This window comes from Lutra lutra, chromosome 4 (assembly GCF_902655055.1).
Source record: "Lutra lutra chromosome 4, mLutLut1.2, whole genome shotgun sequence".
Classification (NCBI taxonomy): Eukaryota; Metazoa; Chordata; class Mammalia; order Carnivora; family Mustelidae; genus Lutra; species Lutra lutra.
The window spans coordinates 89,757,252-89,877,376 of record NC_062281.1 but is presented as its reverse complement, the minus strand read 5'-3'; the positions used below and the strand labels follow the sequence as shown (position 1 = coordinate 89,877,376).

Sequence of the window (120,125 nt, the reverse complement as noted above, 5' to 3'; positions counted from 1 at the left end):
ATATATATTTTTCTGTTATCTCTCAACGCGTCTATAGTACAGACCTCTCTTCTTGGATCTATTGTAATCTCAGGGTCAGGAGGACAAAAATTGACTACCTTCCCAAATAGTGCTACCCCGTTCTCTTTCTCTTTGTAAAAAGAGTCACTCTCTTTAGTGAGTCAGGCTGGACGACCTTTGGGCTGTCTTTGACTCCTCTTTCCATTCCTTCATCCCTTATGTCCAGTTGGTCAACATGTCCTGATGCTTCCTTGTTTGAGAAATCCCTCAGACTTGCCTCTTGTGTCCACAACCTTGTCTCAGTCAGCCTTAAAAGCTGGATTGCCTCAGAAGCCAGTGCCTTCTGGTTTCCTACCTTCTAGTCTAACCTATCCCAAGCCCATCCTCCTTACCACCATCATTTGAATCTTTCCCCAATACTAGGTTCATCCTATTAGCTGAAGATTCATCCTTCACGCCAGGATGAAAAAAAGACCGAGGGGAAACAGGACAGTCTCCAAAGATGAAAATCTACCTGTAAGAGGAGGGGCAGGTTTACTCCATCTGGCTCCAGAGGGCAGAACTTGGGTTGTGGGTGGTTTTGGTGGGAGACCGCCAAGAAGCGAAAGAATGCATGGACAAGGAGAGAGTCAACTGGACTGTCCTGTCCAGTTGGCAAGTTTCCCTGCAGACACCAGTAATAGCCCAATTTGAAAACACCCTGAAATATAAAATACCTAGAAATTGGGGCACCTGTGTGGTGCAGTTGATTCAGCATTGGACTCTTGGCTTCAGCTCCGGTCATGATCTCAGGGTTATGGGATCGGCCCCGCAATGTGCTCTGCACTCAGCGGGGAGTCTGCTTGAGTTTCTCTCTCCCTCTCTCCCCCTGCCCTGTGCTTGCTCACTCTCAAATAAATAAATCTTTAAAAAGATACCTGGCAATCGCCTTATCGGAAATGTCAGTGAGCAATGTGAAGACGATGACCAAATTTTGTTGAGAAATATGGGAAAAAATCAATGAAGGAAAACTTCCCTGACTGGCAAAGTTAAAATTGTAAAGATGTCAATTCTTTCTTAATTTATTTCAGGCTTTGTGTAATTACAGTGAAAATCCCAATAGAGTCCTTTTAGAATTGGCTATAATTATTTTAAAATTTATCTGGAAGAATAAATAGGGGAGATGGCAAAGAATATGTTGAACACAGAGCTTAACTGGGAAGAGTATTAGCCTTGGCAAATAGTAAAACATTATATAGCTTATACATCAATTTAACAGACTGGCGAGGCAAAAACAGACTCAATTTTATATAAGCCTTTTAAAAGAACCATGCGGGGACGCCTGGGTGGCTCGTGGGTTAAAGCCTCTGCCTTGGGCTCAGGTTATGATCCCAGGAATCCCAGGGTTCTGGGATGGAGCCCCACAGCAGGCTCTCTGCTCAGCAGGGAGCCTGCTTCCTCCTCTCTCTCTGCCTGCCTCTCTGCCTACTTGTGATCGCTGTCAAAATAAATAAATAATAAATAATCTTAAAAAAAAAAAAAAAAAGAACCATGGGGGGCTCCTGGGTGGCCTAGTCAGCTGAGCATCTGCCTTCAGCTCTAGACCTGGTCACAGGGTCCTGGAATTGAGCCCCACATCGAGCTCCCTGCTTAGTGGATAGCCAGCCTCACTCTCTGCCCCCTCTGCCTTCTCTGCCTGCCCCTTCCCCTGCTTGTGCTCTCTCTCTCTCTGACAAAAAAATAAAATCTTTTTAAAAAATAAAAAGAACATGGGGAGAAAGGCATTGGAACAGTTGGTTAAAATTTGGGACAATGGGAGCAGGTAGAGGACTCTATCCTTAAATAGAGGATAAATAAATTCCAGGTAAATGAAATATTACACGTTAACTGTAGGCAGAAATATAATTTAATAACTCTGAGAGGAGATCCATTTAGAATTTTAGTCCTCAAGGTCATGAAGGTATATGTCAATTATACCTCAATAAAAAATTTTTAATTCACATAAATGTGACTTCTGAATTAAACTGAAGGCCAAAAGAATGAGGAATTCTTAGTGACAAAGATGAAAAAAAAAAGTCACATTTTTACTGATAAGCTCAAACAAAATAATCGAAATACTAAGATCCCCTTAGACCACTGGTCAATATGAGGATGGATAATTCCTACACATGTTTATTAAGCTCCCACTCTATGCAAGCCATGTAGCCTTGGTCCTAGGATTCCCCTAGGGTGACCAAGGGAGACAAGTGTGTTGAGGTGGAGAATGTGGGTTGCAAGTCCAATGGGCTTAAGCAATAAAGGGTCGGTCTTACGGTTCAGGTGACAGGAAAGTCAGAGACGCTGTAGGCCCAGGCAAGTGTCCATAAAGTACTCCTGAGTTCTCACTAAAGACCTGGGTTCGTTCTCTTTCTTCTCTCTGTGCAAGAGGTTTGTTACAGTGCTTCTTGTAATAGTGTAAAATGAGAGACAACATGTGTCCCAACAGCAGAGAAATGGGTCCGGCACATGAGAATGTGGCTTCCCTGGGATATTATGCGTTCACTACAAATGGCCTTTATGAAGACTATGTCGCATCAGGGAACAGTGCTTAGAATGTTAAGTGACGAAAAGTAGGGCACAACATTTTAGGGACACTTATTACAGCTTTGCAAAAGAAAAAAATGTTTCTGAAAAGGCTAGAAATAAATACTCTGAACCACTCCCCATGCTTGTGCAATGTGGCTTGTTTTCTGCTTGGTTTTTGCTAACTTGACCCTTCATTTTCCAAATTTCCTATGGCGTTCATTCTTTTCTCTCCAGCAAGGCTGCTTCCCACACTGCCTTTGGCTCATGCAGGGATCAGTCTTGTCTTTGTACATTTTCCGGTATTGGTTCCTTTACCTGGAATGCCTTCCTCTTTTGACCTATTAACCCGTTAGACATTTACTGATAATCAACACAAGGATATTTGTGGAATGCATGGAACACAGTGTACAAGAAAACACTTTGTGTAAAGCTTTACAGATGTTAGTTTTTATCATGAGGAAATAAAAAGGAAGGAGTGGGGAGGAAGAGAAAGACGCCTATTCTTTGCACAGTGGGCTAAGGGAGGTGCTAAGGGAGACTGGAAAAATCCAGAAGCTTACCATCTAGTCAGGTGGGTAGGGGAAAAACAACAACATGTGGAATGCTAACACGAGAGAGGCAAGTAGTGCTATGAAAGAAGGGTGGGGAGGATGTGGGGTTAGAAGCAGACCCTGAAGGATTTGGGCAGGTAGGTCCCAGGAGAAAGGGCAAAAAGAAAGTCCAAGTGAGAAATAATCAGCCTGTGTGGGGGATAGTGGGCATAGCTGAAGAGTCCTGCTGGAGAAGTAGTGGGGGACTAAGAGGTGTGGGAGGCAGCTAGGGTGGGCTTGCCCCCAGAATCTGGACTCTAATCTTTACAATAACGGGTCTCCAACGGAGTTTTTAAAAAACTAGTGTGTAGGTTTCAGCGGGACAAGGGTCTTCCTTGTCTGTCCTGTTCAACACTGAATCCCTAGTGCATAGAAGCATGGTTCCTGGCACACAGTAGGTGCTCAATAAATGTCAGTTGAAGGGAAGTGGGAATGAAGGCTCATCCCAAGGTAGATGACACAGACTGAAAAGGTCAAGGCTGGTGGCAGAGACACAAATTAACAGACTATTAGGGCACCTCCAGGCATGAAGTAATGAGAGACTGACCTGGGCTAATGGCCACGGAACTGGAAAGTAAGGGACTGCTGCGATAGTCATTTGGAAAGATGGGATAGGTCCTGGTGCCTGACCAACTGAATGCAGGACATGGGGAGAAAAAAATCAAAGATAACATCAAGGAAAGTCACTCATGCTTCAAGATGGCCTGGGTTCCTCTGCCAGGAAGGCTTCCCAGAATTCTCAAGCTGTGTGTTCCCTTTCTGAACTTAACACAAATAATCTGTATCACCCCATTTTAGGGTGCAACATTATAATCCAGACTTTGCAAGTGTTTGTTTCCCCAACTAGACTGCAAGCTTTTTATTTTATTTTAAAGATTTTATTTATTTGACAGAGGGAGACACAGCGAGAGGGAACACAAGCAGGGGAGAGAGAGAGGGAGAAGCAGGCTTCCCATCAAGCAGAGAGCCTGATGCGGGGCTCGATCCCAGGATCTTGGGATCATGGCCTAAGCAGAAGGCAGACCCTTACATGACTGAGCCATTCAGGCACCCCAGACTACAGGCTTTTAAAAGGTCAGGGCGGGGCGCCTGGGTGGCTCAGTGGGTTAAGCCGCTGCCTCCGGCTCAGGTCATTTGAGTCCCATTTTACAGATGAGGAAATGGATACGCAGAGAGGCTGACCACGCACAGGTAAGAAGTGTAGAACTGGGAGTGGGTTCTAGGCCATCCAATCCCATGGCTCCTGTGCTTGGGCTGCTTTTGAACCTCAGAGGTGTGGCCATGGTCCCCACAAAGCCATATGGAAGGATCACGTGCCACAGGTCTGGCACACAGCAGACACTGGATACGCTAATGTTGTTAACATTTTTGAACATGTAACGTGTCAGAGGAATAGGCTTAGGCTCTGGGAGTGTGACCAGGAAGAGACACACTCCGCCTTCAGGTTGCTACCAGTTCGCTGCTGCCACTAGATAATTGTGGGCCCAGAGGCAAAGCGACAATCATGAACTCTCACTGCTGAAAGAAACCACAGAGCCTAGAACTGCCTCACTTTACAGGTGAGAACACTGAGGCCCAAGTGGGGGTGGGGGGAGTCACTCAAGGTGGAAGCTTGATGTGAATCCAGATCTCCGCATTGGAGCACTGGGTCCTTGGCCTAAAGAAAGTGTCCAAAAAGGCAGGAGATGGTCCTTATCCAACACCGGCATGCGTTTCCAAAGCAGCTTTCCTTGGGGAGCAGAAGATGGGGTTGGGGGTGTCACGGACAGATGGAGAGAAGCCCATCAGATCTTCTCTGCTTGCCTGGATCACCAAGTCTTTAGTATCATCCTGTCTTTCTAAACTTCAAATGGCAGCTCCCTCTTCCTGCCTCGTCTTCCAATGAGGATGACCAAGTGACAGAATCTCTCTGATCCTTGGGTCCTTCTCTTAAAAAAAAAAAAAAAAAAGCCAAAAAAGTGGGGTGGACTAAGGTCTCTTTCAGCTCTAAAAGGGCGTGGGTCTTGTGGGGAATGCTTTCAGAGCACATTTACTCAGTAACCCTGAAAAACAGAAGGATTTTTTGTTTGCCAAGTGGAGGTTCTGCTATACTGCAGGTTGCAGCCACAAGAGGGCAGCAGGTCCTCAAGCCCCGGGGCAGATGGCCCAGGTGGGCCCCGCAGGAAGAGAAGAAGCAGGCTCTCTCCAGGACCTTGCCTGGGGTCCCAGAGTTTTCCTGTTATAAATGCCAAACTCACTTCTTTAGCAAAAGGCAGCCAGCAAGCTTAGGGTGAGACGAGGGAGCAATTTTGCAAATTAAGTCCAGCACCAAAAAGATGAAAGACCAGGCCTAAAAAGAAATTGGATTCTAGGAAAGTAAATATTTTATGAAATATTGAAAATGTATCCCTGTCCTAGTTTAAGTTGCCTACAGCTCACATCATCAGAGGCAGAGCTTTGAGAAGAGCTGGGAGCATTTTACAGGCTGATAAAAAGTATGGCAGGCTTAAAGGTGATTTTAAAAACTTATTTGTGAGATACCACCTCACAACAGTCAGAACGGCTAAAATTAACCAGTCAGGAAATGACAGATGCTGGCAAGGATTTGGAGAAAGGGGAACCCTCCTACACTGTTGGTGGAAATGCAAGCTGGTGCAGCTACTCTGGAAAACAGTATGGAGGTTCCTCAAAAAGTTGAAAATGGCGCTACCCTATGACCCAGCCATTGCACTACTGGGTATTTACCCTAAAGATACAAATGTAGTGATCCAAAGGGGCATGTGCACCTGAATGTTTATAGCAGCAATGCCCACAATAGCCAAACTATGGAAAGAGCCCAGATGTCCATTGACAGATGAATGGATAAAGAAGATGTGGCAGGGACGCCTGGGTGGCTCAGTGGGTTAAAGCCTCTGCCTTTGGCTCAGGTCACGATCCTAGGGTCCTGGGATCAAGCCCCACATCCGGCTCTCTGCTCAGCAGGGAGCCTGCTTCTCTTCCTCTCTCTGCCTGCCTCTCTGCCTGCTTGTGATCTCTGTCAAATAAATAAAAATCTTAAAAAAAAAAAGAGGTGTGGCACACACACACACAAACACACACTGGAAAACTATGCAGCCATCAAAAAAACAAGTCTTGCACCAGGTGGTGGGTATTGTAGAGGGCACAGATTGCATGGAGCACTGGGTGTGGTGCAAAAATAATGAATACTGTTATGCTGAAAAAATAAAAAAATTAAAAAAAAAACCAAAAAACAAAAAAACAAAGTTCTTGTCATTTGCACGAAGTGGATGGAACTGGAGGGTATTATGCTAAGCGAATTCAGTCAGTCAGAGAAAGACAATTATCATATGATCTCTCTGATATGAGGAATTTGAGAGGCAAGGTGGGGGCTGTGGGGGGAAAGGAGGGAAAATGAAACAAGATGGGACCTGGGAGGGAGACAACCATAAGAGACTCTTAATCGCAGGAAACAAACTGAGGGCTGCTGGGGTAGGGGAGGATGGCATGGCTGGGTTATGGACATTGGGGAGGGTATGTGCTATGGTGAGTGCTGTGAATCGATGATTCACAGACCTGTACCCCTGAAAAAAAAATACATTATGTTAATAAAATAGTATACCATAAAAAAAATTACTTGTGAGGCTCATGTGTTAGATCAGTGTTTCCTAAAGCTACTTGAGAAGTTTCAGTTTATTTTGCTCATGTTTATTTTATTTTTTAAAGTTTTATTTATTTGAGAGAGAGAAGAGAGAGGGAGACAGAGAAAGAGCATGAGAGGGTGAGGGTCAGAGGGAGAAGCAGACTCCCTGCTGAGCAGGGAGCCCTATGTGGGATTTGATCCAGAGACTCCAGGATCATGACCTGAGCCGAAGGCAGTCATATAAACCAACTGAACCACCCAGGTGCCCTTTGCTCATGTTTAGTAAGCCTTTCCTCAGGAAATAATTAGTTCTGGAAGTTTCCAAAGCTGTTTGGAAACTCAACCAAGACACCACTTTTTGTTGTTGTTGTTGTTGTTGTTGTTGAGAGAGAGGGTAAAATAACCCAAATTATCATGTGTCATTGAATGAAGAACACCAGCCTGGGCACATTAATGTGTGGATAGGAGAGGAAGCTTGGTGAGGATGTTGAGGACGGCTGCACGTACTGGCTTGGCTTAACCTCTTCAGAGTTCCAGTCACCAATAATCACATTTCAGATCATCACAAAAGCCCAGAGTTTCCAGATGACCTTCCCATGGGCTTTTTCAAATATATAAAAAACCTTGATTCCTTGAGAAGACAGTTCCCATTGCAGATCACAATCTTGCAAAACTTCTACAACACCCACACAACAAAAACGTGAGGATATGAGCTTTATATAGAAAGAGAATCTTGCTTAATTATCAGTTGTAGAGCTAGAAATTCAATTTCTTTTTTCCCCTACCCCCAGGGCCATGAAGGGGTGATGATTGGGATTAAGCTGCCCACTGCCTTACTCAACCAGTCTCATTTCTGGACCTCTACTACCTTGTGAGGTTCCAAAACACACTGTGTGCCATTCCCCACCTCTCTGCTTTTGCATATGCTGTTCCTTCTGCCTGGCACTCTCTGCCCTGCCTTAGCCTTCTAACAAGCTTCTATTCAACCTTTAAAACCCCCACTGAAATGACACCGTTTGGTGAAGTCTTCCCCGACTCCACAGAGAATCGCCTACAGTTAATCAGTGGTTCCATAGCAGCTGGTACAAAACTTATCCCATTCTACAGAAATTGTTTGTTTTCATGTCTGTCTCTCCCCCCAGATCTGAGAATTCCTAAAGGGTAGGGCTGATGATTTATGTCTGTGTCCCCAGCCCTGGCCCAGTGCCTGGCACGTTGTGGATACTCAGCCAATGCCAGCTGACCAGAAATGGATTCTCTTTCCTGTAACCAGCAGAGTGTTTTGCAAGGTGACTGACCAGGATCACAGAACAAAATGAAACCATTCCTAAAGGGAGCCCTAAGCTCTGCCTGGTATTAGGAGCTAAATGCAGAAAACTGCTAACAGTCAATGTTCGTGCTTGGAAGGCACACAGCATTCAAAACTTAATGGAGCCCATTTGCCTAGAATCTATTTTAACAAGATTACATGTAAGGAGAATTTCTCTGATCATGTGATTAAGCTCCGGAACATGAATTTGAGGGAGTGATGGGTACTCCCTATTGAAGAGCTGCATAATTTATGATTTTGGAAAAGACTATTTGGAGTGAGTAGGTAAACATGAACAGAGACTTCTGATTGTAAGTTTATGTAACAGAATTGCTCAGCTCTGGGCACTGGACACCGGTTGGGTCTTCGGTAGCTTCCCGTGGAATGACGTGGCCCTCCGTGAGTGGGTGTTGGGGTTGGATACATAACTGTCACTTCTCTGCACAGCTCCTCACAGCTTTGCCTCATCTGCAAACATCTGAGGGATTAGTAAATATTAGTAGATACGTTGTTGGTAAATAGACTGCGAGAACTGCCAGCACCTGCTGGTGCTAAGTCCTTGTGCTCCTTTCTGGCTCCGAGTCTTCCTCTCTGCCTCCTTGTCCAGCAGCCTCTTGGCATGGAAGTGGGGAGATCCAGCTGTACGAAAAGAGGACTGGGAGACAAAGGAAGAAAGGGGGCAGGTAACCTTTAAGGGGAAAGGAAGTGGGTATTGTAGTTGGTTCCATTCTGTGCTGGGGGTTCCCTTGTAGGGCACTTTGGGGGGATGGAATTTCTTGAACTGCATGTCAATCAAAACAACAGTGGGTTTGAGAAAAGAGGGAAGGACGACACAGGAATGTGAAAGAAGTGATTGCTGAGGCTAGAAATGATTCTCACCCACAAATTAAAATGGGCAAAAGTTCAACATTAGGTTATCAGAGAGAACCATGAATTTATATTGTACATTTGTACCTTTTTCAAGTTTAGTGCAATTCCTTCACTGTATATCTTTTTTAAATCAAGATTTTATTTATTTGACACAGAGTGAGAGAGAAAAGGAGAAGCACACTCCCAGCTGAGCAGGGAGCCCGATGTGGGACTCGATCCCAGAACTCTGGGATCATGACCTGAGCCTAAGCAGACACTTAATTGACTGAGCCATCCAGGTGCCCCACTTTGTTGTATATCTTAAATAATCTCACTATTTTATTAAATTTTTTTATTGTGATAAAATAGACATAACATAAAACTTACTATCCTAATGATTTTTAAGTGTATGATTCTATGGCAATAAGTATTATTTACATTGTTGTGCGATGGTCACCACCATCCACCTCCAGAACTTCATCTTCCCCAACTGAAACTCCATATCCATTAAACACGAACTCCCCATTTCCTCCTCCCCCAGCCACTGGCAACTACCATTCCACTTTCCATATAAATTTGAATACTCTAGGCATCATATAAGTGGAACCATACAATATTTGTTTTGTGACTGGCTGGTTTCACTTAGCATGTTTTTAAGATTCATCAATGTTGTAGCATTTGTCTCACTGGTTAATTGTTATTATTGGGGAGGGGGAGAGGCACAGGGAGAAAGAGGGAGAGAATCTTAAGCAGGCTTCATTCCCAGCACAGAGCCCCATTTGGGGCTCAGTCTCACAACCCTGATAATCACGACCTGAGCCGAAATCAAGAGTCGGACGCTTGACTGACTGAGCCACCACTGTTTCATAAGTGTATCTTGCAAAATCCTTTTTTTTTTTTAAGATTTTATCTGAGAGAGAGGGAGAGCGAGCGAGCGTGTGCATGAATGGGGGGAGGGGGAAAGGGAGAGGGAGAAGCAGGGAGAAGCAGGGCTTGATCCCAGGACCCTGAGATCATGACCTGAGCTGAAGGCAGATGTTTAACTGATTGAGCCACCCAGGTGCCCCACAAAATCTTATTTCTTAAAGTATCTCCATGTGTAGATAAAGTAGACATCATCATCTCTAGTTTACAGTTGGAGAAATTGTTGAAGAGTTTGTTGAAGAGAAACTGTTGAAGAGTAAAGAGAAGATAAGTACATCAGATATGACTGGATGCTTTTCCAAATCTGTATCCCCCTATACTCTCTCCCTCACAACCTTCTTTCTTTTGTCAGAGCCCCAATTTTGTTTTCATATTTACTGGCAAGCTATGCCAGGGAATACTCTTAGCTCCATGAGTAAATCTTGATTAGTTTGACTCAATCACAGTGATTTCTGTTCTTTTGCCAATGACTGGTTTAGATGATACACTTTTGGCAAGAGACATAAGAGAAAGCTGAAGCAAGACCTTTAGAAAGAGTTTCTTTACTTTTACAAATAGACACAAGAAGAAACATCCTAGTTTCTGCTTCTCAAAGTGGTCACCTGTGTGGGTGATGCTCGGAGCTCAGCAGCCATCTTGTCACTATGGGAGGAGTTAGCAAATGTTGACATGGCAGAGGAGAGAGATGGAAGGAATGTGATCCTTGGTGATATGAATAAGCTGCTGAGTTAATCAACACTGGAACTCCCCCACCTTGATCTTGATACTTATGTGAGATCATAAATTTCCTTACTGTTTAAAGCACTTTTAAATTTTCTGTATTTACAGCTAAAAAAATACTCAATGATTTTGAAGGATAACAGCTAAGCAGGAATGCAGAAGATGCAAGTCTCACTCCCCTTTTCCACTGGATGATGCTAATGCCTCAGGACTAGTCTTTTGCTATGCGATCTCCCAACCTGTTGTATTATTTCTGAACTGTTGGCTGTGGGAAGTAATTTTTGGCAAAAAGGACCTGTGGAAGATTAAGTTCAATTTTGAGGAAAAAGTTGGAGGCACCAGAGAAAATGACGAGAGACACAGAGTGACAACTGCCTAGGGCATTACAACTGGAAGGATGGTGAAAAATGTTATTTGGGAACGATCTGCTGAAAAACAGGTCTGATGAGAAGGGCTAGATGGAAAAAAGCCAGCAAGTGAGGCTATAAGAGCCAGGGAGCTTTTCTTTCCCATGGGAAGCCCAGCAAATCTTGGAGAGGTGGTATGTAGCAAATGGGAGACAAGGGCATGACATGAAGATGGCTGGGGAAGGGCTTTGAGACACCAGAACTGTAGGGTGCTGCTAGAGAAGTAGCATAATTATAACTACATACTAAGCTGACTCCAATGCTCACTTAAGCCTGTGATAGATTCTATTAGCTACTTTTTATAGTTCACCCAGAAGCTTTCTTTTGGCATGTGACCTGGGTATGTGATCCAGGTTCGGACAATCATATTTCTTCATTGTCCAGGCAAGTTGAATTGGTCCAGGTAATGTGCACATGAAAGGGCCAAAGTCCTTCCTGAAAAATAATACATGGATTTTGAGAAAAATAAGGTGTTTTTGCTAATAGATAAAGAGAACCAGAGATGAACAAAAATGAAAGGCAGATGAAAAAGAATTAGGTGGCCCCAGGTTCTCTGTGTCTGACACTTAAAAGGCCTTGGTTTCTATAGTGCTTGGTTTAAATCAAAGAGCCAGGGATACCTGGGTAGCTCAGTTGGTTAAGCATCTGTCTTTGGCTCAAGTCATGATCCTGAAGTCCTGGGATTGAGTCCCACATTGGGGTCCTTGATTGGTGGGGAGCTTGCTTCTCCCTCTCCCTTCTGCTCCCTCTGCTTATGCTCTCTGTATGTAAATAAATAAAATCTTGGGGCGCCTGGGTGGCTCAGTGGGTTAAAGCCTCTGCCTTCTGCTCAGGTCATGATCTCAGGGTCCTGGGATCGAGCCCTGCATTGGGCTCTCTGCTCAGCAGGGAGCCTGTTTCCTTCTCTCTCTCTGCCTGCTTCTCTGCCTACTTGTGATCTGTCTGTCAAATAGATAAATAAGCTCTTTAAAAATGAATGAATAAATAAATAAATAAAATCTTAAAAAGAATCAAGGAGCCATCCCAATGTGGCAGGTTATATTTTTCAGAAATGGCCACTGTGATATATCCCACTCTGATTATGTTGCAAAATTGACACTCTTCTCATCTAGGGTTGTGTCTGTGTCCCTTCCCATTGTACCTGGGCAGACCTCTGTGACCACCAGGACAAAACAATATGGTGCGGTGATGTCATGTGACTTTCAATGCTGAGTCATAAAAATCTCATGCACCAGAACCTTTGATTTTGGAGCTTTGACACCAAGCTTGAAGAAGCCAAGAAGAAGAAACCACATGAAGAGTCTATGCATGGGGGTCAGGCCATCAGATCAGCTCCAGCTGAAGTCCCAGCAGACAGCCAGCCTCAATTGCCCGGAGTAAGACATGCCCAGATGACTTCAGCCACCATCACCCTGAGCTTTTGAGTCCTCCCAGCTGAGGCTCCAGGCACTGTGGGACAGAAACCAGTCATCTCTATGTGTTCTATCTGAATTCCTGACATACAGTCCATAAGCATAATAAAATGATGGTTTCAGGCCACTAAGTTTGGGGATGATTCATTATATAGCTACAGTTAACATGAATACCCAGTGTCCTTCTCAGTTACGTGAACCAATACATTCTCTTTTTTGCTTAAGCTAGTTTGGATTAAGTTTCTGTCACTTGCAGCTATAAGAAATTTGATTCATGTACCCTTTAGTCTGTAGGTATTATTCACTATTGCAAATCAGTTATTCAATTTACCAAAAAAATAAATAATAAATAATTTTCATGTGGTCTTCATGGAGAAAGTACAGAAAAAATAGTGAGAAGGATAGAAGACTCAGAATTAGGAAAAGGGGCTACGAAAAGGGCCCTCTTTTTGCTTTCTTCAACCTGTGAGTCCATGGGTAATGATATACCTTACTGCCTCATTTAAGCCATTTTTTTTTTTTTCACTAGTGTTGAGTTCTGGCCACTGATCAGCTGAGTGTCCTTTGGCAAGTCATGACACGTTGCTGGGTCTATTTCTTTTTTTAGAGAGTTGTAGTGGAGGAGCTATTTCTTCATCAGCAAAATAAGGGAGTGGGGCTAGATGTGATATTATTATTGAATATCTATAATTAAAATAATAGATGTCCATTATTTTATATATATTAGTGATAACTGTGTTATTATGTTAGGTGTTTTCCCCATATCACTCATTTTACTCCTATACAGCAGCTGTTATTAGACACTTTCTGGTCCTTTTCTGGACTGAGATTTCATCAATACTCCTTCTCTTGTGCCCCTCACTCTCCTACCTCGTTGAGGACATGTCATGTGTGACAAGTTCCTGGTTTTCCAGAAACTTATGTTCAGATTAGAAAAGTAAAGCTGGACTAGACATTAAATTATTATGGTCTAAACTGAGGGGCACGCCACAAATACGATAGGAGTAACATTTGTTATCTGCTGCCATGTAATAGATGACCACAAATTTAGCAGTTTAGAGCAACACACATGTATTATTTCATAGTTTTTGTGGGTCAGGGGTCTGGACTCAGCTTAACTGGATCCTCTGTAGGGTCTCACAAGCCTGCAATCAAGGTTTTGGGCAGGCTATGTTCCTTAGTGGAGCCCAGGATCCCCTTCCAAGCTTCTGTGGTCATTGGTGGAACTTCTTAGAGGCACTGGACTGAGGGCCACCATCTTCTTGCTGTCAGATAGGGACAAGTCTCCAAAGTCTCCGTTCCTAGAGGCTCCTGCAGCTCCCTGCCATGGGCCTTCTCCACAGGCACATCAGAACATGGAGGCTTTCTTTCTCAGAGCCAGCAGGAGACTCCTTCATCCTAGTCGGCTAAGAAGTGTTATACAATGGAACTGTAAGTATGGGAGTGACACACATCACCTTTGCCACATTCTGCTGGGCAGAAGAAAGTCACAAGTCCTGCACACAGGCAAGGGGAGGAGATTACACAAGAGTGTGACTCACTGGGAGGTGGTGGTGGTGGGGTGTCCCAGGAAGGTGTGTTTGCCACAGGAATTTAGGAAAAAAAGGTAAGTCAGAGTGAACTGGACTCCCTCAAGGGAGGCTTTATGGAGGGACTTAAGCTAGAGTTTAAAGGAGGAGTAGAATTTATACCCCCAAAGAGGGAAAGAGAAGAGGCAGACTATCTAGGATCAAAGGACCATACACATATGAGCAAAAGTGTGAAGGTGGGGTTCTCTCTTAAGTTAATGCCACACAAAAACCCAATGGAAACCTGCTGACTTCTTACATAACAAAGGACAGGAGGATCTTTTTTTCTTTTCTTTTCTTTTCTTTCTTTCTTTCTTTCTTTCTTTCTTTCTTTCTTTCTTTCTTTACTTATTTGAGAGAGAGAGAGAGAATGAGCACGGAGGAGGGGCAGAAGGAGAAGCAGACTCCCCAGTGAGCAGGGAGCAACTCCAGGATCAAGACCTGAGCCAAAGGCAGACACTTAACCCATTGAGCTGCCAAGGTGCCCCTCTTTTCTTTTTCCCCCAAAGATTTATTTATTTATTTGGGAGAGAACTGTGGAGGGGGGTGGGGCGGCACAGAGGGAGAGGGAGAGAGTCTTAACCAGACTCAGGCTGAGCACAGAGCCCCAGGCAAGGCTCCATCTCATGACCCTAAGATCAAGATGTGAGCCAAAATAAAGAGTGGGACACGTAATTGATTTAGGCTCCTAGGAGCCCCAGAACATTTTTTTCTCTTTAACCAAAAGGAAGCTGGGTATTAAAGAGAGTCCTGGCTGTGGTGTCAGAAAATTTGGGTTCATGCTTCAGTTCTGCTATAAACTAGTAGTATGATTGGGGCCTGCTGGTTAGCTGAGCCTACTAGTTTCCTGTGGATGCTTCTATTTATGTTGCTATCGTGAGGACTTTGTAAGCTCTTGGGTGGGAAGTGCTCTATAAACTTTCTGGGTCCCATTTCCAAAGGCAGCTTCAGCGAGTTCCAAGATCCCACTCTCTCCAAGGCCATCTCTCTCTGGCTCTCTGGGAATCCTCTTTCTCAGTCATCACCTAAATGGCCAGGGGGAGGCACTCTCCAGGTTCTGGCCTTGGCACTCCTAATCACTTTGTTATCCGCTCTGCCTGGTGTGCTCCTCCATCACCACCCACCACCCTGAGCCCACGCTCATCAATCCATGCTGGGGCCAGACCCCTTCCCCAGTGCCAGACTCACGAATCCAACCAATCCAACCTGGATCTCCCCGAAACCCCTCATATCTTTCTCATATCCAGAACTAAACTCATTGCCCTCCCTGCAAGCCTCCTCCTCTTCCTCCTGGTCTTGGGAAATCACACCACCAAGTCTCACCTCTTGGGACATTCTTTCCTGCCCTGGCCTCACACCTGAGCTCCAAGTGATGCCAAGTCCTCTCTGCCCAGTGTGACCCTCCAGTCACCACAGCCCAAGCCTCCCTCTTGTCAGTTCTCACGGGAATCGGGGCACCTGGTTCTCAACAGATCCTCCTGGCTCAGTTTGTTCTCCACATTTCCTGCTGGATGAACTTTCTCAAGCACGAATTTAATAATATGTCTGCTCTGCTTTAAAGCATTCAGAGGCCCCTAAATACTTGGGAATGAAATTCAAACTCCTGGACATGATTTTCAATGTCTGAAATCCTCTCCAATGTGATTCTTGCCCACGTCCCCTCGTCTCCGCTCTAGTCCTACTGAACTGCAGTCCGTTCTCACATGGCACCATATTCTTTCAAGTCTCTGGGTTTGAATGCACTGTTTCTTTTGTCAGAAATACCTGACCACACCATCCTTCTCTGCCTTGCTAGCCCTTCTTATCCAGAATTACCCAGCTTAGCTGTTCCATTTTCAAGGCCTCTCCTAGGGGCACTCTTGCCAGCTTGTGCAGGCCTCTATCACAGCTCTTGTTACTCCACAGACCCAAAGCCTGGGTTGTAACTGTTTTTTTCTTTTGCTCTCTTCCTAGTTGTGAGTTCTCGAGAGCAGTAATGGTGTCTTATTTTAGTTTATTTTGATGCTCTGATCACCTTTTCTTCCAATCTGATCCTTTCTACATATTTTATGTAGTTATATTTTGAATAGGTAACACATTCATCTGCTTAAACATTCAGATGTTACAAAAAGCTATATAATGAAAAGTCTCCCTTCAACTGCTGTCCCACTCCAGTGGTCTAATCGCCCTCCCCAGAGGCAATCAACATTTTCAGTTTCTTGTGAATACTTCCAGGGATATAAATATTTCTAGACATAAAAACATATCTATGGTTCCCCTTTTATACAAAAATGTTATCATGTTCTACAGACTATGCTGTACCTTGTTTTCATTTATGTACTATATCCAGGAGATCATTTCATTTCAGCACATAAAGAGCCTCCTTATTCTTTATTTTCGGTTTTCCATTGCGGTTGTACCCTAAGTTAATGAACATTGGGTTATTTTCATTCTTTTGCAAATACAGATAATACTGCAATGACTCTCTTCACAAAAATGTCACTTCACACACAAGTGTAACAGTAGAATGAATTCCTAGAAGTAGGGCTGCCAGATCAAGGCGTACGTGCATTTGTGAGTTTCACCACGTCATACGGCCCTTCATGGAGTTTGCAGATAACATCTTCTTTATCTTTGTATCCCTACCACCACTGCAAAGTCTAGAACAGAGCAGGCATTCAGTACTTTTTTTTTTTTTTTTGGTCAAATAAACAAACGAAAAAATAGTTCTTTCAGTGGAAGCTCCCGTTTTCCTTTCTTTGATGTCTAGTGGATAAATTCCTGCCCATTTAGAGCTCAATTCAAACCAAATGACTGTAGAGTATTATTGTAGAGCAAAATTCTTATTATTCCAACTTGTACTATTTTCCCTATTTGTGCAATTGACACACTTCTTCATCAGGTTGGTTATAAAATAAGGTCATACTAACTTCTATGTTCTAATATAATAGCTGAATCCTCATCCCATATTTTGTGAGATGTCTTAATTATTCTACTACTCTCTTCCCCCACATCCTGAGCAACTGCTAGAAGCCCATACACAGTCCACAAATTCTTTCAGGTGGTTGCTTGTTGCTTTTATAAGTCATCAGACCTCTCTCTGCAACGTAACTTTTACTGTCTTTTTTTTTTTAAGATTTTATTTATTTAGTTGAGAGAGACAGAGAGAGTGTGGGGCAGGGGAGAGGCAGAGCCGAAGAGAGAATCTGAAGCAGACTCTGCGCTGAGCACGGAGCCCAACCTGAGGCTTGATCGAAGGACCTCGAGATCATGACCTCAGCTGAAACCCAGAGTCAGACACTGGACGGACTGAGCCCCCCAGGTTCCCTGCCTTTCTTTTCTTTTTTACACTGTGAATCCCTGTAGCTCCTCCTGGATTGTTTACTAGCTCTATGGATTCTCTATGCCTGTTTATTCATCTATAAGTAGGGCACATTATAGGATTGTGAAGATTAAATAAAATTATAGATGTAAAGTGCTTAGAACAGTGTTGGGCACATAGTAATGTTGAGAGAAACAGTTCTTTATGGGTCTCTCATGCTTCTACCCATCTTCCTGGGTATGCCAAAAGTGCAAGACCCTGACTGCTCTTCACCAGGGTCAATTCTCAAGGTTGCATTTAGAGTGAGCAACTTTAAGGAAAGAAGTAATGTCTCCCTACAGGACAAGAACAGGTTTGTCATTGCTTCCTATGAAAAGGCAGTTTCCCCCAACTCAGTGTTCCCTCAACTGTGGTGTCAGTCCACCAAGTAAGTGCACAGCCTTCATGTGAGCCCTTGTAAGACCTGGGGGAAGAGGAATTGACAAAAAAGTGCTGAAGCTCATGTTGCTTCCTGTGTGGTAATAGTCCTTTGTCTCTGACTCAGTAATTCTGTGTCTTTTGTCAGCATCCACAAAACAGTAACATACTAACTTATGTCCAGTCACAAACATCAGTCAGGAGGGTAAACTGAAATACCAGACTGGAGTACTAAGTGCTTAAGTAAGCTATTTTCATTATTTTGGCTCTTGCTCTTCTTTCTTGCCTTTGCTGGGCATTCTGCACACTCTCTGTGAGTGTGCATTTGGGTAGGTAGCTGAAAAGCATCAACTGGGCCATTGGCCAAGAATTCTACAGTGCTGTTTGGGGAAACAAAATAAATCAGAAATAAAGGATAACTTCAAAATCATTGCCCAATTCAAATTATTACTTGGCCCCTCTAATATCCAGTTCTAAATCGCCGAGACTGTAGTTTTCTCTGCATACACTTTCTGTATAGTTGGAGCATAGTTTTTATGTAGTTGCAATATGTGAAAGTTGCGAAAAAATAACCGGGCCTTATTTCCTGTTAGCTAATAGCTGAATGAGTTTGGGCTCTCTACAGTTCAGTTTCCAAATAAGTGAAATAGAGAAATGAATTCATGATCCACTCAGCTCACAAGGTTGCTGGGGCCACGGAATAAAATAATGTATGCGAACACAGAAGGTACTGAACAAATGAGTTGTTATGATTTAAGGTTGCAACTTAAGGCTGTCGAGTCACAAACATCAGTTTATCCTAATATTTTGCTTTAGAGGCTACGAAATGAGTTATGAAATGAAAGAAGAAAAAACTTGCCCGCCTGTCAACAGTTGAAACAGTCCGCCGCACTCGATGCTGTGTTAGTCGCCCAAACTACAACTCCCGTCAGGCTTTGTTCCCGAACTGCGTCACATAACCTCCGCTCCGCCCCGGGCCCTGCCCTCACCCCCGCCCCCACCGTCCAGAAACTACAATTCCCAGGAGGCGCCACGGGCCCAACCGTCCGTTTCCCCCCGCCCCCGGCCTCCCCTTTACCCACTCCGGCGGCTCTGTGACCGACTCGGGTCCCGCGGGCGGCGAAGCGGGCGCGCGCGTCGGGGGTCGCGCGGCTGCTGAGCAGAGCGAACGCGCGCGAGTAGGCAGTGGAGGCGTAGGGGGGCGGCCGTACGGCTCGCTCGCTCGCAAGATGGCGGACGAGGACGGGGAAGGGATTCACCCCTCAGCCCCTCACAGAAACGGGGGTGGCGGGGGCGGTGGGGGTTCCGGGCTCCACTGCGCCGGGAACGGCGGCGGGGGAGGCGGCGGCCCGCGGGTCGTGCGCATCGTCAAGTCCGAGTCCGGCTACGGCTTCAACGTGCGGGGCCAAGTGAGCGAGGGCGGGCAACTGCGGAGCATCAACGGGGAGCTGTACGCGCCGCTGCAGCATGTGAGCGCCGTGCTGCCCGGGGGGGCGGCCGACCGGGCCGGGGTGCGCAAGGGGGACCGCATCCTGGAGGTGTGAGTATCTGGGCGCCCGCCGCCCCACCCCGCCCCGCCCCCTCCGGCCATCCCTGCATCTCACTCTACCCCTGTCGCACTCAGGCCCCACTGTCCCCCCACCCCCTCCAGCCCCGGAACCGGCCCTAGGGACTCCGTTCCCCTCAGGCCCCGCAACTCCCTTGGGGTTGACCCTTTCACCTCCCCGCTCCCTGGGTTTTCGCAACCGGCACCTCCCTCCTTGTAACCAGTCTGCGTCCCTGCGCCCCCGCTGTTTTTACCCCTGCCCCCATTCTTCTGCCTTCTTTTCGGCCCCTTTGCTTTACCCCTGGGTATGCCGCTCTCTGCCCCTCGCCGCCCTCATAATGGACTTCTGTCCCCTGCTGACAGAATCTCCTTTTCTGACCCGGCCCCTGTCGTGTCCTCCCCAAGTTTTCATCTTTAACATCGTAGTTTTCGTTCACCGCCGCTGCGGTCAACCCTCATGGACCGTTCCTCTGTTCTCTAGACCAAGTAGGCAAACCTGTGATCGGCTCCCACTTTTCCTGCGGGAATATCACCCCTCTACTGCACTCCTTTTGCTTTCCTTAGTTACCCTCTCCTGTGGTTAAGCACCCTCTCATTTTTCTATCCTGCCTTGTGTCCCTTTCCTCCCCTCCCTTTTGGATTCACACTCCCAAGAGTGTACCTTCTTCTCTGACCCTTGCTTGCATGCCTTTGTTTTTGTTTTGGTGGTGGGGGAGGGTGTCTCTGACACTAGTTTCTTTACACTGTTGTCCCATATCACACAAGCATTTCGAATCCAGTGTCTACCATTTCCGTGTCCCTCTGTGAGCATCCGTATTCTGCCCCCCCCCCCTTCTGATCTTCCACTTTTGCACCATACTCCTACTTCTTTTTAGTCAGGATTATGGTGGAGCTCTCCTTCATTCCTGCTTTCCCCCAAACTATGCTCCTCTTTTGGGTCTTTGACCTCCTTACTTTATTGGGGCATGCCCTTTCTATTCTCTCTTACTATATCCTCTTGTGATCCCACGATCGACTTTATCCTATTCTTTATCTCCTCCAGGCTGCTTTCACTTCTCAGTTTAGGCTCTTGCTGCTGCTGCAACCCATCCTCTTCCTACTGCAGCCACTCCTCCTTCATACTCCTTCAACCTTACTTCCCACTGCATCCCCAACCTCTGCTGCCTTGTCTTCCAGTTTCTGTGCAGACCTCCTCCATCACTCTCATCCAGGTTTTACCTTGGTGCCTTTATACTTTGTATTAAAATTTATAGTGATTGCTGGTTGACTTTCATTACCTCCATTCTCCTCAGCAGTCTTCAATCCTGTATCTCTTGACTTCTACTGAACCTTATTTTTTCCACACTTTTGCCCTCTCCCTCAGTGCTTGGATTTGCCCTCATGAGGTCTTTCTCATTTTTTATAAATGTTATTTTAGTTAAAATTTCCACAACCTTCAGTCTCTCCTGTAGTAAAACAGTAGGTTTGCCGAAGGTTTCAAAGAGGTTAGTATTGTGAAGATCTGGGCTATTGAGGAGTCCCTCCTTTTTTATTTACCTCATCACCCCTGCCCTTATCCTCTACACACTTTCTCTGTGGAATTCACTCATTCTGTTTCCTCTTACCTTCCACCCGAAGAAAGAGTAGCTCATCAAAGTAATTGTTTGGAGCTATTTAACTTTCCATTTATGTTTTCTTTTTCCATTAATGTTCTACATGCTCTTTTCTTATTCTCTGGTGATACATTCTTAATCTTTGGGGGCCCGGGCATTCAGCTATAGAATGGAGTTGTGACCAAAATTTGTTTCATACCTGGGCATCTAATTCTATTCTTTCTAGATAACTAAAAATCTGTGGCTGATGTTTCCTTCTGATAGAAGCTCTTGGAATTGTCATTTTCCTTTCCCTTTGGAAGTTAACTTTGGATCCAGGTGTTTATTTTTAAATTTAAAATTGAAGTATTTATTTAAAATTAGAAAGTTATCATAAAGTTCTAAATAATTTACTCTTTATAAGAACTAAAGGAACTAAAAAAAAAAAAAACTAAACCAAAAATAATTCTGTAGATGACTACAGCTAACATGATCAACCATTTCAAATATATATGTGTGTGTATATTTATATGTATATAGATATATATATCAACTAACAATTTTATAACAGAATCTTGACATAAATTAGGTACTGTAAGGAATACTTAAGATGATCCCTTAGGACAGATGGAAGGACTTGCCTCAGGTCCATGTTCCAGGCTAGGCCCATTCCTCCTCCTAGAGAGAAAACATTGAATTTTGGTGCATACGTGGTGGTGAGTAGGGACTTTGTCTTAAAAAAGACAAGAAAGTGGGCAGGACAAAAGAGTGCTCTTTGCTTAGAGAACCTTGCTCTGGAGGGTTGTGATGATGAGACTTTTTCCTGGCAATGGTTTCTCACCTTTCAGCTGTATTTTGATTTCCAAATTCTATAAAACTTCCTTACTGCTGTTGTGGAAATGGTGATAGTTGCAACACGAGTCAGGCAAGTTGGCAAATTCTCTGAGACTTCAGCTGTACAGCCTCTTTCCTTCTTCCAAAGTCTTTATTTTCTCCTTAGGTTTTCATGTGAGAGGAGGAAATCAGCAATCAAACAGACACAGTTCTTGAGGGATATCTATGTCTGTTACTTGTTTCGCTTTTGTTTAGGTTGATGCTAATTTTCCCGTAGCATTCTTTAGGCAGCACTCCTTAGAGCTTTTCTTTGTCTCCTACAGGTTCCTTAAGTTAACCTCTTTGTTGCCCCAGGAAAGTTTTGCATGTTATTGAAGTGCTATGTGGGATCAGGGTTAGGCATAGGTAGATTATTATTGTGTAGACATAGTTTGCATGAAGTCATAGGTGGATGTCTGGACCTTGATGATTGCTATTTAAGACTTGTCCCTATTTTAGATGCTTTCCTGCTATATACAAATTATTCCAATTTTCATATATTGTCATTTAGACAACTGATTGAGTTGTGAAAAAAACTGAGTAACTTTGAGATTTAAGGGACTAAAGGCTTGGACAAGAGTAAGGACATTGATTTCTTTGTATTTTAAAGTCTGCCTTACAAAGGCCCTGCCTCATTGAATCTTAGAACAGTCATTAAACTAAATTCAGTATGGATCAGTTTGTCCTTTTCCCTTCAAAACTGACTAGATTCTAACTGGTTTGCAAAGAGTCATGTTGCAGGATATGAACAAGCCCTCTGGGCTCTAAATTTTACTACAGATGGAAAATTTTGTGCTAGCAATGTTAGTCTCCACTTTGTAATTTTTCCCAGTGTAACATATATTGAATTTGATGTGTATATATATACCTTTGATGTGTATATACCTGGAGGGATGGTTTCAATAAGTAGAACCAAAATACATATGTTTTTGCACTAATTATATAGTATGTGCAGTTATATTTGACTTCAGGTTAATTTTCTTAAGGTTAAAGTATTTCCAAAGGCTCTTGACTGATTTCTTGAGAGGTGCCGGTAGAAGGGTTATAGTTGTGGTACCATCTTTATTTTTAAGTGATTAGGCTTATCAGTTGAGTAGTTTGTTTTATCTCTTTGGTATTTGGGTGGTGTGGTCTTTAATAAGCATGGATCCCTAAGATTGCTTGCAAGCATTTAAAATCCTGATATATTTGTGTGGGGTAGAGTTTATGCTTTTCCTCTTCATAGAGTCAAGATAATCTACCCATCAACTTTCCCTTGTTAAAGTTACACTTATCTTAGCCAAAAGGCTGAGAAGTGATTCCCTTGTTTAAAAGTTAAACCATAAGAAAAAAAATTAAAGCTGTATATATATCTATGTCTATATAGATTTATTTATTGGGAGTTCATTTTATAGGAATATCTCATGACCATTCCTTTTTTTTTTTTTTTTGTTTCATTTAATGTGAAAGTTTGGAATAAAGAGGTTGGTGCCACAAGAAATATTTTTACAAGTTAAGTGTGAGTCATTTAATGTTGACTGCTAAGTACCTTCTCAGGAGCTGCTTTCTCAATTATAGATGAATTCTATTTGGCCCAGATTTTCCAGGTAGATTTTAGAAATGATGTTTGAAATCATGGTTATTGATCAAAGGAAAATTTTATGGTACTGATTCTTATGCTTTAGTGAACATAAAAATCACTGGGTGTGTTTGTTAAAAGTATCGATTCTTGGGCTCACACTTTAAGGGTTATATATGATTCAGTAGGTCTTGCATGGGGCCTAGAAGTCTTTATTTTTTTACTCCCTTTGCAACCCACATACCCAGCCCATACCTGGAGCAACAGGTTCTAGGTCTTGAATTCTCAGTTCATTTTATCTTCGTGGTTATATTGAGAGTTATGAGCTAAGACTATACTAACAAATAATGATTTTTTAGACTCCTGAACTCCAGCCCTTAGAAAATCAATTCAGTAAGATAGTAGACTATTATATCTGCTCATTTAGACTTTATTGAATCTTTCTAAATGTTGTAATAAAGGTATGTGGTGAAGGGTTAGAACAAGTTAATAAAATCATTATATCACTTTGCACTTTAAAAATTTTTATTTTTATTTATTTTTTTTTATTTGACAGATCATAAGTAGGCAGAGAGGCAGGCAGAGGGTGGGGGGGAAGCAGGCTCCCTGCTGAGCAGAGAGCCCGATGCGGGGCTGGATCCCAGGACCCTGGGATCATGACCTGAACTGAAGGCAGAGGCTTTAACCCACTGAGCCACCCAGACGCCCCACACTTTCTTTAAATTAAAGATTTATTTTAGAGAGAGAGTGAGCGAGAGAGGGCACAAGCAGGAGTTGGGGGGTGGGTAGGGGGAGAGAGAGAACCTCAAGCAGACTCTGCTGAGCACAGATGTGGGGCTTGATCTCATGACCCTGAGATCATGACCTGAGCTTGGAAATCAAGAGTTAGACATTCAGCATCAAGAGTTGAGCAGTCAGGTGCCTGGGTGGCTCAGTCAGTTGAAGTGTCTGCTTTTGGCTCAGGTCATGATTCTAGAGTCCTGAGATTGGCAGGGAGCCTGCTTCTCCCTTTCCTCCCTGCTTGCTTATGTTCTCTGTTGCTATCTCTGTCTCTCTCAAATAAATAAAATCTTAAAAAAAGAAAAAAAAAAAAAAAGAGAGACATTCAACAAATTGAGCCGCCCAGGCACCCCTCACTTTGCACTTCATGTAGTGTGTTACAATTTGCATAGTATTTTTACATTTGATCTTTACAACAGCCTTGTGAGATAGGGAAAATATAAATTCCTTGAGGATAGGGACTACATATACCTATGTTGTTTCCCTAGTCAAAGGTCTAATGGCACATACAAGGTATTATTCAGTAAATATTCGCTGAATGAATATAGGAGTATTATTTGTCCCTTTTTCATAAGAGAGGAAACTGAGTATTGCAGTAGTGAATGTTAACCAGAATTAAACCCAGGTCTTTGGATTCTAAATCCAGTATATTTTCCACTTCTTTGTTTTCTCAGCTATTTTTGGCCGTTAATAGTCAACTATTCTTGACTGAATGATCCCTTAAAATTCTTAAAATTCAGTCACATTCCTATAAACTTGGATAGCATTTGAGCTTTGGTTCTGTTGTGAAATGTAACTGTCTTATATCATTATTTACCCTGTCTCTGATTGTTAAATTGGATGGGTTACAGGGAACCAAAATGGCTATTTGTTGCCCTTGTTTGTTGATAATCTTTATTGGTTAGCAGTGAAGAGAGCCTGACATAATCATAATTGCAGTCCCAGGAAATACTTTTTAATTCCCTAGGTAATTGAGGTAGAAAACAGATAAAACTAAATTTGAAAATAGCATTTATCTTCCTCTTGGAAATCACTTCCACAACATCGCTGTTACCAGGAAAAGATCTGTTGTTAGTAACAAGATTTGTCTGGTTCATATAAATTATTGTGAAGAAGGCTTCTCTTCAGCCCCCACTGACTAGTTTGTTTCAGGTGAGGGTTTGTTACCATGCTCTCAAGTATAATTATTTTTTAAGGTAAGTTCCATTGGGAGTAATTTTTATGATAAGCAAAGAGACTCAGTTGACAAGCAGACACTTAAAATTTATGATCACTGCCCTGTGCTTTGGGAACGTGATGTGTTAAGTTTATTCGTTAGATGATGGCATTACTGACACAGTGGATAATGTGGTTTAGGTGAGAGCCAATTAGAATCGTTCTTTTTGACTATCAGCTATATAGATTTCGAGCAGTTCTCTAAAAGCCTGTGTAGGGGTGGTATGATTCTGGCCCCACATGTGGAAAAAAATATTTAGGACTTTTTTTTAAAGTAGGCTCCAGGGGCACCTGGGTGGCTCAGTGGGTTAAGCCTCTGCTTTTGGCTCAGGTCATGATCTCAGGGTCCTGGGATCGAGCCCTGCATCGGGGAGCTTAGCGGGAAGCCTGCTTCTCCCCTCTCTCTGCCTGCCTCTCTGCCTACTTGTGATCTCACTCTCTCTGTCAAATAAATTAAAAAATAATAATAATAATAAAAAGTAGCCTCCATGCAAACATGGGGCTTGAACTCACGACCCTGAGATTAGGAGTTGCATGCTCTACGGACTGAGCCAGACAGGTGCTCCAAAAATATTTAGGCAGTTTTAAAATATCTTTTTAAGGGGTGCCTGGGTGGCTCAGTGGGTTAAAGCCTCTGCCTTCGGCTCGGGTCATGGTCCCAGAGTCCTGGGATCGAGCCCCGCATCGGGCTCTCTGCTCGGCGGGAAGCCTGCTTCCTCCTCTCTCCCTGCTTGCCTCTCTGCCTACTTGTGATCTCTGTCTGTCAAAGAAATAAAATCTTAAAAAAAAAAAAAAATCTTTTTAAAAACTTGCAAGTCTCTGTAAGAGATATATTTTATATTAGAACCAATAAAATACAAAAAAAAAGCGCCACCTGAACCAAGTTTCAAAAAACATATTAGTGTTCTTGTGCTCTCTGGCATTTTTTAGTCTGTTCAGTATTTCAGAGTTTTTTGTTTTGTTTTTTGAATGTTGATGGTGATCCACATGATTTCATGACTATTAGGTTATGATCCACTGTTTGAAAAATAGTGATTTAGGGTATCGCTTTTCTGGTGTTGGCTCACTAATATCACCCCATCTGGTTTAGCAATTAAGCACAAACCATGTGTAAATTACTGTTAGGCTTGTATGAATCAGAGAGTCCCTGCATCTCTGCCCTTGAGAAGTTTAACACTGCAGTGGGGTAGTATACAACTTACTGTGTGTAAAGCAAATGAATTAAGGGAGATAAAGGAAAAACACAATGGAGTTTAAAGGAAAGAGTGATATGGTTGAGATGATTGGTGGGTAGATCGGTCACAGAAGGCTTTTTAAATTGTGATTGAAGGACAAGTCTAATTTTAGTAGTCAGAGAAGGGGGAAGGAATTCATAGGCTGAGGAAACTGTGACCAAAGGGAGGAGGATATGAAAAGTTCTTGGGAAAACGACGAATCTAAAGTTGCTATTTGTAGACAGTTGGGCTTGAAGTTAGATCAAAAAGGGCTTTGAATGCAAAGCTACGATGTTTGGATTCTGTTCTGTTTTTGAGGTCAGAATATAATTATATGTGCATTAATACCTAGGACTCCCTGTGAATTTAGTTTTTATTTAATTATTTACCCAAAGAGGTTGAATAGCTTCCAAGGCCAAAGAGGAAAATCACTATTAGAATTAGAAGAATTTCAGAGCATCTAGTCTCTCGGGCTATCTTATACTATATAAAGAATGGAACTAAGAACAACTAAGCTCTAACACCCATAGCTGGGAACAGCTGGTGAGGAGCTGGTTGCCTTTAATTTGTATAAGTTTTACTTCACAATCTAGCCTAGCTTGTCTAATATACACTTCTCTTTTTAAGTTTTTTTTTTTTTTTTTTTTAATTTATTTATGTATTTGGGAGAGAGAGGAGAGGCAGGGTTGGAGGGGCAGAGGGAAAGAATCTTCAAGCAGACTCCATGCTGGGTACAGGGTTCCATGTGGGGCTCCATGAGGATCTGACAACCTTGAGATCGTGACTGTAGCTGAAATCAAGAGTCGGATGCTTAACCCACTGTGCCACCCTGGCCTCCCACTTCTCTTTAAGCTTAAAATGAGTGTACTTACTGTTGTGTTCACAGTTGATAAGTTTGATCCTTACATGTTGCAGACCCACTGTGCTCTGCCCTACAATGTTCTATTTTAGCTGTTCTAAGAATTCCTAGTCTGCTCCTCTGATTTGAAGATACCTCCTTTAATTTAAATATTTGGTTTCTGCACATAGCATACTGTTGGGAGTTGAGGGGACTGAAGACAGATAGCTTAATATAGTACTAAGATTTATATGTGCTGTCTACCTTCAGAATGAAAATACATCCTTAAATAAGAATTGGTGATGACCACAAAGTAAATTTTTGCTTTCTGTCCATAATGTGAGGGGTACTTCAGGATTAAATTGTGTGATATGGTTTTAGTAAAATGCTAGGTAGTATGTATGTAGTCTCTTGTTTATAACTTAGTGTGCTCCCTGCTGTTAGTATGCTCCCTGCTAAGCAAGTAAGGTTCTTACAGTAGTTGAGGAAATAAACCTATCTTCAAGGTATTGAAGTTGCAGAGTGAGAAATTATATTGAGTATCCTTATAGGTACTTCCTTCCATGAACTTAACTTATTATAAAAACATCTTTTTATTTTTTTATTTTTAAAGTTTTTATTTTATTATTTATTTATTTATTTATTAATTAAAGATTTTATTTATTTATTTATTTGACAGAGAGAGATCACAAGCAGGCAGAGAGGCAGGCAGAGAGACAGGAGGAAGCAGGCTTCCTGCTGAGCAGAGAGCCCGATGCGGGACTCGATCCCAGGACTCCGAGATCATGACCCGAGCCGAAGGCAGCGGCTTAACCCACTGAGCCACCCAGGCGCCCTATTTATTTATTTTTAAAAAAGATTTTATTTCTTTATTTGACAGACAGAGATCACAAGTAGGCAGAGGGGCAGGCAGAGAGAGAGGAAGGGAAGCAAGCTCCCTGCTGAGCAGAGAGCCCAACTCGGGGCTTGATCCCAGGATCTGGGATCATGAACTGAGCGGAAGGCAGAGGCTTAACCCACTGAACCACCCAGGCACCTGAAAACATCTTTTTTTTTTTTTTTTTTTTAATGATTTATTTTTTGCTTAAGCTATCTAAAAGTGTAGGTTCTTGTGTTAGACCTCAGAGCAAAACTTGAATGACAGATCTATGTGTTCTGTGGACTTGAAACACAAGTAATTAGTTTACTTCTCTTTGGAAAAGTACAGAGTGTCTGCAGAGAGTCAGCTGCTTGTGTGGATATTCTCCCAGCTGTGTTCAAGCAGCTGATTACTTTTAGAGAACTATTCCAGGAGATTAACCAGGAAGTTGTCTTTTTTCCCCCAAATACTGCAGTACTTTTATATTTATATGTCTGTCGTGTTTTAGTTAGGTTTATTTAGTATGTTTTTAAAAAAATTTAAATTAATTTTTGGCGGTCTTGGAAAATGTGAAAGTTTTGGAAACTTCTTCCACTTCTTTTGCTGATCAGTTTAATCATTTAATCATCTATAAAGTTTATAACTTGTAAAGTGTGTCGTTTGTCTACTAAATGCATCATGGGTTACTTAATTTTTTTTTAACCCAGTGTTATTGTCATTTTGATTTTGGTAAGGTTAAAAACTACTTTCTGGATCTGTTTTCTCAAGATATGTAACTTGCATCTCTCTTTCCTTGGAAACAGCAGTGAGTTTTGTTCTCTGGCCGGTATTTTGAATCCAAGGAAATGTGACACTTATTTATGAATTATGTGCTGGTTGATTATTTTAGATTTCCCTGCCCTACCCAGTTATCCTTTATATTGCTGATTCAGAAAAGGTCTTATTGTACCTTTCTTCTTCTTTTTTAAAAGATCTTATTTATTTATTTGACACAGAAAGCAAGAGCCGGAACACAAACGGGGAGTGGCAGGCAGTGGGAGGGGGAGAAGCAGGTTCCCTGCTGAGCAAGGAGCTTGATTGAAGGAAGGGCTGATGGGACCTGTGATCACGACCTGAGCTGAAGGCAGATGCTTACCTAACTGATCCACCCAGGCACCCCTCTACACTTCTTTCTGTACACTTATGTATAGTACCTCTTGAGAGTAATTGAATGTTTAGGAAATAGTTGGTAGGATTCAGGGTGCAGGCTCTTGTCCTAGAATAAACTTACCAGATCACAGGAGGAGTCATGTTTTTAATCACATTATGTAGTAATCCAGAAATAGTAGTGAAATAGAACTTTAAAAAATTAAGATTCCTTCTTGGTAATTTGTGTCACTTACAAACTAAGATTGTTGATAAACCTGGTTGATTTTATCCTTTAACTTTCACTGTGATCAGTGTACCAAATTAAAAACATTTGGGGGTTCCATTTTAAATTGGCCGTGAAGGCAAGGGTCCAAATAAAGCAGATCTCAGACTTTCTGAGTTGGTGTTGGGAAATGATTTAAAACTGATTACGTTTATTTACTGCTCAGTAACTGAGGGGGGGGTTGGTTCTCAGCAATAGTAGTGTACCTGGGAAGCTATATTAGGCTAGGGAAACCATAATGGCTACTAGCAATTTTCTTTTTTTTTTTTTTAAAGATTTTATTTATTTATTTGACAGAGAGATATCACAAGCAGGCAGAGAGGCAGGCAGAGAGACAGGAGGAAGCAGGCTCCCTGCTGAGCAGAGAGCCTGATGCGGGACTCCATCCCAGGACTCCGAGATCATGACCTGAGCCGAAGGCAGCGGCCCAACCCACTGAGCCACCCAGGCGCCCTTCTTTTTTTTTTTTTAAGATTTTATTTATTTATTAGACAGACAGAATCACAAGTAGTCAGAGAGGCAGGCAGAGAGAGAGAGAGGAGGAAGCAGGCTCCCCGAGGCTCTTCAAAATTACTCAAAATAACTCGTAGAATTGTTTCTCATTTCAAGTTTAGGGTACAGATAATCACTTAATTTGTTCACAGTCCCTTCTCCATTTCTGTCTGGTCTGTGAGTCTTTCTTTCTTTTTTTTTTTTAAAGATTTATTTATTTGACAGAGAGAAAGATCACAAGTAGGCAGAGAGGCAGGCAGAGAGAGAAGAGGAAGCAGACTCCCCTCTGAGCAGAGAGCCCAAGGCGGGCTCGATCCCAGGACCCGGGGATCATGAACTGAGCCAAAGGTAGAGGCTTTAACCCACTGAGCCACCCAGGTGCCCCTACTAGCAACTTTCTTAACCCCTACCTAACATTCATCATCCCATAATGTAAAGAAGTAACCCAATTTTCACATTCAGCCTTACTTTTAAATAGTTTAAATAGAACCATGCAGTACTACATGCTGACCAAATGTTTAAAGACAAAAATTGAAAAACTAACAATCCTATCAAAACAAATAAGTGATGTTGTATATAGTTTTAGTATCAGAACTTTAAGACTTTACTGGTAATTCTTTAGCCTCTGTCATGTGAGGGAACCCACTGTGCTTAATTTTTTTTTTATACTAAGTGTGGTGCATTTTGTTTTCATGGATGAAACAGTATAATTATAATAGATTATTCCCAGAATTTACGTGAAATAAAGACTCGCTTTTTATTTTTTTTATTTTTTTTTTAAAGATTTTATTTATTTATTTGACAGACAGAGATCACAAGTAGACAGAGAGGCAGGCAGAGAGAGAGGGAAGCAGGCTCCCTGCTGAGCAGAGAGCCCGATGTGGGACTCGATCCCAGGACCCTGAGATCATGACCTGAGCCGAAGGCAGTGGCTTAACCCACTGAGCCACCCAGGCGCCCCAAGACTCGCTTTTTAAATGTCGACATGTTTATTTCTTACTACTCCTTACTTCATTTTGCTACCCTTGGAGTCAGTGTTATTTTTAAAATTAATAACAGTTACTTTTATTTTCAACACATTTGAGTAAAAGAAAACATAGCCTCACTTTGAAATTGCTTATGTAATTGAATGCCATATTTTACTCTTAAGCATTATTTCTGTTACGTCCCATAATAGAAAGCAAAATTATCATTAATATTAAAGTTTGAAAAATGTAGAGCTTGCATAATGTTTTTAGTACTTCCCCCCCTAAACAGTGAAACCAGTATAAAAGTTAAAAATAAGGAGTGGAATTATGGAAGTGCATGAAGGAAAACCATTATTGAGTGTTTTTTGTGCTAGTCTTAATAATTTTTCATTCATTGGCAGAGAGAGAGAGAATGAGTACAAGCAGGGGAAGCAGCAGAGGGAGAGGGAGAAGCAAGCTACCCCCCCAACCCTCCTGAGCAGGGAGCCCAATGCGGGCTCTGTCCCAGGATCCTGGAATCATTACCTGAACTGAAAGGAGTTGCTTAAACCGACTGAGCCATCCAGGTGCCCCTTAGGGAAAAATTTTAGTGAGTGCTTACTACCTGAACATGGGATTAGACACTGGGGATAGAAATCTGAATAACATGTAGTGCTTGCCTTTAGGAAATTAGCTGCATGTAGCAAAGTTTATCCATTTCTCTACTGAGGGACATTTGGTTGTTTTCAAGTTTTTGTAATTATGAATAAAGCTTCTGTGAACATCTGCAGGTTTTTGTGTGGACAAGTTTTCAACTCCCTTGGGTAATACCAAGGAGGACAATTGCTAGTTCAGGTGGTAAGAGTATGTTAGTTTTGTGAGAAGTTTTCCAGTATTCCAAAGTGGCTGTACTATTTGGCATCCACACCAGCAATGAAGGAGCATTTCTGTTAATCCATATCCTTGCCAACATTTGGTATTGTCAGTGGTCTGGATTTGGTTAGTTTATTAGGTGTGTAGTGGCATAAAATTCACTCTTTTAATTATAAAGTATTGTAATATGTTAGAGAAAATTTGGAGACTAAGGAAAAGAAAAATAATCCCCATCTTATCATCCTAACAAAACTACTTTTGGTATTTTGGCTTTATGTAGGCATCTTATATAAAGTTGAAAATCGTACTGTTATATACATTTTTTAATCTAATTTTTAAAATTAATACTTTATTTACCAGAACAGTTTGATTTACAAAAAAAAATCAGAGTTCCCATATATCCTTCTCCCACCTCAGCCATATAATTTTCCTTTTTTTTTTTTTTAAAGATTTTATTTATTTATTTGACAGAGAGAAATCACAAGTAGGCAGAGAGGCAGGCAGAGAGAGAGGAGGAAGCAAGCTCCCTGCTGAGCAGAAAGCCCGATGTGGGGCTCGAACCCAGGACCTGGGATCATGACCTGAGCCGAAGGCAGCGGCTTAACCCACTGAGCCACCCAGGCGCCCCTAATTTTTCCTTTTTTGAACATCTTACATGATTGTCCTTTTGTTTAAATTAAGGAACCAATATTGATGTATTATTACTAACTTAAGCCCATAGTTTGTTCACATTTCTTTAGTGTCTAGTCCTAATGTCTTTCTATTCCAGGATCCCATCCAGGACACCACAGTACATTTAGTTGTCATGTCTTTTTTTTTTTTTTTTTTTTTTTAAGATTTTATTTATTTGACAGAGAGAAATCACAAGTAGGCAGAGAGGCAGGCAGAGAGAGAGGAGGAAGCAGGCTCCCTGCTGAGCAGAAAGCCCGATGTGGGGTTCAAACCCAGGACCTGGGATCATGACCTGAGCCGAAGGCAGCGGCTTTAACCCACTGAGCCACCCAGTGGCCCAGTTGTCATGTCTTTTTAAGCTCATTTTGGCTGTAACAGTTTCTCAAGTCTTTCTGTGTTTTTGATGACCTTTTGATGACCTTGACAGTTTTGAGTATTGGTCAGGTATATTATAGGATGCCTGACTATTGGAATTTGTTTGATTTTTTTTTCTTTTTTTCATGATTAGACTGGGGTTTTGTTTTGGGGGGAGAAATATTATAGAGGTAAAGTACCATTTTCATTAGTTCAAGTGAGGAGTAGTACATACTGTTATAATAACAGTATGTGTGATGTTGATCATCTGGCTGAAGTCGTGCTCAGCCCCTCTCCCCTACTGTACCCTTTGTATAGGAGTCACACCCCGCGTAGCTTACACTTAAGGGGTAGGGAGTTATACTTCTCCCCTCTAGAGTGTAGTATCTGTTTAATTTATTTAGAATTGTTCTGCATAGGAGAAGGATGCCTCTTCTCCCCCATGTATAAATTTATTCAGTCATTTATGTCATTATGGGCTCAATGGATACTTATAATATGGGTTTTATAATCTAATACTGCTTTATTTTATTGCTCCAGTTGTTCTAGCTTTGACCATTGGTTGGTCTTTCAGTTGGCCCCTGTGCCTTTTGCCATTAACCCCCCCCCCCCCAATTAATGTTTGGGTTGTTTTGTTTTGTTTTGTTTTGTTTTTGAGCACTTCTTTACTTTCTGGCACTATAAAAGGTTCAGGGCTCATGTTGTGTATTTCGTGCCCAATCCTAGAATCAGCCATTTCTCCAATGTGTCCTAGTTACTTTTAGTGGGGAATGGTATTAGAAAGCAAGATCTGGGCACTAGATGTGCTGGTAGCTACCAGGGTATAACTTCTTTCAGGTCCTCTCAGTTGACAACAAAAGAATATATGTGTGTATATTAGCCCCTGTATATATGCATATCTGTAAATATTTCTATATGTAACCATCCTTACCTGTATTAAGTTAAACAGGAGTCCTTACTGGTACTGTAGCTTTACTCCATTACCATATGATTTTTTGGTTACTCTCCCTTGCAGATCTGTGCATTTCCACTTCAAAGGTGAAATTTGGTTCCCCATGTTCATCATTCATTTACTTAATTGTTTAATTCCAGTATACATCTATAGCAGTTGTTAACTTGTACCTTTGGGAAGCAATTTTATCGACTAGAGTATAGTATTTATGTGCAGTCCCTTTTGCCTTTATCTTATAGAATTCATTACAGTTACTTAGGTCTGTACCTTTTCCCCCTATCCCCTTCAGTGAGGTTGTTTAAAATACATTTGAAATACGATTAGATTCTCTTGTCACAGTCTGGGATTCTCCCAACCTGCTAGCTGGGTTTTTTTTTTTTTTAATTTGCTTACCTTCATGTTTACTCAATGTTCTAAATATCCGTAAGTTTTGCAAATGTATTTTGTCGTGATTGTGCTGTTACAGTGTCATACAAAATAGTTTTATTGCCCTAAAAATCCCCTGTGCTTCACTTATTCATCCTTCCCCTCTCTCCACACCCCAGCAACACACTGATCTTTGCGTTTTCCAGAATGTTGTATAATTGGGATCATACAGTATACAGCTTTTTCATATTCTCTTCTTTCCCTTAGCAATATGCATTTAAGGTCTCTCCCCGTACCATGTCTTTCTGTGACTTGATAGCTCATTTCTTTTTATAGCTGAATATATTCCATTGACTGGATGGATAAACAGTTTTGTTTAGCCATTCACTTAAAAAGGATATATTGGTTGCTTTCAGGTTTTGGCAATTACGAATAAAGCCTGTATAAAACGCTTATATGTGGGTTTTTGTGTAAGTACAAGCTTTCAAGTCAATTGAGTGAATACCTAGTAGTGTGATTGCTAGATCTTATGGTTGAGACTATGTTTAGCTTTTTAAGGAACTATCAGTCTGTATTCCAAAGTGGCCATGCTGTTTTGCATTCCCACCAGCAATGCGTGAGTTGCTCTTCTTCCACATCCTCATCGTCATTTGGTGTCATTAGTTTTTTTGGATTTTAGCTATTCAAGTAGGTGTGTGGTATCTTGTTTTGACTTGCAGTTCTCTAATCATGAATGATATTGAGTAAATTTTCATACTCTCTTTTTCCCTAGAAAAAGTTTCTCTTTATTAGAGAGAGAGAGAGAGAGAGAGAGAGAAAGCACAAGCTGGGGGAACAGCAGAGGGGGAGGGAAAAGGAGGCTCTCCACTGAGCAAGGGAGCTCCATCCCAGGACCCCCATTCAAGGAGCCTGGGATCATGACCTGAGCTGAAAGCAGACATTCAACCCACTGAGCCACCCAGGTGCCCCACTTTTCATATTCTTATTTGCCATCTGTAAATCTTCTTTGGTGAGGTGTCATATCTTTTGTCCAGTTTGTAATTGGGTTGTTTGTGTTTTTATTGTTGAGTTTTAAGAGTTCTTTCTATATTTTGGATACAAGTCCCTTATCAGATATGCATTTTCCATATTTCACCCCAAGGGTGTGGCTTGTTTTTCATTCTCTTAACAGTATCTTTCACAGAGCAAAAGTTTTTAATAAAGTTCAGCCTAGCAGTTTTTTTTCTTAGATCATATTTTTGTTGTTGTACCTAAAATCTCTTTGCCATACCCTAGCTTGTCTCCTATGTTACCTTTTAGAAGTTGCATTTTATAATCCACATTTTTAAAAATAAGATTTTATTTATTTATTTATTTGATAGAGAGCACAAGCAAGGGGAGCGGTAGAGCAAGAGGGAGAAGCAAGCTTCTTGCTGAGCAGGGATCCTGATGCAAGGCTCCATCCAAGTACCCTGGGTTCATGACCTGAGCCTCAGGCAGACACTTAACCGTCTGAGTCACCCAGGCACCCCTACAATTCACTTTTTAACATAATATTGGCTCAAATATTTTCTTCATCTCCGTAATTTTAAATGATTGCTTTATAGTTAATTTGTGCTATAATTTTAACTATTCATCCCTCTTATTTTTTTATTATTTGTTTATTTTTAAAGATTTTTATTTATTTATTTATTTGACTGACAGAGATCACAAGTAGGCAGAGAGGCAGGCAGCAAGAGAGGAGGAAGCAGGGTCCCTGCCGAGCAGAGAGCCCGATGCGGGGCTCTATCCCAGGACCCCGGGATCATGACCTGAGCTGAAGGCAGAGGTTTTAACCCACTGAGCCACCCAGGTGCCCCTTTATTTATTTATTTTTTTTTAATAAGAACAGAAATTTGGAAACAATCTTTCTTTGTTTAGGAATATTTCATTTTTTCTTTCAACATACTTGAGAGTGGTCCACATACAAAGGTTAGTAAGTTCTTACTCTCTTGGAGCTCCTATTTTGATGTTTTCCTTTGGATAAATTTTTCAGTAATGCCATTTTAATTGAAAAGATAGGAACATTTTAATAACTTTAGATGAATATTACCTGTAAAATTGCTTTTCAGAAGGATTTTACCTATTTACGTAGTCATCATCTCATTTTCCCTGTAAGTTAACATTAAAAGCTTTGAGGTGGGGCACCTGGGTCGCTCAGGCCATTAAGCCTCTGCCCTTTGGCTCAAGGGTCCTGGGATGGAGGCCTGCATCTCAGGATTCCTGCTCAGCTGGGAGCCTGCTTCTCCCTTTCTCTCTGCCCTGTCCCCTGCCTTCGTGCTCTCTCTCCCAAATAAATAAATAAAATCTTAAAAAAGTATTGAGATAATAATTTTGTGCTTTTTAAATTGTTGGCAAGTTTTGCTATTTATTGGAAAAAGCTCAAACATTTTAGAAATCTTTGGCCATTTACATTCTCTAGTTATACTTCTCTTTTCCTGTCAGTAAGGTGTTTTAAAATGTAAGATGCAAAATGTTATTATTTCTGAAACAAATTACAAAAAAATTTCTTTATTTAGTGGTTCAGAATAGTAATTTTGTGTAGATGCATCCAAGCTTCACTTCTTTTGGCTCTGTTCGGCTTACATGTGATTGAATCTCTTATCTCAGGAGTTTAAGGGCAAAGTACAGCCTGATTGCTAAGACAATTAGTCAATAAACATATTCCCTGACTTGATTGTTTGCCTAAGTAAGATACCGAGGAGGCAGAGTTAGATGAAAAGGAGTCCAATCTAAGCCAGTCACATGCCTTAACTACAAATTAGAAAGGACATATCTTCACATTTCAGTAGAGTAGTTCCTTGTTTTTATAGTACACAACTGGGCAATGAACCAATGAAAAGTCAAAAGAAGTGTCTCTCTTCTGATGTGTCAAGGGTCTGTTTTTCTCCAACTTGGAGTCTTCATCCAATTTCTGTAAAGATATGTTGTGGACAGAGTAGGGAGGTTTAAAAAGCTTTGTGTAATTGAAGAAATAATAGGTATGTAAAATTTTAATAAAACTACTCATAGTTCTCGTCACTCTAAAACTATTTTCATATTTTACACATTATGCCTTTTCTTGGGCAAAAATATTTTATGCGCTCATAAACACAATACCCGGTATTTTGCATTTAACATAATATAAGAACTTTTCCATGTTATGTTGCATGTAGTCTTTACAGATATTTTTCTAAAAATATTGGTCCAGGGTGTCTGGGTAGCTCAGTCAGTTAAGCGTCTGACTCTTGGTTTTGGCTCAGGTTGTGATCTCAGGATGGTGAGATTGAGTTCTGCATTGGTCTTGCTTTCAGTGGAGAGTCAGCTAGAGATGCTCTCTTCCTCTCCCTCCCACTGTGCTCCATCCCATGCTTGCTCTCTCTCTCTCTCTCAAATAAATAAAATCCTAAAACTAAACAACTGGAAAAAGAATTGTATGACCCATTTGCTTGATGTACTTCAGTGTCTTTATTCAGAGTAATCTAAAAGTAGAATAAGGATTGTGTTTCACTCTGATGATGGACTCCTATTTCACATTTATAAATGAGGATATTGTATAATAATTTTTATTTAGTTTTATTTTTTTAAAGATTTTACTTACTTACTTGAGAATGAACAAGAGTAAGAGAGCACAAGCATGGGGAGAAGCAGGCAGAGAGAGAAGCAGAGTCCCTGCTGAGCAGGGAGCATGATGTGGGGCTTCATCCCAGGACTCTGCTGGGATCACGACCTGAGCCGAAGGCAGACGCTTAACTGACTGAGCCACTCGAGTGCTCCTAATTTTTATTTTTTAAGATTTAATTTTTTAAGTACTCTACACCCAGAGTGGGGCTTGAACTCACGATCCCAAGATCAAGAATCACTTGCTTAAATATTTATTTTTATTTTTATTTTTTAAAGATTTTATTTTTAAGTATCTATATCCAACGTGAGGTTTGAACTCACAACCCTGAGATCGAGTCACATGCCCCACCTATTGAGTCAGTCAGATGCCCCAATAATTTTTATTTTTAAATAAGTGTTATTGAGGTTTATATATGGTCAGATGCACACAGCTTAAGTGCAGAGTTTGAGTTTTGACAGAGGTATAGACCCATTTAACCACCACCCCAGTCAAGATACAGAATACTTCTATCATTTCTGAAAGCTTCCTTGTGTTCCTTTGCATTCAGTAGTTACCTGTGCCCCGCAGATAGCCACTGATAATGATTTCTACCATTGTAGAATAGTTTTCCCTATTCTGGTAGTTAAATAGATGGAATCAAATCAATCACAGACCCTTTTCTGTTACACTTCTTTTTCTCATTGTGTTTTTGAGATTCATCCATGTTGTTGTGGATATCAGTAGTTTGGTCTTTTTTATTGCCAGTTAAGAGTCCATTGCATGAGTGTGCCACAATTTTTTAAAAAATCTGTTTACCTTTTGATAGATATTGGGCTGTTTTTAGCTTTGGACTGTTAACGAATAAAGCCTCAGTGAACATTCAACAGCAGTTGTTTATAAGAAATTGCCAGATTGTTTTTGCTTTGTGCTCCCATCAGTAGTGTATGAGAAGTCCATTTCTTCTATATCTTGGCAAAAGTTGGTTTTATCCTCTTTTTTATTTTAACCATTCTTGTGGGCATGTAGCCATTGTGTTTTAATCAATATAATTGAAATCTATGTCATATTGCTTGCAGTTATAGGAATTTATTGTCTGTTTTTTTTACAGGCTGTCTCCAAGGGACTAATTGCCCTTTAATTACTTTTCGTGAATGTCACAGGCGGGGGGGGGGTGTCGTGTCAAGATAATATTCTGTTTACCACACAGAATGGCTCCTTGCTGTGGTACATTTATTTTTTTTTTAAATTTTTTAATTAATTAATTTATTTGACAGAGAGAGAGATCACAAGTAGGCAGAGAGGCAGGCAGAGAGAGAGGGGGAAGCAGGCTCCCCACTGAGCAGAGAGCCCAAAGTGGGGCTCGATTCCAGGACCCTGAGATCATGACCTGAGCCGAAGGCAGAGGCTTAACCCACTGAGCCACCCAGGCGCCCCGCTGTGGTACATTTAGAGATTGGCTCTGTCATATTTCCATCCATATTTAGTTTCAGTATGTACAGCTTCCTTCAGTATGTACACCTTCCTATACAAATCCTGACTATTTAGAGCTTTTCCCCCTTGCTTTTCAGAGTGTTTATATTAGCTTTATAATTTCCCCTGTTGGCTTACTTTAGTTGAACCGAAATCTTATCTAAAGCCCTGCACCTGGGTGGCTCAGTTGGTTAAGCATCTGCCTTCAGCTCAGGTTAGGATCCTAGAGTCCTGGGATCAAGCCTAGCGTGGGGCTCCCTGCTCAGTGGGAAAACTGCTTCTCCTTTTCCCTCTGACTGCTGCTCTGCCTATTGTGCACTCTTTTTCTCTCTGTCAAATAAATAAATAAAATCTTTTTTAAAAAGTAAATAAATAAAGCCACTCCCCTTAGCTAGCTAAAGGCCTCTGATAGGGCCAGATTTTGGTCTTATGTAAAAAATGAGAATTTTATTAAAATTATTAGGTATATTTTTATAATGCTGAAAATACAAAGTACGTTTTAGGTATATCTGATTATCCAGAGAAACAAAATTTGTGGATTGTTGGAGATTTTTACTAGCCTTTTTTCCCCTTATGCTTTATTATGAAAAATTTCAAGCATACAGAAAAGTTGAAGGAAATGCACACTGAATACCTGCATACCCACCACCTAAATTTTATAATTAACATTTTGCTGAATTTGTTTATTCACATACCTGCTGAAAATGTTTTGATAGTGTGGTTGAGCTATTCCCTTTCTTTGTAGAAGAACATAGATGAGTGGGAACCATTGGCCAGTAGTTTTTTTGTGGTATAGGACTATGTGGTTCTCTGATGCAGTGATATTATGAAGGTGATTCCCTTCTTGTGATGGGTCAGCATAGGTTGAGAGCTCAATCATTTATTTTCAAATGAATTCCAGCTACATTTTATTACAAAGACAGAAGACAGGCAAGGGAGATTGGTGATAGAAAGGATTTGTGTCATCAGGAGGCCAAAATGCTACTAACCTGCTTGCCCAACTGATAATACTATCACATGAATAGCTGTCATTTATTGAGTAGTTACCGTCTTCTAGAGCTTTATCTCACTTTAGTTCTCATTCTGTTAGCTAGGTATTATTAGCACCATTTTATGGGTTAGGAAACTGAGGTTCAGTGAGATTGGATAATTTAGCAGTGTCTCATCTGTTAAATGGCACAAGTGTTACTCAAACCCAAGTCTCTCTGACTCTAAAACCCATGCTTTGAACCAGAAGTCAACTGCTGGAAGTTTCCTTTATTGCAGAATTTATAGTTTACATTTATGTCTTTAGAATTGTCCAAATTGGGCCACACTTTGAGCTTGGTATGGTGGCATTCTTGTGGAAAAGAGGGTATCATAAACATTTTTATAATTGCAGAGGCCTCTTAATTCTTGAGGAGGGAGGATCCTTTTTGAAATTAAACATCCTGCAGTTTTTACTGACCTCATTTCATTCTCTGAAGAATGAAGGAATTTCCAGCCTTGTATTAAATTGTGGAATGTATAACATTCCATTTTTAGTAGAACCAAATAAACATTAGCAAGTGTGTTTAGAATGTGACAGTGATAGTTCATTCCTGTCTTTATTTATTTATTTAATTTTTTAAAAGAAGTTTTTGGGATGATAGCCAATTTGAAGCTTGGTCTTTCTGATAAAGAATTGAAACTTAAGCAAGCTTTCTTGCTCCCTGGCTCTTGGAATAAGCCCTCCTGAAGTTTCCCAGATGACTTTTGGGGCTTGTTTTTTGAGTGACCCAGGAACAGTGCATTCTAATGTGAAAACTGAATGGATGGTGGAAGTGTGCATTGAAAGCTGTAGTTCTTTACCTTTTTGGTTAAGAACTTTTAAAGGTTAAGAACTTTTTTTTTTTTTTTAAAGATTTTATTTATTTATTTATTTATTTATTTGACAGACAGAGATCACAAGTAGGCAGAGAGGCAGGCAGAGAGAGAGAGAGAGGAGGAAGCAGGCTCCCTGCAGAGCAGAGAGCCCGATGTGGGGCTTGATCCCAGGACCCTGGGATCATGACCTGAGCCGAAGGCAGAGGCTTAACCCACTGAGCCACCCAGGCGCCCCAAGGTTAAGAACTTTTAAAGCCAGTGGAAGCTGTGCACCCCATACTCACGGTGAAAAATACGTATATGCACAAATATAGTTTTACAGACAAATGATATAGGTGTTCACCAACCCCCAGCCTATTGACAGAATACCCCAGATTAAAGATACCTTAAAGGAGAAAAAAATGGGGAGCTGAAAAATAAGATTTTAGTATAGTTAAACTTTTTTCATAAATGTGTGTTTCATAAAATTGCTTATACTAACATAAAAATCTTGTTTTAGTGTCCAAGGTGTTCAGTCTCTAAAGTGAGTTTTCCCTACTTTGTTAAAAAAATTTTTTTAAGGGTATTCATGAATAAGCTAAGATTCCTAAGGGTAGATGAAGTTCTCTATGTTGATTTCTAAATTTTTGCTCTTTTCAATTTCTTCTACCAGCAAAACATGTTCATACAACTACTGATAAGGCTAAAGATTAGATGAAATCCTTTGACAATTCCCAACTTTAGGTTTCCATTTCTTCTTCAACCAACATTTCTTCAACAGCGACGCAATACTTCGTTCTTTTTTTTTTTTTTTTTAAGATTTTATTTATTTATTTGACAGAAAGGGAGATCACAAGTAGGCAGAGAGTCAGGCAGAGAGAGAGGGGAAAGCAGGCTCTCCACTGAGCAGAGAGCCCGATGCAGGGCTCCATCCCAGGACCCTGAGATCATGACCTGAGCCAAAGGCAGCGGCTTAATCCACTGAGCCACCCAGGCACCCCACAATACTTCATTCTTTTTTTTTTTTTTTTTAAGATTTTATTTATTTATTTGACAGAGAGAGATCACAGTAGGCAGAGAGGCAGGCAGAGAGAGAGAGGAGGAAGCAGGCTCCCCGCTGAGCAGGGAGCCCGATGCGGGGGCTCGATCCCAGGACCCTGGGATCATGACCTGAGCTAAAGGCAGAGGCTTAACCCACTGAGCCACCCAGGCACCCCACAATACTTCATTCTAATGCAAGTATTCAGGTGGTGTTCCTAGCGAGTTACATGTTTCATTACAGTAATCCTCATAACAATCCTTTTAGGGGCTTATTATTGTCCCCATTTTACAGATGCAGAAAACAATGCTAAGAAAGGTTAAATGACTTAGTAAAGACCAGTGCCTGCACTAAAGGTAGGGCCAAAAATTTGAACCCATAGCTTCAAAGCTCATTTTCTCTCTGTTTTACCATCTGGCTATGTGATGAGAGTTGATCATTTTTTCTGATTACTAGTTTGACCTGATCCAGATCTTAAAAGCCCAAATTTCCATCAGTGGAAGGGGTGCTTTTATTTTTTTCTATAGCTAGCCAATTGTAAAATTACTGAATTTTTTTGTGTGTGTATAAGTTAGACTTTAGGTTGTGAAAGGTCTAGAGTGCTGAATTTACTGATTAGATTGTTAAACCCCAAAGGAAGGAGGTTTAGCAGGGTGATCTCCTGCCTGTTCTGTTTATATAAATGGATGTTTCAGATACCAGAGTTTGACAGAGACAGTTCCAGTGACTGGAAAGTTTGTGGAAGGCTTGTTACTAAACTTAGCATCATTTTCAGGAAGGAAAAGTCCTAATGGTTTGGAACTGAAAAAGAGCTTAACTCTAAAGGGAGTAGATAAGCTTTTATCACAAAACTGAGTAAAGGCCAGGTGTCTGTTTCTTAACTCTTGGGGGATAGCCATGAAGGGAACCTCCAGCTCAGCTAGCTGCCTTGTGGTTTTTGCTGAGACAGCAGGCAGGGTCAGCATCGTGGAAAGGTAGTTCAGTTTGCTGAGTGAGTTTTGTGACACTCAGCATCTTTCTTGACAAAATTATTGTCCTTCCAAACCTTGTACTTTTCCTAGTTGCAGCCTTCTTATCCAGTGAAGCAGGGAGGAGAATGAGTAGGTTGATTTACTATATAACTTTAGATGTAGGTTCTTTTAGTTTGAACTGACGACACAGGGCTTTAAGTGAGATAGCACAGAGCAGAAAGAAGAGTAGATAGAATGCTAAGAGCGAATAATTGATGTAATTGGGAGGACAAAAGTTGGTTCAGATAATGAAATTTCAAAATTGCCTTTTTAAAAACCAAGTGATAAAAGAAATTATTTATATGAAAATATATACCACTTAACTCCCAAGGTGATGAAACTTGGTATAAAGGAAAATTAAATTGACTGATTTGGAGTTACGGGATAGAATCAGATATAAATATAAAAATTATTTTAAGTCATACTTTTGAGTCTTTACAAACTAAAGGAATGCATTTTGTAAAAAAAAATTTCTTCTTACAGAAATTTTAGGAGGTTTAAAAAGAGCTAAGTAGAGTTCAAATGGCAGTATTATTAAAAGGCGTTTTGGGGGGGAAAAAAGGCGTTTTGAATGTACTGTATACATGCTTGGTTAGGATGAGGAAATTAGCTTTGAAAGCTTTGTTTCCTCTGCAGTTTCACCGTGTGCTTTTCCTGAAGCTCTGTGTGGGATTCTAGCATAGAGGAAGGGCAGGCCCTCTCACCTGTTTCCATTTTTTCTCCCTGCCATAAGTTCACAAATACTTTTTCATGTTATGATCTATAAAAATAATAACAGCTTTTCTAGAACCAAATTAATCTTGATTTTATGGTTCAGACTGCATGACAGTGGGGGCAGGAGGGTGGAGATACAAGATGTTTGGACCCTTCTGGTTTATGGGATTTCTTTTTCCCTTTTTCCCCTTAGGAACGGCGTGAATGTTGAGGGGGCGACACACAAGCAGGTGGTGGACCTGATCCGAGCAGGCGAGAAGGAATTGATCTTGACAGTGTTATCTGTACCTCCACATGAGGCAGATAACCTAGATCCCAGTGACGACTCGTTGGGACAATCATTTTATGATTACACAGAAAAGCAAGCAGTACCCATATCGGTCCCCACATACAAACATGTGGAGCAGAATGGTGAGAAGTTTGTGGTGAGTGTCAGCTCAACTCAATCCTCAAAACATTTAGCTTTTGTTTCCCCTCGATCTTGTCATTTATGATATATATTAGAGCATTAGAAGTAATCACCACAACTTTGATCAGTTTGTCTACCAGCAAGATGGGTTCATACATAAATAAAAGATGCTGATTATGATTTTTGCAGTGAGTAAAGTACGGTAATGGAGAGGATTTCTATTTCTGTTTAAGTATAATTCCACTTTCTTTCCAGACAGTTTTAAGTTTGTATTCTGGTGTTTTGTAAACGTGTTTAAGTTGGTTTTGTTGACTTGTTTGTTCTTTTATTGGTTGCCATATATCTTTGCTAATAGCAGTCTCTCACTTACTATTGACTCTGTAGAGCTATAGAGCAAGGTTAATTTCAAAAGATGGTGTTTTCTAAAACAGTTGGGAAATACAGAATTTGTCCACATCAGAACCTACAAATGCCCTGCACTCCTTTCTACATTTTGTTCTTTTTCGTTTTCTTTGGTGATACTGGTTGAATGATTAACTTGGGTTAAAAAGCAAGGTCCTAAGTGTACTCTGACTACAGTTCTCATGCACTGTTCTATATATTGTCAACCTGTTACTGTTGTAGATGTGCAGGAAAGCCCATCTTGAGTTCTGGGTGATATGTGCCAGCCCCTTTTTTGAGTGCCTTGCTTGTTCCTCAAAACCTGATAGGGGCTGGTAGCCCAATATACTTATTTTTTCTCTTGATTGAGGTATGCTTTATTTGCCTTTGATTATTTGGGGAGTGTTGAAATAATGAGAAATTCATTATTCTTTGTAGAAAGTGCAGTGAGTTCTGTTAGATATTGGCAAACAGACCATATGTGTTTCAAGGTGAACTGCTGACTAAAGTTGTAGTCTCTGAAACTGGGATTTATTCCCTGTGTAGGAATGAGCCACAGGACATTTATGGTAAATACTTTTTAGTGGAGAGATAAGAAAAGCAAGCAGAGAAGCCAGAAAAGTTCAGAAGGATCAAATAATGTTCAACTGCGTCTTTAATTTAGCTGGTGATGGTAATCCATATAGCGCAGCACAGTTTATGTCAGCCTGGTCTACGGATTCTCAAGCCTTATTCACAAAGTTTAGAGTTTTGTGTTTTGGAGGTGCTATACTTTGAATTGCAAGGCATGTAAAAAGTAGAAATCAAGGTCAGCTCCTAAAAGTAGAGCAGATTCGATGTTGAGACCTTTTGGGAATTACCTGAGACCTTTGGAACCTCTGTAGACTTTAGAAAAGGAATGAAACTACTAATTATCCCTTTTAAGAAAATCGATATTATTGAGCATAATTTACCAACATTAACATTCACCCAGGTTAAATGTTCAGTTTCATGAGTTTGGATAAATGTACATAGTTTTTTTTTTTTTTTTAAGATTTTATTTATTCATTTGACAGAGAGAGATCACAAGTAGGCAGAGAGGCAGGCAGAGAGAGAGGAAGAAGCAGGCTCCCCACTGAGCAGAGAGCCCGATGCGGGGCTAGATCCCAGGACCCTGAGATCATGACCCGAGCCGAAGGCAGCGGCTCAACCCGCTGAGCCACCCAGGCGCCCCTAAATGTACATAGTTTTACAATCACCATCATCACTATCAAGATACAGAACATTTACACCACCCCAGAAAGTTCCCTGGCGACCCTTTGCAGTCAGTCCTCTCCTTATAACACCACCCCTGTCGACCACTGATCAGCTTCCTGTTAGTATATTTTGCCTTTTCTCAATGTCCAATAAATGGAATCATATAATAGTATTATATATATATAATATATATAATATGTAATATTATATAATAATATAATAATATATATAATATATAATATAATATATATATAAAATAATTAGTTTTTGGTATCTGGCTTTGTTCATTTTGTTCATTTTTTTAAAAGATTGATACATGTTGCATGTATCAGTAATTTGTTCCATTTAATTGCAGTTAATTTTTAATTGAATAAATTTACTACAATTTGTTTATCCAGTGGCTTTTTGATGCTTGTTTGGGTTGTTTCCAGTTTGGGGCTATTATGACTAAACCATGAAATAACATTAATATATGGGGCTTTATGTAGATGTATATTTTCATTTCTCTTGAGTAGCTAGAAGTGGAATTGCAAGGTCATATTGTAAATGAAAGTTTAACCTTTTTTTTTTCTTTGAAGTTTTTATTTATCTATTTGAGGGAGAGAGAGCAACCGAGCACAAGTTGGGGGGAGGGGAAGAGAGAGAGAACAGGGAGAAGGACAAGCAGACTCCCCACTGAGCAGGGAGATCCATGCAAGGCTCAATCCCAGGACCCCATAATCACGACCTGAGCAGAAGTAAGAAGCTTAACTGACTGGGCCACCCAGGTGCCCCTAACCTTTTTTTTTTTCTCCCCAAAGATTTTATTTATTTTTTTGAGAGGAGCAAGAGAGGGAACAGGAGTGAGGGGAGGGAGAGGGAGAAGCAGACTCCCCTGCTGATCAGGGAGCCCGGTGTGGGGCTTGATCTCAGGACCCCGGGATCATGACCTGAGCCAAAGGCAGATGCTTAACCCCCTGAACCACCCCAGAGCTTATTTTCATGTCCTTAGTGGCCATTCTTACATTTTCATTGTTGAAGTGTTCCAACTTTTTCCCCCATCTTTAAAAAAAATTTTTATTTATTAGAGTGAGCATGAGAGAACGAGAGGGGGGAAGGGTAGAGGAAGAGGGAGAAGTGGACTCCTTGCTGAGCGTGGAGCTGATCACAGTGCTCCATCCCAGGACCCCAAGATCATGACCTCAGCTACCCAGGCGCTCCTCCCATTTTAAAACTTAAGTTTTTTATCTTATTTTGTTGCTAAGAGCTCTTTATGTATTTGGAGTCCTTTATCAGAGAGGTGTTTTGTAAAGTATTTTTCCCAGGCTGTGGCTTGCCTTTTTAAAAATTTTTATCTATTTAAAAGATTTTATTTATTTGAGAGAGAGCATGAGAGGGGGTAGGGTCAGAGGGAGAAACACACTCCCTGCTGAGCAGGGAGGTTTATACGGGCTTGATCCTGGGACTTTAGAATCATGACCTGGGCCGAAAGCAGTCACTTAACCAACTAAGCCACCCAGGCACCCCTTATTTTTATTTTTAAATTTTTTTGTCATATGTTCAATTAACCAGCATATAGTACATCATTAGTTTTTTTTTTTTTTTTTTTTTTAAGATTTTATTTATTTATTTGAAACAGAGAGAGAGATCACAAGTATGCAGAGAGGCAGGCATAGAGAGAGAGAGGAGAAAGCAGGCTCCCCGCTGAGCAGAGAGCCCGATGCGGGCCTCGATCCCAGGACCCTGAGATCATGACCTGAGCCGAAGGCAGAGGCTTAACCCACTGAGCCACCCAGGTGCCCACATCATTAGTTTTTGATGTAGTGTTCAACAATTGATTAGTTGTGTATAACACCCAGTGTTCATCACCCCCATGTGTCTCCTTAATACTCATCACCTGGTTACCCTACCCCCCAACCCCTCTCCCTTCTGTAACCCTCAAGTTCCCAGAGTCCTGAGTCTCTCATGGTTTGTCTCGTCTCTGATTTCTTCCCATGCAGTTTTCCTCTCTTCCCCTGTGGTCCTCTGTGCTATTCCTTCTGTTCCACATAGGAGTGAAACCATATGATAATTGTCTTTCTCTGCTTGACTTATTTCACTTAGTATAATCCCCTCCAGTTCCATCCATGTTGATGCAAATGGTAGGTATTCATCCTTTCTGCTGGCTGAGTCATACTTCATTGTATATATGGACCACATCTTCTTTATCCATTCATCCGTTGAAGGACATTCTTTTTATTTTATTTTTAACAGTATCTTTCAAAGAACAGAAGTTTTAAATTTTGATGAAGTCGAGTTTGTCTGTTTTGTTCATTTATGGATAATTCATATTCTAAGACAGTTGCCTAACCGAAGGACACAAATCATTTGTTTTCTTGTAAAGGTTTTATAGTTTTAACTCTGTTTTTGTAATAACTTTATTGAGGTGTGATTTACATACCAGCACTTGTACACCTTAAGTGTATATAATTCAGTGGTTCTTAGTTCACAGAATAGTGCAGCCATTACCACAGTTAGTTTTAGAACATTTTCATCCCCTCAGAAAGGCAGCATCCTCCATACCTCTCATCTCCCTATAGATCTTTCTGTCTCTATAGGTTTGCCTATTCTGGACTTTCCGAATAAATGAAAATCGTATGTGTTCTACAGGGTTTATCCATGTTGTGGCATGTATCGGCCAAGTAACATTCCATTGTTTGGATATGCCACATTTAATTTATCTCTTCTTTAGTTGATGGACATTTGGGTTATTTCTACTTTTTGGTTGTTGTGAATAATACTGTTTTGAGTATGTGTGTTGTTCCAGGTTTTTAATAAATATCTTTATAAGTATTACCTTAAATAATTCAATATTACTTCTCGTATAATAAAAGACGTTTACAACAGTATATATCATTTCCTTCTGTCATCCTTTGTGCTGTTGTTGTCATACATTTTACTTCTATATGTGTTATAAATTCCATGTTACTTTGTTATCTTTGCTTTAAATAATTCAAGAAATGAAAAATAAGGAAAGGGTTTTTTTTTTTTTTTAAAGAGTTTATTTATTTATTTGTCAGAGAGAGAGCTAAGCGAGAGCTAGCACAGGCAGACAGAGTGGCAGGCTGAGGCAGAGGGAGAATCAGGTTCCCTGCCGAGCAAGGAGCCCGATGTGGGACTCAATCCTAGAACGCTGGGATCATGACCCAAGCCAGCGGAAGGCAGCTGCTTAACCAATTGAGCCACCCAGGCGTCCCTTTTTTTTTTTTTTTTTTAAGGTGTATTTATTTGACAGAGAGACAGCAAGAGAGGAAACACAAGTTGGGGGAGTGGGAGGGAGAAGCAGGCTTCCTGCTGAGCAGCACCCCCCACCCCCCCCACCCCCCCGCCATGCCTGGGGCTCAATCCCAGCACTCTAGGATCATGACCTGAGCTGAAGGCAGACGCTTAACGACTGAGGCACTCAGGCGCCCCAGGAAAGAGCTCTTTTATAATAATTTAATCACGTATTTACCATTTATGGTGTCCTTCATTCCTTTGTGTAAATTCAGTTTCCATCTGATATCCTTTTCCTTCTGCCTAAAGAATTTTCTTTAATGTTCTTATAGTGCAGATCTTCTGGCAATGAATTTTCTTAGTTTTTGTTGGTCTGGAAAAGTCTTTATTTCATCTTTATGTTTGAAAGATATTTTTACCTGGTGTAAGATTCTGAGTTGATGGGTTTTTTTCTTTTAGTACTTTAAAAATGTGACCCCTGGGGCAACTGAGTGGCTCAGCAGGTTAAAGCCTCTGCCTTCGGCTCGGATCATGATCCTGGGATTTTAGGATTGAGCCCCACATTGGGCTCTCTGCTCAGCAGGGACCCTGCTTCCCCCCATCCCTCTGCCTCCCTCTCTGCCTCCTTGTGATCTGTCAAATAAATTTAAAAAAAAAAATCTTAAAAATGTGACTCCTGTATACTGGCCTGCATAGTGTCTGATGACAAGTGAGAGGCCTGATTATTTCAGCTTTTGTTCTTCTCTATGTAATGTTTTAACCCCTTAAAGTTACCATCAGAGTTTTTTAGCTTCAAAGTTAAGTCTTTCTTGGTATTTATCCTGATTGGGTTTTCTAAATTTTATAGATTTGTGGTTTGATATCTTATTATTTTTCAAAAATTGTCAGCCAGTATGTCATTAAATATTTATTTAGCTGTGTTCTTTTTCTCTTGTCCTTCTGAGATCAGTTACATGTATGCTAGACTGTTTGATACTGTCCTACAGCTTTTGGATGTTCTATTGTTTTCTTTCTCTTTCTTCCTTCCTTTTTTTCCCTTTTTTTGCTTTAGATTGTTTTTGTTACCCTGTTTTCAAGTTCACTGATTATTTCCTCAGCTGTGTCCAGCCCACTGTTGATTGTCAGAGAAATTCTTCTTCTCTGATACCATGTTTTTATTTCTATCATTTCCCCCGAAATTCTCCATCTATTTACACATGTTGTCTGCCTTTTCCATGACATCTTTTAATGTATGAATCATAGTTATTTAAGGTGCCTGATAGTTTTGACATTTAGCTATCTCTGAGATTGCCTTTCTCTTGCCATAAGTGTTTTTTCTTTCTTACTTTTTTGTCCTGTAATACATGATTGAGTACCAAGTATCATGTGTAGAAAATGTAGAGACTGACGTAAATAATATTTGAACCTGAAAATGAGCAAATGTCTTCATCAGGGGATTGAGTCAGTCAGGCTCAGTTTGGGTGTTATTTTGGCTTTTGGTACCTTTATTGTTCCATAGGCTTCAAATCTCTCTAATAATATAGGCTGCTTTGTACTTGAGTAGGGGCTGTGGTCAGAGGCTCTGTTTTTCTGTGTTCAGCTCTCCCCGCCCTCTCAACTTTTAGCTTCCCCTGCATTGCCTATACCACAGACAAGTTCTCTCTACCTTTGCCTATCCCCCTCTGGCAAACTGCTCATGCTTTTTATTTAGGCTAGATTTATAGTGGGAGTTCTGCGTTATCTGGTCCAACTTCCGTCTCAGACAGGGTCTACTGTATCTTGGGAGTGAGACTTTTTTAGTTTTTAGTTTTAGTTTTTAGTTTTTCTGCCCTTCTTCCTTATCATAGCTAAACTCTGCCTTGTATCTGTGGTTAGTCTTGGAAGAGTTTCTTGTCCCTTCTCTAGCTGTAGCAGAGCTCTACTTAGTATCAGTATAGGAACTTGGGTCTAAGATGGTTTCCTACCTCTCACCAGGAGTAAGGAGTAGAGGGTTTTTCATTTTAGTTTTTCCCCAGAAGCAGTGGATCTTTGCCAGTGCCCTCTGAATGAGAGGATTTTCTGGTATCCCCCCAAGGGCTTAAGGCTTTTGCTTAATAATAGAAGATAAGGGTTTAGGGGATGTAGGTGGGGCATTGTGTCTTTTTTGCCAAGCACCTCTGTCATGCCTAAGCTGCCACAGTAGCCCATTTCTAGTGTCCTGCTCTGACTCTGCTCTTTCTTGTGAGCACAAGAGGCGCATGAAGAAAACTTGCAAGTGTATGGGAAATCTCTTCTATCTAGAGCGGTATTACTTATTTAAGATTTACTTCCTAAATATTAAACAGAAGCAGCCAATGATAGCTACTTAATGTATTTGTCTGCTACTACTTGTTTCTGTCATATCTGAGTCTTTTTCTACTGACTGAGTTTTCTTCTGGTTATAGATCAAATTTTCATGCTTCTTTATATGTCTAGTAATTTTTGATGGGGTCTTGCACCTTGTTAATTTAATGTGACAGTGTGTTAGATTTTGTTATATTCCTTTAAAGAATGATGGGTTCTGTTCTTTTCTTTCTTTCTTTCTTTCTTTCTTTCTGCTGGCATGCAGTTAAGTTACTTATACATTACTTTGATCTTTTTCAGGTTTTTTTTTTTAAAGATTTTATTTATTTATTTGAGGGAGAATGAGTGAGAGAGAGCATGAGAGAGGAGAAGGTCAGAGGGAGAAGCAGACTCCCCAAGGAGCTGAGAGCCCGATGCGGGACTCGATCCTGGAAGTCCGGGATCATGACCTGAGCTGAAGGCAGTTGCTCAACCAACTGAGCCACCCAGGCGCCCCCTTTTTCAGGTTTTTAAGCTCTTTTAGGGTGAGCATAGAGTAGCTTTTATAGTCTAGAGCTAATTTAGCTCTGTTCCTAAAGCATGGCACTTTTGAATTCTTTTGAATGCCATGGAGATTCAAGGGAGGTCTCTCTGTTCTGGCTGGAGGGAAGTCAGATGACTACAGATGCTCTTTGAACTCTAGTAATTATTTTTACAGCTCACCCTGGTAATAGTTCTTTCCTCAAATTGCTATTTGGCCAGAATTCAAGGGGATCCTATACAAAATCAAGGGGATTTCTAGAGCTCTGTCTCTCTTTAGCTCCCCGCTCTTGTGCACTCTGTCCTATAAATCCTAGCTGCTTTGGCCTCCCTGAACTCTAGTTTCTGTCTCCACAACTCAGTGAAGTTGCCATACTATTTGGATGCCCCGTCTGACCCCCATTTCAGGAGAAACCAGAACCTAGAAAGCCTAGGTTATGGTAGAGCTCATCTTGTTTATTTCCCTTTTCTCAGGGATCACAGTTCTTAGTTGCCGGTTGTCTAGTGTCTAAAAATAGTCATTTCCTATGTTTTGCCCGGTTTTCTAGGTGTTTATTGTAAGAGGTTAATTCCAGACCATTTAGAAGTTCCCAGATTATCCTATAAAAACAGAATATTTTTATTTATAGATAATTAAAACTTGATTTTTAATATTCTTGATTTTAAAATAAATACCAGTGGAACCTTGCTTCATACTATTTAGAAAATTTGATTCTAGTTCGATTAAGGATTTAAATGACAAAAAAATTAAAAGCTGTTAATAGAAGGTATAGGTGAATAGGTATAGCAGAGAGTTTTTGGTCCTGGGTATAGCAGAGTTTAACACAGAAAGCATTGATTATAAGAATACTGATAAATTGGACTTCATAAAACAGACATTTTTAAAAAATCAAATTACATAATAAAGTAAAAAGACAAATGACACAGTAGGAGAAGTTAGAATATACACACATGAAAAATACTATGTCAAGGACTTATAATGAACTCTACAAATCAGTGAGAAAAGCACAAAAACTCAGTCTAACAGTGGGCAAAATATATGAATGTGTATTTTACAGAAGAGAACACTCACATGGCCAATAAATGTGTGAAGAGATGATAAACATCATTAGGTGAAACATTAGAGAAATGTAAATTAGGACCACAGTGAGAAATCTTTTCATACCCATTCCCCATTGGCAAGAAATAAGAGGATCTTTTTATGTTTTACTGAGAGGAGTATAAGTTGATGTAACTAACCGCTTTAGCTTACCATTTGGCATTATCTCTTTAGGTTGATTATTCACATACTTTATAACCTTGCAGTTCTACTGTTAGCATACCCAAGAGAATCTTTTATATATGTACAGCAGGGGGTATGTATATAAGTTCATAGCAGTATTTGTTCATGATAGCCAAAATCCAGAAACAACCCAAGTGCCCATCAGTGGGATAACAGATATTTAAAAAGCAAAACAACAAATTGTTATATACAACAGAATAAACCACAAAGGTATGTAACATTGTAGATGAGACTAGGGAAAAAATAAGCCATGAAAAGGTCTCACTCTGCATGATATCCTTTTATAAAACTAAAATACCTCCCCCCCCTTTTTTGTTAGTTTCAGAGGTAGAATTTAGTGATTCAACAGTTGCATATAACACCCAGTGCTCATTACATCAAGTGTCCTCCTTAGTACCTGTCACTCAATTATCCCTTCCCCCCACCACCTCTTCTCCAGCAAACCTCTGTTTCCTAGAGTTCGGTGTCTCTTACAGTTTGCCTCCCTCTCAATTTTCATCTTATTTTTCCATCCTTTCCCCTATGCTCATCTGTTTTTGTTTCTTAAATTCTGCATATGAGTGAATTCATATGGTATTTGTCTTTCTCTGACTTATTTTGCTTAGCATAATAACCTACCCTCTAGTTCCATCCATATCCTTGCAAATGGCAAGCTTTCTTTCTTTTTGTAATATTCCATTAAAACTAAAATATCCTTTAAAAATTAATATAAAAAATAAAAATTTAAGGATTACTAATAGATACAGGAAAATACTATAAAAAGAAAAGCAAAGGAATGATGAACATAATTGAATATATTAATTTTGAGGGTCAGGGAAGCAGGGAGAGGAGGGGATAAAGGTGGCAGAGACTGTGGTTAGAAATTATTGTCAGGGTCTTATTTATAGTTTACTTTTTACAGGGTTAAAGTAACTAATTAAATTTCCAAACAAAGAGCTTGCCATAATGAGACTGCATTATGAACCAGGGATTATGATTAATCCAGTTCTGTACACCTGAGGTCCAAATAAAGAAAAAAAAATAGACCATTTATGATCCATCTTGGGGGAGAACACACATACACATGCATGCACGAACACACAAGAAACCTAAGTTATTGAAGAGCATATTGTGGCCTTTGTGCTTTTTTATTTCCAGGAAGGAGCCTAAATACTTCAGCATTAGGGAAAAATCCCTGAGTTAAGGATCTCACAGAAATGAACTAAGAGTGCTGTATCTCCTTTTACTTTATAAGCAGCTTAAGAATGGCAATGTTGTTGTTGTTGTTTTGAGACTTTTTTTTTTTTTTTAAGATTTTATTTATTTATTTGATAGGAGAGAGAGATCACAAGTAGGCAAAGGGGGATGGGAAGCAGACTCCCTGCTGAGCAGAGAGCCTGATTTGGGCCTTGATCCCAGGACCCTGAGCCATGACCTGAGCCCAAGGCAGAGGCTTAACCCACTGAGCCACCTAGGTGCCCAGTGTTGTTGTTTTTTTTTTAAAGATGAATTTTCAGCTAAAAATGAGATTAAATAGCAGGATGGTGTTAGAAACAATTTGTTGGTCATAATGTACATTGAAGTTTCATCCAGATCAATAAAGGGAACAGGACAGCATCTGTTTGACTTTTAGAAGCTGAACTTGGATGATATTGCCAAAATGTCACCATTCTATTTTTATTTTCTAATAACTTTTGCATCATATAAGGAGATTCTCCTCTGTGTGTTCAGTAACATAATTCCTGTCAGAAAATGAAAACTTTTTAATATTCACATCCAACATAGGACGAGATGTTACCATTTCAAAGCCTTAAGAAATCTATAGGTGGGGATCTAAGGAACCAACAAAATGGAGATCTCTGATATCTGGGATTTTGGTTTTGCTACTGAATACAGAGCCCAGATGTTAATAGAATTGCTTTCCCTGCAGTGGGTTGTGTTCATTGTAAGCTTTTATCAGTTACAGGGCACCTGGCTGGCTCAGTTAATAGAGCACAGGACTTAATCTCAGGGTGGTGAGTTCAAGCCCCACATTGGCCATGGAGCCCGTTTAAGAAAAAGAGAGAAAAGAATTTATCAGTTATCATCTTCTGGCATTTATTACATAGGATTAAGTCATGAGGCTAGAGAGAGAAATGACATGGCATGAATTTTCAGCATTTACATATTAGAAATTATTTTGAAGCTGAATTTTGAAACTTGGACCTGCAGAATCCAGAGAAACAAAATTAGATCACTGACAGAGAAGTTTTATACTTTCCTCACCCATATTTTTTCCTATCGGGTTCTTACTAAGCAAAGAGGATCTCAAGAGGACTGAAACTTATTACCCTCAAAGGTGCTAAGAGCGGTGCAGAGCCTCTAAGCCCACTGGGCCCTGCTTGCCCCAGCCCTGGAGCCTGGAGCAGGTGCTGTCTGACTGCACGGGCTCTGCCCATGAATGGTTAACAACAGAAAGTGGTATCAGAACAATGAGATTCAGCAATTTTGAACAGGAAGCTTTGGGAGATGTTGTTTAATGTAGTCTGCCTAAAGGTGGGACAAAATTGAACAAACAAGAAGAGTTTGGTCCTTTGGAAAGTGTGGAAGCTGCTAGTGAACTCTATTCTCCACCATCAGGAGAAGTCACTGAAATTAATTGCAGAAAATCCAGGACTTGTCAACAAATCCTTTTTATGAAGATGGTTGGCTGATCAAGATAACACTCAGTAATCCTTCAGAATTGGATGAATTAATGAGTGAAGAAGCATATAAGAAATACATAAAATCTGTTGAGGAGTAAAAATGGAACCCCTAAATAAACTAGTATGAAATGAAGGAAAGAAGGAATGGAGGGAGAGGGGGAGAGAGAGAAAGACAGACAAACTTGTTGCCTCTGACAACTGACTTTGCAGTGTGAACGTTACAAGTTGAAGAAAGTAACCAGTGATCGTTAAATTCAGTGTACTATTGCAAGCTAGTCTAACTTCATCTAATTCTGTTTAGGAGCCAGCCAGTCTTAGCGTTTAAATTAAGGTAGAAAGATCCCAAAAGCACTGCCTGCCCGTGTATATCTGTAGTTCCTATTTGATTATGTCCTCAAGTCCAGAGAATGAATAATACACACACACACACACACACATATGCATATATATTTTTTTAAAGAATTTATTTATTTTACAGAGATCACAAGTAGGCAGATAGGCAGGCAGAGAGAGAGGAAGGGAAGCAGGCTCCATACTGAGCAGAGTGCCTGATGTGGGGTGCGATCCCAGGACTCTGGGATCATGACCTGAGCCAAAGGCAGAGGCTTTTAACCCACTGAGCTACCTAGGCGCCCCCAGAGAATATATATTTTTGATAGACACTCTTGTTTGTAATGAGACTATGGGCATTTCTTTCTTTCTTTCTCTTTTTTTTTTTAAGATTTTATTTATTCATTTTTTTTTTTTAAAGATTTTATTTATTTATTTGACAGACAGAGATCACAAGTAGGCAGAGAGGCAGGCAGAGAGAGAGGAAGGGAAGCAGGCTCCCTGCTGAGCAGAGAGCCCGACGCGGGACTCAATCCCAGGACCCTGAGATCATGACCTGAGCCGAAGGCAGCGGCTTAACCCACTGAGCCACCCAGGCGCCCCTATTTATTCATTTGACAGACAGAGATCACAAGGATCTCTTGTGATCAGACAGAGATCACGACCTGAGCGGAGGGCAGAGGCCCCAACCCACTGAGCCACCCAGGCGCCTTCTTTCTTTTTTTTTTTAAAGATTTTATTTATTTATTTATTTATTTGAGAGTGAGTACACAAGTAGGGGAACCGGCAGGCGTGGGAGAAGCAGGCTCCGTGCTGAGCAGGAGACTGATGTGGGACTCCATCCCATGCCCCTGGGATCATGACTTGAGCTTAAGGCAGATGCTTAACTGAGTGAACCACCCAGGCATCCTGAGACTATGGGCATTTCTCATGGCCCATGGACGTTCTTGAGTTTTAGGCAGAAGACCTCAGCATGCATTAAGTGATTCAGTCATTTTTTTTGGCAAGTGAGTGTGTCCAAACCAGGGAACTATGAATACTGATAGATCTTGGTTAATTTTAAGGACCAGTGAAGAACAAAGATGATCTGTTGGCGCTCTTTTTGTATGTTTCTCATTTGCTTAGCACAGTTAATTTATTTTATTTTATTTTTTAAAAGATTTTATTTATTTGATAGAGATCACAAGTAGGCAGAGAGGCAGGCAGAGAGAGGGGAGGAAGCAGGCTCCCCACCGAGCAGAGAGCCCGAGGAGGGGCTCGATCCCAGGACCCTGAGATTATGACCTGAGTTGAAGGCAGAGGCTTTAACCCGCTGCGCCACCCAGGCACCCCTAGCACAGTTAATTTAAAAATGGTTTTTGGCTCTTGGGGAGGCCATTCCTGCTTCCCTTAAAGTATTACAGAACTGTCAGGCATCCAGATTATTTATATTTCTGTTGCCTTGACGCCACATTTAAATTGGGAGTGGAGGGGGGGGTAGGTGAGTGGCTATTTGATGTTACTCTTCTCATTGTATAAAGAAACTGAAAGTTGAGTCAATTTCTCAGGTTTCTTGTTGAAATTACCACAAAGGCCTCTCAGGCTATAGCATTCTTTTTACCCTAGGAAATGTTTTACGGGACTTGAGATCACTCAGGTGATCACCTTTGAAGAAATACAGTCATAGTCTTCTTGTGCATTATCAAAGATCTATTCTGTTCTTCCTTGGAAAAAGATTTTGGGGAGTATCTTTGAACTAGCAGTGTCCCTAAGTAGTTTTACCTCCCTTCCTTCCTAGTATGAGGAACTCAGGCTGATACATATCACCCATACTGTTATGGGCTTACTTTTTGTATGCAAAAGAATGGTGATGTTATTGAAAAATTTGGATACTTTAGTTTGAGAAGGAAGTATATAAGGCCAGACTGACTAAATAAGAATTCTTAAGACTGCCTGCCCTCAGGAAAACTGTGGTATTATCTAAGGGGAATGCTGTTCTCCTTTTTATGCATTTGTACCTCAGGAGGCAGTGATGGGAATACTTGATAATATATGTGATTCATTACAACTTTGAGTGATAATCACAGGAAGAACGCTCATTGATCCGGATCATACACATCCTTAGAGACTGTTTGATAGTGATTAGAGGCTTTGTTTTTAATTGGAGGAATCATGGATAAAAAGTTATGGGAGAGGAATCTTGAATGAATGAATTTTTTTTTTTTTTTTTTGCATTTAATTCACTTCCTAAATCACAGAAGCATGGGAAGACACATATTGAGCTTTGAAGGAAAGGCTTTGGCCTATATATTCTCAGTGATTAACTACTGATTCCATGAGTAGATGATCTGTTTTGTGCACGTTTAAAATTTGTAATGATTTTTGCAAAACCAGTTAATGTGATTTGGGTCCAGTTTTTCCATCTCTGCCTCATTTGTTATGTTCTGAGAATACAAAGGAACTTGGATTATTAGATGTTTTTGGATTGCATGTTCTATCACTTTCCTTTATGAGGATACATAGTCAAGAATTTCACATATATCCATTTATTTTGTAATCAGATATTTACTGAGTGCCAGCTATGTTCCACGCTCTGTTCTAGAAGCTTGGCATGTATCTATGAACAATAGACAAAAGTCTCTAACCATTTCTTCATGAGGATTATTAACTCTTTGTAATTACAAGGTGGTCCTTAGAATATGTTTATTCTTCAACTTTTTGTTAGCCCTGTTTTAATGATGGAAGGAAGAACAAAACTAAAGCTATCTGACTTTGGGAAAGTAGTTTTTGCAACAAAAACATTTTACTAACAAAATGCTACTATTACATAATTTTTAGAACTTCCTTTGAAGTTTGGGCCACACACAAATATCAGTCACATTGCTTTCTAGTCAACCCTCACATTATAAATCTCCAAATTTACTTGCTTGTTCATTCACTAGATTTACCACATTGACTTTGAATGACTTAACTTTCTGAAAATAAAATCTACTCTTAAAAGCTGATAATTGCCTTTGAAGATATTTAAAACAATGTGTTGGAGGTAATTTTAATAGCAAAAATAAGGTCATGGGCTGCTTGAAAGGAGTAGCACTCTGTTGTACCTATCATTTCTGGCATGTTTATTAAAAGTAAGCCTTATTTTACAGTGACCATGAACATATTCTCTGTTAAGTATGTAGCAGAATATACCTCACCAGCATCTGTCTGAGCTTGACTTTAGATGATTCTGTGATTTAATTTGTAGTAAGTAGGCTTTTTTTTTTTGTTTTTTTGTTTTTTGTTTTTTTTTTTTTGTTTTTTTTTTTTTTGTTCTTTCCCCTCACCAGGTATACAATGTTTATATGGCAGGGAGGCAGCTGTGTTCTAAGCGGTACCGGGAGTTTGCCATCCTACACCAGAACCTGAAGAGAGAGTTTGCCAACTTTACATTTCCCCGACTTCCAGGGAAGTGGCCATTCTCTTTATCAGAACAGCAACTAGATGCCCGACGTCGGGGGTTGGAAGAATATCTAGAAAAAGGTAAGCTGGCCTACTAAATAAACTCTACTATCTTAAGTAGACATGGAGTCTGGGTATGTGTTGCAACTCTTTTTTTTTTTAAAGATTTTATTTATTTATTTGAGAGAGAGACAGTGAGAGAGAGCATGAGCGAGGAGAAGGTCAGAGGGAGAAGCAGACTACCCATGGAGCTGGGAGCCCAATGCAGGACTTGGGACTCGATCCTGGGACTCCGGGACCATGACCCGAGCCGAAGGCAGTTGTCCAACCAACCGAGCCAACCAGGCATCCCTGTGTTGCAACTCTTAAACTCCATAGTTAATTTTCCCAAACTCAGTAGTGAAAGTAAATCACATTTCTCTGACCATTGATGTTGAGTGATCTGAGCTTTGAAGCTGAGACTGAAATGTCCAGCACAAGGATTAATTTTCATTTCCTTGACTTGGTGAGGACTTAACAACAGAAAAATACATAATTCGTTTTTGATGCATTAGGGACCTGTATTTATAGGGTTACTTTATTTGCCAGCAAACACAGACAGACTCATCAACATGCTGAGTTGACTTCAGAACTAAACAGGTCATACTTAAAACATTTTTATTAAAATGATTCTCAGTTCACTGGCAAATCATACTTGAAAACTTCTTTTCCTCTTACAGGTGCAAAGTTGTAGGTAATCTAAGGTCCTGTTGATCTAAGCAGGTTATAGGTTAAAGTATTGAAACCTACTTGTTATCTGAGGACTTCCAAGTAGTATATCAGAAGTCTGAGATGTGGGTGCTGAAACATTTGCTTATCTGGAAAGACAAGAGGAGAAATGACCCAGATTTCCAGAATAAGATAGTTCATTCTGTGGCTCAGAGAAGAGATCCTTACATTATGGAGTTATATAATTTCCCAGCTGTGCAACAGGCCTTTTTGAAAATACTAATTTAATAGAATAACGGTCTTATGTGATATTTATTAATTCTATGTCCTTGTGTCCTTGTATAAGAACTAATTGACCTAATTGAATTTTTTTAAACTTTAGTAGAGAGCCTTATCCCTGAAGAAAAAACTGTTTCTCCTGTAGAAGTTAGTGAGACTCCCTCGTCTGTTTTTAGCTTTTTTCTAACATGGAATGGCCTCTAAACACAGCCCTCGGGAAATGAAAAAGGGTATAAATATTTTTTAATAAAATGAAGTAAAATCATCAGTATAACTTAACATCCTCATGAGAGTGTCAGGAAATTAACTTAGATTTAGATAATTAACTACTTACCTGCTTTCCTTCCTTCCTTTTTTTCTTTTCTTTTCCTTTTTTTTTTTTTTTTGGTTGTTTTGAAGCTAAAGTTAGTGAGATGAGAAGATGTGCTGAGCTTACTACTTAATTACCTACCCATTTTTTCCGAAGTAGTTTTAAGCTCTTATGGTTCTCTGACTGGCCTGGTTCCTAAGTGAAGTGGTCTTTTTTCCTTTTGTATTTGCTTTATTCCTTTTTTTTTTTTTTAAAGATTTTATTTATTTATTTGACAGACAGAAATCACAAGTAGGCAGAGAGGCAGGCAGAGAGAGAGAGGAGGAAGCAGGCTCCCCGCGGAGCAGAGAGCCCGATGTGGGGCTCGATCCCAGGACCCTGGGATCATGACCTGAGCCGAAGGCAGAGGCTTTAACCCACTGAGCCACCCAGGCGCCCCTGTATTTGCTTTATTCCTAATTGACCTTATCCTTGCTCTATTGTCTTGTTCTTAGTTCACATGTGATTGCAAAGTTAAATTTACTGAACTTCTCTGGTTTTGGGTGACTTCTTTTGGCTATGTTTAATATTTCTAGCAAGCTACATCATTTTTAAAAGATTTTATTTACTTACCTGACAGAGAGAAAACACAAGTAGGCAGAGTGGCAAGCAGAGGGAGAAGGAGAAGCGAGCTCTCCGCTGAGCAGGGAGCCCAATGTGGGGCTTGATCCCATGACTCTGGGATCATGACCCGAGCTGAGGATAGCCACTTAACCATCTGAGTCCCCCAGGTGCCCCATTAGCAAGCTACATCTTTGAGCATCCTATTATTCCTCTGTTGTAGTTCATATTTATAAGAATATTTGTTGTGCCTTAACATGTCATATGTCAGGAATGGCGTACCTCCTCTGCATTGCCTGCTACTCATGATTTAAGCTTAAACCTTGATATGTTCCTGACTTTAAAGTCTTGATTTTAGAATCTCATGCCAGATTCTATTTTTATTTTCTACAGTGTGCTCAATACGAGTCATTGGTGAGAGTGACATCATGCAGGAATTCCTATCAGAATCAGATGAGGTAGGTGAAGAATCCCTTCAGTGACTATTTACCCCTTGGCTCCTTGTGGGGGAAAACAAAGATACTGGTTATAGATTGAACTGCCATAAATTCTCCAAATGAGTGTTTTTTAAGCTTCCCTTTCTTCTGTACCCTGCTTATCTTTCAAGATCTACTCTCCTAGCAAAATTCAGATAAAACAGTATAGTATTGTTAACTCTGGTCACCATGTAGTAGAACTCCAGAACAAGAGCTAAATCTTGGTCATCTTTCTATTCCCTGTGCCTTACTATAATGTCAGGCATATTGTAGGTGCTTAATAAGTATTAATGGAGTAGAAGAAAGAATATGTAATGCTGTTATATTAAATAGTGTTTTATCTGCTAATTATTTTTTATATATATGTCTTTTTTTCCCAACTAGATAATAAGTTTCTTTTAGACAAGGGCTTACAATGAAGTAATACTTAGGATGGTTTTAGATGATGAATATTTTTTAAATGGTAAAAGAAAATCGACTTGCTCTTAAATAGTTGTTTCTCTCTAATAAAACTTAGAAAGTCAGAAATCTGTTAGAGGAGGGGTACCTGGGTGGGTCAGTTGGCTAAGCATCCAACTCTTGATATCAGCTCAAGTCTTGATGTCAGTGTCATGAGTTCAAGCCTGGAGTTGGGCTCCACACTGGGCATGGAGCCTACTTTAAGGAAAAAAAAAATCTGTTAGAAGAATATATTAATCATCAAAAGCAATAAGAAAGAAGGATCTTTTAAATTAAGGGATAAGAATTGTGTACTCTTCTCTAGAAGAAAATTGGGCATTATACTAACTCAGATTCCTGCATTTCATCCATTTTTCCTGTCAACGGTGTTATGATTACTTCAGGGTTTAGAAAGGAACTTAAGATACGACTTGAACCAATCTAGCATGCTTAACCATTTAAATCCAGAGAATGTTTGTCAAAACTACTGGGTTTAGTTGTTCTCTTTTCTCATTTGTGAGTTCTGAATTTTGGAAGTAAGCCAAAAATCTCATCTGTGTTTGACCTAGACTGCTTCACACAAGTGTTCTGTTTTGAAATGTGAACATATTAGCTTTAACATGTTTCTTTCCTCTCTGTTCATCTTAAAGGTTAACTTCTGCTGCAGCCTGAAGTCAGCTTTCTGACTTGTAAAATGTATTGACTTTAAGGTTTCTTTTTACCCCTTTTCATTGGAACTTGTTTTCTATCACATGTTTAGGTTTGTTGTTTCGCTAACATGTTGCAAGGAGAGTGAGGATATGCTGGGTCATAAATTCTATCTCTTTGTCTTTTCCCCCAGAACTATAATGGTGTCTCCGACGTAGAGCTGAGAGTAGCACTACCAGATGGAACAACAGTTACAGTCAGGGTTAAAAAGAACAGTACTACAGACCAAGTATATCAGGTAAATTAAACTTGAACATGTAGACTCAATATTGGATGGCATAAAGCTAAGGAAGATAGATTAAATGAGTTAATACATATAAAGTGCTTGAACTACCTGGCATATAATGAGTTTATTAAATGTTAGGTACTCTTGTTGATGTTATTATTAATATGAAAATACTTTGCCCCCCTTGAAGGAAGGGTATAGTTACCTACTGTCACAATTACCTACCTACAGTTACCTACTGTAGGTAACCACCTAGTAGTTACCTACCTAGTAGCTGTGATTAGCCCACCCCTTCTTTTTAATTGTAAAAAACTTTAACATACATGAAAACAGAACAGTACAGTGATACCCCATTTTTCTATCACTTATATTTAATAATTATCAAGATTTTGCCACATTTGTATTATATATCCTTTTTCCCTTTTCCTTTGTTTAATTTTTTAAAAAAGATTTTATTTATTTGAAACAGAGAGAGAAAACACAAGCAGGGGGAGGAGGGGCAGAGGGAGAGGAAAGGCAAGAAGCAGACTCCCTACTGAGCAGGGAGCCTGATGCAGGGCTGGATCCCAGGACCCTGGGATCATGACCTGAGTCAAAGGCAGGTGCTTAACTGGCTGAGCCACCCAGGTGCCCCTTTGTTTAAATATTTTAAAGCAAATTCCATTTTATTGGACCTGTGTATATTTCAGTATAAATCTCTAAAAAAAATAAGGACATTCTTCTTATATAAACACAAAGCCATTATCAGATCTAAAAAATTAACAGTATTTCCTTGGCATTAACTAATAACAAATCCATAGTCAAATTTTCCCAACTCTGTGGAGATGATTTTTTATAGTTGGTTTGTTAAAATTTGAATCTAGGGTTGCCTGGATGGCTCAGTGGGTTAAGCCTCTGCCTTTGGCTCAGGTCATGATCTCAGGGTCATGGGATCGAGCCCCACATCGGGCTCTCTGCTTAGCAGGGAGCCTGCTTCCCCCCTCTCTCTGCCTACCTTTCTGCCTACTTGTGATATCTCTCTGTGACAAATAAATAAATCTTTAAAAAAAGAATCTGGATCTTAAACAAGTTTGGTTTTTATGTTTGTTTTAATATAAAGCAATCTCCCTTCCCTTCCCCAACTTTTAATTTCCATGTTACTAATTTGTTGCAGAAATTGGGTCTGTGATGTACAATGTCCCACATTCTGAGTTTATCTGTTTGTTTTTTATCTGTGTCATTTAATATGTCTGTCTTCTCCTTACATTTTACATAAATTGAAGTTTGCTCTAGAGGTTCGATTAGGTTCAGGTTTAGCTTTGTTTTATAAGAATACTTCACAATTGGATATATATATATATGTATATGTATATATATATATATATATATATATATTATACATATACATATATATATATCCATCCTATTGCTTTTCAACAGGAGTTACACAATATCTTGTTATCCCACTTTTGTGATACTAAGATTAATCAGTAGGTTGAGGTGGTGATGACCTGGGCCCTCTACTGTAAAATTTCCCAGTGATATGTAATTAGATGAGTGTATCATCGGTGATTACTCCCTTAACCAGTGATTTCATTAAGGGTTACAAAGTACTAGTTTTCTAATTCTGTCATTTCTTCATATTTGTTAGGTAGGCTTCTTCTGTAAAGAACTTGTCCTTAAATAGGGCTATGTAGTTACCCTCAAATATAGTTTATAGGAAAGGGAGGATAAATACTGAATTTTTTTATTGCCAATTTTCAGAGTAAAGAATTGGTGTCCTAGTTGATTCCAGTGAGGGCCAATGAAATAATTATTTTGTTTTATTTTATTTTTAAATGTAATTTTATTATCATGGGGTTTTAGGTTATTTAATATAATTTAATCATATATTATCTTTGATGCTCAGATTGTTCCAGTTTTGGCCAGTGGAAGCTCCTTCATGTCTGCTTCTATATTCCTTTTTTTTTTTTAAAGATTTATTTATTTATTTATTTGACAGACAGAGATCACAAGTAGGCAGAGAGGCAGGCAGAGAGAGAGGGGGAAGCAGGCTCCCTGCTGAGCAGAGAGCCCGATGTGGGGCTTTTTGTTTATCTTTAACCCACTGAGCCACCCAGGTACCCCCCTTTTTGTTTATCTTTAATCCTGATTTGATCAAGACTTTCAGGGAGTCAGGTTTCTGGATATTAATGTTTGTTTTTCCTTTGTAGCAAAGAAACAAATCTCTTTCTCATACATTTACTCATGTACTATATATCATGGCAAAGGATATATATTTCTAAGATTACAACATGATGCAGTGATTGCAAGGAAAATGTTATTTTTACAAGTTGCTGGTTTTGTTTTGTATTCTTTGTTTTGTTTTCTAGTATTTCTCTAGCAAGGCCAATTACTTACCTTTTTTTTTTTTTTGGCACTTTTCTCCTTTTTTTGGCACAAGTCTGAGACTTGTAGCTGTAAGCTATTTTCTAAACTTTGAAAGCATTTCAGGTTCTGTTCAGTGCAATATAGAATGGTGACTTAGAACATTTATAATTTCTAGTTTCTACCTCACATCAGGGATGAGCTTAGGTTTGATATGTGAGTAGGATATGGGAAGAAGGATATAATTTGATATGGGAAGAAGGATATTTGGCTTACCGAGACACTAATATTTAACAGTTTATCTTGTTCAGTTAATATCTTATTATATATTGAGATTGATCTTGTGTACTATTTTGTGATTTTGAGTTTTGTTGTCTTCTGTTTGTAATTTCAGTTTTCATTTATTTGCACATGGAGTCTCTCAGTTGTTTTTTGTCCTGTGAGCTCCTAGAAAGAAGGACTGATACTTGTTTTTGTTTTGTTTTTTAAAGATTTTATTTATTTGCTAGAGAGAGAGCACAAGCAGGGAGAGCCGCAGGCAGAGGGAGAAGCAGGCTATTCGCTGAGCAAGGAGCCTGATGTGGGATTCAATCCCAGGAGCCTGGGTTCATGACCCGAGCCGAAGGCAGATGCCTAACTGACTGAGCCACCGAGGCATCCCCTAATACTTGTTTAATATGACTCTGTTGTTCCAACATTCTACTGTTTTCATGTGGATATTCATGGTGATAATGCTTAGAAAATGGAGGTCCCCAGGCTGAGGCATGGATCCTCCAAAAAATAAATAAGAATAATTTTGAAGCATGAACAAAATTGTCAAACTATTTTAAGCCCAAGAACCAAAGATACAGATTTTTTAGGTTAAATGTGTGAGAGTGGATATTTAAGAATTTATTTTCTTCTTAAGACCTGTTCTTATCAAGCACATGACTTACAAGTGGTGTTAAAAAAGACCTCCGTGGGATGAAGTCATATTTCAGAGAAAAAGATATTTAAGGAGAGAGATTATTATTAGCTTGAAGTGGAAGGGGAAAACTCATATTTAGAGATCATAGCTCTTTGGGTCAGATACAGGTTTTTTTCACCTTTCATTTTGTACATATGTGTGTATGAATTCATGTAGACATACATACAAAGAAGGATAGCTATAGACTATGTATTTAATTTATGTGAAACCAAGATGGCAAAACTCCTCCCTTCTCCTCCATTGCACATGCACACACCTGTCTTTTCCCATAGTGTTGTCTGATTAGTTACCCCTAAAATGATCTATCCTGTTTACACTATAGGCTATTGCAGCAAAGGTTGGCATGGACAGTACGACAGTGAATTACTTTGCCTTATTTGAAGTGATCAATCATTCCTTTGGTAAGTGCCAGTTGGTTTATTTAAGTTTTGTTTGAGGGTATTTTATTCTAATTCTATCAGACTAAAGCTCCCAGAAGCTGTCAGACTGAAACTGTTTGCCTAGAGAATAAGAGCTTGCAGAAGGGGAGATCCCACTCATGAGGACTGTCTTGCAGAAGCAGACCAGGCAGATCCTATTAAGTCCAAGTCAAAAGGGTGTCTGATCACTAATCCTTTTTTTCCTCTTTTGTAAATACAACTTACTTATACCTAGCACTGATACTTCATGACATTTTTTAAAATCAGAGTTTCAAAATTAATATATTCCAGTGAAATAGCAAAAAAGAGGGATAGTCGATTTAGCCACAACTTGTTTTAGTGTACTTTTATGCTTTTTGTAGGTAATTAAGAATAGCTTTTTATTTTCAGGAGTTAGAAAGAGATACATTGCTTAAAAACCTTTGCTTTAATTTTCTGTGTAATAGATAGTCTTTTCTAGGAAATTTTATTGCATGTTGACAGGAAGTTTCTCATATGCTATTTTATAAAAGCTAGGGATGGTGGTCACATTTGTTGCATTGAGATCACAAAGGGGAGGAAGTCTGAGTGCCCCCCCCCAAAGAATTTATTTATTTATTTGTGAGAGAGAGCATGAGAGGGAAGAAGGTCAGAGGGAGAAGCAGACTCCCTGTGGAGCCGGGAGCAGCCCAATTCAGGATTCGATCCTGGGGCTCCAGGATCATGACCTGAGTCAAAGGCAGTCACTTAACCAACTGAGCCACCCCGGTGCCGAGTGCTTGCTGATGATGACATAGATGTCCTACAGTTTATGGGTCTTTCTACATCATATATATATGGGGCTAAGGCCAGAAATGACAGGTAATACTGATTTTTCCCACCTTCCTCCTCCAGAAAGGGGGAGAGTTTGGTAGGTTTGGGTCGCCTTGCCATCCCTGGTCGAGGTATAACAAGGTCAATTCCCCCTGAAGCAGCTATCTCCTTATTATTCTTCATCTTCCCAACTCCGTGTGGTCTAACTAGGCAGATATAAATGTTGCAGGGGATTGCTAGGGAACCAGGGCACTTGGATTCTAATCTTACTATTTTTTTTTCTAAAGTTTAGTTAACAAATAAAATGGGAAATATAAGATCTGTCTTTTTGCAGTGTTAGAAAGTCAGGTAAACATCAAGAGAAGAAAAGTCTGAACCTTTCCAAAGAAAAGTAACGTAGAAATTAAACACGATAGTGTTTTATCCTGTTGTGCCTTGTTAGGAAGAGGAAGAAACATTACTGGGAAGACGCTTTTCACTTTGATGGATGTCTTAGAGTAGAGAGAGGCTTTCAGTTCTTAACAATAGAAGCAGTTGGGATGCCTGGGTGGCTCAGTTGGTTAAGCAGCTGCCTTCGGCTCGGGTCATGATCCCAGCGTCCTGGGATCAAGTCCCACATCAGGCTCCTTGCTCATCAGGGAGCCTGCTTCTCCCTCTGCCTCTGCCTGCCATTCTGTCTGCCTGTGCTTGCTCTCTCTCCCTCTCTCTCTCTGACAAATAAATAAATAAAATCTTTAAAAAACAAACAAACAAAAACAATAGAAGCAGTTCATTGAGAATTGCCGCATGGGAAACTCTGAATGTACCATAGCTGGGTGGGTAAGGCTTGCTTTGAAGATGTTCCGTGGACATTGCTGTAACTTCCCAGATAATGGATAAGATAGTTTGAGTTTGGAATAAATGCTGTCTGCACAGTCAACATGTTAACTCAAGGGCATGCCATACAAGTGATTTCTGTCAGTTTGAGGCTCGATTGGCCATAGTCATAGTTAGAAGGGATAGATTTGGCTAGAGAAATGGTTATTTTGTGGTCTCATACCAGAGCTCCTTGATGGTTGTAAACCAGTATTCTGGTTAAGGATAGCCTGCCACTCTTTTTTTTTTTTTTTTAAAGATTTTATTTATTTATTTGACAGAGATCACAAGCAGGCAGAGAGGCAGGCAGAGAGAGAGAGGAGGAAGCAGGCTCCCCGCTGAGCAGAGAACCTGATGCGGGGCTCAATTCCAGGACCCTGGGATCATGACCCGAGCCGAAGGCAGACGCTTAACAACTGAGCCACCCAGGCGCCCCTAGCCTGCCACTCTTGATCTTACACAGTTGTCCTGAGGAAATTCCTTATGTATCTTTTCACTTCAGCTTTCTTTCTTTCCTTTTTTTTTTTTTTTTTTTTTGGCTTTCTCTTCAGTACGTAAGCTGGCACCTAATGAATTTCCTCATAAACTCTAAGGTCCAGAATTACACATCAGCTGTGCCAGGCACCTGCCTAACCATTCGAAAGTGGCTTTTTACCACAGAAGAAGAAATCCTCTTAAATGACAATGACCTTGCTGTTACCTACTTTTTTCATCAGGTAGGTGAATTGATCTTCCCGGAAAGGCCTGATTTCTTTTTCTGCTTATATGTAGTATGTAATTTGCCAATCCAGTGTGAATTCTGGATAAACTGCTTTGCCTCCTGGATCTTAGTTAAGATATATTTTTAAAATGTTCTATCATGGGGCAGCTGGTTGACTCAGTCAGTTGAAGATGGTAACTCTTGATATTCAGGTTGTGAGTTCGAGCCCCATGTTGGATGTAGAGATTACTTTAAAAAAAAAGTCTTTTTAAAAAGTTAAAAAAATAAATGTTCTATCCCATTTAACTGAAGATAATTAAGTTAAAGAAGTAAAGATGTCCTGGAGTTAAGATAAATTTATTATTACTTTTTTAAACAACAAGAAATGAACATATATGGCTATGTACCTATTAAAAAACTTTTCATCAAATTACACATACAGAGTTAAAGCTCAAATAGTTCTACAAAGGTTATTGTGAAAATATCAGTTACTTCATTTACATTTATCTCTGCCTCTCTTAGACAACCATTTTCACCCCTCCTTTACCTTTTGTTTTTTGTTTTGTTTTATATTTACTCCTATATCTCTGTTATGACTTAGTTATATTCCCATACTTGAATTTTCAGATTCAAGCAGTATCTCTCAGTTTCCCACTATAGAAGATGAGACTCTCGCTCCATTTCTCCTGCATTCCCACTGCATACCCCTGCATACGCATATCAAGCATACTTTGCTAGGTGACAGAGCTGGAAATTAAACTAGTTTCTTGACTTCAACTCTGAACTCATTGTGTTATGTAAATATTTTCCCTTAAATGGCTATGGGGAATGATTTTTGCCTTAAAGAAATCAGCAGTCTTCTGGTGAAGGTTTAAGTGGCCCCAGGCTGGTGCCTACAAAAGTCATCCTTATAGCAAATCACTGAGGTTGGATTCTAATGCCCTGGACAAGTGATTATTTGTTCTTTTCCCTCCTTTTTTTCCTCTCCCAAGATGAATATTCCCTTCTCTTAGATTTTTAAAGTTTTTCTAGGGTAGAAATGAGGTTGTTTCAGATAGCTGCACCAGGAGTAGTTGAGAGTAAGCACTTATATTTAAGTACCTTCATGCATGTATTAAGTTCTGTTGGGGATTTCTCTCCATGTATGGTCTTAGATTTATCACTTCCTGTCTTCCAGTTGCTACCACCCTAGCTTACAGTCTTGTTTCAATTCATGCTTAAAGTACCATAACATCATCAGTCTCCCTTATTTCATTCCTCTTTGTAGCTTGGTTCATTTGGCACTCATGTCTGTCTTTTAAAAATAACACAAATTTTTATTGCTTATTTTAGCTCCAGTAGTCCTTAGAGCTGTCCTTAACTCTAAATTTCTGTGCCTGTTTTCTGGGGTCCTTCATAATCTGTTAACTTACCCATCCAGCATTATATTTTATTGTCCCCTGACATGTACCCTTTATTTAAATCAGGCAGATCTGTCTCCTGAATATTTAAGCTCAGATGCATTCCTGTTTCCTGACTTCCATTTGTAGTTTTTTCTGTTCATCCTAACATTCGGGGTCCAACCAAGGCTTCCCTGATAATTATAATTAGCAAAAAACTCTGCTGTTCTTACTGTGTATCACTTAATATCTATACCATACATCTTTGCTACTTCATTGTTACCTTTAACAATTATATACTATCTTTCAGTGTTCTCTAATTGCTTCAACCTGTATAAATGAACTGCAATTTAAATCTCTTAACAGGAGAAACAAGATCCCTCATGTGCCTAGAACAATTCTGAGTACATACTGGGCACTCTTTAAATGCTACTTTATTCCAATAAATATATCCTTGTGGCAGAGTTCACTGGTGATGATGATGATGGTTCAAATGGATAAGAGTTATTCTGAAAACGCAATCTCTATCTCTGTACTTTTGTCACGAATGTGCTTGATAATGACTTTGATGCTTCCTTTCTTCCCTTCCCTTGTTTTGGTGACAGGCTGTTGATGATGTGAAAAAAGGTTACATCAAAGCAGAGGAAAAGTCCTACCAATTACAGAAGCTGTATGAACAAAGGAAAATGGTCATGGTAGGTTTATGTCCCCATAATCTCTTTATATAAAATGCTCCTTCTTATCTCTTAAACTGTTATTCCAGTCATTTTTGAAGATGTTGCAGCTGGTCAGTGGCTTAATTAATTTAAAAAAAAAGGGGGATATAGACCTTCATGTAACTATGAGGGTCCTCCTTCATATTTGTTCCTCCGTTTAGCATATAAGAGGGTATTTTGCTATGTGTGGGTATTTAACATTATTATTGACAATAACCAAACAGTATTCTTTTTTTTTTTTTAATCTTTTATTTATTTATTTGACAGAAATCACAAGTAGGGCAGAGAGGCAGGCAGGAACAGAGAGAGAGGAGGAAGCAGGCTCCTCATGGAGCAGAGAGCCTGATGTGGGGTTCCATCCCAGGACCCTGGATCATGACCCGAGCTGAAGGCAGAGGCTTTAACCCCCTGAGCCACCCAGGCGCCCCCCAACAGTAATTCTTGTTTGATAAAAATTCTGAAACAAAGGATGTGCAAAACATTTAATAGTAAATATCAGTCTCAAAGAGTGATATTAGATTTTTAACACTAGAATTTTTTTATTTGGCTCCGGTTATGATCTCAGGGTCGTGAGATCAAGCCTTGCATAGGGCTCTGCACCCAGCGGGGTGGCTGCTTGAGATCGTTTCTCTTCCCTCTCCCTCTGACCCTCCTCAGCCGCCTGCATGCTCATGTGCGTGGGCTCCCTCTCTCAGATAAATGTTTTTGTGGGTGGTTGAGTTTTTAAAGCTTTTATTTATTATTTGACAGAGAGATAGACAGCGTAACTAGGCAGAGTGGCAGCAGAGGGAGAAGGAGAAGTAGGCTCCTCTCCACTGAGCAGGGAGCCCACATGAGGCTCAATCCCAGGACCCTGGAATCATGACCTGAGCCAAAGGCAGCTGCTTAACTGAGCCGCCCAGGCACCCCTCAAATAAATGTTTTTAAAATTATTTATTTGTGATTTAGCAATTGGAAAATTATTTGTTTTTATAATTTCCTTCTCTGCAGTGGGCTTAAAAATGTATGCTCAGTGGTGCCTTTTGTTAGTGTGATATCTTGGAGCTGTGCTGTTTGATCAATAGCTGCTAGCCTCATGTAGCTATTTGAAGGTTTAATTTTTAACTCATTTAAATATAATAAAATGTAAAATTTGAGTTCCTCAGGTGCACTGTTCTCATTGCAAGTGTGGGTGGACCCACATATGCTAGTACCTACCATGTTGGACAGCTCAGATACAAACATTATCATCATCACAGAAAGTTCTGTTAGAGAGGAGCTACCTACAGTATTCTTTACATGTTTTATTTTTTATTTATTTTAAAGATCTTATTTTTATTTATTTGACAGAGAGACAGTGAAAGCATGAAATAAGCTGGGGAGTGGCGAGGGAAAGCAGGCTTCCTGCAAAGCAGGGAGCCCGATGTGGGGTTCAGTCCCAAGAACCTGGGATCATGACCTGAGTCAAAGCCAGATGCTTAATAACTGAGCCACCCAGGCACCCCTCCTTAAATGTTTTAAAATGAGCTTTCAGTTTGCACCTGCCATAAATACTGGGATGGAAATTGTCAAAAGTAAAATTTGTAAAGAACGCTTATATAAAATTTCACTCATAGAATTTTAAAATTTCTTTTTTGCAAATTCAGATATTGTTGAAAGTTTTCCAATTACAGTTTTTCATGATTTCACTCAAGACAGTTACCACTTTGGTGATGATGCTGATAGGTCACTGAATTTCTTTTGTACTCTCTGTGTGTGCACTTTTTTCCTGAGGGAATATTCTCTTTCTAAACTAATCAGGTTGGAATAAGTATACAAACAAGTCAGCCATTGAACTCAGCCCATAATCTTATATCTAGCTGGGATAGTTATTTTATTGCTTATCTGACAAAAAGTAATAAATCTATTTGTCTTAGAAAACTGCCAGAGATCAGGGAACCATTTATCAGTGCTCTGCATACCAACAGGCTAAAATAGACAACACAAAAATCTTTTAAACAGAACTAATTCTTGGCAGAATTTTGGTAAAGGGAATTTTACTATGTGAGAAACAGGATATTCGACTTTGGGGCACCTGGGTAGCTCGGTTGAGTATCTGATTTCTGCTTAGGCCTTGGTCTTGGGGTCCTGTGTTTGAGCCAGCCCTCCCCCACCACCCCACCTCCAGGTTGTCAGGCTCTGTGCTCAATGAGGAGTCTGTTTCTCCCTCTCCCTCTGACGCTCCCCCTGCTCTTTTTCTCAAATAAATAAATAAAATCTTTAAAAAAAAAAAAAAAAAAACTCGATTTCTACCTGTTCTTTAGGATCATGGCATTGTCTTCTCTATATTAATTTATGATTCTGACCAACACATCTGCATCTTTTTGGTGAAAAGGAGCAAGTACTAAAGGACCATCATCCTCTGAAATAGTTATTTGCCTTTGCCAAAGGCAACAAATCAAAGTAATTTCATAAGGGCTTCTGATAATTCCAGTATGGAATACATATTGTTTCTTTGCACATGTAGTACTCCAGACACAATGTCTTCCATTTATGCATTCAACAACAAATATTTGTTGATTATCATTTGTGTGCCAGGCACAGTAGAAGGTGCTAAAAATATATGAATAGGTTTGGATTGTCCTATGGCAAAATATAAAAGATCTGAATCTAACAAGCTTGGTAATGTATTACAAAATTACTTTTAGACTCAAATTTGTATCTTGTAATCACTCAGTTAAGAACTGGAATATAGGGGGGATTGGGTGGCTCAGTTGATTAAGCATCTAACTCTTGGGTTCAGCTCAGGTCATGATCTCAGGGTCATGAGATGGAGCCCTCTGTGGGTTCCTTTGCTTAGGACTCTCACTCCCTCCGGGTCTGCCCCTCCCTCCCAGCTTTCCTGTGTGTGTGCTTTCTCTCTCTCTCCCTCCCTTCCTCAAATAAAGAAATGAATCTTAAACAACAACAACAAACCTTGAGTACAGTTGATCCCTTTGGATCATTGGAATTGAGTATAAGATATGTTTAAACGTTAATGGAATTCTGTTGTCTTAAAAACCTAACGCCACAAGCAAGTACTAGCCCTATAATATTGCAACTAGATTTTATTTTTTTTATTTTTTTTTTAAAGATTTTATTTATTTATTTGACAGAGAGAGATCACAAGTAGACGGAGAGGCAGGCAGAGAGAGAGAGAGAGGGAAGCAGGCTCCCTGCTGAGCAGAGAGCCCGATGCGGGCCTCGATCCCAGGACCCTGAGATCATGACCTGAGCCGAAGGCAGCGGCTTAACCCACTGAGCCACCCAGGCGCCCCGCAACTAGATTTTAAATAAAGTCCCACCAAAGTTTGAAAAGTGTGAATTTTATTCAAGTATAATTTCATGAATTCAAGTATTAGTGTTCAAAGAAATTAGCCTACCCAGTGGTCGTGTTCAGTACATTGAATCTTCCAACTGGGATGGGCCCTTCTGAGCTTATGTGTCTTGATAGTAACTTAATATGGTTGATTGCCTGGGGCGCCTGGGTGGCTCAGTGGGTTAAAGCCTCTGCCTTCGGCTCAGGTCATGATCCCAGGGTCCTGGGATCGAGCCCCACGTCAGGCTCTCTGCTCGGCCGGGAGCCTGCTTCCTTCTCTCTCTCTGCCTGTCTCTCTGCCTATTTGTGATCTCTATCTGTCAAATGAATAAATAAAGAAATCTTTAAAAAAAAAAATATGGTTGATTGTCCCAAGATTAGGCCACATCACTACTATTAGTTGCCAAATCACTGTGAGACCTTCAACAAACTTCAAAGTTTTAGTTTCTTTTCTATAAAATGGGAATATTTGGATTGCCAGTTATTAAGTACACTCCTGACTCCAAAATTCTTAAACATTCTGTAAGTTCCCTTATTTTCCAAATACAGAGGACAGCTCATATCTTTATACTTTGGCAAATCTAGGAGTGTAGAAATTTAAAGTTGAGAAATACTACCTGACCTGAGAATCTCCGAAAACCTTATATTTCCCACATGACACTTAACCTCTGTCATCACACCAAGGCCACAGGTGCCCTTGGTTTCCATTCAGGCTATTTTCAGAACTTAATGCCATTAGAAAGTCCCCTGAAGGTCCTTTGCTTTCAGTGACTGCATTCTTAAATATGGAGGGATAAATGAGCATTTTGATTTGAAGGTGAGAGAGGGGGGCACATATAGTGTCCCGGTACTGTCCTAGGCACAATATGTACATTCTCATTTCCTCCTTATAACCATGGAGGTGTATGGAGAAGTGGAGTCTGATTCTTACTAATATTACTTAGCTTGTCAGAAGTGGAACTAGAATTTGGACCTATTTCAGCCTGGCTTCAAAGTGTATGTTTTTCCCTATAGCAGGGCAAAGAAGCTGGCAACAGTGTCTTTTATTTCCAGATGGCAGAGGCGAAGCCCCCAGGCAGAGTGACTTACACAAAGTCACAGAAAGAGAGTTTAGGGTATGCACAGCTCCAGGCTTCATCTGCTGTCTTTTCCTATTCCCTCCCTTTGTCTACACGTTTCTCTTTTTAATAAAATAAACTCCCTATTAGAAATATGGCAGAAATATTTTTAAAACAGTAGTGGTGTCTCTCAAAGAGAGGTCTCAGCAGCTGTGTTACATGTAAGGCTCTTTTGGTAAAGGACATGAGCAGAACCAATCCCAATGCTGCGTGACACCTTCCAGCATTTACAGAAGTTCTAAGCACCTTTGAGCAGAATTTGCTGCTTACTGGGCTTGCGGACTCCCCCATGACTGTGTTAGGAGGATGCCGTGGATTGAGCGCTTGCAGGCTTGCAGGGCACTCTTATTTTTCCCTTTAATACTTTAGGAAATTTCAAATATGTAAAGAAGTTGGAAGAATCGTACATTTAGCCTCCATGTACTCGTTACCCAGTTCCAGCAACCTTCCACTTTTCTGCCGTTCATGTTTCATCTGTCTCACGCATAGGCTTTCTTCCCCTGGAGTTTTTTTTTTTTTTTTTTTTTAAGATTTTATTTATTTATTTGACACACAGAGAAATCACAAGTAGGCAGAGAGGCAGGCAGAGAGAGAGGGGGAAGCAAGCCCTCCGCTGAGCAGAGAGCCTGATGAGACACTCAATCCCAGGACCCTGAGATCATGACCTGAGCCGAAGGCAGAGGCTTAACCCACTGAGCCACCCAGGTGCCCTCCCCTGGAGTTTTTAAGAGTAATATATAGAAATAATTAATAAATAAATAAAAATAAATACATAAAAAATAAAATTTAAAAAAAGAAAAAAAGGAGTAATATATACATCATTTCACAGGGCATTCCTGAGAGGGAAAATAGTTGAGCCCTCTGGCTAAGGATAATGGAGCCTTTAAAATTATTTTTTAAGCTGTCATTTATTGAATACCTAATTATGTACTGTGTACTATGCTAAATACTTTAATGGTCACAAATAACTGTGTGATGTAGGTGCTATTACTATATCCCTTTTCACAGGAGAGGAAACTAAGGCTCCTGGGATTTAGTAATTTGCTGGAGTTCAAGTACCTTGCCCAAGGTCACATAGTTAGGAAGTGATGGAGCCAGGATTCAAGCACAGGGTAGTCTGGGCCCAGGCTCTTGACTTCTCTTTGTACTGCTTCCTGTCCCAACCTTTGTTTCTGCTTAAAATCTCAGAATAGTTTTATTCCATGGCACTGCCTGTCTTTTTTTTTTTTTTATTTTTTTAAGATTTTATTTATTTATTTGACAGAGAGAAATCACAAGTAAGCAGAGGGGCAGGCAGAGAGAGAGGAGGAAGCAGGCTCCCTGCTGAGCAGAAAGCCCAATGTGGGGCTCGAACCCAGGACCTGGGATCATGACCTGAGCCGAAGGCAGCGGCTTAACCCACTGAGCCACCCAGGCGCCCCCTGCCTGTCTTATATACCAAAGTTTAGTGGCCAGAGATATCTTTTTGCTCATAGTGCTAATGGCAGGGCCAGGCAGTATCTACTTTTATCCCTAGTACAGGAAGGATGATGAAATAGGGGGATGGAGTAAGGTGATAAAAGGAAGGAGAAATGAGAAAAGAAAAATGCAAATCAGATATTGTGGCACTTCCTGTCGCTGTGTTCTTGCTGTCATTTTATAATTTTTCCTCTTTGAAGTTGCCATTATTTTACCTAAACAGAAATAAATACAAAGTATGGAAGGGAGCATGTATTTGATTTTATTTCTGTGGGCCTTAAAGTCTTCCCAGACAGTCTCTGGGGCAGTAGCGATGGTCTTGGGTGCCGTTCATTGGTACCAGAACTACAGGTTGCTCAGGGCCCTTTTTGTGCCTAGGCCCCTTTGTCTCTTCTCTCTTAGGCAGAAGGTGACTAGCTGATCTAGTGCAGATCAGCTAGTGTGCTGTGCCTTTGTCTTCCTTCCAGCACTCCCTGCATGTCCCCAGTGTGATCCTTTCTGTGTGTGGGGACTCAAGGATCTTTGCTTATTTTCTAGTTAGTCCCTGAGAGGAAACTGGGTCAGAGTCCATGCATCTTTTTTTTTTTTTAAATCATCTTTTCCCTATTTCTCTTCTATTCTCCTTCCCACTCATCTTTTACTCTCCCCTCCAAACTCAAAATAGTGAGTTCAATGAAAGAGAAGCCAGTCTTTATTGTAGAGGGGAAAGGACAAAGAGCTGAGTTGGGAGTCCTTTCTGAGTCAGTCTTGTAGCACTGTACCTTGGAGGTTGTATATGCCACTCGTTTGGTCCACGTGCTTTTTAAGGAGGCATAGGTACTGGAGACCGGGGGATGGTGGCGCTGATATGGGGACTAGTTGGCAACAGAGAAAGGACCAGTGGCCAAGAAATTAAACATGGCTTCTAGTCTTGACTGTCCCACCTGTGATCTTAAGGAAGTCTCCTGTGGGAGACTCTGGGTCTAGCTTTAACAGTCTCTCTCAGCTTCAACATGTTATGAATATGAGATTTGGGGTAGCTTATTCCTCCTCATGGAGGTCCTTATAACTTTTGATTTGGAAGGAGATATGAGCTCCCTTTCCTTAATCATGCAGATGGGTTTGATTCCCATCCCGGAGGCAAGTGAAAGGAGAGGCAGACTTAATGGCATTGTGAGTTGTGGCTCCATTTGTGTACCAGTGAGTTAGAGAAAGGAGGTGTGATTGGCGGTACGGAGGTGGAACAAAGAATCAGGAGCTGGAAGTGGAACAAAGAATTAGTTTGGGAGTCTGGCTCTTCTTAGTGCTGGGTGTGAGACCAGAGCATGGGCTTCAGGTTGCTGGGTGAGAGGATTCTCCTTGTTCTTTCTTGGGTGTCATACCAGCAGTTCTTCATGGTGGGTCAGTAAGTACCACAGTAACACTGTTTTTGCCTTCCCTTTTTTTTTTTTTTTTTTTTTTTTTTTTTAGTACCTCAACATGCTAAGGACTTGTGAGGGCTACAATGAAATCATCTTCCCCCACTGTGCCTGTGACTCCAGGAGGAAGGGACATGTCATCACAGCCATCAGCATCACGCACTTTAAACTGCATGCCTGCACTGAAGAAGGACAGCTGGAGGTGACAGTTCAGCATGGGGCTGCAGCTAGGAGCACTAGAGTTGACACTGTTGCTCACTTACTTGCTGGGGTTTATTAGGTCCTGTTGGGAGGGGAGATGAAATCAAAGCTCTTTTGATGGGGTAGGTAAATCAGCACTGGGTCCACACTAATCCTTACCTTCCTGGCTACTAACTCTGACTCTTCTGTCAAAGTCTTTTAAATGATCCAGACATCTCACTCCTTTCACTTCTGCTGTCTGGTTCAGAACCATCCTAGCTATACTCTCCAGCATTCTTGGATTTACACTCTTATTCTCGGTTGTTTAGAACCAGGTAATAGCGTTTGAATGGGACGAGATGCAGCGATGGGATACAGATGAAGAAGGAATGGCCTTCTGCTTTGAATATGCCCGAGGAGAGAAGAAGCCTCGATGGGTTAAAATCTTCACACCATACGTGAGTGGTAGACAGGGAAACAGTCTTGGGGAAAGTAGATTGCGTTTGAAGTTCTCAAGCTGAATGCATAAATGGGGAGAGCTGTAGAGGTAGCAGTTGTCTTTTGAACCCTAGAGCCCCAGGTGTCTTCCTGTCTTTCCTGGAGGACTAACTAGGATTGGCAGTTTCACATCCCATTTGACTCACAATTACCACTAGAAGGAGCCAGAGAATAGTAGATGAACCAGGCCTGGGGGTTTTTTGTTTGTTTTTGTTTTGTTTTGTTCATTTGGGTTGTTTGTTTGTTTGTTTGTTTGTTTGTTTTGGTGGTGCTTGCAGGTTTTTCCTCTAGGCTGAACAAGTTTGGGATGCGGTAAAGGAGGGCAGGAGTTCAAAGGCATGGCCCTGTGGTGCCTAATCTTGAGAAATTAGTGTTGCTATTTTGTTTTTGTTTTTCAGTTTAATTACATGCATGAATGCTTCGAGAGGGTGTTCTGTGAGCTCAAGTGGAGAAAAGAGGTAATTCTAAACAATCTTGAATTGACTTTTTCATCTCTTTGTTTAAAATGATAGGAATATTAGAGACTGTTTATTCTTCTAGAGAGGTTATTCTTTCAGGCTTTGGATGCTGAATGGACTGTGCAAAAGAAGCCCTGCTTCCTCCCTTGTCTAGTGGGTAGCCATTGGCTGTCAGCTGTTCCATCTCCCATGACTTCCTGGACCCTCCTCTGCTGTGGTTTTGTTTTTGTTTTTTAATCAAATTACTGCCCTTGTTGTTCCTGACCCAGAAGGGCAGCTGTCATCAGTTTTAGCCGTTCTGACTAGACAAGTCATGACAGAACCTGTCTGAGCTATCCAAGAGTGCGTGGTGTGGGAAGGTTCTGCTCCTGCTATACTGCTGTCTGAATATGCCAGTGCTGGAGCAGAATTTGGAAGATTCTGAATAATTAGCTACTGATTCTCAAAGACAATGTTTCTGAAGTTCAGAAGATAAAGTCAGGATTATAAAAATTTGTATTCTTGGTATAGTAGAAAGAACACTGGGCTCTGAGAATCAGTTCAGTATTTTCTCCCAGCTTTTTTCCTCCCTGCAATGTTGGGGAAATGAGCCTCCCTAGATCTCAGTTTTCCTGTCTTTTGTCATCTATAAAATGGGAAAGCTGAACCAGATAATTAATCTCTAAGCTTCTTTCTGGGTCTACACAGCTGTGCTTCTAGATGGGAAGTTATAGAAGAGGAGGAGGCCAATCAGATTGAGTCATGTAGCCATACATTTTTCTCCTCCTTTCTGAGGGTGGCTTCCAGGTGGGAGGAGATGCAGACACCTCAGGCTTCCCAGTAACTGTTCTCTGTTTTCCTTTCAGAACATTTTCCAGATGGCGAGGTCACAGCAGAGGGATGTGGCCACCTAGCCTTTCCTCATCTCCTCCTCTTCACCCTCATCCTCTCACCCCTTTCATCTCCTGTGTCAGACAGAGTAACCATTAACACAAAAGAAGAGAAAAAGGAAAAAAGTCATTATGTTTAAAAGCCCTAAACTAAATACTATTAATAATCCCTCTGAATTTCATGTCTCTGGAATTGAGCTGGTAGAGAACAACAGATTGGTCAGCACCAGGAGTCAGCTGAGTTAAGACAGGAAAATAAGCCCAACAATGCGCCAAAGGTATCTTTGTCCTTTCACCTGGGCCTCATACCAACAGACTCTCCTTGTACTATATTTTTAAAACTGGAATTATGAACTCCATCCATTTGCACTGTTCAGACATATATATGTATGTATGTAAAAATTATATATACACAAATTAGCTGCACGTATATACATATATATATTTCTTTTTAAATTTCATATTGATGGCAGTACCTTTTTTAGCTTGTGTTTTTACACACCTTTCACTAGAATTCATGACTTCTCTCTTGCTCTCTTTATTTTGAAACAAACTTTAAAAAGGAAAAAAAATATTTTACCAGGAAAATACCTCTCCTCATGAAGGACTCGAAAAGTTTACAACCTGCTTGGGTTTTTCCCCCCTTTTTTGTACTGAGTGAAGATTCTGGCTTATGGATTGCCGTAGAGTCTGAGGAGCAAGGAGCATAGTTTCTTTATCTTCCACGAGGCTGCTGGGGAGGAGAAAGAGATGTGTATCTCAAGGGCAGCAAGGCTTGCAGATCTGCAGGGAGAGTCTAAAGACTTGGTGTGGTCCTTGATTCCAAGACACCTTTCCTGGTCCATCTCGCTCTCCCACCCATGGCTTTCTAGCCACATTCTCATCTCCTTCTCACTTCCCGAGGGCCCCTTGAATGCTCTCCCTCCACTGGCCTAGAATAGAGGGGAGGGTCAGCTCAGGAGGTTGATGCTACAGGAACCTGAAACACTTCGTGGTTGTAATTTCCTATTTCCCGCCATTTCTGAAGCAGGCAGAGTATTAGGGACCAGAGTTAAAGCCAATACCTTTAGGCACAAAGATCGGACTTAGGGGAAAAGAAGGAAGAAATGCCCTAAGTACCTAAGCTTTTCCCTACCCATTCCTGACCAATAATCACCCATAACTGATTACGTTCTCCGTGACTTCCTTAAAGAGCCGTTTTGGGAAGAGGGCTCTGACGATATCCCCGAGGCCTTGGGGAAACTTGGAATGAGTCAGTGGTCTGTGCCAACCAAACCACTGCTCATCCAAGCCAGCTGAGGACCCAGGAAGAACCAGTAGGAATATGACTGATTTGAGTTGGATCTCAATTTTTAATGAAAAGGAGCCTGAAAGAAAACCTTTTTGTCCCTCAAAGAGTTCCTCATCTCACCTTGCAGTTTGAGCTTTTGAGACCTGAGAGCTGTATCCCAGGACCAGGTGGGGCAATACTCTCAGCCCCCGGCTCTAGAGATACTGCATTGGGGGTGTGAAGTTGGGCTCCCATGCAACCGAAGCACGTCTGTGAGCCTTCTTTTCTTTTTCCCTTCTCTACCTTCTAAACAGAAACCTCCATTGGGTGGCATCTTTTGCTTTGTCTAACTGGGAGGCAACCATACTTGGTTTAGTCAGTCTACTGAGCAGTGGTGGGTGGTTTGAAGTTTCTTTTTCGGTAACTTGTTTTTGCGGATCGTCGTGAGGCCACTTTTCTTTCCCTCTCACTCTGTTATCCTGGCAGCTGCTTGCCCCAGGACAGTGTGGGATCATACAGGATACCTGTCTTCCCTTCCCTTTTCCAAACATAGGTGGAATCACAGAACACAGACGTAGGGATGCTAAATGTTTTAAAGTTACAGAGAGTGATCCCTGGTTTGAAAGTTTTGATACACGATTAACTTCTTTTGGCTTAAATGAATTTAATAATGAGCCAAAGGACCCTAGAAAGAAGATAATGCTGATTCCCCACTCCAAGATGCTAAAGAGGCTTTCGGCTCCAGCTTTGTTCAAATTGTAAACATAGCAGCCGTTTGCCCACATTCCCTCAGAGTGCGAGAGGAATGAACAAATCTGGGGTCCATGCAGTATCCCAAATACTGACCTCCCATTGTGAGATGTGAGATGGTGGGGGGATGGATGCCCATAGGATAGAGGCCCCTTTGGTGGGGGGTGGATGCTGCTCTGGTCCCTTCGTAGCAGAGCATTCATTCACTTGGTGCTTTGGAGATGGGGTGAAGGCCCCATGGGTATTGCCCTGTGGGCAGAATCAAACAGCCCCTACTTGCGGCTATACCACTAACAAAGCACCCAGTTGCATCAAGGAGGGGGGGAAGGAGGGAGCTTCTGGAGGACAGCATCTTCCCCTCTTCCACCCACAGCAGGCCTCCTGGACCAGGGCAGAGGTCACTGTGGCTTCATAGGATCAAGCTCTTTTTTGCATGAAGCAGTGTTAGTGTGACACTCCTTTCCCCTGTTGCTCTGTACTTCCTAATCTCTGCTATCTTTCTTAGTTCTGGGTTGTGCCCAGGGAGCCTTCTGCCCAGTCTTCTTTTGCAGTTTGTCTCTGGGAAATGGAGGCACTTGCCCTCCTCTCTGCTTTGTCCCTGCAGAACCAGCAGGATCTTCCTGATCTGTTGTCCTCCCCTGTGCACTCAGTTTCTATCCTCTTTGGTAAAAGGTCAGAGTTTTGTATAGATCAGGAGAAAATGCAGGCCCTGAGAAACCTGTCCTTACAGAAAGGCTTCCTAGGGCCATGCTTTGGGCTCTCTGCTCTTTATATTTTTATTCTTCTCTTCCATTTTTCTGCCCTACCCTTGCCCTCAGCCTAAACTCAACCAGGTGTGTGCTCAGGGCAGCTCCTAGGCCTGGCCTTTTTCATCCTGTCATCACCCAGGCTGGTGGCTTTGGTTTTCTCCTCTTGTAGCTCCAAACCTAGTGCTTGGAGCAGTAGTACAGGGCATTGACAGGAGGGGACATCTCTCTCAGAATCTGCCAGCTTATGTCCTGGCTCCTAGAAGGCAGTTTTCCTCATGGAGACTGCATCCTGGTTGACCTGAAGTCTCCAGACCTGGAGGGACTACTGTGCCCCCTCCTCTCCATTGTGCTCTCTGGCTGGGTCAGTTCAGCATAGAGACCGTTTGGGCTGTTGGAGCCCAGGATACTGCTAGGTTCGCACACCAGATTGATTGTGTCCCATTAGCTTCCTTTTGAAAGGAGGACAATGCTGTTGATACTCAGAAGAGAGGCAGTGGGTTTGCTTCTTCAACTCCTGTCTTCCAGTTCCACCTCCTGCCTTCCTTTCCCTCTAACCCTGAGCACGTCATGCCAGGCCTCACTCATACCAGGACAGCAGCTTACTCCTCAGCAATAATCTCGAGTGTGGGGAATGTTTAGGGTTCTGGGGAAGGGCAGGAGCAAAGATGGGAGTGCTGTGGGCTGGAGGCACTTGGCCAACTGCTAAATTGGACACCAGTTTTATATCATGCCCCCTTTTTAAGCCAGTGAGCTGGGCTTCAGTTTTCCCCAGGCCATGCGTACTTTTAATTTATTTGAGAAACTCTAATTGTATTTTCACTGCAGTATCTTGTATTTTTTATTTGTGATTTGAGAAATGTGAAGAGAAAATACACAGACACATAATGGCTAACAGTGTTTCTTTCATTCCTTGTTCTAGAGCTAACCACTCTAAAATTGTTTGGTAATGTCACTTAGTGTAATTAATTGTAACATATTCTTTTAAATAAATTGATTTATTGATGAAACTAGTCTGTGCTTTCCTAGGCTACACATCCTTTGGGTTGTGTGGGAAGACGTGAAAAGGGATGAGATGGGAGTTAGAAAGGTCAGTCTGAAAAAAAGTAGTTAGAGGGCACTCTTTTGAGGGCAGGAGATAGAGAAGAGGAGAATGTGGCTCCTTTGAAAATGCCTCCTACTCCCTCAGATGTCAGAGTTGATTGTGCCAGCCCCCCGCCCCCCCAAATCCACGTAAGGCTCACAGGACCCCTCTCCCTCAGCCTTACTCAGAGCCTAGCAAAGCCTTTGGGACACATTTTAGCACTGTGTCTGTACCCCAGCAACATGATATTTCATTTTATAAATGCCTCAGGAGACTGGTCTGAATCTGAACCTAATAACAATAATAATAGTAATGCATAATAGTAGGCACTCTGGGTGGTTGTATTCCTTCTGCCCACACCCCTGAGAATAAAGGTGGTTGTGGATATACTTTGTTTTTACAGAGGAGTCTCAGGTGCTGTGACCTAATGACCTACTCCAAAGAAACCTGCTCCTCTCTGTACATTAGCTCCTGGCTGAATCTAGGGACAACAGTGTGGCCAGGAAAAGCCCTGGATAATTCTTCCAATGAAAAGCTCAGCATTTGTGTTAGGTCAGATATTTTTGTTATTTTTTTAAACCTGTTTTATCTTTATAACCCCTGACCATATGCTTTTGCTCCTTGATTGAAAGCTATAAAAGCAAGAGCTAGTGTGACATTTCTTTTGGCAGTTTAGGGAGAGACATTTGTTCTGGCTCTCGTTCACTCAGCCATCAGCATTAAATAATTGGAATCTGATAAATCTGATAATGGGCAAATAATTTATTTTTCTTTAACAAGGAAAGAATCGGTAGAGAAATAGTGGAATCCCAGAGCTAAATTACAGAAGTTTAAGTCGACAAATATTGATTGGCTATCTGCCTGCGCAGGGCACCCTGTTCCATACACAGCAGATACAAAGGAAAAGAGGCATTGTTCCCGCTTTTAGCCCAGCAGAGAACAGAGATTCATGAATGAGGGTACATGGCAGTGGAAGGTTGAAGTACCATAAGGTTTAGGAAGAAGAGGGAAGGAAAAAAAGACTTCTGGATGGAAGGGACGCCTGGGTGGCTCAGTTGGTTGGACGACTGCCTTCGGCTCAGGTCATGATCCCGTAGTCCCGGGATCGAGTCCCGCATCGGGCTCCCAGCTCCATGGGGAGTCTGCTTCTCCCTCTGACCTTCTCGCTCATGCTCTCTCACTGTCTCTCTCTCAAATAAATAAATAAAATCTTAAAAAAAAAAAAAAAAGACTTCTGGATGAAATCAACTAAGGAGGGGTGCCTGGGTGGCTCAGTGGGTTAAAGCCTCTGCCTTCAGCTCAGGTCATGATCCCAGGGTCCTGGGATAGAGCCCTGCATCGGGCTCTCTGCTCAGCAGGGAGCCTGCTTCCCTCTCTCTCTCTGCCTGCCTCTCTGTATACTTGTGATCTCTCTCTGTCAAATAAATAAAATCTTTAAAAAAAAAAAAAAAGTGGTGTTTAAGGTGAACCATGTAGGACAAGCAGGATTTCAATAAGAAGGTTTTTCCACAGACGTTAATTGAGCTATTATGTGCCTGACACTTATAATTGGGAATGGAAAGCCACTGGGGGAGGGAAAGGATCAAACACGTCCAGATGAACAATAAGTATTCCTATTTGATTAGAACTTAGGGATGTGTAGGAATAAGACAAAAGATGAGGTTTGGAGAGCCTTGGATGCCAGGGTGAGGAGTTCTACATTAAAAAAAAAATTTTGTTGTTTTTTGGATCAGCTGCAGTTTAGAAACTGGTACTTCCAAATACATACAGAAGGCTCAATTAGGACACTGTTATGGTTAGTTGGTAAGTGGAGGCAGTGATCATTGAAAGGAGGGACACGGATGTGAGGGAAAAAAATGTGGAAGTAATATCTTGTGATTAAATAACATTGAATGCATGTGTCAGGAGTAAAAGACTCCTGAGGTTTCATGAATAGGTGGCTAGAAAATAGAAATATTTAAGAGTTGAAACAGAGAAAATGTTTTAGCTTTGGACCTATTATGATTTAGGCATGGGTGAGAAATCTAGATACATAGGCATCTAGCAGTTACTTCGTAATTATTTGTTGAACACCTAATGTTCTGGGCGCTTTTGAGGGTGATGGGGATATAGTGGTAAACAAGGTGAAGGACAGACTCAGCATCTGCCTGTGGATGGATCTGTAGAAGGCTTCTATGAGAACAGGTTGGAGGAGGGCAGGAAGGGAACCACAGAAACAGGAGAACTCACCAGAGGGCTCTGGTGGTACAAGGGTGACTTTGGACTTTGTGGCCATGGAGACGGAGAGACAGATGTGTGTAGGTCAACAATATATTTGAGAGAGAAGACAAGTAGGGCTTTGCAGTTGGATTGGATAGGAGGCGTGAGACGGCAATAGTGGTGCTAGACACTCGTAAGGAAGACTGAGGGAGGAAGGCGCGACCCAGAGTGAGTTCAGAACAGAAGTTCAGTTAGAAACAGCTGGGAGTCATTCTCATCGAGTGGATGAGAGGATACAGTATATTAGAGACCCAGTTTGTGGGGGGCAAGAGGAGCCTGCCTGATTACTCAGGAAAGTAGATCCAGAGAAGGCCCAGAGAATGGGAATCTTCGAAGGACTCGACTCTTGGCTCAGGGTAACTAAAAGTTGTCAGACTCGGAGAAAAGAGTGAGTCTTGGCCATGAGCGGAAATGCCTGCAGTCACATATACTAGAAGCCAAGACTGGCTTTGGCATTTTAGCAGGAAGAGTGAAAAGACAAAGGAAACCATGTAAGTCAGACAGGCTGTGCCCCGTCTCCACTGAGGAAATGGAAACACTTTGCATATCGTTTGTGCATTTCTAAGCTCTCAAAATATGGCCAGGGCATGGGGGTACATTGGAAGAATTATCCAGGGCTTTTCCGGGCCACACTGTTGTCCCTAGAGCCCCCTAACTGTGGATATTTTTCTAAATGTCTTGTTTTTGTTTCTATAAATGGAAGGCTTCTCCCAATCCCTGCTATTAACCTGTCAGCTCCACTCTTCTGCCTTAAGTTCTTTTCCCATTCCCTTCTCTTTATGCTGCCATTAACATTGGAACAGTAACTTGATCATTTTAGAAGCAGCAGCTGAGTTTCATTCTGCTTGGTCTGACTTAGGGGATCCTATTGTTCTCATTTCTTATTTCCTCTGCTTTCTCATTTTGTTACTGCTCAGACCTCTCCTGCTCAGAAGAGGTGGTAGTGAACTTTGGGAGCTAACAGAACTACCTTCCTTTATACCCTCCTTACTATATTTGAAGCTAATATGATGCCTAAGAAATCTGTTCATACAGGTACAAGTTCAGGACTTCCTTTTCTGACCCTAAGTGTCCTACGTTTTCCCATCAAAGTGCCTGGAGATGATGAGCACTGGGTGATGTATGGAATTACTGATTCACTATATTGTATACCAGAAACTAATATAACACTGTTAACTATACTAGAATTAAAATAATTTTTAAAAAGGACCTAGAAAGGGGTGCCTGGGTGGCTCAGTGGGTTAAGTCTCCGCCTTCAGCTCCAGTCATGATCCCAGGGTCCTGGGATCGAGCCCGGCATTGGGCTCTCTGCTCAGCGGGGAGCCTGCTTCCTCCTCTCTCTCTGCCTGCCTCTCAGCCTACTTGTGATCTCTGTCTGTCAAATGAATAAATAAAATCTTAAAAAAAAAAAAAAAAAAAGGACCTGGAGAATCCCTGCCCCAAAATGTTTCCTGTCCCCCAAAAGACCGCCCTTGTGTTTCCCTCTTCATCCTTCAACTTTACTTATATCTACTGCTTCTCCGGAGAAAATGTGGTGACAGTCTTGCAGGGAGGGGCACAGCAGTGAGCAATGACAGTAAGTAATCTTCAGTGTTTGTTGAGGGGCTGCCTGTGATCAGGGAGGATACCAGGAGGAGGAGATTTTGGGAGTCTTTTGCCTCCCCACTCCTCCATCCCAGGAGAAACCACCAGTTTAACACTTTGGGAGACGCTCTTTGGTCTAAAATTCACCTTCCATCTTTCTGTCCTGACCCAGAAACTGTGGTGAGGACACAAGCGAGACACTTCAAGGGAGAATTCCTGGTGTTGATACCAACTCCTGCTGTCCTTACACACACTTCTGCCTGTCTGTGAACACACACACACACACACACACACACACACACACACACACACACACACACACACACACACACACCCCCTATTCGAGATTTCAGATGTTCCTGCCTGATTCTCTTCTGAGGAAGGCCCCATCCCTGATCTCTGCCAAGCTAAGAGACTCTTTTCCCTGAAAGAATATCCACGGATATGTTTCTATTGTACTTCACACGTTGCTTTTCTTTTTACTACTCAGTTTGGAGCAGTTTAAGAGAAGGCCAAAGTATGGGGCCGATGTGGGGGCGGGTGGTGAGGAGCCACATCCATGTGCTCAGCGGGGACGGCCCTGGCCTAAGGCTGGATGGGCTGGAAGGTAAGCAAGTTTAAAGTAGGGGGCATAATGAGGGTGGGATAGCAGGTTGCTGCTAAAATCAAGTGGCCGAGATGCTGTGAAGTCACACACTACTCCCGTGTGAGCCCATGTGAGCTCCCTGAACCCAACCCTAAGGTAGTTCACAGAGAAGAATCAAAAGACCCAAAGCAGAGGGACCTCAGGGCTTATGCAGTCCACCTTCTGCGTGATGGGACTCACTGCCACAGCCTGCTTGGTATTTGTTGGGATCTCTGCTTTGGGTCAAAGAACGGGTAATTGGGCCTTCCTGATGAGAGAATCATGGGCTTTGGAGTCTGACATATTGGGCCTCCTTCCTGCAGCCATCCCTTCGTAGCTTTGTGATTCTGGGTAAATTAGTTACCCTCCCAAGCCCTTTTTATTTAACCTGTCTATAAAATTATATCCTGCCTCACAGAGTTGTTGGGAGGTTAAGGGAGGAAATGTACATAAAGGGCCTATAACAGAATCGCAGAGCAAAAGCTTAGCTCCCTGTATCCCACTGATGGGTGTAGGGACAGCTCACCCCCACAAACAAGGGAGAAATGGAGACCAGGAATGTGAGACTCAAGTCCCCAGCCTTCAGGGGGACAGGGCTGGATACAAGAAAGGCCTGCTGACCTGCTTTCTTCCCTCTGTGCCTAGTACTGCAGAGCATTCCAGGATTAAGCCCCAAGGAAGGGTGGAAGAATGGGATCATGAAGCTATGGTTAAGACCTGGACGAGCTCAAAGGTCTTGGACCCTCCTGACCGGTCTCTCTCCCAAACCTCCCCGCCCACCCGCCTTCCTCCCCTCCCCAGTGCACAAAATCCCCTACCCTCAACTTTCCAAGACTCTTATTTGATGCTTTTAAACTTTTTTCTTTATTTAGACAGAAAAGACCAACTCTTTAAAAGTAAAATGCAATAAATAAATAAGTTAAGCATAGAGAAGTGTCTGAAATGGACTCCCCAGTCTCCCCTTAGCACTCCCACCACCCCCCACCCGTTTCTTTCCCCTAAAACCTCTTCCTAAAGAAAATGATCAGGTAATAAACCCCTGTAACCCCTCCCCACACCCCTCCTCCCATATACCCAATTATCCCCAAAGCAAAGGGAGAAATCAAGAGAGAGAAAAAATCCAAGGGAAACATTGTCTAAACTCCCAGAAAGAGAGATGGCAGCGTCCGGGCCGGGCCGGGCTGGATAACGCACGGGTGGTAGTGGTATTTACACGGAGGGGACCAGCAGAGACTGTAAACATTTTTAGGGGTTTTGGGGGAGGTCTTTTCCTCATGAAAGGAGGAGGGTCTCTGTGGCTGACTGGTGGAGAGGCAGCCCTCAGGGCTCCCCCACACCCTCCTTAGAGGGGGCCCATGGGGGAGGCAGTGAAGTTTAGGGCTGGGAGCCCAGGGTTCAGGGATATCCTACCTCTAGCTGAGGGTGGCAGGGAGTGTGAGAACCAGCTTCTGAGAAACCCCTAATGTGGGGAAGAGGCTGGGGTGAAGGTGAGGTGGGGAGCTTATGGGAGGCCCCTCTGTCCTCCCGGGGGCCACAGGCCCGCTGGTGGGGGAGGCAAGTGCGAAAGCTGGGCACAGAAGGTCACCACAAGAACCCCAGCAGAAGGCAGATAGCCCAGAGCCTTTGAGCTTGTCCCTTGCTCCCTCACAAAGGCCAAAAGGGCCTGGGAGGAAACAGGCCCTTCAGGAGGGGCAGGGTGGTGGGAGTGGGCCGGTGTCCTGTTCCCCCAGGGCTGTGAAGCAGCTTTTGCCCCCAGAGCCCCATCGAGGCCCCGGGCAGGTGTGCAGAGAGGGCTGGGACCAGACGTGGGGAGAGGGGTGTGGTGCCCCTTCCTCTGATGTCTCCAGACCTGTGAAGTAAGGAGACATGGGTGAAGCTGTAGGGAAGGCACAGCCAATGCAGGTCACAGGCCCTGCCAAGGAAGAGGTAGCTGGGCTGGCTGACGCAGGATAGGATGGGGCTGCTTGGGGAAAGCAGGTCATCAGAAAGGCCTCAGTCCAGACAGAGCCCCCGCAGCTGTTGGACGAGGGGCAGTGATGGAGGAGATGGGAGGGAGAGGGCCCATGATATAGGAAACCAAAGGATATTCAGAAGGAGATATTTACACAGCCCATGAGAGAGAGAAAGGCTGGAAGACAGAGAGACAAGGACTGGAGGGGACAAAGCAAAGGAGTGAGACAACAGGCAGGCAGGCAGAGATAGCTAAGAGAAAGGAGAAGGGGCAGTGGACAGACAGACACCTGGAGGAAGAGCAAGGTGGCCAGGCTAGGACCTGGAATGGGGCTTAGGGCTGCAGACTTGGGGGCTGAGACCCCCAGTCCCTAGAGAGTGCTCTCATTCCTTTTCAGAAAGGAACAAAGAAAGCACGAGAGAAATGCACAGAACACAGACCACAGTCACCAACCACTGTTGACCAAGCACGTCCCGCGAGCTGCCCCCGGCCCCTGACCCTGGGCTGAGGGGCGCTTCCCTCCGCGGCCCCCTCCCCAAAGAACAAACAATCGGCTCCAAAGACAACACGCTCGTTCCATGCAACTTACAGGGGCCCGGAGCAGGGGTCCGGGGATGGGGGCTTCGGCCGACAATGGACACGGGCCCTGGGCTGGGGGGGCCCCCAGGGTGGGGGGAGTTAAGCAGCCAGGATTGGGGGGGAAAGGGGGAGAAACAGAAAATGTGGGTATTGTTCTTGGGTTGTGTTTTTTCAGGGGTTTGGTCCAAAGGAGATTAAACAAACACAAAAGTCACCAAAGCTCACAGCTCTGTGGCCATGAGGCTAAAGTGGTGACGGCAGTTGGGTGGAGGGGACCCATTTTGTGAAATTCAGGCAGTCCAGCATTTTAGCCTTCTCCACCTAAACCAAAGCTGCTCCTGGTAGGCCTGAAACTTGGACTTCCCCGAGTCTGTTCTGTGCACTCTGCACTGTCCCATGGGTCTATACTGTACAAGAGCCCAGGGTCTATACTACGTGGGGTCCAGGGTGCTGAGGGTCTAATGTCCCCACCTCTCAGGAGGATAGATATTCCAGGAGCCATGATTCTAGAACCCTCCAGTATCCTACACCAGCCCCCTTACTTCCCCAACTCTACTCCCCTAAATCTACTCTGACCCAAAGGAAAACAAAAAAGAGAGACACACACAAACACATAGACACTGACCAGACAAATGACACCAGATTCTGAGGAAGACCTGGGAAGTGGACACAGATCTAGACAGACTTGGCTCTCTCTGGGGTCACAGTGTGTGTGTGTGTGTGTGTGTGTGTGTGGGTGTGTGTGTGTGTGTGTACGCACGCATGCACACACACACACAGGTGTATGTAGGTGTGTGAGAGAGAGAGAGACAGAATGACTCAGGTGACTGAAAGGTGACAGCAGAAAGTGACTGAAAGGGTGACAGCAGAAGGAACTATACCAGACCCCAGCTTCAAGTGCACAGAGTCAGGCGGGGGGGGGGGCATCCCTGAGGCTAGGGGAGCATGGGGTGGGGGCAGTCCAAGTGAGGGCCCTGGCTTCCGTGTGAGGGAGCTGAAGAGGTCACAGGATGGGAGCAAGACCCACCTGGGGGCCCTCAGTAGGGCCGGTTGGCATCCTTAGGCCGCTTTAGCTGGACTTTGAGGCGCTTCATGCCAATCTGGAAACCGTTCATGGCCTGGATGGCAGCCTGGGCACTGGCCGGATTGTCGAAACTCACAAAGCCTGAGGTGAGAGGGGCATAAGGCCCAGCCCAACCCCACCTCACTTGCCTGTGCTTAGGACCAGAACCTGCTCCTTGGTTCCCTGCTGCCCCACCTCCCTTCCTCCCGGGATCCTGAGGGCCTGGCACACAGCAGGGGAGCTGCTGATTGACAGGCTGAGGAAACACAGTGCAGCCACCCAACATGCTCTTGGACATTCTTTCCAGCACTCTCTGAAGGGCAGCCCCTTCCTCAGCCTGGATAACTCTCAACCTGCCTTCTGAAAACACAGACCACTTCTGGCCCTTTGTGACTTCTCAAGCAGGGAGGACAAGGCTCCTTCTCCCCTGAAGCAACTTTTCAAAGACATGAAGGCAAAAGACTCCACTCCCTAAACTTTTCTTTTGAAAACCAAACATCCCGTTCCTGAGACTCTTCCAGACCTTGGGGAGCATGAATTTGACCAGTGCTCAAGGAGAAAAGGTGAAGTTGCAGGTTTTGGAGGTAGAGCTGGACAGCAGCTGGTATGGCATGCCAAAGGTGTAAGAAAGGTTCCTTCTGACCTTGGATAATCTGGATTTCAAAATTTGGGCCCACTGTGACCATAAATGCCTTTAAATGTCTCAGATCTTATCCATATTTGGAGTTTGGCAAAAATGTACCGTATTTATCTTTTGGATCACCACAGTCTTACCAAAACACTTGCTCTGATTGGTGGCCCGGTCAACAAAGACTTTGGCTGAGATGACGTGGCCGAAGGGGACAAACATCTGGAGGATTTCTGAGTCCGTGAACTCCTGGGGCAGGTGGTAGATGAAGATGTTGCAGCCGTCAGGGCCTGGATGGCAGCAGACAGAGGAAGAGCTCAGGAATTGGGAAACACAGGGCAAGGGCCCCACGGAAAACGGCCCTGGCGGGGCGGGGGGACCCTCCCATCCCAGCTCCCACATGCAGGCCAGGGCGCCAGACACCTCATCCCCACTCGCTTTCTTCCCACACATAGGGCCAGAGTCTGGCTTGGAGCAGGCAACAGGGAGTCCCCAGCCCAGGACCAGGGTGCTCCTCTCCCTGAAGGCTCTGGGACGGGAGAAGGGCGCCCAGGCCGTACCTTCCCGTTGCTGCTGCTGCTGCTGCTGCTGCTGCTGTTGCTGCTGCTGCTGCTGCTGGGGAGGAGGTGGGGGCTGCTGGGCGACCAGGGTTGGGGGAGGCTGCGGGAACGCAGGTGCGACCAGGCTGTAGGCTGCTGGGTAGGCTGCTGGGGGGGCGGTGGGAGAACGGAAAGCTAGTGGGGGCCTCGGGACTCCCCTGGCCCCCGGGGCCCTCTGGCCAGCCCTGTCTCCCTCTGCCTAGCCCAGGCCAGTGGGGTGGACAGGCCCTTGAACTCTGGGTATACTGCCCCTTACGTAGGACCCATGGGACCCATCAGGAAGCCCCAGGGGGTGGCTGGCAGGGCAGGGTGCCTGGAAGACCAGCTTCTCTCCCTTGCTGTCCGTCCTGTCATGGGCCCTGGGCTCCTCACCTGTGTAGTGCTGCATCCCCGCGTAGGCCTGCTGCAGGGGGTCCACAGGTGCTGCGGGGCTCTGGGCTGGGGAGAGCAGCACCAACTGTGAGGGAGGGGGAGGACGCAGAGCAAAGGCCATGCAGGTGGGGAACACAGCCTCCCAGGGCATGGGGTGTGACAGGATAGCACGCAAAGGCACAGGGTGGCGGGAAGAGCGCAGAGCGTGGAGTCTGACTGCCCATGCAACCCCGGACTTCTCTAAGCCTCAGCTTCCCTGGCTGAGAATGGGCAGGAGCCTCTGAGGCCAAGGATGCCAGAGCAGAGAAAGCCCCTTATGACCCTGGGGCCTGCAGAGGGAGGGTGCACCACAGCTGTCTGTGGGCAGTGGGAGTGGTGGCTTTGATAGCTGCTGGGGAGAGAGGGGGGCAGGCAGAGACCCCCACCTGGGTAGGGGTGAACCCCGTTGGGATACAGAGCATCAGGGGCAGGTTGCCCGGTGGGCTGGGTGGGCACCGGGCTGTAGCCGTTGACGCCCAGGGCAGCAGGGATTGCCGAGACGGGCGTGGCAGCGATGGCAGGAGGGGTGCTGGTTCCTGGGGAGGAGAAAGCGACAGAGACAGAGCAGAGGAGCGGACACACACACACACACACACACACACACAAACGCAGAGAACCAGTCAGCAAGGCTGCAGGCATTAGGGAGGAAGCAGGCCACTCTATTGCCCCTGAGTCCCTCCCAGCCCCTCTGGCTTCCCTGAGCAGTGCCCTACGTCCCCTCCCCACCACACACACACTGACCTGTCCCACTTGTGCCCAACTCAGCCCAGCCTGCCTACCCTGAGCTTTACCTGAGGATGGGGTGATGGGGGTGGCAATGAGGCCATTGGCATTGATGGCGGCCATGTGCTGCATCTGCACGGCGGCCATGGTGGCCATGGGGCTGAGGTAGGCACTGTGAGCCGCCACCAGGGCTGCCTGCTGCTGCATCAGCTGGAGGGAGGGGAGGAGAGGACAGTGGGGCCGGGTCCTTCCCCCCGCCCCCATGCCCAGCCTGGCTCCCCTACCAGCCACGAACCGTGGCACTGGAAGGGTAGGGGCAGGTCCTGGAGGCCAGGAGGAGGCGGGGAGGGGCCCAGCCCAGGCCCCCGGGGGTCAGTGCTCACGGCCTGGGTGTAGGCGCTGTAGGCTCCAAACTGCAGGGCGATGGGGCTGAACATGCCCAGCTGGGTAGCCACCTGCTGCATGCGGCGGAGACCTCGCTCCTTCTCCGTGTCGGCAAACTTCACCACCAGGCTGGATGAGGCACCCTGGGCAGGGGCCACGTGGCGGTTAGAGGGACAGAGGAGTCGGGACCTCTCCTGCTCAGAACCCTCAAGGCCCGGCCTCGGGTCCATCCCTCCAGGCTTGGCCTCTTGGGGAGGACAGCCATCAGGGCGCCTCTGTCCAATGAGAAGATTTTCATCCCAGCCTCCCCCTGTGCCGGGATGGGCGAGAGGCTACAAAAAGTTGAGGAACTTGAAGGCACGTGTTCGGAAAGGGAATGGCCTACTGAAATCAGAAGGGCGCCTCTGGCTTCTCCGTAAGGATTCCAAGCTGGAAATCATCCCCAGCCAATATTTAATCTCAGGCTGGTCATCCCATCTAGCTGCCCCAGCCCCCACACCACGATGCCCACCCCCACACCCTGACCCTCGTGGTATGCTCAGAGCATGAAGCCTCAAGTTTTAATACCACCTCGAGCTAAATAAAAACCAAACCCAAGAAACATGTGCAGAGATTTTGTAGAATTCTGTACTCTAGAATGCAATTCTCTATTCAGTGGTGCATCCTCTCGGCCAAGGCCCAGCTAATCGCTTGCCCAGCCTCTGCTGAGGGAGCTTCAGAGTCAGCTAGGTCCATCTGAGAAACACACTCTGCTGGAGAGCCCCCCACGAGCACGGTCAGTTGGCCCAGGGCTAATGTGCAGTGGGCATGTGGGGCCTCTAAGCAAGTGTTCCAACGCCCAGCCAGGGAAGGTAGGGGGTACAGGAAGGTGGGCGAAGAGATAGGAGATGGAGAGGCTGAGGAGTGGAGGAGGCTGGAGAGGAGGGCAAGGCCTGTGGACTGGAGGCGAGGGGTCAGAGGTGGGGGGATGTCATCTGAAATGTGAATGTGGGGCTGCTCACCGGCAGGGTCCGGCTGCTGTGAAGGGTGTTGATGGCCGCTTGGGCCTCGGCGTGGGTCTGGAACTTGACAAAGGCGCAGCCTACAGCATCCGAGAGCAAGGAGGAAAGGGTGAGTGCTCACCCTCAAGGGCCCCCAACGTTGCTGTCCCCAGAGAGCCAAGGGGAAAGGAGCAGAAAGGCCAGAGGGCCCGTCTGGGGAAGGGGGAGCCACTGGGTACCTTTGCTGGTGCCATCTGGCCCCCGGAGCACAGTGCACTCGTCTATGGTCCCAAAAGGCTCGAACATCTTCCTGACATCCTCATCTGTCTGCTGCTTCCCTAGCATCCCCACAAAGAGCTTCCGGTCTTCTGGGGGGGTAAGGCACAGGACGAGGGGCATGTTCAGGGCTCCCTGGATACTTTCCCCACTCTATTCCCGCCAGGATAGGCACAAATCTTGCCCTTCACCTTTGGCAACTCCCTGGAGCTCCAGGCACTCCCCTCACCCTGAGACTAAGGCTACTAGCAGTGACGCCAGTGATTTTGGGGGAAATGGGATACAGTTACATGGGGTGCTCAGCCCAGTTCTGAAGGGCTTGCACTTTCCTCTGGGCTTCAGTTTGGCCATCTCTACAATGGGCTAGATGACATCCCCTCTGACAACAACCCCCACCTTGACCTGGAACCCTTTGGAATTCTCAGATTTCCTTCCTCAAGAGAGGCTGCCCCTCAGTTACTCTAAGCCCTGGGCCTGAGTCCCAAGCCCAAGGGTACAGAACCTACCTCCTCGGCTCTCGCTGTCGGCCGGCTTGACCTGGATTGGCCTGTTCATCTAAAAGGAGAGAAGAGAAGGCAACTGCTGGGGACCTCCTCTGAACCCGACAAGAGCCACCCCCCTCCCCCCAGGCCGGGACCTGCAGAGAGGCTAGAGGAAGCAAGCCCCAGGCCCTAAACTGCTGATGGGAAGGAAGGGATGGGCCTAATCTTGTTTAGGATTAGGACCCAGGGGGAGATTAGAGGCAGTGGGAGGTCAGGATATCTAGGAGGATGCTCCTGGGCCCACTCCAGGCCCCGGTGAAGCCCCAGGTGACTTGGCCAGGGACAAGTGATGCTCTCTTTAGGGGGAGAATGGAACTTCCCATAGGACCTGTCTCCCCAGATGGAGCCCAACCAAGAGGCTATTCAGCAAGAGCTGTCTTAATTTTACAAAGTAGGGTCAAGAGAGGCCTCTCCAGTGAGCAGCCCCAAGGAAGACTATCGACCCAGGGACACCCCACAGATGCCCCGACTTCCTTCTGACCCCAGAGGTGTGTCTGCTTCTCTATCTGCCCCCCTACACCCCTTGACCCCAGGGGGAAGGCACTCGGGCAGCACAAAGGGAGCAGATGCCCAGTCTCCGTGGCAACGGGAGAATGCGCGCCATGGCAACCGCCCACTCAGCCTGATTTATCCCTCCCGTCGCCCTGGCGACCGTGGTGACGTCATCACTTCGGCAGCTCCACACACCCGGAGAAGGAGTGGCGGGGGTGAGAACAGGGTATGCTGGGGGTGGAGGATTTGGAGGGGGCTGGGAGGTGGGGGAGGGGCCCAGGACAAGCTTCCTGATTCGTGCTGAGCAGGCTCTGCAGGGGCCACACTGTCCCTTCTTCCTCTGCCTTCCTCCTCCAGATCAAATCCTTGGTGTCTCACAGCTGAGAGGGCTCCGAAGGAAGAACTGCTGTCCCATGCTCTTTTGACATTCTCCCTGTACCCCGAAGTCCTCCAGAGCTCTCCCTTCTCTTCACTCCTGCAGCATCTCCCTTTGTTCGGTCTCCAGTGGAAATGCAGACACCCCCCCCAGTTCCCCTCTCCATGATCTTGCCTGGTGAGGGGACTTAGCAATGACTTCTGCAGGTTGATTTCCTTCACTGGGGGCGGGGGGCATCTTCAGAACTGGAGGGAGGGGAAGGACTCAGTATTTCATGTCTGAAAATATTTTGCTACTGAGGGGCCATCCTAGCTCCAGTGATCAAAAATATTAAACAAAAGAAACCATTTGTTGACATTCTGAGGGGAGCTACGGGTATCCTCAGGAAAGGCACTGGACTGGGGGTCAGGAGATTCAGGTTCAGGGACTAGCCCTGCCACTCACTAGCTGGGTGACCTTGGACAAGTCACTTCTCTCCTCAGGGCCTCAATGTTCTTCTCTGTAAAACAGTGGGGCAGATCAGGTGGTGGTGAATCAGGTTCCCCTCAGCTCTAGTGTTCCAGCCTTTGGGGATCTCGTGTGTCGTCACTTCACACAGAGAAGTGCAGGACTGGTAGGGGGCCCCTTGCCCCTTCTCACACCAGACCCTCCACCCTGGTATCCAGCCATTCCAGTCAGTGTGACAGGACTCTGCTGGTGAGGGAGCCCCCCAGGCCTGGATCAAACCTAAGCTGCACCTCAGTGGACACTCCTGTCCTGCCCCACCCCCATTTATGGATCCAAGAGCAGCTGGCTGGGGGGAGGTGGGTAACAGTCACCCAAATCCTCCAGCCAATCTGCCCCCAGCTTTATCCACCAATCTGGGATTATCCCATAGAGTTTCAATCTCCTCAGGAGCTTGCACCCGCATGTGTGTGTGTGTGCGTGTGTGTAAAAGAGAGAGAGATGTGTGTGTGGGCGGGGGGGAGTGGCGGTTAGGCACCCAGGGCGCTCAGTTTTGCACGCTGTAAAGCAATCGGGAATGGCTGCAAGGGCACCTCAGCCCCAGCCACACCTCCTACAGAAGACGTAGACTCTACACCAGGGTCTTTCCACGGCATCAGGGAATTCTTGAGTTGACACTATCCCTTTCCCAAAATGCCCCTAGGGATCTGAGGTTCTAGGCAAGGGCGGGGAACCTGAGACCCAGAAAGAAAGGATGCCATTCCCTTACTGCACGGGCTCCCAGGCACAGAAATAGCACCTCAATAAATATCCACAGCTGATAGGGATTCACACAAAGACACACAGAAGTGCACAGGCTGCGGCGCAGGTCACGTTGACAGAAGGTCCCTGACACAGCCTCCCTCAGAGCCCCCGCCCCAACCCATGCCCAGGCTCTCCTTCTTGGCCTGGCACTTCCTGTGTGAAGCTCGGTCTTTGTTAGCTCAGCTCCTGCACACCTGCCCCCTCCCCTGAGTCCAGCTGGGCCCTGTTTACCTGGCAACCCAGGCTCCGGTGCCTCTCTTCCCTAACCACCACCAGCCAGGTGATAAGCCCTCCTGAGGGCCTCCCAAAGAAGAGGAGGCTATTTATACTCACTCAGACTGCTCCCCCACTGACTTGGTCACTCATAAGGCCCTTATCCTTCTCACCAATAGCAAAGACCTCACTTCCAGCAAGCGCTCCTATTTCCAGAAAATCTAATTCTCCCGAGGACACAGGCCTGCTGCTCTGCCACCCCTGGCTCCTGACTCCCTTCCACCTGGTGTCCCAGACCACACATGGATCCTTTCCACTGGGCCCAAATTCACTGGCCCAACAGCAAGCCAACAGGCAGGGCCCATGGCCCCAGAGTAGGAGTTCGGCCTAAGGAGAGGGCGTAGGGCAGGCTAGGCAGAATTAGTCCCTCCCACCACCACCTCCAGGAGGCCACACCCTCCCACAGGAAGAATCCACGGGACTTTGGGAGAGCCTGTCCTGGGAACACTCAGGGGAGAGAAAAGGAAACGGGGCTTGGCAGCCACAGGTCCAGCCTCCATTCTTCCTCTGCAGCTAAAGTATCACCCTAATATAGCGGGACCGTGCAGATTTCGGGGTGACAGAGATGGGGAGGAAGAGGAGAGAGCTAAATGCTCACATTAAAAAAGAGCCTATATTGGGGCACATGGCTGCCTCAGTCGGTGGAGCATGTGACTCTTGATCTTGGGGTTGTGAGTTTGAGGCCCACATTGGGAGTAGAGATTACTTAAACATAAAATCTTAAAAAAAAAAAAAAAAGCCGTATTAGGAGGATGTGGAGGAAGGTTAGACAGCAGGAAGAACGTCCCACAGAGGGGATGCACTAAACAGGCGTGCGTGCGTGTACACATACACACATACACACACACACACTGAATGACTATTTGAGGAAACAATGCTGCCAGGAACGCAGGTGGCAGAGAAAAGATCTGGGGGATACAAAGGGTCAGGCAGAGCCTGGACATAGACATCTGCTCCCCTAGACGCCCCAAGCCCCCAGCACAAGGGTCCCCTTGGAGGATAGGACCTCCCCCCTCCATTTCCTACTAGAGGCTCTGTCAGGCCAATCTGGATCCTGTCCCCGAGGCAAAGGCCGAAGTGGAGGCCTCAGTGTCACCTGGGAGCTCACTCAGGGGCGGGGCTAGACAATCATTAACCAGGAGCCCTCTTCCCTCACCTGCCACCCTGGGCCTATATTTTTTCCAGGAAGGGGGGGCAGAGCCCTTCTGTACCCTGACAGAGCCTGCCCGAGTGCACAGACAGCTGGAGGGGGCAGACCCAGGCCAGGTGCCTGCCTAGCAAGATGGCAGGAAAAGAAGAGATGTTGTGACTAAGATGAAAACTACTGAATTGTCAGGAGTCTCCACAGAGAAAAGAAAGAAAGTTGGAATGTGACGTGATGGAAACCAGGCTTCCCAGGGAAGCGTGTGCCCACACCCACGCAGCCAGGCTGGCGGGTGCACGCGCACACATGTGCACACGCACGCGCACACACAGGCTCCCCGGATCCCAAGTCTGCTCTCTCTCTCTCACAACCGCGCGCGCACACACACACACACACACACACACACACACACGAACACACAGATCCTTAATGCCATAGGCCAGGGCTGTTCTGGTGCCTTGCCACCAACTAGGATGAGATGGAGGGGAGAAAGCCAGTCTGACTGTGGGATTTGCTCTCTTAAGTGCATTCAAGGGTTGAGGGCCACAGGGGGAATGGGTCACGGACCTACTGAAGGTTCGAAGTTGGGAGTGACTGAAGCAGTTCTGATTTTCCTGGATGCCCCCACCCTCTTTGCCTGTCTGTTTTGTCTACTTCCCTCCCAGGAAGGAATGGAGAATCAGCCTTTTTCTCCATGCCCCACATAGGGGAAGGGGTAGAGGCTATGACACGTGTGTCTCCAGCACCCAGGCCGGCTCAGCAAATGTTTGCCTGAGGGATGGACGGAGTTAGCTCTCAGTACTACTTCCTGGGGCTCAGAGGGTGGGAGACAACAGAAGCACATAGACATGGGAATAGAATAGCACAACCTTTCCCCCCAGGCTGCATGGCAGGAGGCAGCCTGAGATTCTCTATCCTGGCCAGCTCAGGCCTGGGACAATCTGCACAGCTATCTCAGAAGAAGAGAAAAAGAGCTCTGACTTTTCAGGAGAGAGGCCATGCCGGAGGGCACCCCTGCCGACCTGGGCACACTTTGGGGGTCAGACTTGATCCTCCACAATGATGTCTGCCCGTGCCCTTGCTTGCCGCAGCCCACGCCCCCCCAGGCTCTGCTCCACCCTGATGCCCAAAGCTCTTCCTAGGAGACACGAGGTGAGTCTTTGAGAGCTCAGAAGCCCGCACAGAGATGCTAGTCCCGCAGGTACCCACTGTCCCGGTCACAGTCAGACATTCCACCCCCAGAGCCACAAACGTGCCTGGGTGCCTCCTGCTTACTTTGCCACACACTTGGTATCCGGAGTCTCTCCCCATGCCTCACAACCAGCTAAGCTCTCTAAGTGTTGTCCCATGAGCAGGCTAGAAAGTGGAGAAGGGGCTGCACCTGCTCTTTACAAAGGTCACATTTGCTCTGCTAACCGCTGTCTTCCTTCTCTCCAGGTAGAAGAAATGAATGCATCTCCAGCAAGAAAGAGGGCTGTTAGAAGGAGAGGGGGGCCTCCTGGTGATGAGAGGAGGTAGGAAATGAGTTCTGTATCTCAGAAAGGTGGTGAGCCCCCTGCTCCCTTCTCAGGAGTGCCCTATGAATATGGGACTCACCCCTGGAAGCGTCTTCTGTTCGTGCAGGGCGCTCTGGGCCTTCAGGGCTGAATCGCGGGCACAGTATGTCAGGAAGGCACATCCTGAGGAGGGGCAGGGGCAGAGAGACCGGGTGGGGGTGAGTCCCTGATATCCCCTCCCTAAAAGGCTCCCCCCAGCCATGACACTGAGGACTGGGAGGCTTTTCTCTTCTTGCCCCTCTCTGGCCGCTGGAGTGGGAAGGTGTCTGAGAGGGGCCAGACATTTTGCCCCAGGGAGTCTCTGGGCCAAGTCGTTGGGAGAGGGGGCTTTGTGTGGGAGTAGAAGGGGCATGTGGTTGCCAGACAAGTGTGTGCAGTGTGGTTTCTCTCTTCCTCTGCTGGCCTCTTTTCCCCTTCTCCTTTGCCTCTACCTCCCTCCATCTTGGTCCCCATCACCCTTCTCCTCTCCCATTTTCCCTATTTCCTCATCTCTCTCCTACTCCGTGGGAGGCAGGTGGACAGTGAAGAGTGGGATAGAGGAGAAGGAAAAGGGAGAGCAGTTCACTGCAAGTCCCTAGGCCAGTTGACAGGGGAGGCAGTGGGCCCCCCCACCCCCACCCACAGTGCCACAAGTCCTGACCGGAGCCTGACCCTGCTTAGCAAAAGTGCACAGCCCTTGGACAGGCCCAAGGAATGCCTCTTGGCCAGCCTCTCTCAAGTTCCCACCCCCACACTTCCCAGATCTATACCAGTCTCTGTCCTCCACACCCTGTTTCTCAGGTCCCTCTCTTGGGTCCTGGAGCTGCCCTGCCCAGTCCATGTCCACTCTTGCCAGGGTGACCCCCACCTCAATAGTGTCTGAGACTACTAAGATTCCCAGGCGAGTGTGCATGCATGTGCGCACACACACACACACACACACGTGCGTACACACACACACACACACACACACACCTGCCTGGCTCCTTATCTCCCAAACCAGATCTCTTGGTCCTCCATCCTCCTTTGAGTTCATCCATGACATCACCCTCTCATCTCTGGGGTCCATATCTCTGCATCCCCTCCACAACTCTTCCCCTAAAGAGGCCATCCTAAGGCCTGCATCCGAGTCCCCTGCTCACCCTGGCTGTTCTCTTCCAGCTCCTCCATCCACTCCTTAGCCCCTGAACTCTTTCCTTCCACATTGGCCCTTTCCAGCTGCTCCAGCCCTCCAGGCTGGCTTCCCCTTCTCCCAGCCTCCCCTCCCACCCCTGACATCTCTCCAGCCTGGCCTGACCCCTCACCCTTGTGCAGCCCGGTGTACTTGTCCTTGATGACAGTCAGCTCGAAGATCCGACCAAACTGTTCGAAGATGGGCTTCAGGTCCTTTTCCTCCAGATGCCTCGGGATCTGCCCCACAAACAGCTTGATGGCATCCGGCTCCTTCATTGGGGCGGCCCAGGAGGAGGGGCCGAGGGGAGCAGGGAGAGGCCCAAAGGCCAGGGGGAAGCTGCCTAGCAAGGAGGCAAGTGGTGGGGGCCGGGGCCCAGCCGGGGCTGGCTTTCCCTTTGGCCCCCAACCACAGTGCTGAGCAGAGGGGCAGCTCTTCACACAAAGGAGGCCCAGGGAGTTGAGGGCTAGGGGTCAGGGGTCTAGGCAGACACTGTCATGCCACCAGGGGGCATAGCCCGAACAAATGATCTCCCTCCCAGAGATCTGGCAAATATCCCAGAATGGGGGTCAGTGTGCTCAAGATCTGGAGGATTAGGGTGGTATCTGGGGTGCTGGGAACTGGGGATTAAGAGCTGGAGTCAGGGAAAGGGCCTGAGGAGGGTGATGGAGAAGGAGGGTTAGGGGTTAGGGGCCTGGTAGGTTGCCAGCAGCGCCAGGGTAGGGGCACTCCTGATGTGGGGCAGGTGGAGCTCTCGTTGGCTTTCCTGGGAGGACACCTCCCCTGTGGCTGATCCTTCTGCTGGGTCCGAAGATCCCTGATGCCAGATGCTTGATCGCTGATGGCGGCAGGGCTCCGGGGGTCCCTTTTGCCCTGCCGCCCCCCTTCAGGTCCTCCCCTCAGCCCCCCTCCCACCCCCACCCTGGTCCCTGGGCCTGGGTTGCTGCTGGCTGCTCCCGTTGCTGGGGCTGCCTGCTTTCCCGGTCACCTGGGTCCCGGAGCTCTGCTCTCCGGCCGCGCTCTCCTCAACAAAAACCTCCCCCCTCCACACCCCCCTCCCCACTCCCACCTCCTTTCCCCTGACATCAGTGATGTCAGTCTCAGGGGTGGAATACAAATTCTCTACCCCGGAGAGGGACGCACAATACAGACAAGAGCCACGCCCTCTTTCTATCTCCTTCCTCCCTGACTCTCTTTCCACCCCCAGAAGAGCAGCTGGTCCTGTTGATAATAACCCTCCCCGCATCTTACTCCCCAATCACGAGCTGGGCAAGACACTAAGATGGAGAATTTATAGAGGAGCCCTAAAGTGGGGTCCATTGTTCCGGGGGCTGGAGCTGTCCCCGGTGCTGGAAGCGAAGACCCAGGAGAGGGGAGCAGGGGGGAGGAGGAGAGGGGAGCCGGCATCTGGGGAGACTTAGTGTGGGGAGCAAAGGAAAGAATCTGGGGAAAAGAAAATGGCATAGAAAGAGTTGGAAAGGTTGGGAGTGGAGGGAGGAGGGAGACGTAGATGGGGCAGGAAGCAGGTCTCAGAGCCTTGGGGGAAAGGGCAGAAGGGGACCCAGAGAGGAAAGATGGAAAGGGGGGGTGGGGAAGGAGAGAGCGGGGTGAAATGAGCACAGAGAGAGAACTGTGTATTTTCCAGAAAAGGATCCAAGAAAAACTATGTCTTGCTGGCATTTGCCAACGCCCCCTTCTCTCCCTCTGGGTGGTTTGTGTGTGTAAGTGCGTGGGCAGGGAGGCAGCAGTGGTGAGGTGGTAACGACTGCGAGAGCTATCACTTGTATGCTCCTTGAAGACCAGGGCACCGTTTAATTCAGCATTTTACTGTTTGGGGTCTAGCACAGTGTCTTGCTCATACATAGTTGCTTAATAATTATTTTTTGAATAAACAGTTGATGCAAAGAACCTCTGATAAGACCAAATTCCCGATTCCTTTAGGGGGAAGAACCACAAATAGCAAGCTCCGGTTTAGGGCAGAAAAAAAAAAACAATTTCTCCTCCCTTTGCTCCCTTCTCCTAGTTAGGTTCCTTGAGTAGGACTCTCAATGTGAACCAGGTAGCAAAAAGGGATGGGGGGAGCACCTTTGGGGGCCGTTACTCTCCTAAACCACTCTTCTTCTACAGATGATCTGTTTCCCCCATAATCTCAAGGGAGCTTAACTCTTCCATGCACTGGACCCGCTCACAGCACCCTTCAGTGCAGGGAGTACCTGCTGACATCAAGTCTCCTGGACTGGGCAGTCCTTGTGGAATGCCCCATCTACTGTCAGTCCCTTCTTCACCCCAGAGTGGGGTTGATGTCTCCACAGTGGCACTGGTGTTTCTGAAATCCATCCAACTGAATCCCTGCCACCCCCATTCCTCAGCTATCACAGCAGGCAAGCTTCTCTTCAGGAAGGGAAGTAATAGTAATGGCGCTTAGATGACATGGTATCCCAGAAATTCTTCCAAGTGCTTTACATTTACTAATGTGTTTAACCCTCAGCACCACCCTATGATGTAGGTTCTACTATTACTTCCAAATAAAGATGAGGGAACCAAGGCACCAACAGATAAGATGGCTTGCCTTATATCACAGAGCTAGAAAGAGGCCTTAGTGAGGGTGGAGCCCAGGAAGTCTGGCTCCTGAGTCCTGAGTTTAACCCCCACATCATATGCTCCCCTTGGGAATGGTAAGAGTTGTTAAGCCTGGCTTTCTTCCTCTTGTGCCTTCATTTGAGCGCTGTGTAATAGATGGCCTTCTTTCTACTGCTTTTGATTCTCTGTTGACCACCTTCCATCCTTCCTTAGTCTGGGTTTGAGTGTGTGTGTGTGTGTGTGTGTAAATATGATCACAGTTCATCATATGGATGTCCAGGTCCTCCCAGGTGGGCCCCTAAGATGGGCACAGGGGTGGGTGGGAGGGAGATGGTAGAGGACCCAGTACTGGGTGGTCAGAACACACCATGGCAGTGCCAGGGAACCAAGAGTGCAAACACACATGGAAAGCAACTTTCCACTCCCTACTCCACCCTCATTGTTCCTTTTCTTGCCTCCTAATCTGATCTAGGCTAAACAGATCACACCCTCTGAGGATGGAGCCTAGGAAGACCCCATGGCCCTGTTGATCTCGTTACTCTGTGTCTTGTCAGCAGATCTGCCGCCCTGCTGCTCATTCAGGCTTGGGGCTAATCACATTAACTGAAATATTAAACATTTACAGAAATGAATTATAATGAATTCCCCTTCCTCCTCCTTCCAGTCAGCAACTGGGGAGACAGCTGCAGGCAGCAAAATGCCTCCAGCCTTTCGCTTAGTTTGTGGTCCCCAGATGGAAGGTTTCTATCTGAAAGGAGAGGCAGAGTTAAGGGGAGAAGAGGAGGGAGCTTGCTTCAGGGCATCCTTGCTGGGTGACTTTGGGCACATCTCTGCCCAGTGACATAACTCTGGGGGGTTAACCCTAGGACTCAGAGGCCCATTCTGGGAGGTTGCTCTCCAGGAGGAAATGAGGCTTCCAAACCTTACTTCTTCCAAGGTCCTTCCTCTTTCCACCATCCCCAAGCTCCCCCTCCTTCTTATTCTTCTGCACTCAGTGCTAAGCTGCCCTACATAAAAAGATTATTGACTTTATAAAGGAAGAGCTCGGGGCGCCTGGGTGGCTCAGTGGGTTAAGCCTCTGCCTTTGGATCAGCTCATGATCTCAGGGTCCTGGGATCAAGCCCTACATCAGGCTCTCTGCTCAGCGGGGAGCCTGCTTCCTCCTCTCTCTCTCTCTGCCTCTCTGCCTACTTGTGACCTCTCTCTCTCTGTCGAATAAATAAATAAAAATTAAAAAAAATAAATAAAGGAAGAGCTCGACTCCTGATTTTAGATTCTTAGAAAACGGATAATTGGGATATATTTCAAAGGGAAAAAGGTAGTGGTGGTATATGTGGGCAGAGTGGCTAGTCACCAGATACTTGTTGGCCTCACCAAATGAAAGCAGAGTGAAGCCACGTGCTGCAGAAACCATGACACTGTACAAAGAATCTATTGTTTGATCTTCCTTCCCTAAAGTGGCTGCTGTCTCAGATGGAGAGGTAAGACTGTGAGGACTGAGGTGCTGTGAGAAAACAAAAGTAAGTAGAAGTACCTCTCTTATTTACACATAGTGGTACTTGGACCAAGGGAAGTGCTCAGTCAAGAAAGGCTTGAGGGGCGCCTGGGTGGCTCAGTGGGTTAAGCCGCTGCCTTCAGCTCAGGTCATGATCCCAGGTCCTGGGTTCGAGCCCCACATCGGGCTTTCTGCTCAGCAGGGAGCCTGCTTCCTCCTCTCTCTCTGCCTGCCTCTCTGCCTACTTGTGATTTCTCTCTGTCAAATAAATAAATAAAATCTTAAAAAAAAAAAAAAAGAAAGGCTTGATTGATTCTCAAAGTACAAGAAGACGACAGACTAGCAAAAGAAGGACATTACTTATTTTATACACAGGGTGGGAAGCTGGAGAAAGTTTTACATATTTACGTATGCGTGTGTGTGTGTGCACGTGTGTGTGTCCGTGTGCATGTGTAGATTTGTCAGTCCAGCCCAGCATTGTTTAATAGAAGGCAAGCCATATACATAACTTAAATTACTAGTAGCCACATTAAAAAAGCTAAAGAAACAAGTGAAATTACTTCTAATAATAGATTTTATTTAACTATAGATTCTCAATATTATTCAATGTTTATATGATATGTCCAAAATATTCAATCTGTCATCAGTATAAAGATACCTATTCATAAGATGCTTTGCTTTTTTAAAACTACATGCTCAAAATCCAATGTGTATTTTACACTTAATAACACATCTGACACTTCCAGCAACATCTGAGTGCTCAGTAGCCACAGGTGGCTCGTGCTGACCTTACTGGATAGTGCAGTTTAAGAGGTTCCCCCACTAGCTTCTGTGGGGTTGGAGGGGTGGGAAGAAACAGGTCTTGGCCAACAGGAACCGTCACCTCTGATTAACCTCTGCTCCTGCCTGAAAAAAATCACTGTGACAGATGGCAGCTTATCTACCTCTCTTCTAACCCTTTCTCCTAAAACCAGACAAACAACCGCATTGATTACTAACCTGGATGAGATTCCTGGGAAGAGGCCTGTAGCTCACCACCTCATCTATCTTCCAGGGTTTGTTTGTTTGTTTCCTGGCTTAGGAACTGTCCACATTTTTTTTTTTTTAAGATTTTATTTATTTGACAGAGATCACAAGCAGGCAGAGAGGCAGGCAGAGAGAGAGAGAGAGGAGGAAGCAGGCTCCCTGCGGAGCAGAGAGCCCGATGCGGGCTCGATCCCAGGATCCTGGGATCATGACCTGAGCCGAAGGCAGAGGCTTTAACCCACTGAGCCACCCAGGCGCCCCAAGGAACTGTCCACATTTTCACTTCTTCCCTTCACTCTTTGCTGAGAAGGATAGAGGTGGACCACTGAGAGACGCCCTCCAAAGGCAGGGTCGAAATGCTGGCCTAGTTTCTCCTTGGGCGGTTGTCCACAAATCTGAAAGACCAGCCTCCCTTCTGAGGTCTTTTCCCTGTCTCCCAGGAGACCTCTGCTGGGCATGATGTCTGGGGGTTAGAAACTCAGCACCGCGTGTATACACGAACAGGCTCCTGCCCTTTCCAGGCCTATTTGCAGCTCTCTGGCTTTGTGTTTCACTTTCCTTTCTTAATTAGATACTAAAAGAACACACCTTGAAGACCAACTGCCTTTCCCCTCCTCTGTTCACTTGGGAGTGGGAGAGATGATTTAGAATGTATGAGCAGCAACCTAATCTACACAAGAAAGTCCGTCCAAGAGGGGAAACCTCTGGCACGATATCCCCAGGTCCTTTCCGGTATCTTTAGTGTGAGAATGTCCCTTCCATTGCAGCACTCTGTTCACTCCATCCTATGGGATGCTTTCATGTTAAGTGTCTACAGGTCTGAAGGAGGGGTTTGGCTTTGGGGCCGGCTGAAAGGGAACAAGCTTGAATTCTCTCTACTACTAGGTTTCAACAGCTGCCAAAAAAGGGACAGGGTCAGGAACCAGATTCTGGGAGACTCTGCCTTAGGAATCCCTTTTTCAGTTTTGCTTCAGAGCCAATGAAAAAAAAAATTATTTGAGGTTGGGTGGGGTCAAGAAGAAGAAGGGCTCGTTCCATATACAGAGAAGAGGGGCAATTAGCCCCCCAATCTGGGGAAGGAGATCCCTTGGAGACCCTCCCGAGTTTATTCCTCGGTTTCAGAGTGGCCCCCATCTTCCTTCCCCCAGCCCCTCCCCGCGGGCTGGTGAGGGCCGGACTTGGGGGGGCGGGGCCTCTCCGCCCGCGTGGTCCGTCGCCTTGACGACCTGGGCAAGATGGCGACGCTACAGGGCGGGCTTCTGGGGCAGGACCCCGGGGCGCTAAGCCCCGCGCAACAGGAGCAGCTACGCAACTTCAAGGTGGGTGCGCCCCGGACTCCCGCCTCCGTCGAAGCGCAGCTCCCCTAGAACAAGGGCTGCAGACCGGGAGGGGGTCAGGGAGGAGGGCGCGGGAGCCTGTTCTCAGATGAACTGGCGGAAGGCTGGGAGAGACCCCCGGCGGAACCCTGGGCTTCTGGGGGCTCCGGACGGAGCCTGACCGGCGCCTGGAAGTGCAGGAAGAACGACCACAGAGGTCTGGCCAGTGAAATGGACCGAAATTACTGCCGGAGACAGTAACTTAGTACAGACAAGAACGGTGGAGACCGGACGGTGGAGACCCGACCTTAGCTATGGCCTCCGAGTCTGACCGAGCTGGAGGTGTTGGTCTATAATAAAACAGGCGGCTTAAAATTTCAAACATCCCGGGAAAAGACCCAGGTCAGATGCACACCTAGTTTCCCCAAGGCCTTCCCCAAGGCCCGGGACTTGAACCCTGAAATCTGTCTCCTCGAGCGTGACCTTTTGCTCTCCTCCCCCTAGATTCAGACTCGGATTGCTAATGAAAAATACCTGAGGACCCACAAAGAAGTAGAGTTGCTCATAAGTGGTTTCTTCAGGTAGGTGGTTTTCCTACCAGCCTCGACAACTAGTGGGAAGTAGTACCAAATCTTGGTTGGGAGAGATGAGTGAGTGCTGCTTTAGGGTCAGGAAGGTAGGGAAAAAAAAATAATAATAAAATAATACATATACATACATATATGTTAAACTAAATAAATAAAAAATATATATATAGTAGACAATATATTTTTTAAAGATTTTGTTTATTTGACAGAGATCATAAGTTGGCATAGAGGCAGGCAGAGAGAGAGGAGGAAGCAGGCTCCCTGCTGAGCAGAGAACCCGATGCGATGCGGGGCTCCATTCCAGGACCCTGGGATCATGACCTGAGCGGAAGGCAGAGGTTTAACCTACGGAGCCACCCAGGCGCCCCTGGTAGACAGTATTTTAAGATTGAGTTTTTTTCCGAGCGCCTCGAGCCCCGCATCAGGCTCTCTGCTCAGCAGGGAGCCTGCTTCCTCCTCTCTCTCTGCCTGCTTCTTTGTGATCTCCGTCTGTCAAATAAATAAATAAAATCTTAAAAAAAAAAGATTGAGTTTTTTCTGAGATATGTGGCACCTGGTGTGTTTCTTAGTTACCCCTAGAGGTTTTCTTAAGTTATCTCTAAATTCTCAAAAATATTAATAGTCATTTTAACTGGAAGGATAAATATATATCTTCTGACACTCGGAAGAGGTAATTTGGCATTGAGAAACTCAGCAGGCAGGCACTGGGTGTAGAACACTATTTCTCCATCAGAGGAGCTTAACAAGATCACTAGAACTTAAGAAAACATTCAGATGTCTGGCCCTTTTCTCCCTGAGAGCCTTGTTGTGGAAAGACCAGTGGTTGGAAGCTATTCCCTTGTATGTCTTGGGGAAGAGACTATTTCTCACCATATCCTGGAGCATGTTTTTCTTTCCCCAACATTGCCCTTCAGCATGGCATTTGTTTGGGTGAAAATTCTCCTAATGGGATGAAGGGCAAAGAACTGTCGGGGGGGAAAAAAAAAAAAAAAAGTCTTGGCACAACAACAGAGGAAAACAATAGAGCTGTCTCAAATACTGTTTGGCTACAGACAAATGGGCAAGGTTTAAATAATAATAATGGCTTCCATTTCCAGGCACTGTGTTGGTTTCCTACGTTAGCCTTTATCACACTGAATTGGAATCTCATTGTCTGTCTTCTGTTTCTGTCCCTGGACCAAAACCCCAAGTTGGGGCAGCCATGTTTGCATCTCCCGTACCTGCACACTGGATGCCATCTTGGTACTTGTGCTGACCCTCCCAGCAACTGCAAAACATAGGTTATCATCACTTCCATTCTGCAGCTGGAGAGGTGAAGTACTTCCCCAAGATGTGGAACCAGGATCCAAACCGCTGTGTTGGGTTGAAAGCTCACAGGAGCTGGGGAGCCAGAGGCGCGGCTCTTCTTTGTCTTCTTAAAAGTCAACCTGGAGCGGTGTCTTTTTTTTTCCAGGCTCTTTCGTCTTTCTTGAATCTCACTGTTCTTCATATCCTAATCATTTCTCCAGTGGCAGCAGAGTCTCACAGACCAGATAGGGGATGGAGAAAGGGAAAAGAGAAACTTCTCTGTGAAGCTTGGTTTTATTTGACCCAGGGGTAAGACTTAAGGCAAAAGATAGTTTAGGGGTCTTTAGTCAGTGTCAGTCATGGGAATCAGGCCATCATTTTCTGCACTTTTTCTTCTAAAGGGAAATGAAGGTTGGTCTCATTACTATCTTGGGGACCTTGCAGTCCCAAGTTAGGAATGATTCCAGCAGGGAGGTTGGAGATATAGATGTTAAAAGCCTGAATTAAATCACCATTTGCGTTGTTAACAAACACAAGGAATGGGTGGTGGTGGTGGGAGATGGTGGTGAATGAAGAGGGTGATGTTTTTAGTTATAAGTCAGGGATGGGCCAGCTTCTCCGTCCAGGAAGTTTCCAGGAGGAACTGGGTGTCTGTGCCTGGCTCGTGCCAGAACAGCCCCTTCCCTTCCTCACCATCCCCACCTCCCGAACTGGGTAGGCCGCCTGGCTCTTCCCTTTGCTGTCCCTGAAGCTCCCTACAGGAAATGCTCCTGGCTCCTTTTAGGCCTTTCTCTTTCTGAGATGGAGGTGGGAGGGAGAGAAGAAGTGTTTTAAAGTTTGGGGGTTTGCTTTTGTTGTTTGTGGTCTTATTATTACTGCCTTTGGAAGATACTGGGATGAACCAGAATCAGCCCCTCATCTGTACTGGATACTTCAGATGGTCTTCCCCTTGAATAAAGAGGAAGGGAGAAAAGGGAACAAAATCCTGGGTGGCGTATCTGCCCTCCCGTCTTCTGCAGGTCTCTGCTCTAGACTCACTCCAACCCACGAGAAGCTCCAAAGTGTTTTTGTTGGGAAGCGAGCTCCCCACTTGGGTTTTCCAGATCATGATGACTTATGGTGATGCAGTCACCGCTATCCAGGGCGTACTTGTACATACAGTGTATGGAACCCTTAAGACCTTGAATTTTGGACCTGAAGAACAGACAGAAGAGGGATCTAACTTATTTTAGGCACCCGGAGATCTAGAATTTTAGGCTGGAGAGAGGATAGCAAAGTGTGAAACTGTAGAAAAGCTTTATTAGATATTTTTGTAAGTAGCCAGGCAGATGAATCTACCCCAGATTTAACACTGGTTATGTCATTCCTTGGCTGGAAAAATCTGCAGTGGCTCCACAACATTGCCCCCTACCCCCAACTTTTTTTTTTTAACATTCCATTGAAGTATAACGAAAAGTGGCATATCCTAAACTGGGTGACCTTTCACAGGATGAGAATACACATGGTAGTGGGATCCAGACCAAGAAATAGAACCTGACTAGCATCTCAGACCTGCTGAGACCCTTCCAAGCACTTCCCCCAAAAAGGTAGCCAGTATTCTGACTTCTTTTTATTTATTTGACACAGAGAGAGAGAGAGAGATCACAAGTAGGCAGAGAGGCAGGCAGAGAGAGAGAGAGAGAGGCAGACTCCCTGCTGAGCAGAGAACCTGATGATGCGGGGCTCCATCCTAGGACCCTGAGATCATGACCTGAGCTGAAGGCAGAGGCTCAACCCACTGATCCACCCAGGCACCCCAGTATCTTGACTTCTCGTAGCACAGATTTGTTGTGCCTTTTTGCACTTTATGTAAGTGGAATTCTACAGTACGTACTCAGTTGTCTGACTTGTGTGTTGCTCGACTGTGTCTCATAGATCCCCCATTCTCACTGCTGCGTACGTCCTGCTGTGTGACTAGTCTGAGCTGTACGCACCCATTCCCCTTGTCTTTTTTTTTTTAATATTTTATTTATTTTATAAGTAGGCAGAGAGACAGGCAGAGAGAGAGAGAGGAGGAAGCAGGCTCCCTGCTGAGCAGAGAGCCCAATGCGGGACTCAATCCCAGGACCTTGAGATCATGACCTGAGCCGAAGGCAGAGGCTTTAACCCACTGAGCCACCCAGGTGCCCCCCCACCTTGTCTTTTCAACTGAGTATAACTGTCTCCCCCTGGCCTTCCAGGCTCTCCATAATAGGGCCCCTTTGCTCCCAACTACTCTCTGTGCCTGCCCGCCGTCCCCACCAGATGGAACCTCTGATCATTCCACTGACCTCCCCACTGACGCCTTTGGGGGCACTGACACTTCAGGATCCTGGAGATACAAAGGGGGGGACTTCTGTTCCTACTCTTTTTTTTTTCCTTTAAAGATTTTATTTATTTGACAGAGAGAAATAGCCAGAGATGGAACACAAGCAAGGGGAGTGGAAGAGGGAGAAACAAGCTTCCTGCCAAGCAGGGAGCCCAGTACGGGGCTCGATCCCAGGACCCAGGGATCATGACCTGAGCCAAAGGCAGACACATAACGATTGAGCCACCCAGGTGCCCCTCCAGTTCCTGCTCTTGAGGAGTTCACCATCTAGAGGATATGGACTCTTTCCTTTCATTTCTGGAACTTTACTCTTGCTGCTTCTCTGGGTCTGGGATGCCCTTGTCCTGTCATCTGAAATCCGAGTGCACCACAAGGGGTGCCAGGTGCTCTGTGAAGCTTCCTGGGGCCCTTTTCTCTGTAACCTTTCTCGCTGTCCACAGCACACTATTAACACCCTCTTACAGCCCTTCCTGCAGGGTGCTTGGCCTTTCGGACATTTGGGAACTTACCCATTCTCTTTTACTTGACTCATTTCTTTGAGATGGTGCTGTATTTTCTCTTTTTTAAAAAAAGCAATCCCTCATATCTAGTATAATTACTTACACAAAATTTGTGCTCAATAATTATCAGATGGAATTCAAGGAGAAGGGAAGCCAAGTCCTTACAGCTTGGGAAGCAGGGGCTTTGTGGGCAGGTGAGGTCTTCTTCTGGGGGCAGGGTGGCCATGGCCAGGAGGATGTGTTGTAGAGAGCACTGGCCTTGGAACCACCAAACCTGAGCTCTCTGCCCTTTGTTTCTTCTCTTTGTGAACTTGAGCAAATGATTAACCCTTTGAAAGATTGATTTCTTCATATGTAAAATGCGGCATGGCTATTGCTGTTTTGCAGGGCTGTTGTAGTGTGAGATAAGATTTGTGAACATTCTTTATGAACCATAAAGCTCTATGTGAGATAAGGCATGTTCCCGCCCAGTGGCCCCAGTGCTCCGGCCTTGTTAGTGTTGCTTGGAGACCCACCGTCCATCCTCTCCACTTTGATTGCATCGCTGCCCGCCCCATAACTCCTGTGGTTACTCACTGTTAAACGTAGTCCCAGGCTGTGGGGTTGCATATATGCCCCACCACACACAAGCCCCTCAAGGACTAGGCAGCATGTCCTTCATCTCCACCACCTGTGCCTGGCTTGGGATCCAGTTCTGTGAAAATGTTTGATGAATGAATGACAGGCTTCACCTGGCTGGGGCACAGCTGTCTTATGAGCTGAGCTTAGTGCCATTTAGAATTTCTGCTCCTTGCCTCAGAACTTGATCGGAAGGAAAAATCACAAATGGAAGGGTCTTTGTCAGGAGTCCTCTGGCTTGTTGACTCCCAGACGGGTGTGTCACGGGTCACTCTGCTCCCTGAAAGGTGGGACCTGCTGCCGAGGCTGAGCGCAGTCTGCCTTCAAGCCTGCTTTATTCCTACCCTTATCTCTTCATGTCTTCCAGAGAAATATTTTTGAAAAGACCAGACAACATCCAAGAATTTTCTGCAGGTGAGTAAGGCAATGTCTGTTTTGGGTGTTTGAGAAACCAGCCCGAGGAATATTATTGCAAATTTAGACTTGGACAAGCCCACAATTCTCCCTACAGAGTTTGGGGGTACTTCTTCACTTGATGTGGCCCTGGGGAGCTCTTTTCAGAAGGCTCTTTCCACCACTGTCATTTCCTCCAAATGAGGACAGATAAGAAATGAGGCAGAGCTTCCTTATGGTGAGGATTAAGGATTTTGAGATTCCCAAAGGAGCAGAGGGGCAGCTCTTCTCCCTGGGACTCCTGAAGTGGGGTTCCCCACCCTGGCTGCACATTAGAATCACCTGAGGAGCTTTTAAGAAATGCTGAAGCCCGGGCCCACCCCCAGAGGTTGGTATTTAATTAGCCCAGGGTAAGGGGGGCAGCCCCATGGTTGTAAAGGTCCCCAGGTGATCTTTTTTTTTTTTTTTAAAGATTTTATTTATTTATTTGACAGAGAGAAATCACAAGTAGGCAGAAAGGCAGGCAGAGAGAGAGGAGGAAGCAGGCTCCCTGCTGAGCAGAGAGCCCGATGTGTGGCTTTGAACCCAGGACCTGGGATCATGACCTGAGCCGAAGGCAGCGGCTTAACCCACTGAGCCACCCAGGCGCCCCCCCAGGTGATCTTAATGGGTTCCACTGCCCCAACTGGCTTAAGGTCACTGGTATTTAGAGGGAAGGGCCGGGTGGGAGGCTTTCTTGGGGACTGTTAGCCCAGGGAGCTGGTGACGGATGCACACCGTTTCTAACTGAATCTGGTGCGTCTTTGCAGCTCCAGCAGATGCTGCCTCTGATTCACATTATGCCGGGTGTATAAAAACCGTCCTCTGTCGTCATCGTGTGAGAGCCTGGCTCTCCTCTGAGAGGATATTCTCAGAGAGGAGAGGGCGTGAGAGCTCAGAGACAAGCTGGCAAGCTGAGCTGAGACGAGAATAACACTTGGCATTTATTTGGGCCCCAGGATGGGCCGGGAGCAGCAAACCCAGAGATCCCTCAGCCCTCTGATGGCTCCCCGTGCGTCAGCAAGCTGATGAGCTGCCGGCTGGTGTGGCCGGGCCCGGAGCCATCCTGTGTCAGCCCCTCCCGGGAAGGCGGGAGCTGGCAGGCTCAGCACTACTCCGGGCGGAGATGGCGACCACGGGATCTGCTGTGACTTCTGTTACTTGTTGGAAAGCAGGGCCCCCAGGAACAGGCCTGCTGAGGCTGAGCCAGCCTCGCTTTTGAGCCGAGCGAGCGGTCTCCCTCCCCGCCTTCTCCCCTTGGGTTTAGATAATTTCTTCTTTTCGATTCTCATCCCAGACTATTTCACGGATCCAAGACTTCCCAACAAGATTCACATACAGCTAATTAAGGAGAAGAAAGCGGCTTAATTAGCAGAATCAGGATGCTCAGCTGTTGAGAGAGACCAGGAAGAATCCAGCCTCAGGGTGGGTGTTAACCTCGCTTTCAGACAGAGGCTGCTTTGCTCTTGTCAAAATAAAGTCTGGGCTTCTCGGCCCAGGGTGTGAAGGAAACCAGAGGGAGAAGCGGCAGAGAAGTTTCATGCAAAAGTGTTTCGTTTTCTTGACACTATTTTGGGGAATTAGGGGCTGTGAAGAGTGGCCCGGGGTTTGTCTGGCATGTCCATGGCAGGAAGAGACATCTGTCTTCTGAGCCTGGTGGAATGGAGTCAGAGAGTGGAAGCGGAACCGTGTGGGAGTGAGGAGTGGCAGGGAGACGGGGGTGGGACCCACTGGGATCCAGACCCCACTGTCAGACTGTGGAATACTGGAATAGCGAGCACTCTCGCAGATGGCCTTTTCCTTCTGTCTCTGGTGCGGGGAGCAGAGGGGGTTCCCGTTGCTTCTGGAAGGGGCGGGAACAGTTTCCCTCGCAGCACCCTGGACGAGGGACTTTCCTGTTACCCGTCCTTTTCAAACCAGGCTCTGCCCAGGAGGGTCATCTCCCATTTTTCAGGCAGGATGATTTCTGAAAGAATTTTGCAGGTTGGGATTTTTTCTTATGAGGTGGGAAGAAGCCACGTTCCTGGTGTCACCGCACCGTTTGTATTTTGCAGGGTCACCCGGAAGCAAGGGAGCTGTGTTGCCATCAGAGTGGGGTCCCAAGCTGCCTTGGGCCATATCTGCTGTTGCAAAGGCTTTTAAAGATATTCATTAAAAACAGACCTTTCTAGTCTCTCTGCTGTGTTTCACTCAGAGGAGGAAGCCATCCAGTAGGGAGGGCTGCTGCGCCCCTCCTTGGACCTGCTGGGCAGCAGGGCCGTCTCTCCATCTGCCGCAGCCTGTGGGCCTCCACTAGGGCAGCACGCTGCTCCCACATGTGCCTCACACTGTGTCCTCCCTGCCCCTCCAGGCCACTTGCTCCCAGAGCTAAGGCTGGAGGAGAGAACAGGGGTGGGGACTCTGTGAGGCCCACAGCTGATTGGGGCAGCCCTGAAGCTGAGTCCACGTTTTAGCACGGTGTCCCCGCCCCCCCATCTTCCCTCCCATTTACCGTATGGCGTGTACAAGCAGTGGTTTAACTTTTCTTTCAGCGATAATAGCAATGGGGCTGGAGGGACTGCGAGAAAATGAGACTGGACAAAGAAAACCCATTTGGGGTCCTGCATTTTGTGAATTATAAATCTAACGGGTGACTCAGAGGTGGTGGACTTTGTTCTTGAGGATTTTTACCAACAAGCTGCCCATCTGTTGTTTGCAGCTAACAGGCAGGGGAGGGGGCCAGTTGGCCTTTGACATCCTTTCCAGGCCTGGAAGGCATGAATGTCTTCTGTGCTTGTGCCCTACCTCTCTGGTCTCCACAACCCGCTGTGTGAAGGACCTCTCACACCTCTCCAGTCCACGTCACTAAGGCAATGGAGGCACAGCCCAAAGCAGGGGCTGTGCTTTCTCTCTCTGTCCCTTGTCTCTGTCCATCTCGTCCCCAGCTACCAGCCCCTCCATGGTGGAAGGGCCACAGAACCGGGCATGGAGAGGACTAGTAAAGCGATGCCTAATAAGCTATGCAGCAGGAAACTGAAGAGTTATTTCAAGTGCTTTCAGAGTCACACTTTAGCAGCTATGGCTCTGGCAGTGAGCTACCCCTGCTTAGAAAATCAAGATGAAGCCGTCAGCAGAAAACCCATGTGTAGTAAGGACCTCTGATGTGAAGTGTTAAATTAGACTCTCTTGAAAGCTTTCCCGGGAAGGGAGGCCTGCGTCAAGGTGGGGAGAGGGCAGTGTTTTCCAGATGCTCGTGTGCATGATGTGATACCACAGGAGGACAGTGGTTCATTCTTGGAAGGTTTCCTGGCAGAAATAAGAAATGCATTTCGATTAGAATATATTTCAAAGCCAAGGAAAGCTTGCATTTAGCACGTGGTCCTAGAGCATCTGCTCTGTTTGACATTGCACACTGGGGCCAGAGGGTCAGGTGTGGAGGTCATCCTGCCACGAGCTGCTTGACGGTCTGGGAGGAGATGTGCACCTTTCTCCCCAAGCGTGAACTGTCCTGATAGCTCACCTTGTAGATGGAAAGCACCATCAGAGCAGGGACCAAATCTAAAAACCGGGCTTATGTCTGGCATGTAGTAAGTGCTCAGTAAGCATCTGTGGAGGGAATGAATGCTTATGTAATGGAGCGAGCGATCATGTTGCATCAGCCGCTACAAAGACTTGTGTGATGGGGGTAGGTACATCTAGAGGAGGAGGAAGAAAGGATATGGGCTCTACCTGCAGGAGTGAGGGCGGCCCCAGAGAAACTGGCATGGGATGGATGGGAAAGGGTTTGCCAGATGGATGTGGAGGGTGGCATGGGGGGCCAGGGTACTGCAGGTTCTCCACTTTGCTGAGCAGGGGGGTGGTAGCAGACCCTGCATGTCACCGGCTCATCCTTCTTACCCCTTTCTTCCCTGCTGACCATACACCAGCTTTGTTGAGGGCAGCACTGGGCTCAGCCCCAAGTGGTAGATGGTATTTATCCTAAGCCAAGCATGGCAACCACATTCCCTGGTTTCCCAGCCTGCCTTGCAGCAAGGGGCAACACGGGTCAAGGTGCACTGTGGGTTTCTAGGAAAGCTTGGAACCTTCGGTGGAACCTTCCCTTTTCCCACCTTTCTTCCTGTTTTGAGCCTGAAAGTGAGGTCTAGAGCCGAGTGGCCGTAGTAAGGCCATGAAGGGACAAGTAGGGTGGCTGAGCCAGTCCTCCAGAGTGGCAGGGAGCAAAGATCAAAAGACTGAGGGCTTGGTGGCATCTTTGAGCACTTGAACAACCAAGCAAACGCCTGCCTTCAGACTTCCTGACAAGTGAGAAAAATACATCTCTCGTTTGTTTTGAAAGCACACCAAGAGTTTAATCCTGACCCACCACTTACCAGTTGTGCGGCCTTGGCAAAGCTGCTTAACTTTTTTGAGGTCAGGTTTCTCAGTCTAGAAACCGAGA

The 120,125-nt window shown here is 44.1% G+C and overlaps 3 protein-coding genes and 2 long non-coding RNA genes across 16 annotated transcripts; 4 read left to right on the top strand and 1 right to left on the bottom strand.

The window, feature by feature from the left end:
- Positions 1-6,945: 6,945 nt before the first annotated feature.
- LOC125097820 (uncharacterized) lies at positions 6,946-12,501 on the top strand. Its single transcript, XR_007126626.1, has 2 exons — positions 6,946-8,745; positions 12,075-12,501. It is a non-coding gene; the product is annotated as an uncharacterized LOC125097820 (long non-coding RNA).
- A 6,171-nt stretch (positions 12,502-18,672) lies between these two features.
- On the top strand, positions 18,673-84,606 carry SNX27 (sorting nexin 27). The gene is given in 13 exon segments (XM_047726460.1): positions 18,673-19,200; positions 44,033-44,264; positions 59,503-59,695; positions 61,905-61,969; positions 63,267-63,371; positions 66,995-67,073; positions 69,290-69,327; positions 69,329-69,454; positions 71,423-71,512; positions 78,875-79,024; positions 79,332-79,460; positions 79,899-79,958; positions 80,804-84,606. Coding segments are annotated over 13 exon segments (1,626 nt in total). The 5' UTR covers positions 18,673-18,889; the 3' UTR covers positions 80,852-84,606.
- A 5,393-nt stretch (positions 84,607-89,999) lies between these two features.
- CELF3 (CUGBP Elav-like family member 3) lies at positions 90,000-104,575 on the bottom strand. Of its 10 annotated transcripts, none has more exons than XR_007126952.1 (14): positions 103,654-104,565; positions 102,411-102,493; positions 97,246-97,294; positions 96,703-96,831; positions 96,485-96,564; positions 95,483-95,626; positions 95,168-95,309; positions 94,763-94,912; positions 94,338-94,403; positions 93,927-94,073; positions 93,513-93,656; positions 92,703-92,840; positions 91,686-91,747; positions 90,000-90,994 (listed from the first exon to the last, which is right to left on the bottom strand). XR_007126952.1 is itself a non-coding variant. In XM_047727908.1 (14 exons), the coding sequence occupies exons 4-13, from the start codon at positions 97,292-97,294 to the stop codon at positions 92,713-92,715; spliced, it is 1,179 nt and encodes a 392-aa protein (XP_047583864.1). In that variant the 5' UTR covers positions 102,411-102,493; positions 103,654-103,759; positions 104,509-104,575; the 3' UTR covers positions 90,002-90,994; positions 92,703-92,712. The 10 variants fall into 10 exon arrangements, 9 of the variants coding, with proteins under 9 accessions (XP_047583859.1, XP_047583858.1, XP_047583864.1 ...); XM_047727908.1 differs by lacking the exon at positions 91,686-91,747 and having other exon boundaries at positions 90,002-90,994; positions 103,654-103,759; positions 104,509-104,575; XM_047727909.1 differs by lacking the exon at positions 91,686-91,747 and having other exon boundaries at positions 90,002-90,994; positions 96,703-96,828; positions 103,654-103,759; positions 104,509-104,575.
- On the top strand, positions 97,963-102,344 carry LOC125098794 (uncharacterized). Its single transcript, XR_007126953.1, has 3 exons — positions 97,963-97,999; positions 101,744-101,966; positions 102,252-102,344. It is a non-coding gene; the product is annotated as an uncharacterized LOC125098794 (long non-coding RNA).
- Positions 104,576-109,825: 5,250 nt separating the features above from the next.
- RIIAD1 (regulatory subunit of type II PKA R-subunit domain containing 1) lies at positions 109,826-117,881 on the top strand. 3 transcript variants are annotated; one of them, XM_047727052.1, is made up of 5 exons: positions 109,826-109,940; positions 110,442-110,518; positions 115,644-115,690; positions 117,006-117,133; positions 117,763-117,881. In XM_047727052.1, the coding sequence occupies exons 1-4, from the start codon at positions 109,857-109,859 to the stop codon at positions 117,074-117,076; spliced, it is 279 nt and encodes a 92-aa protein (XP_047583008.1). In that variant the 5' UTR covers positions 109,826-109,856; the 3' UTR covers positions 117,077-117,133; positions 117,763-117,881. The 3 variants fall into 3 exon arrangements, with proteins under 3 accessions (XP_047583008.1, XP_047583007.1, XP_047583009.1); XM_047727051.1 differs by lacking the exons at positions 117,006-117,133; positions 117,763-117,881 and adding an exon at positions 116,479-116,999; XM_047727053.1 differs by lacking the exons at positions 117,006-117,133; positions 117,763-117,881 and having other exon boundaries at positions 115,564-115,663.
- Positions 117,882-120,125: the final 2,244 nt, after the last annotated feature.

What these genes read in the sequence shown, in the direction of transcription:
- CELF3 (XM_047727901.1), bottom strand. Translation starts at nt 103,798, where the DNA reads ATGAAGGAGCCGGATGCCATCAAGCTGTTTGTGGGGCAGATCCCGAGG. An exon ending in ACAGCGCCTACACCCAGGCC is followed by an intron (nt 95,310 to 95,482) that starts GTGAGCACTGAC and finishes CCCTCCCTCCAG; the next exon opens with CTGATGCAGCAGCAGGCAGC. An exon ending in CAATCAGAGCAAGTGTTTTG is followed by an intron (nt 92,841 to 93,512) that starts GTAAGACTGTGG and finishes CTCTCACCTCAG; the next exon opens with GCTTTGTGAGTTTCGACAAT.
- RIIAD1 (XM_047727051.1), top strand. Translation starts at nt 109,857, where the DNA reads ATGGCGACGCTACAGGGCGGGCTTCTGGGGCAGGACCCCGGGGCGCTA. An exon ending in CTCATAAGTGGTTTCTTCAG is followed by an intron (nt 110,519 to 115,643) that starts GTAGGTGGTTTT and finishes CATGTCTTCCAG; the next exon opens with AGAAATATTTTTGAAAAGAC. An exon ending in CATCCAAGAATTTTCTGCAG is followed by an intron (nt 115,691 to 116,478) that starts GTGAGTAAGGCA and finishes GCGTCTTTGCAG; the next exon opens with CTCCAGCAGATGCTGCCTCT.